A 144,179-nucleotide genomic window follows, 5' to 3' on the forward strand; every position below is an offset into this window, starting at 1 on the left:
TTAAGTCTTATGACAATTATCTGGTTTATGATAGGAAGTGAAACAGACACAGGCCTTTGCTCTCATAGAGGTAATAGTCTACAGGTAGGAAAAAATAGAACAAAATGACATTTTCTTTAATGCTTATCATGTGCATGTCAGTACGTTTTATCCACATTATGCAGTTTTATTTGATATTGATAATAGTATAGGTTTAAATTTATAATAATATTGAATACCTACTCATTTAAAGCACTGAATGAAAAGTACATGTACATGCACACATATGGATATGGGACTTATAAATATTTAATATAAGGCTATAATATATAGGGCTTATACTTAGTTTTTGAGATTAAGCAATATGCTTATGTGTACTATTTTATATTCTCTTTAATTTATAAAATAAAGCATTTGAATTATGACAAGTAAAATGCATAGAAATGGTTTATATCTATTTATGTGCCTATTGGATCATATTTCTTTCTATTTGGCAGGAGAGAGCAATATGATTTATATTTTTACCTCAAGATGAACATTTACCAGTTTCCTTTCTAATACTTTACTCTGATGAATAGTGAATGTCTTATCCTCTACTAAGAATTTGATCCATAATCTCATATCACTTGGAAAACACAGGTTTTGAAATTTGGGTTTTTTCACTTAGTGAGTAAAGGATATCCATTGACAAAATTTGTATCATAATTAATGCATATCTTTAAATTACTGGACATGGCTATTGATACAGATTTTAAGCATGACCTTACTAGCATGGGAGATGAGTACAGTTGTCCAATAGTTAGGACATTCTTTAGCACTACCCTTCTTGGAAACTGGGATGAGGATTGACCTTTTCCAGTCTTGCGGCCACTGCTGGGTCTTCCAGATTTGCTGACATATTGAATGAAACACCTTGATGACCTCGTCCTTTAGGGTTTTAAATAGCTCTACTGGAATCCCATCATGTCCACTAGCTTTATTAATAGCAGTGCTTCCTAAGGCCCACTTGACTTCGCTTTCCACAAAGTCTGGCTCTGGTTGGCTAACCACACCATCATCGTAGTCTGGTTCATTTGTATCTTTTTTATACAGTTACTCTGTGTATTATTTCCATCTCTTCTTGATCTCTTCAGCATCTACTAGGTCTCTACTGTTTATGTCTTTTATTGTGCCCATCTTTGGGCAAAATGTCCCCTTGATGTCTCCAATTTTCCTGAAGAGATCTTTAGTCTTTCCCCTTCTGCTGCTTTGTTCTAGTTGTATACACTGTTTATAGAAGAAGACCTTTTTGGCTCTCCTTGCTGTTCTTTGGAAATCTGCTTTTAGTTGGATATACCTTTCCCTTTCTCCCTTGTGTTTCACTTCTCTTCTTTCTTTAGCTGTTTGTAAAGCCTTCTGAGATAACCACTTTGCCTTCTTGCTTTTCTTTTCCTTTGGGATGGTTTTGTTCGCTGCCTCCTATACAATATTATGGAACTCTGCCCATAGTTTTCCAGGTACTCTGTCTATGAGATCTAATCCATTGAATCTATTTGTTACCTCTACTGCATATTCATAGGGGATTTGATTTAAGTTGTATCTGGCTGGCTTTGTGGTTTAGTTTAAGCCTGAATTTTCCTATGAGAAGCTGATGATCTGAGCCACATTCAGCTCCAGGTCTTGTGACTGTATACAGCTTCTCCATCTTCAGCTGACTGTATATAGATTCTCCACCTTCAGCTACAAAGAATGTAATCAGTTTGATTTCAGTATTGGCCATTTGGTGATGTCCATATGTAAAGTTGTCTCATGTTGTTAAAAAAGAGTATTTGCTATGACCAATGCATTCTCTTGGCAGAATTCAGTTAGCCTTTGCCCTGTTGCGTTTTGTTCTCTAAGGCCAAACTTGCTGGTAATTTCAGGTATCTCTTGACTTCCTACTTTGCATTCCAATCCCCAGTGATAAGTAGAACATCTGTTTTTGATGTTAGTTCTAGGAGGTCTTCTATGTCTTCAAAGAACTGATCAACCTCAGCTTCTTCAGCATCGGTGGTAGGGTCATAAACTTGGATTACTGTGATGTTGAATAGCTTGCCTAGGAAACCAAAATAATTCTTTCATTTTTGAGGTTGCACCCAAGTACTGGATTTTGGGCTCTTTTGTTGATTATGAGGAGTACTCCATTTCTTCTAAGGGATTCTTGCCCACAGTAGTAGATATAATGGTCATCTGAATTAAATTTGCCCATTCCTGTCCATTTTAGTTCATGGATTCCTAAGATGTTGATATTTATTTTTACCATCTCCTGATTGACCACATCCATTTTACCTTGCTTTATGAATCTGACATTCCATGTTCCCAATTCTTTGCAGTATCAGATTTTACTTTCATCACCACACACATCCACAGCTGAGCATTGTTTCTGCTTTGGCCTAGCTGCTTTATTCTTTCTGGTGCTATTTGTAGTTCTCTTCTGCTCTTCTCCAGTAGCATTTTGGACACGTTGAGACCTGGCGGACTCATCTTTTGTTGTCATATTTTCTTTTGTCCTTTTATAGAGTTTATGAGACTCTCATGGCAATGGCACCCCACTCCAGTACTCTTGCCTGGAAAATCCCAAGGACAGAGGAGCTTGGTAGGCTGCAGTCCATGGGGTCACGAAGAATCGGACACGACTGAGCGACTTTACTTTCACTTTTCACTTCATGCATTGGAGAAGGAACTGGCAACCACTCCAGTGTTCTTGCCTGAAGAATCCCAGGGACGGCGGAGCCTGGTGGGCTGCCGTCTATGGGGCCGCACAGAGTTGGACATGACTTAGCGACTTAGCAGCAGCAGCAGCATGGCAAGTATACTGGAGTGGTTTGCCATTACCTCCCCCAGTGGGAGGAGACTAGTATAGAAAGTTAAAGGTCTGTGGTGCAAGTATTGAGCATTCTGCACTTTGTCCTGTGAAGTATATACCTGGTCACTATCATTGATGACCTGGAAATGGAGGGATATAGAGTGTCTTGATGATGCGTTGTATTATTATTGATTTAGAATCTGCAGAGATGTATTTGACCTTGATATGGGGGAGACAGTTAAGACAAGAAATTGACAAAATTATTTACCCCAAAGAAGCAACTTAAAGAAGTGTTTATTGATGCACCAGATTGTACACCATTGGCAATGGTCCATGAGTCTTCAAAAATGTGCACATGGGTCTGTTGTTGGCTACTGAATCCTCAAGTGCCAAGGTAACTGCCTAAAATCCAGCCAATTTTGCTGGATCCAATCTTGAGTCATTGGATTAAAGCTGAAAAGGAAGGTTGGTAGTTGGTTCAATTCAGTTCAGTTCAGTCACTCAGTCGTGTCCAACTCTTTGTGACCCCATGAACGGCAGTACATCATGACCCCTGTCCATCACCAACTCCCGGATTTTACCCAAACTCATGTCCATTGATTCAGTGATGCCATCCAACCATCTCATCCTCTGTCCTCCCCTTCTCCTCCTGCCCTCAATCTTTCCCAGCATCATGGTCTTTTCAGATGAGTCAGTTCTTTGCATCAGGTGGCCAAAGTATTGGAGTTTCAGCTTCAACAGCAATCCTTCCAATGAACACCTAGGACTGATCTCCTTTAGGATGGACTGGTTCGATCTCCTTGCCGTCCAAGGGACTCTCAAGAGTAATTTCCAACACCACAGTTCAAAACCATCAATTCTTTGATGCTCAGCTTTTTTTATGGTCCAATTCTCACATCCCTACATGAGCACTGGAAAAACCATAGCCTTGACTAGACGGACCTTTGTTGACAAAGTAATGTCTCTGCTTTTTAATATGCTGTTTATGTTGGTCAAAATGAAAGAGAAAGTGGACTTCCCTGGTGGCTCAGACACTAAAATGTCTGTCTACAATGTGGGAGACCTGGGTTCGATCCCTGGGTTGGGAAGATCCCCTGGAGAAGGAAATGGCAATCAACTCCAGTACCATTGCCTGGAAAATCCCAATGTCTGAGGAGCGTGGTAGGCTACAGTCCATGGGATTGCAAAGAGTCAGACACGACTGAGCAACTTCACTTCACTATGTTGGTCATAACTTTCCTTCCAAGAGATAAACATCTTTTCATTTCATGGCTGCAGTCACCATCCGCAGCGATTTTGGAGCCCCCCAAAATTAAAGTCTGCCACTGTTTCCCTATCTATTTCCCATGAAGTGATGGGACCAGATGCCATGATCTTAGTTTTCTGAATGTTGAGCTTTAAGTCAACTTTTTCACTCTCTTCTTTCACTTTCATCAAGAGGCTCTTTAATTCTTCTTCACTTTCTGCCATAAGGATGGTGTCATATGTATATCTGAGTTGACTGGTATTTCTCCCAGCAGTCTTGATTCCAGCTTGTGCTTCCTCCAGCCCAGCGTTTTTCATGATGTCCTCTGCATATAAGTTAAACAAGCAGGGTGACAATATATAGTCTTGACGTACTCCTTTCTCAATTTGGAACCAGTCTGTTGTTCCGTGTCCAGTTCTAACTGTTGCCTCCTGACCTGCATACAGATTTCTCAAGAGGTAAGGTGAGCAAATAGGGCACAGCACCAACAGTGCTAAAAGCACAGGATAGTCAAAGGAAGCAACTCAAAATAGACACATGCAAGGAGACAGGTGAGCCGTGTAGACAGCCAGAGCAAGAGAAGTAAGACCCCTGGTGGTGGCCCTTGCTTAGAACCCTACTTGCTGTGCCAACAGCCTTGAGCTTGCCTATTGAGTGATGGCTCAGATGGTCAAGAATCTGTCCTCGATATGGGAGACCTGGTTTCAGTCCCTGGGTTGGGAAGATCCCCTGGAGGAGGGCATGGCAACCCACTCCAGCATTTTTGCCTGGAGAAGTGGAGCCTGGAAGGCCATGGTCCCTGGGGTTGCAAAGAGTCACACAGACTGAACAACTAAGCATAGCACAATTGAGTGTGGGCCGTTTTCCACCCAAAATCAGTTCAGATGTTGAGACGGATAGTACAGCACAAGCGTCAAGAGAGTAGGAAGATATCCATTACTCATATATTGAAATTTTCTGAGTAGAAGGCAGAAAAACAACCAGTGTGAAAAAGTTTCTTAGAAGGGAAGTGGCTTTGTTTATGTGTTGATTTTGGAGGCTGCAGTTAGCATAGGGTCACTGTTGCAGACTGGCTCTTGTAAGCTTTGAACTTCCAAACTAATACTACAGTAGGTTATAATCCAGGTTTTCTATCAGTTTACACAGATATTCATAAAAGAAAAAAGGGACATGGTGGGGCTTGAGAGATGTCTCAGTCAAACATCCAAAAGGAATCAGATTCCATTTAATTACCTACTCTTTAAAAATGGTTCACACAGCTACATACTAGAAACAGTTCAATATCATTCTAATATGTGCATGGGAATAACAACCTTACCAATGACTAGTCGTAGTCATTCTCAGATACCCCAGAAAGTAAAGTAACGTGGCCAAGACCTCGATTTCAGCTTTGTGAAACATCAGGAGAACCAGACATTGGTTACTCATACTTCCATTCTATAGAATTGTGAGATAATAATTGGAAGATATTTAAAACTACTCAGGTTTTGGTAATTTGTTACACAGTGATAGAAAATTAACACAAGCTGCATGTACATTTTTGGGCATGACTTTTTGTAAACATGTGTTTTCTTTTCTCTGGGTCAAGTGCCTGGTAGTGGAATTGCTAGGTTATTGGGTAGAAGTGTGTCTAACTTCATCAGACAGTGCCTGAAAAATGTTTCCCAAAGTTATTATTTACGTTTATACAGCCACCATTAATGTGAAACTAAGAGTTGAATTTTTTCATCTCTTTGAATTTTTTCAAAGTTCTTTTTTAGCTTAAGTCATTTTAGATATTAAAGCAAAATTATTTTATTCTGACTTTAATTTGAATGTTCCCAATGACTAAGGAGACTAAACATCTTTACATGTGTTTATTGGTTTTTCATTCTTTTGTAATTGTATGTTCAACATAGCTTGCCCATTTTCAGTTGCGTTGTGTGTGTTTCTTATACTGATTTGAGTTATTTATATCTTTAAATAGTTTAGGAAAATGTTCACAGATATATGACCAACATGCAACTTACATTTTCATTTGTTTAATGATGGCTTTGAATAACAAAACTTTACATTTTATTTTTCACTTGTTGTGGGTTTTGTGTTCTGTGTAAAGAATCATGCCTCTTCTATTTCTTGAAGTTAGTACTTGAGAAAACTTTATAATAACGACTTTGTAGGTATATAATCATAGCCCTTTTACTTCAAGTGGCTTCAAATATGCAAGGTCATAGTTTTAAGCAAAATCATGCTTCATGTATATGTGTGTGTATGCTAAGTCACTTTAGTCTTGTCCAATTCTTTGCAACCCTGTGGACCTTAGCCTGCCAAGATCCTCTGTCCATGGGATTCTCCAGGCAAGAATACTGCAGTGGGTTGCCATGCCTTTCTCCAGGGGATCTTCCCAACCAAGGAATCAAACCCACATCTCTTCAATCTCCTGCGTTGGCAAGCAATTTCTTTACCATTAGCGCCAGCTAGGAAGCCTGCTTGGTACATACGATATTATTTAACATCTTTAAGCGATCAGTATAATTTCAATTAGTTATTTTCATGTTTCTAATTAAATGTAACCTTTTCAAAATAGAAAAGTATTACCAAGATGATATTCTCTGAATCTCATTAAACTCAAATCAGCTTGCAAAAAAATCATAGTCTTTATATCAGATTAATATACCAATAAAGCAATACAATATAATTTCAGTTTTCCTTGTTTTCGGATTCCCTAGTTTCATACGAAGTGTTAAATAAGGACTAAGACATTTTCAGCTTAATTCACACCCTTCTGACTATAATTCATCTCAGACCATATTAGTTATCTGTTTTACTCTCTCCATCCCCTAAAAATGTTCTAACTACCAATAAGAAAGGGACTAAGGGTGCTTCCCTGCTGGTTCAGTTGTAAAGAATACACTTGCCGATACAGGAGACATGGGTTCAATTCCTGATCCCAAATGATCCCACATGATGTGGAGCAATTGAGCCTGTGTGCTGCACCTACCAAGTACCACAACTCCAAAGCCTTGGAGCCACAAGTACTGAGCCTACGTGATGCAACTACCTAATCCCACAGGGCTTAGAGCCTGTGCTCTGTGACAAGAATAGTCCACTCATTGCAACCCCTGTTTGCTACAACTAGAGAAAAGCCCGCACAGCAACAAAGATTCAGCACAGCCAAAGATAAATAAATGAACAAGTAAAATTTTAAAAAGAGCAACTAAGCATAATCGTTTAAGAGACACAATGATATCAACATCCTACATGTCACGGTCATGGGCACGTATTCAGAACTGCTGCATTCTAGATTTAAACTCTGATCGTCTCTACTAAAAATATTCCAATCTGTACTGAACAGTCTGCATCATCTTGTCTTGGCCATTTTGGATGGAAGCAGCCAGAGAACTAAGCTTCAGGCTAATATACCCTTGCCTAAGATATCCTAAGTACCCTACGCTGTGTGCAGTGGCTTTCGTTGCAGTTGATTCATAGGATTGATGTATCGCTCTTGTTCCTTGTTTCTTTTTGTCTTTCTCTTTTTTATGACTTCTCTTGTTTTAATTGAGCATTTTATATATGATTCTTTTTTTCCACCCTAAATTAGCATGTCAATTATACCTTTAAATTGGTGCACTTTGGCTCATCTAAATCTGTGTTCTAGTGGAGCAGCCAAATCTGTGTGTGTCTGCGATCAGTCCATCTGCTCTTTGCTATTTGTTTCAAGCATCCTGTACAGCGTGTCCCATATTGACCAGCTTGCCTGTCCCCTTTCATTCTCTCAGTCCTTCACTTTTTGACCATGGAATAGGAGTTTGTGTGGTTTTTATTTGTTTGTTTGTTTCTCCTTTCAGGGTGTGAAATCTACTCTCCTTTTCTCTGTTTACCAGGACCTGTTGAGCTGGAAATGTGCAGTAAATTCACCTCTCTTGCAATTACCTGCTTGTTTTAGATCTTTGGTGGTGGATACAAACCTGTGCTGACAGTATTTTAGAATCTAAAGCAGACATCTATGAGGCACCCCCAGGTTCCTGGCACAGTGGAGCATGTGGCCACCTCATCCGCTTATTAATAAGCACATACAGTGACCATTTTATGAAGTTCTACATAATAGTCTTGGTGGAACTAATTCTAAAGAAAGACAAATTTAAGGAAAGGTATATTTAGAGTTTCTTCTAGCACAGGAGCAGTGTCCTGATAGTCAGATCAGATCATATCAGATCAGTCGCTCAGTCGTTCCGACTCTTTGCGATCCCATGAGTCACAGCACACCAGGCCTCACAAACATAAACATCTGAGAAAATATCCAAAAGAGTACCATGAAGAAAATTAGGATATATTTTGAAAAATTTAAAAGATACATATATACATATATGTTCATGAGATGTCACAGTGCTGTATTTATCCAAGAGAAATGTACGGGAAATACCAGTTACAAAAATTCAAGAAATCAATGCAATTGCATTGATTTTATCAGCATAGACATGCCTTCTTCCATGTTGGCTGAGATCCTAGACATGAGTATTAGGAGGAATGTGAAAGAAATTTGAAGAACATTACATGTTTATTTTTTCCCCCAAGGGGAAGAAGAAACTCCTCTTTATAAAATCTCTGTTGTTAGATGGGTAGTTCATTTTTTGCCTACTTTGACTTCAGTAGATTTTTGAATAATTTATGTAACCTCAGTGAATGGATTGACAGCTTATGTTACTTAGATCAAAGATAGTAACCACGAAATTGGACATTAACTTCGCCTTGAGTAGTTACTTGGCCATGATTCTCAGCCCTTGTTATTGTTGTTCAGTCACCAAGTGGTGTCGGATTCTTCGTAACCCCATGGACTTCAGCATGCCAGGCTTCCCTGTCCCTAACCATCTCCGGAAGTTTGCCCAAGTTTATATCTATTGAATCAATGAGGCCATCTGATTATCTCATCCTCTGCTGCCCTTTTCTCCCTCTGCCTTCAATCTTTCCCAGCATCAGGGTCTTTTCCAGTGAGTCAGCTCTTCGCATCAGCTGGCCAAAATATTGAAGCTTCAGCTTCAGCATCAGTCTTTCCAATGAGTATTGAGTTTTGATTTCCTTTAAGATTGACTGGTTTTGTCTCTGCCCATAGAGGTTGTTTATGATGACAAAATGGAGATCCTAGTAACCCTGTAGAACTGATTGTTCTTGTAAAACAAATACTACTATAATTCATCCTAACTCAAGTTGTAAAGTCGAAAACTTTTGTTGCACATTAACATATACATGTAGCCTCAGAAGACTTGTGTATGGCCAAAGGGTTTGAATAACTTTTTATTGTTCTATCACAAATATTGACAAAAGCTCGTAAAACATGTTGACAAGTGTCTTGGCATGGTGTTAAAATTTTTACATTTCATACCAACCAGCAAAGTGGGATCCTGTGCATGTTTCATTCCCAGACATCACTGGAAAAGTCAATGACTTATCACTAAGCAGAGCCAGTAGAGACATTTAAGTGCTCCTGGACCAAAAGTAGACTGAGGAGATACAAATGTATAGGGCTGGAGGTGCATTTATTATATATACTCTTTTAGTAACTTGGCAGATCTGACTCATCAAATCTGAGTTAACTCATGAGAAGTAAAACTGAACTATCTCTGGGTTCTGAAGTCTGGTTCCTTTTAACTAGACCAGTTTCCAGATTAAGAAGCTTCTATTGCGGTACAGATATTCTGTAGTAGATTGATATTAATGACCCCAGTTTTTCACTCCTCTCTCTGTAGATACTCTGTGCCAGATAATTTGACAGAGTCCTGGTTCTCTAATATAGTATGGAACCCTGTGCCTGTTTTTGCTCAAATTGTAAGAAGCTTAGAAGCTTTGTCTCATGGCTGTTTCCTATGTTTTTTATCTTTTCCAACTAGAATAGAAGATGATGTTATGTATAAACTAGGCTGCTAGAAGAAGAGAGACACATGGCCCGATTACCTCTTTTATCCCAGATGATAGCCAACCAAGTGCGAGTACCAGATGTGAGTGATACTAAAACAGCCAAAAAAGCTATCCCACCAAACCAAGAGTAATCGTCTACTTGCAGATTTATGGTGCAAAATCATATCATTTTAAGCTGATCTCATTGGCAACATTATGTGCAGAGTATAATCTGTGTGGGTTACCTCTTAGTCACAGTATTGGCTACTGTGTGTGCAGGCTGTCTGAACCTAGCTTAACTTGTGATACATTGAGGAGTATGGGTATTGTCATGCTCTGTAGAACTCCTCTGCTTTTAAGGTTTGCCTTAGAAAGCTTCATTTGCATCTAACTTCTACAGCAGCTCAGCTGGTAAAGAATCCACTTGCACCTGGGTTCTATTCCTGGGTTGGGAAGATACCCTGCAGAAGAGATAGGCTACTCACTCCAGTATTCTTGGGCTTCCCTGGTGTCTCAGATGGTAGAGAATCTCCCGGAAGTGCAGGAGACCTGGGTTCAGTCCCTGGGTTGGAAAGATCCCCTGGAGAAATGAACAGCTACCAATTCCAGTATTCTGGCCTGGAAAATTTCATGGACTGTATTGTCCATGAGATCACAAAGAGTTGGACGTGACAGAGTGATTTTCACTTTCCATGGCATACCCCTCTATTCATAGTCCTCAGGTGACAGCATTTGATTATGTGTGTGTGTGTGAAGATAGAAAAAGTAAATATAATTAATGAAAATTATTAATGTAATTATAGAAAATTAGGACAACATAAAAACTCTAGGGACAATAAACCGTAGATTCACCTAGAGTCTAACCACTCAGAGAAGACTTATTGTTATTCTGTTGTTTTGCTTTTCCTTATTTAATGAACAGATGAAACTAGATAAATAAATGGAAGGTTTTCTTTTACCAATCTTTGATTAAAATATTTATTGATTCAAGTAATTTGTATTGAGTAGCTACCATGAATTATACATTTTAGTAGATGCTCAGTTCAAATGAAGCTGTATATATGTGCAGTTTTATAACATTTTCTGTTTACCATGATTTCAGAAACAGTTTTCAATTTAAAAAATGTATGCACATATTGTTTTCAAGTTTGCATCATTTATGTATGAATATATCATACTTTGAGCAAATATTACTTTTGTATCATTTATTTTTAATGTAATTTTTATATATAATATGTATATATATATACACATTCATATATATGTTATATATATATACCCATTTGTTTATATATACACATATACCCATTCATATATATATCTATATATACATGCATTCATATCATCCCTGGTTTGGGACGATCCCTTGGAGGAGGGCATGGCAATGGCAACCCACTTCAGTATTCCTGCCTGGAGAATCCCCATGGTTGGAGGAGCCTGGCGAGTTGCATTCCATAAAGTCACAGAGTTGGACATGACTTAGCACACATATTAACTTATAATAAAACAATGAACAAAATATGCATATATAATAGGCTATTATTTATCGTGGTTTTGTTGGTCAGAAGTACCTCCCTCCTCCTGGTGGATCTGACCAGATTGGTTTTTCAATAGAGAACATCAGGAGCTTGAGTTCTCTCAGTGGGTTTACTCAAAGCATCCAGGATTGATTTAAAACCAAAATAATTGGGAACCATTCAGACTCAATGTAATGGCGTTAAGAATGGTCTTCAGATCCAAAGGCTTTCAAAGACTCAAGTCTGAACATTAGAACATGAAGAGAATAAGGTTGGGGTTAAAATGAAGAGGATCTTACTGAAGATTCCATTCACACATATAGTGCCCGTTCCTGTCTCTGCACTGATCAGAATATTGGATCAAACATGTATATATTCATCAAGGAAAAAGCCACCCATATGCCAGAGTTCTCCTTTCTCCCTATGAAAGCTGAACAAAATCCAACTGGGCTGTTTTTCATTTCTATCTTGGTGAATGTCCAGCTGATTAGAGTTAATCTAAGGTTGTGGTGATTAATTATAGCATTAACAATTCAACAGGGGCTCCTGGATATATGACTTAAACTAAAAGAGTTAATTTTTTAGTGGAGTTCCATGGCTGAGGAAAGTAAATACAAGACAAATCAGCCCTCAAATGCCTACTGGCACTTACTACTAATTTTCCTACTTGGATGCAGAATCTTTTGATTGACATTACAGGGAATTCAATCACAAAATAGCTGTCAGCTGTTTTATGTTCTTGTTCATTCGTGTAACCACTTCCCTTTGGCATTTATAGCAAATAGATTTCCTGAGCATTCAGATCCTTATGATCACTGAGAAGATAGCAATTGGATTTTAGTAATCAGTGGTTAACAAAACTATTACAAACCATTTAAGATATACTTTGCTTATTTTCATGTGCTACAATTTTCTCTTTCCTTCTGTACTTTCATTTAAAAGAGGTTGAAGGGAAAGCTAATGGCAGATTTCTGATAGTTTACCTCTATTGACATTACAAATCCTGCCGTCTGACAGTAATCCTCCTTAGCATGAATGATTCAGGGAATTGCTTGGGACTATAATAAATTGCAGAAAGCATTTAAACTATAACACTAGCATAAAACCTTTGTTTTTTCTCCATGAGTAAGGACATTTTAAAAGATGAAAATTAATGTGCTGAAGTCTGAGGCAAAGCATAAGGGGTAAAGATAGCCCATAACATTTTGAGAAAGGACAAGGTCAGCCATATGAATTAACAAGGTAGAGATTTATGATGAAGCATTAAACTGGGCAGGCAAATAGACTACCTGGAATCTATGATGGTCAAAGGCAGCACTACCGGGGCTGATTCAAGACTGAAGGTCTTAGTAACTGAATTATTGAATCTAAATCAAATTCTGAAAATTCCAGCACGTTACTGTGAAATTACTTTTCTAAAGTTATTGGAGGCAAGTTTCTCTCTACTCTGTTAAAATTTAAACCTCACTTTCAGAAAAAAGAAAATGAAAACTATATCCTAAGTTTAATCCCTTACGTAAGAAACATCCAGAAATCATAATTCTAGGTGGCTAAGGGCCATGGAAAAACAAGTAATTTATATTATAATATTACAAAATATTGCAGAGTAGAAAAACACTAATAAACTGTACTCAATTTTATTCAGCTTAAAATATTTGTGTGAACAATAAAATTATTTAAATGGAATGAATAGTGGAATATTCAGTATTCAAGTAAAAAGCTAGTAGGAAAATAAAATGATTCAAAAATGTGTTTCAAGTATGAAGATGCAGAAAGTGAGCATCACATTCAACAGTACCAGCACCCAACATATGTAATGGAACACAGGGCAAGTGAGTCATATCAAGTTCCTTGGAGCAGCAAAATGCCCCTGCAACTAAGTTTTACTTAAATTTGAGTGTGTGTGTGTGTGTGCTCAGTCACTCAGTCATGTCTGACTCTTTGGAACTCCAGGGACTGGCCTGCTTGGCTCCTCTGTCCATGGGATTCTCCAGGCAAAAAAAAAAAAAAAAAAAAAACTGGAATGGGTTGCCATGTCCTCCTCCAGGGGATCTTCCCAACCCAGGATTGAACCCAGGTTTCTGGCATCTCCTGCATTCGCAGACAGATTCTTTACAACTGTGCCACCTGAGAAGCTCTAAATTTGAGACCCTGCGACTAATTTCCAAACTAGGCTTTTTCAATAATCTCACATATTTATTCATGATAGGTAATTTTCAGTGTCAACTTGGTTGGGCTAAGGGATACCTCAATCGCTGGTAAAACATTATTACTGGGTAGGTCTGTGAGGGATGAGGACCCAGAAGAGATGAGGATCTGAATCTGTAGACTTAGTGAAGGAGATCACCCTCCCCTGTGTGGGGGATTATCATCCAGTGCATTGAGAGCCTGAGTACAGTAGGTAGAGGAAGAGTGGATCCACTCCCTTTTTGAGCAGGAAGATCTGTCTTCTTCTGCCCTTAGACATCCAGCTCTTCTGGTTCTCAGGCCTTTGGATTGATTAGGATTTGGACTATTGACTCCACTATTCTCTCTGGTTCTGGCCAGAATTAGAGATTTCTTATTAGCCAATCAGGGATTTATCCTGAGATTAGCTCACATAGTTATGGAGGATAAATTCATGATCTACTGTCTGTAAAGTGAAAAAACAAATGAAGCCCAGGAAGCTGTTGGTGTAGTTCTAAAGCTTCCCTAGTGGTTCAGACAGTGAAGGGTCTGCCTGCAATGCAGACCTGAGTTCAGTCCCTGGGTAGGGAAGATCCCCTGGAGAAGGGAATGGCTACCCACTCCAGTATTCTTGCCTGGAGAATTCCATGGACAGAGGAGCCTGGCAGGCTTCAGTCCATGGGGTCACAAAGAGTTGGACATGACTGAGCGACTAACACTTTCACTTTCCATATACATATCCTATTGGTTCTGTTCTCTGGAGAACCCTGACTCTCATAAGTATTTATAATTTGTGCATGTAAGATGCACATTCATCACTCTAAGTGACAATTTCTTCAGCCCCTGTCTTCTTTTAACCATAGTCTCATAAATGCAAACAACTCTGTCAATAGCTCTCACCAAAATCTAAACCCAGTTAGTTAGGTGAGCCTGGAATTTGCTGTCATTGGGCAAACATACTGAAATCTTTTACTGGTTTGTAATTACATTTTACTGACCACAGAGCACTCATGTCTTCAATATTTTTGGCCTCACAGTTGCTTCACTAAAATTTAAAGCTATGTTTCCAGACAATACTACCTCTCTCAGCTCCTGGAAACTGAAGAACAACATTTATCACTTGTCTATCTTATGAATCCTAGAGAAACCACCATGAACCCTGGGATTCTAACTCATCTCCCTCAATAAACCTTCACAGTATTTCTACTGGGAAATTTTTATAGTCATTTTACTGAATTTTGTGAATTATATATTAAAGATATGACACATTTTCATCCTTGTAAAAATTTTCAAATTCTGTTGAATTTTTCTGTGTATGGTAATTTTGCTTGTTTTAAAACTACCAGCAGATTGTTTTAAATGTTCTGGTCATAACATCTATTTATATATATATATATATTTTTTTTTTTCATGAATCTTAAGGCTTAAAAGCTTTCCCAAAGATCAAATTTTTTCTACTTTTATACTACATGTATACAATGACACTTATCACTATGACTTGTATGCCTCCTTTTACACTATTTAAAGATTTTCCTATACTAAACAAAGTACTTTAAACACCCTATGCTTAGTAAATTTATTTGATATTGAATTAAACTGGCTTGCTATATTAAAATGACATGTGATTGTTCTTTCACAAATTGCTTATATATTAAATTTGGTTTATGCTGGTACTCTTTCATATATAGGTTAAATATACCACTAAAATGAAATATAATAGGATATTAAAGATACCTTCCAATTTTTTAAAGCATTGGTAGTAATTATACTTGTGTACAGAATCTGGTAATTTCTTACATTTTTTTAATAAAAGTTATGAAACTCCCTCCAATAACAAAAAAATGGAATAACTTAAGTTAGAAATTATATAATTCATAGCAAATTAACAAATTATTAAGGACATTACTTTTAATTAAAAGTTTTTACTTATGGATGAATAAATAGTTATGAAATATTACCTAAAGCATATACAGTAATGCAGCAGAAAAATTCTTCTCTTAGTTAAAAATTATTGCTGTATATTATGAATATAGAACCAAGAAATGGAAAACATCTCCAAAATTCTAATTACCAGTTTAAGAGTGGGCTATATGCTTATATTGGCAAATTTGTCTTATTTTTGTATATTTCTCTTTGTAGCACATCCTTGATTTCCTATACCTTCTATTTTCTTTAAATAATATATTTGTGAGCCTTTGTGAAATTGACAGCTCTTATGGTATGAAATAATAACATTTGTAAACTCACGTTATCTAGTTTTATCTGCACTGAAGAGATGTTATCTGACACCCATATGCAATATTTTTACATGAGCAAAAAAGAAAGAATAGCATTTTCAATGTGCATACTAAAAAAACTATTTCTAAACTGTTTTTTCATAGGTTATAGACATGTCAATAAATTGCAGTATGGCAATCCATATACAAATGAAGCCCTTAACTAGCTCAGCAAATGAAAAAAATGAAATTTAACATTCGTTATTTTATTGAATATTTTCAGGAAATCATTCTCTGTGAATTTAGGGATCATCTTGTAAATGATCTTCAGAGACAATGATTTTAATAATCTAGAACTCCACACCCCTGAGGTTATTTTTTCCTAGCATTCATCATCTTATTTTACCAATATGTTTTAGGCTTACCCATTAAAACAATGGAAACTTTCTATATTAAATATCCAACACTGAGTTTTCTAAATACCACCCCATACATTTCCAATCACTTTCTCTAATGTCCCGATTCTATCGGTACCTCAAATTTTCCAGAATATTGAACTGTGGATCCAACCACTTTTCGCTGTCTTTCAATCACGTCTTCACTTCTGTCCTCCTTCAGTTGAAATTTCATGATCAATCATGATCAAAACTGGCATTCATTCACCAAACTCTTGCCCCTCAATCATTTAGTTTTAGGGTCCTAAAAAATATAGCCTCCAGTCACTGCAGCTCTCCATTTATGTCTTCACTGCATGAATGCCACTGAAAGTGTGTGGATGTAACCCTTGTACTATATACTCACAGCACTGCTAACTGGTTTCACTTTAAACTCACAATTTTCAAACTACGAGTGGATCTGTTGTATATTTCTCTTGTCTATGTACTCTCCCCCTCTCCTGCTAGAATATTATATTCTTTCTCCTATCTCTTTAAACCCCCAACATTCACTGCATTCTCCTCCTTCTCAGACGATGACCTTATTTTCTATTTTACCAGTAAAGAAAATATAATCAGAAGGGAACTTAGGTTTCCACTACTACATCTTCTTCTATGCCTTCCTGCTATCTTCTCTTTCACTACTATGAAATAAATATTCAGTGCCTTTGTCTAGAGACAACCCCTAATCTTATTCAGTAGAGTCTATGTGTCTGAACCACTCAAGAATATCACTATAGCAATTCTCCTCTGTCTCTTGCATGTGTCACTGATTTTTCCTTCTCCAATAAAATATTCCACAAAATATATAATTCTATCCCATTATAAAAGAAAATCTAACTCCAAAAACTCCTTAAAAAGTTATATGTGTTACTAGTGCAAAATCTCTCCTCTTACTCTCTTTTACACTCATTTTAAAATTAATTTTTATTGGACTATCTCTGCCCTAAATATGGTGTTAGTTTCTACTGTACAGTAAAGTGAGTCAGCTATATATATACACACACATCCCTTCTTTTGGGGATTTCCTTTCTATGAAAGTCACCATAGAACACTAGCTTCTCACTAGTTGTCTATCTTATACATTGTAGCAATAGTGTATATGCATAGGCTTTTGCATTTACTGTTCTACTTAAAGTACTCATGTCAATTTACTGATGACTTCAAATTGCAAAATCCTATGACTTTGTCTTAACTCTCATATGATTTGACCTATAAGTAGAATTTGTTGCTGCTGCTGCTGCTAAGTCACTTCAGTCGTGTCCGGCTCTGTGTGACCCCATAGACAGCAGCCCACCAGGTTCCCCTGTCCCCGGGATTCTCCAGGCAAGAACACTGGCGTGGGTTGCCATTTCCTTCTCCAGTGCATGAAAGTGAAAAGTGAAAGTGAAGTTGCTCAGTCATGTCCGACTCTTAGCGACCCCATGGACTGCAGGCTACCAGGCTCCTCTGTCCATGGGATTCTCCAGGCAAGAGTACTGAAGTGGGCTATCCATTCTTTTCTCCCTTGACCTTAATGCTAGATCTGTGTTCTATGTCAAAATTTTGTTCAATTTTCAGCTCTCTGGTTTCTTATATCTCTCTTAATTTGGAATGATGGGAATATCCCAAACTCAATCCTTTGAACTATTCCATGGGATTCTCCAGGCAAGAATACTGGAGTGGGTAGCCATTCCCTTCTCCAGGGGATCTTCCCTACCCAGGGATCAACCCTGGGTCTCCTGCATCGCAGGCAGCTGTTTTTAACATCTAAGCACAAGGGAAACCCACATAATTAACATAAACATAAACTTAACTAGTTAAAAAATAAACACCAGATATTTTCCTCCAAACCTGCTTATTTCACGTGCTACATCATTATGATATAAAGTAACATAATTTTTTCAGTTGTTAGTGCTTAAGCTCTAGAGTTAACCTTGAAATCTCCTTTCTAACATGTTCCATTTGATCTCTCAGCAAATCTTATTTTTCCTACCTACAAATTGTATCTAGAATGTGGCACACTACTACTAAGTTGAACCAAGTCATCACCAATGGTTGATGGTTTGATTGCCATAGATTATTTTCTGGATCTACCTGGTAGGAAATGACAAGCCACTCTAATATTCTTGCCTGGGAAATCCCATGGACAGAGGAGCCTAGTGGGCTATAGTCCATGGGGTCACAAAAGAGTTGGACCTCACTTAGCAACTAAACAAAAACACCTGCTTCTATTTTTACTTCTCTATTAATTTAGACTTTAAAATGCTACCAGAGAGATATGATACCTTTTAATCACTTAAATGTATTGATTAAAGAAAATATCAATTATATAATTCACAGTCAAATTAGGAGACAGAAACCACACAGTAATTTAAAGAGAACAATTTAATACAAAGAATATTTATGTCTGAAAGAGTAATGAAGATATAAAAAGCAGCCACTATTCCTAGGTCTGAGATAAATCACCAAATGGAGATTGACACCACTGATTTCCATCCAGACATTGTTGGACAGGACATGGCTATGGCTCACTGGATAGTAGAGAGTTGCTGCAATTGAAATGTAGATGAAGGAAGGATGAAATGCCAGTGTAAACTGAAATAGCTCAAAATTTCCCTCGAAGATAGGGGATAAATGTACAGATCTCTGTTACAATATTTCCTCTGTCATAATGACCAGCTAGTGTTGAAGCAACTGTTTAGCACTCTTTGATAATGTCTATTTGAGGTTCTTTGTTTAACTCTGTTAATTTAATTGACCATTAATTTTAGTAAATTATTTTATAATTAACTCATTTGATTAAATATATAATTATCAGTGTATTGTTTTGAGGACTTTGTCTAACCCCGGCCCGAGTTTGTGATGATTTGTGTATTCCTGGGGGGAAAAAAATCAGCAAGTAAATTATGTAACTGGTAAAAGTCTAAGCAGAAGAATCAAGTAGTAAATTGATACGAGTAAATATATATGTATGATTACATGGAATATATATGTATGCATTGCATATACATTGTAAATATGTGTGTATAGAAATATGTTTATATAGAAGTCTTTTATAATTATACTTTAAAAATGGAATTAAAAATAGTAATATATAATCAAAATAACAATTTAGCAAATATTTGCATGTTAACTTTTACACTCAGTTCTTACTAAAAAAAATACTATGTAAAATGCATAATATAAGGAAAAAGTACACAGAAAAAAGAATCTGTGTAGTAATAGATTCAGAGTAGTATGACTATGTGATTCATTTTATTTATATGGTTAGAAAATGAAAGTGTTTCTTGTAAAGCTATTTACAAAATAACCATTTATAATAAAGTACCCAATTTTAAGTGCCAAATCCATTTTGTTAACTATGAATCTATGCATTTATGAATACAGATATTACTGAATTTATTAATCATGAAAGCAAACCCTCCCAAGATAAATTTATATATTTTCATGGTGATTGTCAGCATGATGCTAATCCTTGAAACAAAAGGAAATCAGAAAAATATACACATATATCTAATATACCTTTATTTATATTGTGTATGAAAGTGAAAGTGAAGTCGCTCAGTCATGTCCTACTCTTTGCGACCCCATGGACTATAGCCTACCAGTTTCCTCCACCCATAGAATTTTCCAGGCAAGAGTACTGGAGTGGGTTGCCATTTCCTTCTCCAGACGATCTTCCCAACCCAGGGATTGAACCCAGGTATCCTGCTTTGTAGGCAGATGCTTTACCGTCTGAGGGATTTATAATTTAGATAAAAGCTTTGTCAATTAATATGTCAAGGCATATTTATATAATGTAGATTTTACAGATAATACAATCTTAGACTAAGATATATAAAATTTTTAGTGTTGTTATTAGTCTATTTAAGCAAAAGTCTAAAATCTAGTTCACAGTCATATTTATATAATATTATTAAATTTGAGGAATATATATATCAAAAATAATTACTACTACAAAATATGAGCTAAAATACATTTTAAAATGGAATTCTAAAAATATAGAGACAAAAGATATATTCTAAAGGCTAACATATTATGCATTTTATCAACCTCCTCCAAAATTCATGCTAAACAATTTCATTTTCCTCCAGCTTTGCTTGTAATTTTTTTGCAGTTGCTCCAAATCCTCACTCATTTTTATCCCGATAGACAAAGACTAGTCAATGTTACCTGTCAAAGAAGCAATGAAAGTGTCAGCAAGTCCCAAATCCTCAGTTTTCTGGCTCTTTTTTAGGGAAATCCCTTCATATTTCTTAGAATCATTTTTTTCATCTCATGAATAGAGTACAGATAATGATATAGCATTTGTAGAACTTTACATCAGTAATGTATATGCAAGATACGTTGCATGGCAAGCGCTCAGTTGTGCCTATTGTTAATTTTAATGTTACTTTTTGTATGTTACACTTAAACACACACATACATATAATTTTACTTCATAGATCAAATGTAACAGTTTGCAATTATTCTTTTGTTTTTACACTTTTTTAGTATAGTTGATTTACAATGTTGTGTTAGTTTCAAGTTTATAAAAAGTGAATCAATTATACATACGCATATACATATATGCAGTTGGAATTCTTGTTCAGAATTTTGAACTAGTGAAAGGTACTCTTGTTAGAGGCTATCTTATGAAACAAAATGAAAAAGAATTGAATCATGACACTAAATTTTCCAGTGGTTCATCAATCAAGGTGCTTTTTAAAAACAAGCACTAAACTATATCTTGGCTAGTGGCTGTGTGGAGATAGAATACTGTGAGTTCTACTTTGGAGATTAATCACTACCCTAGAAAATGTAAGTGTACATTTGAGATTTGTGGCAATGCTTGTGTTAAATAAAATTTGTTTATATCAATATGATGATAGCATTAACAGATAAAATAATAAAGCTTAGACATTTCATACTTTTATCTCCTCATAACACACAAAGCAAAATATACATACAATAAATTTCTGATAGTTACAGAATGGCTATGTACCAGTTCAGTGCAGTTCGGTCACTCAGTCATGTCCAACTCTTTGTGACCCCATGGACTGCAGCACGCCAGGCCTCCCTGTCCATCACAAACTCCCAGAGTTTACTCAAACTCATGTCCATTGAATCAGTGATGCCATCTAACCATCTCATCCTCTGTTATCCCCTTCTCCTCTGGCGTTCACTCTTTCCCAGCATCAGGGTCTTTTCAATTGAGTCAGTTCTTCACATCAAGTGGCCAAAGTATTAGCGTTTCAGCTTCAGCATCAGTCCTTCCAATGAATATTCATGACTGATTTCCTTTAAGATGGACTGGTTGGATCTCCTTGCAGTCCAAGGGACTCTCAAGAGTCTTCTCCAACACCACAGTTCAAAAGCATCAATTCTTTGGCACTCAGCTTTCTTTATAGTCCAACTCTCACATCCATACATGAGTACTGGAAAAACCATAGTTTTGACTGGATGGACCTTTGTTGGCAAAGTAATGTCTCTGCTTTTTCTATTCTAAATTTTTCAGTTAGAATGTACTTTTCATGCAACTCAGTGTACAATGAAAATTAACATGCATATTTTACAGATTAAGGTATTAAGTCAAAGATAGTTAAAGAGAAAGCCAAAGTTCACACAGATAGGACATGATCAAACGAGAGGCTACTCAACCATTCACATCTTTGCCTCTCAAGAAAAATGCTAGCTCTTCTAAGGGTCATATAGTAGTTCTCTTTCTCTCCCTTCTTTCGCTTTTTTTAAATTTTTATATGAATCCCTCAGGCTTTCAATTAAACTAATTCCTACTTGGTTGGCATTCAAATATTCTTATTCATTTCAGTTTTAACTGGGAAAAGGCAGATAGGTCTATCAAATTAAGTATTATCATTAATGAATCTATTTGAAAAGCAATTCAATGACCCTGTTCTTTATGTAGTAACTATTCATGGCAATGTCCTTCATTCTCTAAATGTTGTAATAGGGACAAAACCCAATAAACAGGAAAACAGAATGAGGCTCTTACAGCAAACACTCCAGGACAACTTTATAATGAAGTTTGAGCTGATCATTTAGACTTACTTTGTTTATGTTTCCCCAACTACTACACCCAGAAGCCCTTTTTAATTCATATATGTTCCACATAAATATTAGGTATAATTTGGATTATGTATTATGTGTCTATCATATTTAAATTGGAGGTAACTTACTGTTAAGTACAGAGTGTGGTTTTAGTGTTGTAAGCTTTGTATATAAAACATCTTGCCATAATATCATGTTTGCTACAAGTATGCTCATTGAAAGTCAGACATCCGCTTAAATATAAATTATCTATTCATTTGCTTCAGAAAACTTCACATAGACTACAGTTTTTCTATTCAGTATTTCTTTTTTGATGGTAATAAGCGATAATAATAAGCTTAAGTAGGAAAACAAGTATTAGGCAGGAATCACAGCCCTAGAGAAAATGATGGAGCATTTCTGTGCACCAGTGATAAAAATCTGTTCTGTAGGGATGCTCATTTGACAAGTTGCAGAAGAAATTATTGCTTCAATATTTATATCTCTATTTCTCTGTGTCTAATTTAATGACTCATTTAACATGCTTGTAATTCCTGAGATAATATTAGAAATCTGTTGCATAATTATGCCTCAGTTCTTACATGGTATTTAAATTCCAGGCCATTATATATTATTGATCTACTAAGATTATAATTTGAAACTTAACTCCTTACTGTCTGAAATTAACTAATGCTGAAAGTATGTTTGTCCTCATGATAAATGATCTTTTCATTTGATCAAAGTATAAAATTGTCAGTAAAGAAGGTCTGTGTTATAGAAGCAAGATGGTGATAAAATGCCAATAAATTTTAGAAACACAATTATCTCTGAAAGCAAGTTCTTGTCTGGTGTTAAGTCGCTTCAGTCATGTCTGCTCTTTGTGACTCCATAGCCTATAGCCCGCCAGGCTCCCTTTTCCTTGGGATTTTACAGGCACGAATACTGGAGTGGGTTGTCATTTCCTCCTCCAGGAGACCTTCCAGACCCAAGATTCAGACAAGCTTCTTCTAGGTCTCTTACATTGGCAAGCTGGTTCTTTAACACTAGCGCCATCTGGGAAGCCTCTAAGTTCTTGTCTAGGGCACATCTTATTAAATTGCTACATTTCGGAAGCTTCTGCAGCTGCATGCGTCTTTGTTGATATAAGGTACCTAAAATAGCATTATCTCCATGACCCAGAAAGTCAGTTAAAAGGCAGCCTTGGTTGTAATGATATCATCCACATTTAATGTCTGCACCTTGGAAGTAAAGAGGCAATAAAAGCTTCCCCAGTAACCCTAAATACTAGGTTTAACAGCAGTGTTATACATCAGAGAAAAAATACAACAATACAGTTTTGCCTTATCTCCTGTCCTTCAATATTTCTACAGATTATTTTTTAAAATTCTAAATATGTTACTTACAAAATACTTTTAAAATGTGTTGTTTTGCCCAAAATTTATGTTCAGAGCCTTTTTCAGAGGATCAGCTTCACAGATTCCTCCAAGTGCTCCCACAGAGGTTTAAAAATGCCTGCTTCAGAAGAACTGCTTAACATGGTCCTCCAGTAGTATTTAATATAAATGAGCTTACCTAAATCTACTTTGAACTTTTGAGGTAAGCTTACTTGCATATAGGTGAATATATTTGTTTCATCAGAAAATTTTTTAAAAGTCTGAATTAATTAAGCTATTGTGTGATGAATGGCAAGGTATTATACTACAGAAAGTCACAAAGCAGGCCCTAATTCCTTCAGAAGACAAAAGGGAAGAGATTTTCTTTAACTGGCCAAGGTATATATTAATAGTTTCATAAAACCAAGTCTGAAATGTTTTGTTTTTCTCTGGGTTAGGTTTTATGCTTTACTGGAGCTCAAATTTCCTTGTGTATCATTTAGATTTTAAATTAGGTTATTTAATTTAGAAAAATATATTCTGGGTTTGGAGATGTGACACACAGTACCATCAGATCTTTTCCTTCTCAAATTACTGTATTTGATCTTCTCCCCTTCGTTCTTTGCCTGCCTGCCTTCCTCTCTTCCGTCCTTTCTCTCTCTCTCTCCTTTTTTGATGTGCTGTTTTTTCCCTGTGAAATATAGATATTTATTTTCTTCATTCCCACTGACATAGATTTAATGGTCATTTATAAAGAGAAATTTCCTGCAACTTTTTTAATGAGGTTAGTGCAGATCTTAATAGCTGTTTAAAATTCAGTGTTCTGTTGCAGGAAGGGGGACCCCTTCCAGGGCCTGAAACTTGGCTCTTGTTTAAGACTCAGAAATGAATTGTCCAAGGACACACATATGCTGACAAAGCAAGAGATTTTATGAGGAAAGGGCACCCAGGTGGAGAGGAGTAGGGTAAGGGAACCCAGGAGAACAGCTCTGCCACATGGCTTGCAGTCTCGGGCTTTATGGTGATGGGATTAGTTTCCAGGTTGTCTTTCACCAATCAGTCTAACTCAGAGTCCTTCCTAGTGGTGCACGCCTTGTTCAGCCAAGATGGATGCCAGAGAGAAGGATTCTGGGAGGTGGCCGGACACGTGGTGTCTCCTTTTGACCTTTCCCGCTCTTCCCATTGGTGGAGGCTTATTAGTTCCATGTTTCTTTCCAGGAACCTCTGTTGTAAAACAACTGGTGCAAATGGTTACTATGGTGCCTGGCCAGGGTGGGCAGTTTCAGTCAGTATGCTTTCCCTAACAACTCCATCCTATTTTTTTTTTTTTTTTGTAACTGAGTATGGGCAACGAGATACTTTATCTAATTATAAATTAATGGTAGATTTTCCATGACTGAGTCACATTTTGGAGGACTCAGTTGTAGTAAGCCTATTATTATTTTATAGTTACTAAGTGGTGTGTGTTGCTTTTGTTATTTGGCTGTCTTTTACTGTATTTAATAAGATGATTATACTACCACTTAAAACATGTTTTAATGGCTACATAGAAATACTACGTAGAAATTTCAGAAACTAAAGCAATGATATCCATTATTCTACCAAAAGATAGAATTATTTATGACTTACCAAGCTTATTTCTCTATTCCATGCTTTTAATGAGCTCAAAGGATGGAAACAATGTAGATATGTGCTGTAAGATATCAAAGATATCTTGACAATAAATTTGATCATCAAGAATTTTCAAATTAAAAATAAAAGATGCAAGAAGGAGGCACTTATACTTTATCAGCTTAAGTTTGGGTAGAGCAATGAGTTTCTTTTTTTAAATTCTCACTTCTTAGTTCTTTTCAACTATTTAAATAAGGATGTTATTTTTGTAATTCAAAAAAAGATTAAACACTATGTGTTGGTCAAAATTAAAATATATATGGTGTTAAAACTAGTTTAAATATATTTATTTTCCACATGCATCTATTACACACAGTATTCTGTGTAGAGTCAACAGGTCTAGTTGCAGTTCCTTACTTAATCTACTTAATATAACTAGTATTCTAAATGTAGTGGAGGTACAGAATAAAACATTTAATGTACTCTTTTATTTATTTGTTTAATTTTCCTGGTTGCCTAGAATTGTTAAAAATGAAAGTTCTGGGGTTTTCATGGCCCATATAATGTAGAATTGGCACTTAATATTTTCTGATTTCTTCTTGATTGAACATAAAACTTAACTATGATTACACTTTGTATGTTAACAGTGAAAGATCAATAATTCAGTTTCTGCCTTTTTTAATAGTAGATGACACACATTTAAGCTCTTGACTTCCCAAACTGAAGCTGCAGAAAGGACATCTATAACCCACAGCATCCAAAGATACAATTGAGGAGTTGTTCTAAGTTTTTATAAAAAAGAAAAGTTGCAAGTTGTATTATAGGTTAAAATTAAAACAATATCAAATTACAGTTTTTCTCATCTTATTTTGTACACCTTATTTTGTTTAAAAAGGAAGGCTAAAGAAAGAAAAAAGTGTATAGAGAAAAGGCTGCAGGAGATGAAATATTTGTGTGGACCTGGATCATCAGTTTTGCTACCTGGTTGGTCACAGGAAGCGCCATGTATAGGAAAGGCCTGCTGTTGGTTTAATGCTTTGTTATTGCCATTTTGGAATCCTTAATATTTGTACAAAATATTTTCACTTTGTACTTTGGCTCACAAATTATGGAGCCAGCCCTGCATTTAGGTTCAAAGTTTCATTTTCTATCAATGGGAGGTCCTTGGAAATAGGGGTGGGGCCCCTTATAAATGGCCTGTGATACCTCTCAGTCTAATACATACAAATTTTTCTTGGATTAATGGGCTGTAAGTGGGCTGAACATATTAAAGTGTTCTCTCATGACATTAAGAAAGATAACTTATTGAGATAACATGGGCTGTATGCAGAGAGGAATAGAGAATTACATTGTGTCAAAATTTATTTTTAATAATTGATTCACCTGAAGATCCCTCATCTAAATTCTCTGTTAGGAATCAGGTCTGCCTGAAAGTTAAAAAAAAAGAAAGTTTGCATTACAAATTCATTAAGGAGCGATTTGGATATCAAACAATGACTAGTAGAAATTATGTGTCTATAATTCATACACCTGGAGAATGCATTATTTTGCTGCTTAGTCATCTAAGTGTGATTAAATCAAGGACAGCTATCTGTAGTAACCAAATGTATTCATCATTTGAATACATCTACAGTTTTAAGAAGGGTGCAAGGTAATTTCCCTTGATTGCAAATTGATTTGTTTAGTGAAAAAAATTATTTGAAGTGTCTTGAGAATCATTTATACTATATCGTGGGACCAAAGTTGCTAACTTCACAATTTACATTTATTGTCAATATACTTTTGGAGTACAACATGTGTATAAAAATGTACAGATCATAAGTAAAATCCTAATGCATTTTCAACATACAGAGAAAAAAGAATATTACAACTAACCCAGAAGTCCCCTTTTCCTCCTTCTAATCATTAACCCCCAATAGGGGTAACCTCTATCCTGACTTCTAATAGTATAGATCTATTTGGTAGAGGTGAAACTTATAATTGAAAGCATATATATACTCTTGTGACTGAATTCCTTTGTTCAGTGTTATGCTCATTCATGTTGTCTTAAGTAGCAATAGTTCATCCCACTTTTATTGTTCAATAATAATCTACTGTGTGAATATACGGGTTCCCTGGTAGCTCAGCTGGTAAAGAATCTGCCTCCAACACAGGAGACTCTGGTTTGATTCCTGGGTTGGAAAGATCTGCTGGAGAAGGGATAGGATACCCACTCCAGGATTCTTGGGCTTTCCTGAATCTGTTTATCCATAATAGTTTAGATAGATAATTTAGTTCTCTCACCTGGGATTAATGTTAATACATTGGTGTATATACATTATGTTCCCATATTAATGAACAAGTAAAAGATTACTTGAACGGTACTTTAAATAGAGAAAATTGTCTTCTGGAGAAACATAAAAAGCTTATTTTTCATGTACAGTGGGTTATTTTCTTGATATTTTCAGGACCAGAATAGCCATAGTAACACACAATTTTACCAATTAAAAGAATGTTACTCATATTTCTTCTTAGCACAACATCTAAAATACTTACATTTATAGAGGATTTTAGAACTTTCCACAGTCTGATGTGTTTATTAGTATAAGGCTGGACAATATTTATTATTGTTATATAAGGCTCTCTCTCCATGTCTTTAAATACATTGTAAAAGAAAGTTGAAAACAAACATTATTCTGATCTGAAACTTTGTTCCAAGTATTCTAAACATGAAGCATTTAAGCATAACCTCTTTCATGTATAGATAAAATAACATCCTTAGGGTTTTGACACAGCTCTCTGGGCTTTTACAGTAATTAGTGTTGTATTGACAGTTATTCAGAAAAATCAATACTTCTTTGAGAGCACCCAATTGTGTCCATTATTTAATGCATTTAATAACGCATGAAATGATCTGATATTTAGCCTCAAGTACTTTCTTTTACTAATTCTTTCATAAATAAATAAATGAGCAAACTAGATTAATAGTATAGTGAATAATAATTTCATTCCTCAGATAATCATCATTTTTCAAGCCAATATTTCATATTCTTTTTTTCTTATATCCACCAAAATCTCTTTAGAGATTTAGGAAGAAATAAATGATGACAGTCTTCCCCCAGGGTACTCTGAGTCCTACTTTAATGCATTTTCTGTTGGGGTTCTCATTGATGGATTAAGTCAATCATTTGTTATTTTAAATTTATTTGAAAAAATAATATCTGAGATCATGTTTTGTGGAAGTTCTCCTAGAGATACAAAGATTCTCTAAAGGATTTATTCATCAATGTAATCATATTTTTGGAAGTTTAAAATTGTATCAGGCTACATTAGTGATGGTTCAACCATAACACTAAAGATCTATAAATAATCAGAGTTGTATTACCGAGATTTAACTATACTTAGTAGTGGAATCTGGTTTAAAGTTTATACTAGGCTGTTTTTCTAGGTCTGGTACTGAGCAGGCTATCAGGAATAGGAACTGTATGTAAAACACAAGGTGGGAACTTTCAGTTCAGTCGCTCAGTCATGTCCGACTCTTTGCGACCTCGTGAACCGCAGAATGCCAGGCTCCTGTCCTTCAGTATCTCCCAGAGTTTGCTCAAACTCATGTCCATCGAGTTGGTGATGCCATCCAACTATCTCATCTTCTGTCGTCCCCTTCTCCTCCCGCCTTCAATCTTTCCAAGCATCACGGTCTTTTCCAATGAGTCAGCTCTTCGCATCAGGTGGCCAAAGTATTGGTGTTTCAGCTTCAACATCAGTCCTTCCAATGAACACCCAGGACTGATCTCCTTTAGGATGGACTGGTTGGATCTTCTTGCAGTCCAAGGGACTCTCAAGAGTCTTCAACAACACACTTCAAAAGCATCAATTCTTTGGTGCTCAGCTTTCTTCACAGTCCAACTCTCACATCCATACACGACCACAGGAAAAACCATAATCTTGACTAGAGGGACCTTTGTTGGCAAAGTAATGTCTCTGCTTTTTAATATGCTATCTAGATTGGTCATAACTTTCCTTCCAAGACTATTCTGAAAAGTATAAGGACAAATTGGAAACTTTGAAGTCATGTCCCTTCATTCAAGCTTCCCATATTGGTAACCAGAGTGCCCTAGAGGATAGGTTGATTACTATTAATAATACATGGCCCAGAAGTCAAAGAAAAGCTCAAGATATGGAAGGAGTTGCAGGAACTGTGGATCCAACTGCTTCTCTTTGCCAACAAACAGAGGTGCAGATACATGACAATGACCTGTAGTAGTGCCTTTGGGTCTGCATTTACCTTCTGTGTAAATCTTTATCTGTAACTAATACCTTTATGACAGACTGGCCATAGCTTACCCTATCCAAGTCTTAGCATTTGAATCTTCTGGATGAATTCGAAAGGAATATATTTGGTAGATCCTATTTTTCAATCTCTAAAGATTATAGTTCCTATATTCTGTTCATGTTAATCTTGGAAAATCTTTGCACTTGCATTTGTTGTTTTTAAGTTGCTCAGTAGTATCCACCTCCTTGTGACCTCATGGACTGCAGCACACCAAACTTTCTTGTCCTTCACTATCTCCTGGAGTTTGCTCAAACTCATGTCCATTGAGTCGGTGATGCCATCCAACCATCTCATTCTCTGTTGCCCCCTTCTCCTCCCACCTTCAATCTTTCCTAACATCAGGATCTTTTCCAATGAGTCAATTCTTCACATCGGTGACCAAAGTTTTGGAGCTTCAGCTTCAGCATCAGTCCTTCAGTGAATATTCAGGGTTGATTTCCTTTAGGATTGACTGGTTTGATCTTGCTATCAAGGCACTCTCAAGAGTCTTTTCCAACACCACCTTTTGAAACCATCAATTTTTGGGCACTCAGCTTTGTTTATGTTCCAAATCTCACACGCATGACTACTGGAAAAAACATGGCTTTGACTATACGGATCTTTGTCAGCAAAGTAATGTTTCTGCTTTTTAATATGCTCTAGGTTTGTCGTACCTTTTCAACCACAGAGAAAGAGTCAATTTCACAGCTGCAGTCACCGTCCTCAGTGATTTTGGAGCCCAAGAAAATAAAGTCTGCCACTGTTTCCATTGTTTCCCCATCTATTTTGCCATGAAGTGATGGGACCAGATGCCATGATCTTAGTTTTTTGAATGTTGAGTATTAACACAGCTTTTTCACTCTCCTCTTTCATTTTCATCAAGAGACCATTTAGTTCCTCTTTGCTTTCTCCCATAAGGGTGGTTTCATCTGCATATCTGAGGTTATTGATATTTCTTCTGGCAATCTTGATTTCAGCTTGTGCTTCATACAGCCTGGCATTTCACATGATGTACTCTGTATATAAGTTAAATAAGCAGGGTAACAATATACAGCCTTGACTTAACTCCTTTTCCAGTTTGGAACCAATCCATTCCATATCTGGTTTTAACTGTTGTTTCTTTTCTGCACAGAGGTTTCTCAGGAGGCAAGTAAGGCAGTTGGTATTCCCATCTCTTTAAGAATTTTCCAGATTTTTGTGATCCACACATTCAAAGGCTTTAGCCAAATTAAATACTAGTTTCCTATCATGATTAAAGAAGTATTTGGTATGATTTTTGGCTTAGCATATGCCCTGTCCAAAATATGTTCAGTGTGTGCTTGAAAATAGTGTGTATTATGCTGTTGTTGAATGAAGTATCACTTCACACTGATCAGGATGGTCATCATTAAAAAGGCTCCAAATAAAAAGTACTCAAGAGGGTGTGAAGAAAAGGGAATTCATCTACACTGTTGGTGGGAATGCAATTGGTGCAGCCACTATGGACAACTGTTTGAAGGTTCCTAAAAAAAAGAATTAAAAATAGAGCTATAATAAAACTTTTTTGAATTAAATATGTAAATCACCTAATTGATCTCTGAAGAAGTAGAGAAGGTTGTAGAATCACTCTACCCTTAAAATCATTAACTCAGCATTTTCTTTAACAAAAAAAAAAAAAGTTAAGTATTAAAGTACATTACAAACTGCTCCTTCCCTATATTTTTGTAATAAATCCTTTAGCTTTACTAATTTCCTGTGATTTAAAAACAAGAAAAATACACTATTTAAAGGATTACTTATTGAATCTTCAGTTTAACTTAAAGGTTAACCATTGCAGTTTTACTTAAAAATTAAAAATGGGTCTAAATTTATTTAAAAATAAAATATGATGGAGATAGTCTTCTTGTAATGTACCAAACTTCTTTAAAGAAAAATGCGTGACCTCTCTTAAGGCACAAATTATAAAAAGTTAGTTACAATATACTAATGTTATTGACAGAAACGTTTGCTATTACCCTTTTTCATTATTCTGCATAAAAGGGCACATATGATCTTTGACTTCAGAATATGCTTCTTAGCTCATTTCTGAATCAGGGATTAATATATTGTTAATTTTTCTTTTTATCAGTGCTTCTTGAAGAAAAAACAAAGGTACAGGAGAAATGAAGGAAGACTATTCCACTAATTTAAAAAAAAATTCAAAACTGTAGACATTTGACTGCTATTATTTTTCAAATATTTTTGAGGACAGGTTATAGATTCAACAGTATATGAAATGCTGTTGAAATTCATGGTATAACAGTCAGTGCATGCATTTATATATTGATTGAATCTCTGATGGAAGCAAAGGATTAGTATATTCACCTAAATATTTACCTAGACAGAACTACAGTTCTGTGAAAATTAGATAGTTATTGATTTATAAAACCCATTATTTGCATGTATGTTAAATTTTTCTATGCTTACTGCCCCCAAATTTACAGTGTTTCAGAGTCTTTTTTCCTTCTCATCTAAAAATACATCATGGATTAGCTTCAAAATGAAATTAAAATGCATTCTAATTGTCATGATTACCCATTGTGTTGATAACAGTTAAATTGACTTATTTCTTTCAAGCTCATGTAATAGAGTTAATATATTTCTTTCTGAAATGGCATATGTTTTTTTCCAAGTATAATTTGGAGAAGAGAACTCTTAGAATCCAGGGAGGAAATTGTTAATATTATGTATATATACAGGGCAGATGAGAATTAATTATGTCAAAGAAGAGCTTTTCCCTATGGACCTGACACAATTATGGAACATCTGATTTCTTTCCATAAGTATCCAGCCCTAGAGATTTAGTAGAATCTGTTTTTCTTAAAAGATTTGAAGAAGCGACAGTGTTTTAGACAGAGAGGACAAAAAACTTGGGGCTAAATTTTGTGTATTTCAAAGTCCACTGTGCCTGATAAGGTAGCAGAAGTTTGATACAAGGTAAAAATTTTGCTATATAGGAATCAAAACACAGAAGAAATTGTAATAGGACATCAAACCAAGTACATAATTGAAAGTGAACAAAAAATAAAAACAATACTTTAAAGTAAAAGCCTATTTAGCTAGTAACATGTAGGCTAAATCAAGAGAATTTGGATTCCTTCACTAAATAGCCCACTAATCTCAACATCAGATCAGATCAGTCGCTCAGTCATGTCCGACTCTGCAACACCACGAATCGCAGCATGCCAGGCCTCCCTGTCCATTACCAACTCCCGGAGTTCACTGACACTCACGTCCATCGAGTCAGTGATGCCATCCAGCCATCTCATCCTCTGTCGTCCCCTTCTCCTCCTGCCCCCAATCCCTCCCAGCATCAGAGTCTTTTCCAATGAGTCAACTCTTCGCATCAGGTGGCCAAAGTACTGGAGTTTCAGCTTGAGCATCATTCCTTCCAAAGAAATCCCAGGGCTGATCTCCTTCCGAATGGACTGGTTGGATCTCCTTGCAGTCCAAGGGACTCTCAAGAGTCTTCTCCAACACCACAGTTCAAAAGCATCAATTCATCAGCGCTCAGCCTTCTTCACAGTCCAACTCTCACATCCATACATGACCACAGGAAAAACCATAGCCTTGACTAGATGAACCTTTGTTGGCAAAGTAATGTCTCTGCTTTTGAATATGCTATCTAGGTTGGTCCTAACTTTCCTTCCAAGGAGTAAGCGTCTTTTAATTTCATGGCTGCAGTCACCATCTGTAGTGATTTTGGAGCCCAAACAAATAAAGTCTGACACTGTTTCCACTGTTTCCCCATCTATTTTCCATGAAGTGATGGGACCGGATGCCATGATCTTCGTTTTCTGAATGGTGAGCTTTAAGCCAACTTTTCCACTCTCCACTTTCACTTTCATCAAGAGGCTTTTGAGTTCCTCTTCACTTTCTGCCATAAGGGTGGTGTCATCTGCATATCTGAGGTGATTGATATTTCTCCTGGCAATCTTGATTCCTGCTTGTGTTTCTTCCAGTCCAGCGTTTCTCATGATGTACTCTGCATATAAGTTAAATAAACAGGTTGACAATATACAGCCTTGACGTACTCCTTTTCCTATTTGCAACCAGTCTGTTGTTTCATGTCCAGTTCTAACTGTTGCTTCCTGACCTGCACACAAATTTCTCAAGAGGCAGATCAGGTGGTCTGGTATTCCCATCTCTTTCAAATTTTCCACAGTTTATTGTGATCCACACAGTCAAAGGCTTTGGCATAGTCAATAAAGCAGAAATAGATGCTTTTCTGGAACTCTCTTGCTTTTTCGATGATCCAGAGGATGTTGGCAATTTGATCTCTGGTTCCTCTGCCTTTTCTAAAACCAGCTTGAGAAACTAAGGTATAAAAAATAGTTCATATATTTTAATTTTGGATGTTTGGGCTAGATTCTCGTTTTTCTACCAAAATGCATATTTCAAAATAAGAAGCTAATTTTGCAATCTCAATATATCCATTACAAAATTAGCTTCTTATTTTGAAATATGCATTTTGGTAGAAAAACTAGAATCTAGCCCAAACATCCAAAATTAAAATATATGAACTATTTTTTATTCCTTAGTTTCTCATCTACAAAGTGAGGATGAGAATGTTATCTATTTATATTGTTGTTTGAGAATGAAATCAAATATTGACTGCAATGTATTATAATGTTATATAATTTCTTGCATATAAGTTGAATGAATGCTATTATTATATATGAATATAATTATAGTATTCATACTCAGTCATTCAGTAGTGTTCTACTCTCTTGCAATCCCACAGACTATAGCCCTACAGACTCCTCTGCCCATGGGATTTCCCAGACCAGGGTACTGGAGTGAGTTGCCATTTCCTTCTCCAGGGGATCCTCCCAATCCAGGGATGGGGCCCTATTCTTTTTCATGTTCTGCATTGGCAGACAGATTCTTTGCTATTAGTACCAACTGAGAAGCCAAATATAATTTTTACCTTTGTGTGATTAAGCTCTGATGTATTTCTATAAATGCTATTTAAAAATACTTTTTAAATGAATGTAAATAGATATCCCCATTGGTACTACTCTCTTTTACATCCTTTCCATTAAAATATACACATTAGAAATACTAATTTTTATAAAGCTGTATAGACAAGGAAATAATAGATTTATGATGTGTGTATTAATGAGTGTAATACTTTTGTGCTCCTAAACCTATGATCTGAAGTTTTCATTATTTAGATTTACCAGGTGGTTAATTTAATTTGTTGATTTATTTTAAGATTTTCTTTCTCCTATAACAATATATATGCCTATGTATCTTGATGACTCCATGTCACTAAAAGATGATAAACAGCTGGACGTCTCCACGAGGTATGTCAGGCAAAAAAACTAAGGTTAGACACTAAAGATTAATTTCAAATTATATCAACAATAGCTTCTCAAAGTCTATGTATATCTATGAGCTCCGAGCTACAGAAGAAAATATGAAACCACATAAGAAAGTCACTAGTGGAAAGAAAGGAAGCAAGGTATTGTCAATACTTCTTTTTACCTGCATCTCTGTTACCACACATACTGCCAATGCAAATACAATCCATAGTTTTAAAATATGATGTTTATAATAATAAGCAGATTCAAATATATTTTCAAGTAGGCAGAATTTCAATAAATAACTAAATGTAATATACTACGCTGACAGCAGAGGCTTCTCCACTCCTTGAAATGATAAGACAAAAAAGGAAGAACACCACTTGGCGTTTTCTGTTGCCTAAGGCAAAAGAGAGCTGTGTAGTCTATTTCAAGATATATAACCATTTCTGACAATCCCACATTTTAATTTTCTGTGTAGAAAAATGCATATTTTTTGCAATATATCTTCAATACTGTATACTTTGTATGGCATCTAAATCAAAGATGCATAACCCCAAAGTTCTAACTTAAACAGAAGTTACATTTACAACAAAAATATGAAACTTAATAATTGCACTTCTAGAACTATGACTCAAGTCCAATTTAATAAGCATGTACTAAGAAATACTGCATGTAGTATTGTATTTTAGAAGCTAGAAATAAAAGTATGAATAAAATATATCCTCAGTTCTCAAGAAGCTAGTGGAAGAGACTGGCATTTAATAGATAAATAAAATGCATGGTACACATTCTGGACAGAAAAACACTGAGAAGGAGCTGGTCCATACTAATCAAAGATATAATCAAAGAAAAAGAGAAAATTATGTGGGGTTTGAGTGTATGAAAAAGGTTGGAGTGGCCATATGATGTACTGTTTAAAGCAAGGCTTTTGCTTTTAGATGTTAGAAACGTTAAAATAATTAATTTTTTTCTAATTTTCAAACTCATATTTACATACCAATGAATTAATTCTATTAGGATAAATAATCCTTTTCAAATACTATTGCTTATATAAAATTGGTCTTGAGATAAAACAAATGTAAGTAACAGGACAACTAAAGCAATTTAATATTACTTTTCTGAATATTAAAAATCACACAAACAGAATGTCTATTCTTCATATGTTTTCATGCATTTTTTTCAGTTTCTAACTCATTTCTTTCTCTAAAATCATCTCAGAATTCTGTATTGGAATCATAAAAAAATGTCCTTTTGTTTCCATATGATCTTCTAATTTTAGTGTTTCTGTGCCCTTATCCAGGGCTTCACAAGTGGCACACTGGTAAACAATCCGCTGTGATATTTTAAATGGATAATCAACGAAGTCTTTCTGTATGTCACGTGGAACTCTGCTCAATGTCATGTGGAAACCTGGTTGCGAGGGGAGTTTAGGGGAGAATGAATACATGCATATGTATGGCTGAGTCCATTTGCTGTTCACCAAAACCTAAAACATTGTGTATCAGCTATACCCCAATACAAAATAAAGGTTAAATATATATATTATATTATAATTAAATATTATGTATGTATTTATATATTATATATGTATATATTTTTATTGAAATACGGTTGATTCACAGTGTTGTTTTAGGTTTAGGTGGACAGCAAAGAAATTTGTGTGTATATATATATATGTATTATATTTCAGAAACTGTCCTATTATATATTATTATAAGGTATAATGTTCCTTGTCATGTATATCAAGTGCTTGTTGGTAATCTATTTTATATACAACAGTGTGTAAATGTTAATCCCATACTCCTAATTTTTCCCTCACCTTACCCCTTTTATAACCATAAATTTGTATCATATGTCTGTGAACATTTCTCCCTGTGATATGTATTTACAAGTTCAAACTCATCATGTAAAATGTATCTGTTTGTAATCATTTAAATTGTATACTAAAATTAAACGCTACAAAATCATAGGTTTTCTCAGTTTCATTCCACTCTAATACAGAATATAAATTTTCAGTTAAAAATAGAAGCTTCATTAAAAGACACTTCCCAAGCTCAATTTTATGTGTTAAAATTAAATGTTTTCTATATCTGAACCCTCATATTTTAATTGTATATAGTTTCTGATTTCTACCTACTCCAGTATTCTGGCCTGGAGAATTCCATGAACTGTATAGTCCATGGGGTTGCAAAGAGTCAGACATGACTGAGTGACTCTCACTTTCACTTTCAGTCCGATTTGCTATTATAGGAATACATTTTAATTCTGTCCTATTTCACAGCTTTATTTACAATAATGATAATTTACTTAAAGCTTCTAAGTTTTAAAATGTTTGTCATCTATCCATTTAATACTTTGAGAAATTTGCAATTTATTTTGAACAAGAGTCTATATTCAAAAATATGGACAACATAATGACTCAAATACTGAATACTCTTATTATATATGATTGCTGGATTTAGAAGGCGGAAAGACACTCAGTTAATTTCAAATTTTAATTATGTTTTAAATTAACTATGCCGATTCATTTGTAATAAACTAAAATTTATTTGATTTTTTTCCTGAAATTGAAATTTAACTGTGCATCCTGTACATTTTTTTCACCCTAATTGCAGGACACTTATTTGATTTATACGTTAATCCTTTAGAGGTTCAGACGTTTTTCAAATCCCTTTAAAGATGAATAGAAAAGAGAGATAGTGCATATTGGCTATGCTGATTTGTTTCTTGAAATACTTTTCATATCAGCTTCACCATAGAAATTTACTACAGAGATCCCTCATTTTATTTTTCATAATCTCACTGTTTTACGTTTTTCATAAGTTGAAGGTTTGTGGCAACACTACTTCAAGCACGTCTTATCAGTACTAGTTCTGTTCAATAGCATTCATTTACTTCCTGCCTCCCTGTCATGTTTTGGTAATTCTTGTAATATTTCAATTATTATATTTACTGTGGTGATCTCTGAACAGGGACATTTGACGTTACTTTTGTGATTAGTTTGAGGGGCCATGAACCACACTCTTGTGAGATGGTGAAGTTAATAAATGTGTGTTCACCAAGTTCAGCCGATCAGCTGTCCCCTATCTCTCTCCCTCTCCTGGCGCACTTTCTATTTCCTAAGACATAACAATATTAAAATGAGGCCGCATGTGGCCTGTGATAATGTTAGGCATTATCCTTGACTGAAAAGAAACAAACAAAATTAAAACAAGGAAGCATAAAAACCCTCTAAATTTTCCACCTAAATCCGTGTTTTTTAATTTTCTTAAAAATAAAATTAACTGGCATTCTTTGTGAGTTTCTAATTACAATTATATACAAGTAGAGACATTACATTTTTTGTGAACTGGAACACTGGAACACTAAAGATGGGCAGAAAGTTTTAGTATGTTTATAAAAAACCATGAGATAAAAAGTGGGTATAATCAGTTTAAAACTGATGTTTGGAAAGTCCTAAGAGAATGATATACCCCGGAGGTATTTATGTTTGTCATTGGTACAGCTACTTTGTCAAATAAAAACAAATCCAGATAAGCTGAGCCTTTATACAGGAAGACTAGTGAATAGGATGAATGCTCCCATCTCAGGAACTGCAAGTGTCTCAAAATCAAACTGAAAAATGCCTTTTTTTTTTTTTTTTTTTTCCTTCATAGATAAGAAATAAGGAAAGGGAAATTGAACAAAGGAGAGAGCATAAGCCAAATGCATAATCAGCATGGTTTGACAGGAAATGTGTCTCACTGTAGTCAGTCGATTCTGGGGATAAGTTCATGCGAAGGCACTGTCCTTACTTTAGTGCTTGCTCAGGTTGCGGGTGACCTAAAGTTTAGGGACCTGTGGTGGGCAGGAGAGAAAATTGACTTAATTTTGGTCAATTGTGGACATATGGTCAATATTAAGACTAATCACTTTTTAAATACATGCTAATTCATGAGCAGATTTATGATTTATACTTTTCATCATGGCAAGTTACCCTGTACCATTTTTATTTAGAACTTTATTGAACAATGTATTCATCATTTGATTCTACTAACTTCTGCAATTTTTCAAGCAATTTCATAATTCCATCTTCCCAAAGCTTTTTATTTCTTATAAATATTTTGGTGGTTTCCAGTTTAAGGCTTTGGGTAATAGTACTATTGTGGGTTCATGTATGCATATTATTTTCACATATGTATACATTTCTATTGATTCTATACATACTCATAGAATTATTGGTTCATAGGTGTGCTTGTATTCAACATTCATAGATGCTGTGAAATCACGGTACCAAGCAGATGTACTAATTTACTTTCCCACTAGCAGTGGATTAGTGATTCAGTTCAACATCTTGGCAGTAAATGGTAATTTCATTTTATTTATTTTCACTTCATTTTTTAGTCAGGTTTATGGAAGTGTAATCACCAACAGTAACAGTCTCTGAGTTTTGACAAACATATATAGTCATGCAGTTGCTACCACCATCAAGATAAAAATTATATCCATCACACCAAAAGGTTCCTTCAGGTCCCTAGAAGTTAATCCCATCTCTCTCCCCCATCAATTTATACTAATCTACTTTCTATCCCTATTGTTTACTGTTTTCAGAAAGTCAGATATATTAAATTCTACATTGTATAGTCTTTTGAGCAGAGTTATATCAGCATAGCAATGGCACCCCACTCCAGCACTCTTGCCTGGAAAATCCCATGGATGGAGGAGCCTGGTGGGCTGCAGTCCATGGGGTCGCTAAGAGTCGGACATGACTGAGCAACTTCACTTTCACTTTTCACTTTCCTGCATTGGAGAAGGAAATGGCAACCCACTCCAGTGTTCTTGCCTGGAGAATCCCAGGGACGGGGGAGCCTGGTGGGCTGCTGTCTATGGGGTCGCACAGAGTTGAACACGACTGAAGCAACTTAGCAGCAGCATATCTGCATAGCATAGTGTTTCTGGGATTCATCCTGAATGTGTCAGTAGTACATTTCTGTATGTAGTAATATGTGATATTCTACTTTATGGACATACCATAGCATGGTTATCCATTCTCCATTTAATGCAAAGTTTGGACTGTTTAATTTGAACAACCATAAATTAAACTCTACAAATATTATTATACAGATTAGTGTGGATATATATTTATATAATTTTTGTTCTCTTGAGTAAATATCTGGGCACTGCCTTCTGATTCTTAAAGCAAGGGTATGTTTAACTTGATTAGAAACTGCCATTTTTTTTAAAATTTATACCATGTTACTCATGACAGTGATAATTGATAGTTCAACCACTCTGCATTCTCACTAAAACACGGCATTGGTAGTTAAATCAATATTACATATTCTCTTCTATGTTTAGTAGTGTCACACTGTTGTTTTATTTGGTTTTCTCCAAAGGCAAAAGTTGTTGACCAACTACAGCTTTTAAAGTATTTATTTGCATCTTCATGCACTCTTTGGTGGCTGTCTCTTCTTATCTTTTGTCCAACTTTTATTAGTTTATATTTGTGTCATTTTAGAGTTATTTAAATATTATAGGTACAAGTTCATTATCAGATATGTGATTCATGAATATTTTTACTGGTTTTTGCTTTTATTCTACTCACAGGCAATTTCGCCAAACACAATTTTAAAATTTTAGTAATGTTCAATTTATTGTTACATTAAACCCTAAGACCACATATATTTTCTTTCATGTGTTCTTCAAGATGTTTTTATAATTTTGCATTTTATGTTTAAGGCTGATTCATTTTTGTTCATTTTTGTTTAAAGTGTGAAGTATGGATCATGGGTCAATATTTTGGCATGTGGAAATCCAGTTGTTCCAGTACTGACTGTTGAAAAAACAGTTATTTATTCAGTTGCATTGTCTTTTCCTCTATACAAAAAATCTGTTGACATTTGGGCTGTGTGTATTTCTCATCTCTGTTTTACGTTCCATTGCTCTGTGTGTCTCTTATGTGAATACTGTACTTCTCCAATTACTGAGCTTTAGACTAAGTCCTGAAAGTGGATAGCATAAACCCTTAGACAGTACCTTTACTTTCTCAGAGTAATCTTGACTATTCTAGTTACTTTTTCCAAGTAACCTTTAAAATCAAATAATTGAGATCACACAAAAAACTTGCTGTTGTATTGATTAAAATTGTATTGAATCTATAAATCAAAGAGCAGTTTTAATAGTTAATCCACAAACACTGTTTATTTATACCTTCTTTGACCTCTTTTATTAATGTTTGTAGTTTTCACATACAGATACTGCGTATTTTTATTTATACAAAATAAAATATGTTATACAAGTAAATTATATTCATTTCAGAATGCTATTATAAATTATATTTTTATTTAATTTTGAAAGTCCATATTTAATAGAATTTTGTTAAAATGTATAGTGTTTTTCATTTCTGGTCAACAAGTTTGCTCCAGTATCTCCTTCATATTTTTCTGGGTCAAAGTTTATATTTTTAATAAATTGAATATATAATATCCTTTATTATAAGACTAGTTTCACACATCATTTAAAATATGACTTTTCTGTGGTTTTTACTGAATTCCCACATATTCTCTGGAGAAGGCAGAATGGCACCCCACTCCAGTACTCTTGCCTAGAAAATCCCATGGACAGAAGAGCCTGGTGGGCTGCAGTCCATGGGATCGCTAGAGTCAGATGAGCAACTTCACTTTCACTTTTCACTTTCATGCACTGGAGAAGGAAATGGCAACCCACTCCAGTGTTCTCGCCTGGAGAATCCCAGGGACGGGGAAGCCTGGTGGGCTACTGTCTATGGGGTCGCACAGAGTCGGACAGACTGAAGCAACTTAGCAGCAGCAGCAGTAGCAGCAGCAACACATATTCTCAAGTTTTCTCCACTCTGGATGGCCAGAACTTGGTCTGTTCCGAGGTCTAGGTAAACTGTTATATAGTAAATATTTCAGTAATATTTTATTAACCCTTACACCTTCTTTGCCCACTTTTCTGACACACACATTATTCAAATATCAATATATTCTCCTTGCCAAACTCTGATTTCTGTCACTTTAGAATGGGAATCTTCTGCTCTATGCAGATGCAGGACTCAGCTTGCACTTTGGTCCAGAATGTACCTCCAAGAGCCCACCTTATTTGTTTCACATCTTTCCTGCACTGCCTGCTGTCCAATATCTAAAAATGGTTCGATTTTATTCTTTCAATGAATTTGCCCAGTTTTAATTAATTTGCCCAGTTAATTGTATATGGTAAGTCTGCTACCAGTTCTCTAATAGTTCCTGGGATAAAAATGCCCTCTCTCTCTATTTAGAACCTGTTTTTACAGTATCTCTAAATACACATACTGAAAGTGATACTGTATGTAGTTAAGGATAGTTTTCTTCCTTTGCAATAATTTTATTTCCTTATAGAGTCACCTACTTATTATTTTCTCATGTTTTCCCTTCTAAGTAAACCAACATAGGATATTAATAACCCACCATAACTTCTATTGTTTTTTCACATACTTAGTTGTTATTACTTTCTCTGATTATCTTAGCTCGGTATTTACTTTCTCTAGCCTAAGAACAGTTTCCGTTTTTTTGAGTCAGAGACCTGCCATTTCAGGCAGTTTCTCAGTTGTTTCTAAGAATCAATACCACTACCTGACCTCTACTGTGATACACATTTCATTTTAGAAAGCATTGTAATATTGTAGAAATGGAAAGTTTGTTTTAGGTAGTGTGCCAGTACCAACTAGCAAGAGGGAGGGGGACATATTTATATCTACAGCTGATTAATATTGAGGTTTGAAAGTAAACAACAAAATTATGTAAAGCAATTATCTTTCAGTTAAAAAATAAAAAAAAAAAAAAAAGGAAAGAAAGATTTCTGAGACAGTAGAAGCTAAGGGATAGAGTGCCATAATTCTTTGGCAATATCTGTCATAACTGCCTGTAACAGAGGTTTTATATTTACTGCTGCTAAGTCGCTTCAGTCGTGTCCAACTCTGTGCGACCCCATAGACAGCAGCCCACCAGGCTCCCCCGTCCCTGGGATTCTCCAGGCAAGAACAGTGGAGTGGGTTGCCATTTCCTTCTCCAATGCATGAAAGTGAAAAGTGAAAGTGAAGTCGCTCAGTCATGTCCGACTCTTAGCGACCCCATGGACTGCAGCCCACCAGGCTCCTCCATCCATGGGATTTTCCAGGCAAGAGTGCTGGAGTGGGGTACCATTGTTACTAGTTGTATAAGTGGGATATTGTCATTGTTTAGTTGCTAAGTTGTGTACAACTCTTTTGTGACCCCGAGGGCTATAGCCCACCAAGTTCTCTGTCTATGTTATTTCCTAGGTGAATACTGGAGTGGGTTGCCATTTCTTTCTCCAGGGAATCCTCCACTCAGGGATCAAAGCCGCTTCGCCTACATTGGCGGGTGGATTCTTTACTGCTGAGCTGGCTGGTGCTTCCCAGGTGGCGCTAGTGGTAAAGAACCTGCTTGCCAATGCAGGAGACATAAGAGACACAAGTTTAATCCCTGGGTTGAGAAGATCCCCTGAAGAAGGAAATAGCAACCCACTCCAGTATTTTTTCCTGGAGAATCCCAAGGACACAGGAGCCTGGAGTACTACAGTCCATGCATGGGGTCACAAAGAGTCAGAAACAACTGAAGTAACTGAGCGCAAACGCATACCTGGGGATACGCTTTGGATAACTCACATGTCTCCTGATACCATGCTGTTTCTTAAAACTAGCCTCTTCAATACTGTAGCCACTAGCCCCAGTGGCTACTTAGATTTATATTTAGATGATTTAATATTAAATAAAATAAACATTTAGTTGCTGAGTTTCACTAGCCACATTTCAACTCTCCAATTGTTGTTGTACAGTCACTAAGTCCTACCTGACTCTTTGCGACCCCATAGACTTAAGCATGCCAGGCTTCCCTATCCTTCAACTCCTCAATAGCCACATGTAACTGGTGGCTATTGTATTGGTCAACACAGATATATAGGCTATTTCTATGACAAAAATTTTAGAATCTGGGAAAGCCCTAAAGAATCAATTTACACCTGAGTGTTATTGATCTGTAATTGGCTCCTTAGTTTAAAATAGTGTTGAACCATAAACTTGAGGGTGTATGTATGTGTATATATATATATATATACACACACATATATTTGCAAATATAGATATATATATTTGCCCATTTGTAACTATTTTTATTTCCTTCTCCCCTATCAAGTGACAAAGTTTTTTATAAGACCCCACTACCTTCACAGATATTGACTGAATCTGTGAAAATTCATCAGCTGTTTCTGAAAAAGGAAATTGCTAGCAGTATTTCATGTTAAAATAATGATAATCCTCATTAGCTTAAATACTATGCCCTGTGCTATCATCTACAGAAGAAACTGCCTTTTTGTGTGGGTTTAGTTATTCAAACGATATGATTGGTAAGTTCTCCCATTATGTATGAGTATCATTCTGGAAAATGAACTTCATTAAAGAGCTTCAGGATATAATAAAAACCAATCTGATAAAGAAAGTTTTAAAAGTGCTTTATGAATTGATAATATGGTCATTGAAATAATATGCTAAATTACAAAAATGCAATTAAGTTGATATACATATTTTGTTTATAAAAATAGTGTTACATATATAAATTTAATATATTCCTCTTTTATTTGATAAATGTGGCACAACCATTCCTTATTTTAGCTTCTGGAGAATCTTTTGTGCTGAGCTGGAAAACAGTATTGCATTTAAGTTCTAATATTTCTCTCCCTATGTTGCTTCATCCTGATAGTATGTGAAAAAATCATTTTTAGCTTACCAAGATTCAATTTAAATAAATTACCTTGAGGATTTTCAATATCACCTTTTTATACCTAAGAAGTGAAAAGGAGAGCAAGAGAAAGGAGGAAAAAAAAAAAGTTCTATACCAGTAACACCTGCTCTCCAAGTTAAGGATTCTTGTTCTCTTTAGTTGGATTTAATCATTCTAGAGCTTGAAATTTATCAACTCATTTACACTTAACTATTAATTATTTGTCCTGCAGATTTTCTGCTTACATTTATTGTGTTGTCATAGATTGATTTATTTTCTAAAATTTATCAATATATATTGATGAAGTAGATGCTGTCTTACCTTTTCAACCTACCTTTTTACTGCAACAGAATAATGTGCCTATTACGTTGTAAAAGAAATGTACAGGGGACATTTTTTACTCTTCTTAAAAAAAAAAAAAGGAAAGTAGAAAAATTATTATTTTAACCGGAAGGAATCTGATCATAAATGAATTCTGTCTTCAAAATAGGACTATTTTGATAACCGAGCATCCAATCACGATTTGTGATACAGTTTGGTGCTCTTCCAACACCCAGAGAATGCTGCCTCTTAACACAGTCGGCTGTGTAGTAAATTACTACGGAAAGGAGTATGGATTTTCTGGGCCTTAAAATACGTCAGAGTGGAATTTAGTCATGGTTTTGGCCAATTCCTGGGCTTTTCTTGATATCTGGAAATGGCTCGTCATTCTTAATTTTTCCCCCTAAAATATACATTAGGCTTCTTTGCTATACCCCTAACCTTCTCGGAGAAGGCAATGGCACCCCACTCCAGTACTCTTGCCTGGAAAATCTCGTGGGCAGAGGAGCCTAGTAGGCTGCAGTCCATGGGGTCACTAAGAGTCGGACACGACTGACTGAGCGACTTCACTTTCTCTTTTCACTTTCATGCATTGGGGAAGGAAATGGCAACCCACTCCAGTGTTCTTGCCTGGAGAATCCCAGGGACAGGGGAGCCTAGTGGGCTGCCGTCTATGGGGTCGCACAGAGTCGGACACGATTGAAGCGACTTAGCAGCAGCAGCAACCTTCTGCTCTGCTATCTCTCACGCATAGCATCCCCTCCCAGACTCTGGTGCATCCTGCTTGCAAAATAAGCCAATGGAAGGCATTTTTGAATATAAGAGGGCAAGAGGAGAGAAAAGAATCAAAGTCGTCTCTTATCTGTCTCCACTCACTGAGGCAAATCAGACTGTGGTCACAGCCCTCATGCCATGTCCTCAGCCCTCAGCCTGCAGCCTTGCTTCTGTGTTCCAGCAACTTCTGTTTCCCCAGGTCTAATGATCGCCATTTATCTCTGTTGTATACTTCTGGGTTCTCTTTTAATTCCTTCAATCACATACAACTTCTCATTTATATTCAATTTCCTTATAATGAAATACTAAGAATAATTTCTACCTTCTTTCCTAAACCCATTTATCAATTTTCCATATATATATATATATATATATATAGAATATTTACAATATAGTATTAATGTGAATATAGAAACTAAGATTTTCGTTTTTTTTCAGCAATTACATAGCACTTATATAACCATGTTACCAGATAAAGTCTCGGTTTAATTTTCATATCTTTTAGGTCATATATAAATATATTTTGATACATTTATTTCTGTGTAACTAGACATAATATTAATAAACACCCTGAATATTCATGTTTCATTTATATAATATACATGAGTATAGATAATATATAGATCAAAATATCATTCTTTTTAGCTTGAATCTTTTTTTTTTTTTTTGCAAATACTACTTCACAATATTGACTTGTTTGTGTTTTATGTTTACTAGCTTAGGGTTTACACTCTAGATTAACTACATGGCTCACAAGAAAGAGAGGTTTTGCAATTATAATATTGCCAGATTTACTTGATTTTCAATTCTTACACTAACACTCTGAGGAAAAGAAGAGAAAAAAAAATAAGCACATCCATTAATCATATCTTTAGTCAACTCATGGCTTGCCCCAGTGATAGTGCTGGAATTAGCATGTTTTCCTGTAGACATGTGGAATTTGTTTTCAGAGAGCACAATTTAAAATGGTTAATATAGAAAGTTTAGATATTGGTTGAATAAAAGTGTTAAATGCCCTTGAGACAGTTTCATGAAAAGGTTACTAAGAGATCTCATCTAATTAGGTTTTTTTTTATTTCAGTTAAGAAACTGGACTTAAAAGAAGGAAGAACAGTAATAAGTCCAGGTTTACAGGTTGAAAAGTAACAATAGATGTGTTTGATGTCTAATTATAAATGTGTAAAGCATTATGTGTTATATCATGGTCTAAAGTTTCAGAGCAAAATAGATGTGTCATCTTTCATAAGAAATACATGCTTAATAGGTATGAATTAAGGAACATACTTTTGGCCATTAGATTTTATTGTGGGGTGATACCTTTCTGCTGATCTTATTAAAAAAAAAAAAAAAAAAAAAGTGTTAGTTGCTCAGTCGTGTCTGACTCTTTGTGACACCAAGGACTGTAACCCACCAGTCTCCTCTGTCCCAACTCAGAGACCAAACACAGGTCTCCTGCATTGCAGGGTGATTCTACTGCTGCTGCTAAGTTGCTTCAGTTGTGTCCAATTTTGTATGACCCCATAGACCCCACGAGGCTCCCCCGCCGCCCCTGCCCCCCGTCCCTGGGATTCTTCAGGCAAGAACACTGGAGTGAGTTGCCATTTCCTTCTCCAATGCATGAAAGTGAAAAGTGAAAGTGAAGTCGTTTAGTCCTGTCTGACTCTTAGCAACCCCATGGACAGCTACCAGCAAATGGGAGTGATTTTATTATGGCTGACTAAATATTTTGCCTGTTTCTATTTGGGAAAATGACTTACAGATTATACTTTTTTTTTTTCCCTCTAAAATTGAGACATATGAATGTCTTTTATTACAGAGGTCTAGTTTAAATAGTCCAGTCAATTATATCAACACCCTGAAATAGATAAAAAATGAGTATTTTCAGAGTACTATGCATAAATTCGTTCATGAAGAATATATTATATAAAGAAATATCTAAGATATTTGGAGCAACTTTTAAGATAAAGCCAAAAAGTATGTACTTTTAAAATGCACAAACCTTCCTATTTGATTTAGTACTATGATTTCACTGTTAAGAATTTTTCAGGGAAAGGCACACTGTCATGCAATGATGCCATGATGCCATATATGTGTAAGTGGTCTTAGTGACTGTCCAGTAAAATTGGGGATGGTTGCATTGATATACCCTACTCTAAGCATTGATGGCAAGTTAATAAAAAAGTAGTATTTTTTACTATGAACTGTATGTTAGTAAAACATGTATGTGGTTTTACTAGACTTCCTTAAGGGCAAGCCTAAGACAGATTGCTTTTTCTGTGTAAGCAATCCATTAACTGAAGTAAAGAGAGCAGAGATGCCTGCATTTAACCAAAAGCTTTCCTTTCTCTTTTGTAGAAGATATCCCTAGATAATGCCTGTCCTGTATGCTCAATTTCCTATGGGTCATTAGCATCTGATACCTATTTGGAAAACCATCCAAAGTTCCCTTCTCAGAAAATCCTTTTCTGTCACATTTTACTGCAGTTTGTAAAATTAGAGCACTTGAATCAAACCTAAGTAATCTGGTTTCTACGGGTCATGGTGACTTCTTCATAATTGGACAACCAAGAAGAAATGGAGGGGCACACAAGCTGTTGATATTTCACCACCAAAAAACTGAACCTAAGAGAACAGAAATAGAAATAAACAAACATCAACAACAAAACACAGGGTTTTTTTTTTAATCATTTGGAACATGAGTCATGACAAATCTGATATCAGCACACAGATATTCTTTCATTTAAGGTCATATATTATAGATCAGGTTGTTTTTACTTACTTAAAGCAATGGAATATTTTAACTGGTAAAGATTTCTTAAACTTTTGCATTCTGTTTTCCTCCTAATGCATGGATATTTAATATAACTAGATGCAGTATAAGTTCCTTTTTTTTTTAGTTCAAGTCTGAATTTTATAGAGGATCTTCATAAAAATAAGTACTTTTCCAACTATGTGTCCGTTAATTTTCAAAGTTAAGGTAATGACTTTTTTATTTTTATACATTGATGGTATATACTATAATTTATCTTCTGAATTATAGAGATAAATAAAATTGAAATATTTACTTTGTATTTTAAAGTAAATATTTACTTTAAATTAAAAAGTAAAGTAAATATTTACTTTGTATTTAGTTTTCTACAGAAATGATCACTTAAAATGATTGTGATTAGATTGAAGGCCCGATATAATGATCATTATGAAGTGATTCTTTGCCTCGATAATTAAGCTCTGGCATGTTAAAATACAATGTGTTGACAAAACCTTCACATATATAGGATGTAATTAAAATCTATGAAAAATAAAGAATTTTTATATCAAAAGAGATTTGGGCCTGGGAATGTGATCAGATTTTCAATATGTATAAGTTTTAAAAACTGTACTTAGAATGTAAATTGAAGCACAGAATCAAGGAAAATACATGTCCACTCTAAAAGTCTTTCATTAGAAAAATTAAAGTTCTAACAATGAAACATAATGATCCTTAGGAAAAAAAACTCAGACATTTTCTTCTGATCTAAAAAATGTGTCTATCACTGATCTGTATACAAAGATATAAATGCCTGAATATAACCTCAAAACAAAAAGTGAAAAGGGGAGTTGTGTGTAAAATATAGCACATAGATATTATTCTAATTGTGAGAAGCACAAAGTAGAATAGTTCATCTTAGAAATATGGGATTCTAATGTTCTAATTTAGTGAAAAATCTCCTGTTTGCAAGTTAAATACATCTCAAATCTGTTGAAGTAGTAAAAATCAATTTTTGTATACCAAACTGATTTTGATGATTAATGACTCAGTCATAAGGAACTCAAATGATTTTACTGAAGGCTCTTTCTCTCTTATTTGATGTTTTTATTTTATTCTATTTTATTCTAACTTGTTCCTACTTGAGCAAATTTTTTTTCCCCTCAAAATTCAGGGGACAATGTAACCAAATGTTCTGACCCTATACAATTCCATCTGGTATTGGCAGTTGCAGGGAGTGGAAAGAAAAGAGTTTTTCTTTCAAGAAACGAATATAAATCCTAGTGAAAAATCAGAAGTTTGTGTTTGCTTCTCCCTGGGTCATGTACCTTCCCCAGGACTAGTCATTATACCAGATGTATGAGGTGTTACAAACAGCAAGGGTAGAGTCAAGACTCTGGTGGAGTCAGTCAGAGGAAAGGGGACGGATGCTTCATACAAAAGGCAGAATCAACTGGAAAAGGGAAAGACATATTCCTCAAGAAAAAGCAAAGGGTAAGAAATAGTATGGGGGGGAGGGTTGGGGAATGTAGAGCAGACAGTGGGGGAAAAAAAAAAGTTTGCTATAGGTCTTTCATTGGCCAAGACACTCTTACAGTATGGATTGTCTTAGAACAATGGATGTTAGACTATGAAAAATACAATATTAAAAATACAAAATAAAGTCAATCACAAAAATTGTAATATATATATATATATATATGAAATCTGCTTTAAAAATAGGGCCTTTTTTTGCAAGGTAATAGTAGGTTACGAAGAAGGCAATGGCAACCCACTCCAGTACTCTTGCCTGGAAAATCCCATGGATAGAGGGGCCTGGTGGGTTGCAGTCCATGGGGTTGCTAGGAGTCGGACAAGACTGAGCAACTTCACTTTCACTTTTCACTTTCATGCATTGGAGAAGGAAATGGCAACCCACTCCAGTGTTCTTGCCTGGAGAATCCTAGGGACAGGGGAGCCTGGTGGGCTGCCGTCTATGGGGTCGCACAGAGTCAGACACGACTGAAGTGACTTAGCAGCAGTAGCAGCAGCAGCAGGTTATAAAAATGAAAAGTAATGGAGTAATAAAGAACTTAAAAATAAAGAAAATTAAAATGTTAATAGTAAAAATATATCTAGGAATTTCTCTGGAGCTGTTGAGGGCAGTGTGGGGTCAGTTCAGTTTCATATATTTCCTTGTTCCAGCTTATACTTCTTCTCAAAGTCTATAGGCCCATTCCAATGCTTAGTCAATGCTAACAACAGGGTTTTAATACATTGCACCTGTCATTTCCAGAGCGGGTCCCTCTTTGTTTATTTTGGCTTCCTCTGTTTCCAAGTCTTTTCAGTATCTAATTTCTGCCCTGACAAAAGTGGATGAAGGTGGTCATGTATTTAGGCTCACTTGTTCAGTTCTGCTGTAGGGAGGGAGGAACACTGCAAACAAATACCACTGGTGTGTGTGGGTAGTGTTCACAGTGTATGGACCACACTGGATCTGCCCCGGCTCCCGGTGCTGTGTGCTTTCCCAGCACTCAGGCTCCAGGTTGCTTCGCAAGGGACCTGTCCAAATCAGGCCCTGGGTTTTACACACTTCCCAGGTCTAAGCTGCTCAGGTTCAGGTTTTGGGTACTCCACAAAGGAAGAGACTCAGTTGGGCATGCCTTTTGTGCCCTCCCAGGTCCAAGCAACTCAGGCAACCAGGTGCTTGGCGAGTGCACTGTCCCATCTTAATCACCTCCCCAGTCCCAGCTGCTTGATTTCCTGGCTGTGCTGCAAGAGCACCATCTCAGGTGTGCCCTGTGTCTCCTCTGGGGAGCTTTTCTCTGGCTATGACCCTCCTGGGAGATGTCATCCGTCCATGGTCCCAGGAAGACTTGGTTAGCAGCTGCGAGCCTGCTCACAGTTTGGTGGAGGATGATGTCTCTGGGGCCGAGATTGCCCCTCCCCCCTCCCCTTCCAGCTCTGGCTGCACCCACCTGCCTCTCTGCCTCTGGCAGGGGGAGGGTCCTGTCTGCAGGCGGCTAGCTCTCCATTGGTATTCTCTCAATCCTTTGTTCTGTGAGCAGGAGAGACTGTGCCTTAGGTTAGAGTTTTTTTGTGGGAAAGTTCTCTCTTTTTCATTTTGTACCCTCTCTCTCTCTGGCTATCCCACAGTTGGGGTTGCTATCTCATGTTAGCTCCTTCAGATTGTCCTCAGGGCATTCAGATCCAGTCCTTATCTCCCTGTCCAGGCCCTGCTCGCTGGTGGTGGACACCAGCGTCTGGGCTACTTCTCTGCTGGGAGTTGTGGTTAGACACGTATTCTGTGTGTGTGTGTGTGTGTTTCCTCCCAATTACATTGTGCTCTGAGATTCCAAAACTCCCCATAGACCCGTGGGTGAGAGGGTTTCCTGCTGTTTGGATACTTCTCCTCCTTCATGACTCTCTCCCCTGGATGGGTCTCTGTCCCTAACTCATTTGTCTCTCTTTTTGTCTTTTATGTTTTGTCCTACCTGCTTTTGAAGACAATGGGCTGCCTTTCTGGGTCCCGGGTGTCCTCTGCCAGCGTTCAGAAGTTGTTTTATGGAAGTTGCTCAGCATTCAAATGATCTTTTGATGAATTTGTGGGGGAGAAAGTGGTCTCCCCATCCTACTCCTCCACCGTCTTCTATTGATTCATTTTTCTAATTCTCTGTTGCTTTATGCATTTACATCCTTGGAGTATATTATGTTAGTTCTAATCCCTTTGCCAATCTGATTGTTGTTCAATTGGTCAGTCATGTCTGACTATTTGCGACCCCCATGAAATATAGCACATCAGATTTCCCTGTCTTTTACCATCTCCCAGAGTTTGCTCAACTCATATTCATTGAGTTGGTGATGCCTTCCAACCATCTCATCCTCTGTTGTCCCCTTCTCCTCCTGCCTTCAATCTTTCCTCACATCAGAGTCTTTTCCAATGAGTTGGCTCTTCACATCAGGTGGCCTAAGTATTAGAGTTTCAGCTTCAGCATCAGTCCTTTCAATGAATATTCAGAGTTGATTTCCTCTAGGACTGACAGGTTTGGTCTCCTCAGAGTGTAAGGGACTCTCAAGAGTCTTTCCAGCATCACAGTTTGAAAGCATAAATTGTTTGGTGCACAGCTTTCAGTATAGTTAATTCTTACATCCATATATGACTACTGGAAAAAACATAGATTTGACAATAGGAATCTGTGTTGACAAAGTGATGTCTCTGCTTTTTTAAAACATTGTCTAGCTTTGTCATGGTTTTTCTTAAAGGAGAAAAGCATTTTTTAACTTCACGGCTGCAGTCACCATCCTCAGTGATTTTGGAGCCCAAGAAAATAAAAACTGTGACTGTTTCCCCATTGTTTCCCCATCTATTTGCCAAGAAGTGATGCCATGATCTTCTCTTATTGAGCATTGACTTTTAAACCAGCTCTTTTACAGTCCTTTTTCACCTTCACAAGCAGCTCTTTAGTTCCTCTTTGCTTTCTGCCACTAGGGTGGTGTCATCTGCATATCTGAAGTTATTGATATTTCTCCCTGCAATCTTGATTCCAGCTTGTGCTTCATTCAGCATGGAATTTCACATGGTGTACTCTCCATATAAGTTAAATAAGCAGGGTAACAATATACAGCTTTGACATACTTCTTTCCCAATTTTGAATCAGTCCTTTGTTCCATGTCCGGTTCTAATTGTTGTTTCTTGACCTGCTACAGGTTTCACAGGGGGCAGGTAAGGTGGCCTGGTATTCCCATCGGTTGAAGAATTTTCCACAGTTTGTTGTGATCCACACAATCAAAGTCTTTAGCATAGTCATTGAAGCAAAAGTAGATGTTTTTCTGGAATTCTCTTGCTTTTTCTATGATCCAGCAGATGTTGGCAATTTGATCTGGTTCTTCTGCCTTTTCTAAATCCAGCTTGTAGTTCTCAGTTCACATACTGTTGAACCCTAACTTGAAGGATTTTGAGCATAATCTTGCTATCATATGAAAGGAGTGCAATTGTGCAGTAGTTTGAACATTTTTAGTATTGCCCTTCTTAGGGACTGGAATTAAAAACTGACATTTTACATTCCTGTGACTCCTGCTGAGTTTTCCAAATTTGCTGCCATATTGAGTGAAGCACTTTAATAGCATCATCTTTTAGGCTTTGAAACATCTCAGCCTGAATTCCATCACCACTTTCATAATGGTGTTTCCTAAGGCCCACTTGACGTCACACTCCAAGATGTCTGGCTCTAAGTGATCACAGCATTGTGATTATCCAAGTCATTAGGATCTTTTTTGTATAGTTCTGTGTATTCTTGCCACCTCTTATTAATATCTTCTGCTTCTGTTAAGTTCATATAGTTTCTGTCCTTTATTGTGCCCATCTTTGCATGAAATTTTCCCTTGGTATCTCTGATTTTCTTGAAGTGATCTCAGTCTGTCTCATTCTATTGTTTCCTCTATGTTTGAATTGTTCAATTAAAAAGGCTTTCTTATCTCCTTTCTATTCTTTGCATTCAGATGAGTATATTTTTCCTCTTTTCCTTTGCCTTTTCCTTCTCTTCTTTTCTCAGCCCTTTTTAATGCCTGCTCAGACAATCATTTTGCCATTTTGCATTTCTTTTTCTTGGGGATGGTTTTGATCATCGCCTTCTGTACAGTGTTACCAAGCTCCATCCATAGTTCTTCAGACACTCTTTCTATCAGAACTAATCTCTTGTATCTATTTTTAACTTCCACTGTATAATCATATGGAGAAGGCAATGGCACCCCACTCCAGTACTCTTGCCTGGAAAATCCCACGGACAGAGGAGCCTGGTAGGCTGCAGTCCATGGGGTCGCTGGGAGTTGGACACGACTGAGCGACTTCACTTTCACTTTTCACTTTCATGAATTGGAGAAGGAAATGGCAACCCACTCCAGTGTTCTTGCCTGGAGAATCCCAGGGATGGGGGAGCCTGGTGGGCTGCAGTCTATGGGGTTGCACAGAGTCGGACACGACTGAAGTGACTTAGCAGCAGCAGCAGCAGTATAATCATAAGAGATTTAATGTAGGTCATACCTGGATTGCCTAGTCATTTTCTCTACTCTTTTCAATTTAAATCTGAATTTTGCAATAAGGATTTCATGATTTGAGACATAGTAGGCTCCTAGTCTTGTTTTTGCTGACTGTAGAGTTTCTCTAACTTTGGCTTCAAAGAATATAATTGATCTGATTTTGGTATTGAGCATCTGGTGATGTCCGTGTGTAAAGTCATCTCTTGTGTTGTTGGTAGAGGGCATTTGCTATGACCAGTGCATTCTCTTGGCAAAACTCCGTTAGCCTTTGTCCTGCTTCATTTTGTACTCCAAGGCCAAACTTGCCTGTTACTCCAGGTATCTCTTGACTTCCTACTTTTGTATTCCAGTCCCCTATGATGATTAGGGCTTCCCTGGTAACCCAGCTGGTAAAGAACCTACCTGCAATGCAGGAGACCCAGACTCTGGTTCAGTTCCTGGGTTACAATGATCCCCTGGAGAAGGGATAGGCTACTCACTCTAGTATTTTGGGGTTTCCCTGGTGGCTTAGATGGTAAAGAGTCTGCCTGCAATGTGGGACACCTGGTATTTATCCCTATGTTGGGAAGATCCCCTAGAGGAGGGCATGGCAACCCACTGGAGAATCCCATGGATAGAGGAGCCCAGCAGGCTACAGTCCATAGGGTCACAAAGAGTAGGACATGACTCAGTGACTAAGCACACATAATGAATAGAACATCTTTTTGTTGTTGTTGTTAGTTCTTGAAGGTTTTGTAGGTATTCGTAGAACCATTCAACTTAAGCTTCTTTGGCATTAGTGGTTGGGGCATTGACTTGGATTGCAGTAATATTGAATGGTTTGCCTTGGAAATGAACCAAGATCATTCTGTGATTTTTGAGACTGTACCCAAGTACTGTATTTCAGACTCTTTTGTTGACTGTGAGGGCTGCTCCATTTCTTGCCCACAGTAGTAGACATAATGGTCATCTGAATTAAATTCTCCCATTCCCGTCCATTTTACTTCATTGATTTCTAAAATGGTGATGTTCACTCTTGCCATCTCCTGTTTGACCACTTCCAGTTTACCTTGATTCATGAACATCAAAATGTCAATGTTCACTCTTGCCATTTCCTGTTTGATCACTTCAAATTTACCATGCTTCATGAACAGTCCAGATTCCTATGCAATATTATTCTTTACAGCATTGGACTTACTTTCAACACCGGACACATCCACAACTGGGTGTTTTTTTTTTTTTCCATTTTGGGTCAGCATCTTCATTCCTTCAAACTGTTTGTGGGGTTCTCAAGACAAGAATGCTGAAGTGGCTTGCCATTCCCATCTCCAGTGGTCCACGTTTTGTCAGAACTTTCCACCATGACCCATCTGTCTTAGGTGGCCCTATGGAGCATGACTCATAGTTTTATTAAGTTAGACAAGGCTGTGATCCATGTGATCAGTTGGCTAGTTGTAGTGGTTTCACACTGAATAATTCTCACAAACACACAGGATTATGAGAGACACAGTACAGGGAGAGCTTGCAGAAGAGCAACTCCCCAAGAAAACATTGAACAGATATTTATTGGTAACTTATCTTGTAATCTTTAACTAAGAGCAGTAAAGCAAAACAAAGGCCAGAACTCTTGGGATTAAGGGAGCTTCCTCCTGGAGGTCTGGAGGTAATCGCATGAGAGTTGTAAAGAAAGGTCTTTGTAGATAAGGGGGTTGTTCTGCATGCAGAACAGCATCTGGCTAATGCTGACTTGTCAGCCAGAATGTTTAACTTAAGGGTGAGGAAAGAGCAAGCAAGGGAGAGAGAATGAGTAAGATTAAATTCCAGGAGACATTTCTGAGAAAGCAGTATAACATGGTTCCGACAGTTTTCTGTGACTGTGGTTTTCATTCTGCCTGCCCTTTGATGGATGAGGAAAAGAGGCATGTGAAAGCTTTCTGATGGGAGGGACTGGCTGTGGGGAAAACTGGGTCTTCCTCTGGTGGGCAAGGCCATGCTCAGTAAATTTTTAATCCAATTTTCTGCAGATGAGTGGAGCTGTGTTCCTTCCCTATAGTTTGGTCTGAGGCCAAACCATTCAAGGAGATCAAACTAGTCAATTCTAAAGGAAATCAATCCTGAATATTCATTGTAAGGACGGATGCTGAAGCTGAAGCTCCAATACTTGGCCACCTGATATGAATAGCCGACTCATTAGAAAAGACCCTGATACTAGGAAAAATTGAAGGCAGGAGGAGAAGGGAACAACAGAGGATGAGATGATTGGATGGCATCACTGACTCAAAGGACATGAGTTTGAGCAAGCTCCAGGAGATGGTGAAGAACAGAGAAGCCTGGTGTGCTACAGTCCATGGAGTTGCAAAGTGTTGGATACAACTGAGCAACTAAAGACCAACAACTTCATTCCTTTTGGAGCTATTTTTCCAGTCTTCAGTAGCATATTGGGCACCTACAGACCTGGGGAGTTCACTTTTCAGTGTCATATCTTTTTGCCTCTTCATACCATTAATGAGATTCTCAGGGCAAGAGTGCTGAAATGGTTTGCCATTCTTTTCTCCAATGGACCACTTTTTGTCAATCTGGGGCTGCAGGAAAAAAAAATAATAATAATAATGGTGTTGAGTTTTCCATCTTTGTCTCTGATGCCATCACTGTATCATTCTTTGTTCTGCTGAATGGAATTGGGGTGCCTGAAATGATTCTAGTAAAAGGCTCCATCTTCCATGTATCCACATGGGATTGAGGTGTAGGTGTACTGTGGTTGCCATTTCTGTCACTAGTCCCAGGGAAGCTAATTCACTGGGGAAGAGAAACTTCATGCCCGTCTTCTAAAATTCTGATGTTGTGAAGTCTGTCATTTCTCTACTTTTGATTTTTCTTTCCCCAGTAACCCAGAGAAATATGTTCTTCCTTAGTTGAAAGGAAGGAAATCAAGGCAAATTGCTTCACAGTTCTTTTAGTTAATATATTTACTATATAGTTGGGAAATTATTTCTTAAACTATAACCTAATATTTGATACTTTTTTTTTATTCTTTTCTGATTCTTGACTTCTGGATGAGCCTTCATGCCAAGTGACCCAGAAAGGAGAAATATTCACCAGATTAAAGAAACGTAGTTAGAAAAAAAAAAGAAACGTAGTTAGAGAAACTGTGTATATTGTTTATTACTTCATATTATTATCACATCACACCCTGTGTGCACATAAAATAACATTCTGTGTTAATTGTTTCTAAAACAAATTTAGAATTGTTTTTGTCTTATTATATTTTCATATTTTTAATTGGAAGATAATTGCTTCATAGAGTTGGTTTCTCACATATAATAATTTTATTCAGCCCTAAGAATATATATATATATATATATATATATATATATATATATCTCCTCTCTAACTAGAACCTCTATATCCTCTCCTTCTAGAACCTCCCTCTCCTCCCATCTCACCCCTATTATTCATCACAGAGTGCCAAAGTGGGCTCCCTGTGTCCTATAGCAACTTCCCACTAGCTATCTATTAATACTTTACACGTTCATTATAGGGGACTGGAATACAAAATAGGAAGTCAAGAAACACCTGGAGTAACAGGCAAATTTGGCCTTGGAATATGGAATGAAGCAGGGCCAAAACTCAAAAGAGTTTTGCCAAGAAAATGCACTGGTCATAGCAAACACCTCTTCCAACAACACAAGAGAAGACTCTACACATGGACATCACCAGATGGTCAACACCGAAATCAGATTGATTATATTCTTGCAGCCAAAGATGGAGAAGCTCTATACAGTCAACAAAAACAAGACCAGAAGCTGACTGTGGCTCAGATCATGAACTCCTTATTGCCAAATTCAGACTTAAATTGAAGAAAGTAGGGAAAACCACTAGACCATTCAGATATGACCTAAATCAAATCCCTTATGATTATACAGTGGAAGTGAGAAATAGATTTAAGGGCCTAGATCTGATAGAGTGCCTGATGAACTATGGAATGTGGTTTGTGACATTGTACAGGAGACAGGGATCAAGACCATCCCCATGGAAAAGAAATGCAAGAAAGCAAAATGGCTGTCTGGGGAGGACTTACAAATAGCTGTGAAAAGAAGAGAAGTGAAAAGCAAAGGAGGAAAGGAAAGATATAAGCATCTGAATGCAGAGTTCCAAAGAATAGCAAGAAGAGATAAGAAAGCCTTCCTCTATGATCAATGCAAAGAAATAGAGATCAATGCAAACAACAGAATGGGAAAGACTAGAGATCTCTTCAAGAAAATTAGAGATACCAAAGGAATATTTCATGCAAAGATGGGCTCGATAAAGGACAGAAATGGTATGGACTTAACAGAAGCAGAAGATATTAAGAAGAGGTGGCAAGAATACACAGAAGAACTGTACAGAAAAGATGTTCATGACCCAGATAATCACGATGGTGTGAACACTGACCTAGAGCCAGACATCCTGGAATGTGAAGTCAAGTGGGCCTTAGAAAGCATCACTCCGAACAAAGCAAGTGGAGGTGATGGAATTCCAATTGAGCTATTTCAAATCCTGAAAGATGATGCTATGCTATGAAAGTGCTGCATTCAATATGCCAGCAAATTTGGAAAACTCACCAGTGGCCATAGAACTAAAAAAAGTCAGTTTTCATTCCAATCCCAAAGAAAGGCAATGCCAAAGAGTGTTCAAACTACCACACATTTGCACTCATCTCCCATGCTAGTAAAGTAATGCTCAACATTCTCCAAGCCAGGCTTCAGCAATATGTGAACCGTGAACTTCCTGATGTTCAAGTTGGTTTTAGAAAAGGCAGAGGAACCAAAGATCAAATTGCCAACATCCGCTGGATCATCAAAAAAGCAAGAGAGTTCCAAAAAAACATCTATTTCTGCTTTATTGACTATGCCAAATTCTTTGACTGTGTGGATCACAATGAACTGTGGAAAATTCTGAAAGAGATGGGAATACCAGACTACCTGACCTGCCTCTTGAGAAATTTGTATGCAGGTCAGAAAGCAACCCTTAGAAATGGAAATGGAACAGACTGGTTCCAAATAGGAAAAGGAGTACGTCAAGGCTGCATATTGTCACCCTGCTTGTTTAACTTATATGCAGAGTACATCACAAGAAACTCTGGACTGGAAGAACACAAGCTGGAATCAAGATTGCCGAGAGAAATATCAATAACCTCAGATATGCAGATGACACCACCTTTATGGCAGAAAGTGAAGAGGAACTAAAAAGTCTCTTGATGAAAGTGAAAGAGGAGAGTGAAAAAGTTGGCTTAAAGCTCAACATTCAGAAAATGAAGATCATGGCATCAGGTCTCATCACTTCATGGGAAATAGATGAGGAAACAGTGTAAACAGTGTCAGACTTTATTTTTGGGGGCTCCAAAACCACTGCAGATGATGACTACAGCCATAAAATTAAAAGACGCTTACTCCTTGGAAGGAAAGTTATGACCAACCTAGATAGCATATTCAAAAGCAGAGACATTACTTTGTCAACAAAGGTCCATCTAGTCAAGGCTATGGTTTTTCTAGTCATCGTGTATGGATGTGAGAGTTGGACTGTGAAGAAGGCTGAGCGCTGATGAATTGATGCTTTTGAACTGTGGTGTTGGAGAAGACTCTTGAGAGTCCCTTGGACTGCAAGGAGATCCAACCAGTCCATTCTGAAGGAGATCAGCCCTGGGATTTCTTTGGAAGGAATGATGCTCAAGCTGAAACTCCAGTACTTTGGCCACCTCATGCGAAGAGTTGACTCGTTGGAAAAGACTCTGATGCTGGGAGGGATTGGGGGCAGGAGGAGAAGGGGACGATAGAGGATGAGATGGCTGGATGGCATCACTGACTCGATGGACATGAGTCTGAGTGAACTCCGGGAGTTGGTGATGGACAGGGAGGCCTGGTGTGCTGTGATTCATGGCGTCACAAAGAGTCAGACACAACTGAGCGACTGAACTGAACTGAACTGAACTGAGTGCATATATATTGATGCATTTTAAAGGTTATCATCCTATTACTAACTTTCTCTAAATAAAATCCTAGTAAGCACTTTAGACAGCCAGTATTTTAGGTATTCATTCAATTCTTTTTAGACTGAAGTATCATTGACATATTATATTTTAACAATTTTAGGTGTACAGTACAGTGATTCTATATTTCTATAGATGGCTATATCAGAGTAAATATCTCATACTGAACCTGAAATGCAACTGTTGTTCAGTTCTGTCTGACTCTTTGTGACCCCATGGACTGTAGCCTACCAGGCTTCTCTGTCGAAGGAATTCTCTAGGCAAGAATACTGAATTGGGTTGCCATTTACTTCAGCTAAAATCCATTTCCTTAAAAGATGGGAGTAAATATGGATATAGTTGGTTAAATTTTAAATTTCATCTTCTTCAAATTTTCTTTTTTAATGTATTCTTTTCACTAGTATTGCTTATTTATTAAATGGGTCTTTGAAATTGTATTAACAGGAGTATAGAAATTAGAGGGAATTTTATTAGAATATTTGGAAACATTAAATTTGCACAGCCCTACCTCAGTAAAAAGTATACATTTCTTTCTTTTTAGCTAGGGCTTGAGTCTTTCTTTTTTCAATTGTTTTCATGCAACAGTGATATATTTCCTTCCTTTTATTTTGTGCTACTAAATACATATAAAGTTAAGGGATCTATGCTGAGAATTGCATTTTCATTTTGCATTTGGGAAACCATGGAAGAAAAAAGTATTCTTAACTTTATTACTCTCCAAAGCATTCAGATTTGAGTCATATTTGCTCTAAATCATAGTGTTTAGGGAATTCTCCACAAACTGCTTGTCTTTCCTAAGTGCCTCAGTGAAAATTTACTTCAGACTTAATATATGAATTTCATGTACATATATAAGCTCATGCCTTCTATATGATTAGTGAAATGCTACTGTGGAGAAACTCCTGGGATTTTTAAGGGGAAAAAAAGCCTTTGTATAATGTGAAAATATTAACAAGGGTCTTTGTAAGTTTGAGAAAGACTTTCATGGTCCATTACATTTTCCAGAATGGTCAAAGCCTTGGGGCTCCTCCCATTTTTCTGTCCTCAGAGACCATCTCGCAAGGTGAGAGTAGCCTACTTTCTTATTTTCAATTGAATTTTCTCTGAAATAAGTTGTGAGTATTAAGTACAGAGGTCAGTAGGTTCTTGAAGAAATGTAATTGCCATACATGCATTTTAAGAGTCAGCAAAACCTAATATTAGAAGAGCTGCCAACAATAGTACTTGTTCAGAGTTTTACAAGAGCTCTCTCAGGGACACTAGACTGATGATGTAGTGATAAGTCTCACCAATATTGGAGCAGCTAGGGCTTCTCTCTGAAGGGCAACTAAGCTTTTACTTGAACAGTTCCACTTTGCCTCTTGTGCTCTCCCTAGTCCCAAGACTCTTGCTGAACTACTTTTAAAGTCAAAAGGTTTTATTTCTGAATTGCTAACCCCCAGAGAGCATTGTCACATCAAGAAAAAAACATTTACATTCATTAAAGAGAAAGGAGCCTGTCAGCTCAAACAATATGGCTTAGGACAGAGAAACCTTAGCTTCCTATAAGGAATATGTGCATACTCCTAGTTGGTTCTTTGGGACTGAACCCATAAAAGGCCAACTGTTCAGAGATTAAAAGATGTCATGTTGTCAAATAGGTCCTCCCAAGCCTGGTGTTAATAATGAATCCCAGCTCTTAGTTGGCAAATCCATTGTATGTGCATTCAAGTTACATTTCAGTTTCATCCAAACATAATTAAACGTTTTCCCTCTCTCATGTACACGAGGTTCAGAAAGAGACTAGTGTAGGGGAGGAAAACGTGTAACTCCAAAATGTCTTTTTGGCATGTGGATTGTTTTGAGCTGAAAGCAGTAAAGGTCCTAAAGATTCAGGAAAAAAATGTTCACCTTCTCCTTAACTGCCTAAGAAAAGTTCAAATAGAGGGCCTTTTCCTGGAAAAGAGCTATTGCCACGGATATTTGCAAAGAATATGAGCTGTCTGTGGTGAGGGAAGTGCCCTAGAGATCATAGTCCAGTCTGTGTCTCATTGTCTCTCAGGGCCCAGCAAACATTTATTCAACAAAGGTTTGCTTTTCCATCTCTATGTAAATTGTCTTCCTTCCCTTTGAAGTCCCCAAGCACCACCCGCAACCTCTTCTTTTGCAGTTAGCTGACAATGGTATTGAAGCTGAGAGCTTCAGCCATTTTGGTGAGTGACTCAGTTTTCTTGGGTCTCTCCCATGTATACATGCTATTTGGTTTGAATTTCTCCTCTTACTCTGTCTCAGGTCAACTTAATTATTTGACCAGCCAGAATTATTTAAAAGGGTAGGAAAAAAGTTTATTATTCTTTTCTGATACTAACTTCACTCATTTCCCCTAAACTACAGTATTAAACGTGAAATGAAAGTGCTTTTTCCAAAGTAGCTATTCTATTTATAGAATCTCTTCTATTTATAGTATCTGTATTTATACATAAATATGAACATAAAATTCAAGCTTAATATGCATAATTGCAATTTATTTGCAAACTTTATATTAAATATTACTTTTATGGAGACAGAACTGTGTATATATGTATATACACTCTGTTTTCTGATTAGCTGATAACATTTTTAATTTTTGTCCATATTTAACACCATTTCCTCCCCTAATCTCTTAATTTATTGAAAGCTTGTTTAGTCCCAGGAAGAAGGAGGTCATGCCATATTTTTTCAGAATTTTATCAGAATATAGAAAGCTATGCTCCGTGGTAACTGCTTTTGACCACAGCCATAGGTCAGTCAGAGCAGACTTTCCCTGGCTTCCCTCCCTCTATCAATTGTGTTTTCACATTTTAAATGTAATGGAAGTTCCTAAGCAATTGGCTCAGTGCAGATATTGACAAGGATGGAGAGGAACATGAAAGAGATGACCCCAGAAGAAAATATGAGATATATTCCAAACATCTTAAAACTATGTAGATGTTTAGAAAACTGAAATTAGGTTCAAAGCATAATGATATAATTTTAGCAACTCCCACTGACGCAGGGGACTTCCCTGGTGGCTCAGTGGTAAAGAATCTGCATGCCAATGCAGGGGCAGCAGATTGGATCCCTGGTCCAGGAAATCCTCTGGAGAAGGAAATGGCAATCCACTCCAGTATTCTTGCCTCAGAAATCCGACGGACAGAGGAGCCCGGCAAGTTTCAGTTCATGGAATTGCAAAGAGTCGGACACTATTGACTGAACAGTAGCAAAAGCAACTGACACAGAAGTTGGGCAATCTGAGTAAACTAAGGTTCATTGAGGAAATGTTATTGTCAGCTGCTGTAAAATAGGCTTGCTGACAACTTGCGTGTGTGTGTTCAGTTGCTTTGGTCATGTCCAACTCTATGCGCCCCCATGGACTCTAGCCCGCCAGGCTCCTCTGTCCATAAGATTCTCTAGGCAATAATACTGGAGTGAGTTGCCTGTTCCCTTTTCCAGGGGGTTCTTCCCCACCTAGGGATCCAACCTGCGTCTCCTTTCTCTCTTGCATTGCAAGCAGATTCTTTAGCTCTGAGCCACTGGGGAAGCCCTTGGTGACAACATGGAGTATCAATTATCTGTGGTTTAAACCCAGTGATACAAATTGAACTGCAATGTGTATGGTTGTAAAGTCTTCTTTGAAAAGTTGATAATGTTTTTTAGCAGTTAACTGTACTGACTACAACTTGATAGTATTAATTGCTTTCTGAAGAGTAAATTAGGAAATATATGATTAATTAAATAGCTTCTTTTAATGAACAAAAAGTTTATTTCTTTTTGGCAGTTAGACTTTAAAATAGGTTGGCAATATTTTAAAGGCTGCTTTTATAGAAGTAATATATTTTGTTTAAAAAATGGAATTGAAAACAATTTAATTCTCTATCACAGCTAATTTTAAAGGTATAGAAACACTATCTCAATAGTTAGAGGAAATAGCAAAAATACTCATTATTTCTTTAGCAAAATAGTTTTTATTAGTGCACTTACATGGTTTTAAATAGCATTTTAAACATTTAATTTCCAAACAGAGCTTAAAAAAAAAAAAAAGAAAGGATATTTCACAATAGTTAAAGGCAATAAAAAAAAAAAAGTGCTATTGTTTCTTTTACCAAAAGGCTTCTACATTATTTATTAATCAGTCTTCTAATTTCACAATGCCTCCCTCATTCACAAAGTCATAATTGACTTAAGATGGCCAGTTAGTGCAGGATCAGGATTAGGTATAGCTACATGCAAATATGACAATTATTCTATATAATTACTATTACTGCTGCTGCTGCTAAGTCGCTTCAGTTGTGTCCGACTCTGCGACCCCATTGACTGCAGCCCACCAGGCTCCCCCGTCCCTGGGATTCTCCAGGCAAGAACACTGGAGTGGGTTGCCATTTCCTTCTCCAATGCATGAAAGGGAAAAGTAAAAGTGAAAGTGAAAGTGAAGTCGTGTCCGACTCTTTTCGACCCCATGGACTGCAGCCTACCAGGCTCTTCCATCAATGGGATTCTCCAGGCAAGAGCACTGGAGTGGGGTGCCATTGCCTTCTCTGAATTACTATTACTACAATTTATTATTACTTGGTTCAGAAAGCAGATATTAAAAGTTCCTGTTTTTGACATACCCTTTTCTTATTCCCTTTCTGTTCTCTTCCTCCTGCTCAATCCCACCCCATCCTCTGGCAACTACTGATCCATCTTTAGTCACTATATATGAGCTTACATTTTCATATAAATGGAATCATACAGTATGTATGCTTTTTTTTTTTTTACTTTGTTGATCAATCAGCATAATTGTTTTGAGATTCAGCTATGTTGCTGCATGTATCAATACTTCTAGTCTTAATGACAGTTACTCTTCTATTACATGGATTTTCTGGATGGTTCAGCAGGTAGAGAATGTGCCTCCAATGCAGAAGACACAGGAAATATGGATTTGATCCCTATGTTGGAAAGATCCCTTGGAGGAGGACATGGCAACCTGGTCCAATATTCTTGCCTGGAGAATCCCATGGTCCCAGGAGCCTGAAGGGCTACCATTCATAAGGTTGCGGAGTCAGACGCAACTGAAGCAACTGAACACATTCCATTATATACATATACCACACTGTGTTTATCAATAGCATATTCATCTGTCAATGGACTTACGGTTCTTGGTTGTTAACAAATAAAACTTCCCTGCACATTTATGTATAATCTCTGAATGGCCATATGCTTACATGCTTTAATTTCCACTAAAAGTGGAATCAGTAATATGTAGCAAGCATGTAGTTAATCAAAAAGTACATAAACTAACAAAGTGTTTTCCAAAGCATTTGCACAGTTTTACACTCACACTATTACTGTGTAAGAGTCCCTCTCCTTCATCCTTACTGATCTGTTCAGTTATTTATTTGTTTAATTTGGGCTTTTGAAATAGGTATACTGATATTTCATTGTGGTTTTAATTTTAATTTCTCTAAATAACAAATGATATTAAGCATCTTGTCATGTACTTACTTGCCATCCATGTATTTTACAAGTTTTATTAAATTGTTTATTTTCTTATTATATTTTGAGAGTTCTTTATATATGCAAGTGCTTTATCATATACATGATTTGTAAATGTTTACCCAGTCTGTGGCTTCAGTTTTTATTCCCTTAAATTTTCATTCAAAGAGCAGAAGCTACTAACTTTGATGAACTTCAAATTAGCAATTGTGTTTTATGGATTGTGCTTTTGATATCAAATCTAAGAATTCTTTGTCTAACTGCAAGATCACCAAATTTTATCCTATGTTTTCATAACAGACATTTTAAACTTTTAAATTTTATGTCTAGGTGTATTATCACCCTTTAAACTTTTAAATTTTATGTCTAGGTGTATTATTACCCTTGAGTGCATCACCCTTGAGTGATGTCTGGATTTAAGTTTATTTTCTTGCAGTATTTTTCTTGCTGTTATTTTCTTCTATTGTTCCAGAAGTATTTGTTGAAAAGTCTATCCATTTTCCTACATACATTTTGAAGTCTTATTATTGAATACATGAATGCTTAGGGTCATTTTGTCTGTTTGTTGAACTGACTCCTTAAATGTTATGAAATGATTTTTATTCCTGGTAATATTCTTTGATCTGAAATTTACTTTGATATTAATAGAGCTACTCAGTTATCATGTGAATACAGTTAACATGACATAATTTCTGTATTTTTACATGTGATCTAATTGTTCTTGACTTGAAGTGACTTCTCATAGGCAGTGTATAGTCATTTCTTACTTTTTTATCCAATCTGACAATCTCTGCCTTTTAGTTGGAACACTTAGGTCATTTACCTTTAATGATATAATTAATTAGATATTGATATTATTGGGTTTAATTCCACTAGCTTTCAATCTATCCTGTAAGTTCTCTGTTCCCTTATTCCTTTCTTTCTGATTAATTTTTCATTGAATATTTTTAGGATTTGATTTTGCCACCTTTGTTGGCTTATTAGCTAATACCTTTGTAAAAGTTTAGTGGTTGTTTTAGGGTGTAGAGTTGTTGTTGTTCAATTACTCAGATTGTATTGGACTCTTTGTGACCCCGTGGACTCTTTGTAACCCCATGGACTGAGCATACCAGGCTTCCCTGTCCTTCACTATCTCCCAAAGTATGCTCAAACCCATGCCCGTTTAGTAGATGGCCATCCAGCCATCTCATCCTCTGTAGCCCCGTTCTGCCCTCAGTCTCTCCCAGCATCAGGATCTTTTTCAATGAGTTGGCTTTTCATATCAGGTGGCCAAAGTATTGGATCTTCAGCTTCAGCATCATTCCTTCCAATGTTTATTCAGGACTGATTTCTTTAGAACTGACTGATTTGATCTCCTTGCTGACTAAGGGACTCCCAAGAGTCTTCTCCAGCACCAAAATTTGAAAGCATCAGTTCTTTGTTGCTCAGTCTTCTTTATGGTCCAATTCTCACGTCTGTAGATAACTACAGGAAAAACCATAGTTTGACTAGATGGACTTTTGTCAGAAAAGTAATATCTTTGCTTTTTAATATGTTGTCTAGGTTTGTCATAGCTTTTCTTCCAAGGAGCAAGTGTCTTTTAATTTCATGGCTGCAGTCTCCATCTGCAGTGATTTTGGAGCCCAAGAAAATAAAGTCTCTCACTGTTTCCATTTTTTCCCCATCTATTTGCCTTGAAGTGATGGGCCCAGATGCCATGATCTACTCAGCATATAAGTTGAATAAGCAGGATGACAATATCCAGCCTTGACATACTCCTTGCCCAGTTTGGAACCAGTCCATTGTTCCATGTCTGATTCTGCTACTTCTTGACCTAAATACAGGTTTCTCAGGAGGCAGGTAACGTGGTCTAATATTATCTCTTTAAGAATTTTCCACAGTATGTTGTGATCCACAGAGTCAAAGGCTTTAGTACAGTCAATAAAGCAGAAGTAGATACTATTATTTAAGGTTAAACTGAGATAAGTTAAAGTTGTATACTATTACAACTTTAACTTACCTCAGTTTAACCTTGCATGTGTTCTATGTCTTCAGTCATGTCCAACTATTTGGGACCTATGGAGCTTACCAGGCTTCTCTGTCCATGGGATTCTCCAGGCAGTAATACTGGAGTGGGTTGCCATGCCCTTCTCTAGGCAAAACATTCTACATATAAAAATATTTGTGTCTGACTCTTTGCAACCCCAAGGACTTCAGCACACCAGGCTTCCCTGTCCATCACCAACTCCCAGAACTTGCTCAGACTCATATCCATGGTCTTTTCTAATGAGTCAGCTCTTTGCATCAGGTGGCCAAAATATTTATGACAGTGTATTTCCTTTTCTCTCCTCATAACCTTTGTGTTGTGGTAACCACACACCTTGCTTCTACATATGTAGTCTTTATTTTTCTTGAAAGAATTATATTTTAAAGACATTTAAATTTTAAGAAAAACAACACACACACACACACATGCATGCATACACACACACATATAGAGTCTTGTGCTATTTATTTTCATGTTCATGTCCATACATACATCTGGTGTCATTTTTCAGCTACATAAGGACTTTTTCAATATTTCATGCAATGGTAATAATGATTTTCTTTTCCAGTTTTTGTATACCTGAAATAGTCTTCACTTTGCCTTCTTTAAAAAAGTAAATTTTTATTGTGTATAGAATACTAAATCAGCATGTATTGTTCCTTTAACTATTTTAAAGATGTTCCATTTTCATAACATTTCTGCTGTTTCTAACCAGAAACTTACTCTCATCTTTATATCTGATCTTCTGTATATAATGTGCCATTTTCCTCTGGCTACCTTTATGATCATCTATCACTATTTTTGAGAAATTTGATTTTGATGTCTCTTGATATAGTACCATTCCTATGTCTTATGATTAAAGGTTTTCCCCCTCATCTCTATATTTTCTCAAAGGATTCAGTTACTTGTATATTTTTCAACTTAAAGATTTGCTACAGTTAGCTGAAACTGTCTTCTTTTTTACTTTCCTGATGAGAGGATCTTGTTTCTGTCTTTGTTTCATTTTTGGTCATTTTTCTTACTAGGTATTCAAGATCCCTAATATTTTCTTCTGCAATGTCTAATCTGCTATTTCCCATCATTTTATTTTCCCATCCCAGACACTGTAGTTTTCATCTGTAAAACCTTATGTCTTTTTAAACACATGATTCCTTTATCTACTTAATATATTTGATAATTCTACATTCTAGCATTTTGAACAATTGGAATACAATTTTAATATCTGTTCTAATGACATCACACACCTAGTCTAATGTTTAAGAAAAGCCTGAGCTTCTACTGAGTTGGCTTTGATGGATTAATTTTTCTCCTCATTATGAGCCATCCTCGTCTTGCTCATTGCAAATCTAGTAATGCTTTACTGGATTTCAAATACCCTGAAATTCACCTTCACCTTGTTGAGTGTTATATATTTTTATACCTATAAATATTCTTAAACTCTTTTCTATGAGACAGTTAACTTACTTTGAAAAGGTTTGATACTTACAAGTTTGTTTGTTTGTTTGTTTAAGTTGTTACTTGTGAACAAAGTAGTACTTTTGAGGAGTGGTAACAATTTGCCACGTTTAACACAAATCCATTGTCAATCTTGTAAATTATGAACCCTGTGGAATATGAACCTCTAACCATTTGTAGATATTTCCTTTCCCAGCTACTACTAGTTAATATACATGGATGTGTCAATCACTGATTTTTCAAGTTTTTACCCTGTGTACCTCTCTAATCCCCATTTTTCTGCTCTCTGATCTCTATCCACATATCTCACCAGATTATCCTTTTTGCCTCCTTAACTCAGGGAGAATACTAGGCTCCAACAACCCCTGCACTCCCAAAATGATTCACCACAGCCTGGAAACTCTCCAGGCAGTAATCCAGGGTAATTGCAGAGCTCACCTTGTGTATTGTTCATATCTCTGGAATTACTGTGCTTTTTTGCCCAATGTTCATTGATTTATAAATCATTGTGTCATATATTCTGCCTGTTGTTTCATGTGTAATGATAAATCTGACCTCTTTCATTCCATCCTAATTTGAATCAAGTCTAACATCAGTTCTTTCCAATAATCTTTAAATGTGACACCTATAATAAAAAAAAATAATTCATAGAGTGAACTAATACTCTAGCCAGACTTTTTATATTCATGTAAGCATCTTTGATGATCAGTTTTATATATCACCTTGACAGGGCTAAGAAATGCTCAAGTAATTGGTAAACATCATTTCTTGGTATGTCTGTATGAGTTTTTCTAGAAGAGTTGAGTCTATTTGTACCAGTAGACTGAGTAAAGATTACCCATATTAATGAGGGTGGACATTATCAAGTCCCTTGAGAGTCTGAATAGAACAAAAAGGTAGAAGAAATGAGAAGCTGTTTTCTGCTTGAGTTTTTCTCCTGCCTCAGATGTCTGCACTCTGGGTTCTTAGAGGTTTTGGATTTGGACTGGGACTTTGACAGTCAACTCCCCTGATTCTTATACCTTCAACTCAGAGGGAGTTATGCCACCAACTGTCCTTGGTCCTCTAACTTACAAATAGCAGATCATGGGGCTTCCTAGCCTCCATAATTATGTGAGCCAATTTCTATAATAAATCTCCTCAGATATATATGTGTATGTGTATAATTATATATATGTAATTTTATTTATGTATGTATATCCTATTGATTCTGTTCCTCTGGATAACATAGACTAATACAACCTCTAGATCATGTCATGCTTTTTGAAAGATTGAGAATTCTGAAGGATGCTTATGGGATGTAAGAACTGTTCATGCTGAGAGATTCAGTATGATAAAAATTTGGGGGAAATTATTGACCAGGAAGCTAAAAAGTAAAGGAATTGGGCTTGATATGAACTAAAGATAAAATATACTAGCAAAAAGAAAAATATATCAGGACAACACAGAAACTCAGAAAAATATTTTAGATTTTGACTCTACTAAATCATCTGCCTGTGTTTCAGATATTCATGAAAGCTGTGAAGGAAAAAGAGATCAAAATATAAGGTCTTTTCCAAATCCTACAGAATTCATCTGTAGGGGAAAAAAATGATTTGTTACTTTTTGAAAATGTAGCAAGACTTAACTAAAGAGATATATTCTCAGGCTAAGAGAGAAGAAATAGAAATTATATTTGAAAGGCTTTTACACTATGTCTGAGTTGCATATAAATATAAATGTATTTATAGATGTAAATATATATATAGTTATATAAATTATAAACAATATAATATATAACATATATATTTTGTTATATAATTTATATTTTATGATTATATATAATATAAATATATATTTATATTTATGTTATATGATTTATAACATATTTAAATCTGTGTTTACTATTTTAATTTGTCATAATAATGATAAGAAATAGTAAATATAATTATAAATATATAATTATATATTTATATAAAATATATAAATATGTGTATAAATGCAGTCATAAATATAAATATAAATATATTTATATAAAATATATTTAGAAATACTTATTTATTTTTTTGTTTATGTGTTGGCTGCACTGAGCCTTAGTTGCTGTGCCAGGGGTCTTCACTGTGACCCTCAGGTGTCTCTAGCTGTGGCCTGCGGGCTTCTCTCTAGTTGTGGTGCACAGGCTTTTGAGTGCATGGGCCCTGTAGCTGCAGTGCACAGGCTTAGCTGCCCAATGTCATGTGGGATCTTAGTTCTCCTACCAGCGATTGAATCTATGTCCCCTGCATTGGAAGGCAGATTCTTAAACATTAGACCACCAGAGAAGTCCCTCAGGAACTCTTTAGTTTGAGAACTTTTTCGAGCATGCCCATATTGGCCATTCCTTTATGTGACTTTTATGTGACCCCCAGATCTACATTGTGTGCAAGAATGAAGTTAACTGAAATGACCTGAAGAAATAACAGAAAACTTTAACACAATCCATATTAATTTTAAATGATTACTTTTAACTTGCTGTTGTTAGAATGGCATTTTCAAATAATTGTTTTAATAATTATTACTACATTAGATTGAAATACATCAATTTATAATTGTCATGAATTCTCATTTTACTGATTTTAAGAAATCATCTTACTACATATATAGAACAAACAATTCTCCAGGTGGTGCTAGTGGTAAAGAACCTGCCTGCCAATGCAAGATACTTAAGAGAAATGGATTTGATTCCTGGGACAGGAAGATCTCTAGGAGGAAGGCAAGACAACTCACCCCAGTTTCTTGCCTGGAGAATCTCCATGGACACAGGAGCCTGGTGGGCTATAGTCAATAAGGTCACAAAGAGTCTGACAACACAAGATATTTGGCATGCATGTACTTTAAGAAAGAAAAACTAGAAATTCTATAAAAATAATATTATATGTACTAGTTTTTAAATTTTTTGTGGTTTCTCTAGGGATTTCAATATATATTTTAACTTATTGCAGTGACCTAAAATCCATATTATTCCAACTCCTATATAGTGTAAAAACCTTTCAAATATAATTTCTCTTTCTTCTCTCTCAGTCTCTACTATCCTTATCATGCATGATACTCTCAAATATTATAAACTCCATAGTATAGTGTTACTGTTCTCACTTAGGTAATAAATTTTTGTTATAATAATGGAAATAACTGGGCTTTTTATTCATATTTGTATCCTTTTTTTGTGCTTTTTATTTCTTTATTTAATTTCAATTTCCATTTGTTTCTATACTCCTTTAGCATTTATCTTATTGCAAACCTGTTGTCAATGAACTCTTACAGCATTTATTTTTCTCAAATATCATCATTTCATTATTATTTTTAAGCTATATGTATAATGGGTATAAAATCTTGGGTTGACCTTTGTTCTGTCAATTTTTTCAAAATGTTATATCATTGATTCCGACTTATATATGTTCTGATAAACAAGCTGTTGCGATATTTGATTTTTTTTTACCTCTAGATAATGTTCCCTTTTTGCTGTGGCTGAGTTTAAGATTTTGTGTGTGTGTGTTTGGTTTTCAGTACTTTAGCTATCATTATTCATTATGTGTTTAATTTTTATCTTAATTCTTCTCTGGGGCTCTCTGAATTTACTAGATCTATAATTCGTTTTCTTCCAGTTATATTCAAAATTCCCAGTCATCTCCTCAAATTTTTTTCTGCTTCATTTGGTATTTATTCCTTCTGGATTTCAACAAAATGTACTTTAGTCTCTCTTGTATTATCACTGAATTCTTAGAATCTCTAAGATTCTTCTTTGCTTGCTTTGTTTCATTTTGCTTTTTTCCTTTGAGTCTTTATAAGCTTGTTTAACCTATTATAAGATTTACTAATTTTTCTTCTGCTCTGACTAGTTTGCTGATGAATTTGCAGATGTGTTCCATCTGTGCTATCATATCTTTCCCTTCATGTTTCTAGCATATGCTTTGGACCTCTTTATTTGTTCTGTTCCTGTGGGAAGTCCCTGTTTTTTACATGCATTATGTCTATTTTTTTTATTAAGTCCTTTAACATTTTAACAATTATTATTTTAAAGTATTGGCATGTGTGTTCCTGTATATTGGTTATCTGAGACTAATTCTGTTCATTTCTATATCTGTTGATGATATATTTTTATTATTTTTTTGTTATTGACTGTCATTAATCAATTCATTTATTCCTTTTTATCACTTTTTGCCACTTTACGTTTTTTAATTAAAAGATAATTGCTTTACAGAATTTTGTGGCTTTCTGTCATACAACAAGAATCAGCCATTGGTACACTCATGTCCCTTCCCTACTGAACCTCCCTCCCATCTCCTGCCCCATCCCACCCTTCTAGATTTTCACAGAGCCCGTGTTTTAGTTCCCTGAGTCATAGAGCAAATTCTTATTGGCTGTTTATTTTACATATAGTAATGTAAATTTCCATTTTGCTCTCTCCATACATCTCATCGTCACCCATCTCCCCATCTCCCTGTGTCCCTAAGTCTATTCTCTATGTCTGTTTCTCCACTGCTGCCCTGGAAATAAATCCATCAGTACAATCTTTCTAGATTCCATATATATGTGTCAGTATATGATATTTATATTTCTCTCTCTGACTTACCTCACTCTGTATTATAGGCTGTAGTTTCATCCACCTCATTAGGACTGTCTCAAATGCATCCCTTTTTATGGCTGAGTAGTGGAAAGATATAAGCATCTGAATGCACAGTTCCAAAGTATAGCAAGGAGAGATAAGAAAGCCTTCCTCAGTGATCAATACAAAGAAATAGAAGAAAACAACAAAATGGGAAAGACTAGAGATCTCTTCAAGAAAATTAGAGATACCAAGGGAACATTTCATGCAAAGATGGACTTGAGAAAGGACAGAAATGGTATGGACCTAACAGAAGCAGAAGATATTAAGAAGAGGTGGCAAGAATACACAGAAGAACTGTACAAAAAAGATCTTCATGACCCAGATAATCACGATGGTGTGATCACTCACCTAGAGCCAGACATCCTGGAATATGAAGTTAAGGGGGCCTTAGAAACCATCACTATGAACAAAGCTAGTGGAGGTGATGGAATTCCAGTTGAGCTATTTCAAATCCTGAAAGATGATGCTGTGAAAGTGCTGCATTCAATATGCCAGCAAATTTGGAAAACTCAGCAGTGGCCACAGGACTGGAAAAGGTCAGTTTTCATTCCAATCCCAAAGAAAGGCAATGCCAAAGAATGCTCACACTACCACACATTTGCACTCATCTCACACGCTAGTAAAGTAATGCTCAAAATCTCCAAGCCAGGCTTCAGCAATACATGAACTATGAACTTCCAGTTGTTCAAGCTGGTTTTAGAAAAGGCAGAGGAACGAGAGATCAAATTTCCAACATCCACTGGATCATGGAAAAAGCAAGAGAGTTCCAGAAAAACATCTATTTCTGGTTTATTGACTATGCCAAATTCTTTGACTGTGTGGATCACAATAAACTGTGGAAAATTCTGAAAGAGATGGGAATACCAGACCACCTGACCTGACTCTTGAGAAATTTGTATGCAGTTCAGGAAGCAATAGTTAGTACTGGACATGGAACAACAGACTGGTTCCAAATAGGAAAAGGAGTACATCAAGGCTGTATAGTCACTCTGTTTATCTAGCTTATATGCAGACTACTTCATGAGAAACATTGGGCTGGAAGAAGCACAAGCGGGAATCAAGATTGCCAGAGGAAATATCAATCACCTCAGATATGCAGATGACACCACCCTTATGGCAGAAAGTAAAGAGGAACTAAAAAGCCTCTTGATGAAGGTGAAAGAGGAGAGTGAAAAAGTTGGCTTAAAGCTCAACATTCAGAAAACTAAGATCATGGCATCCGGTCCCATCACTTCACGGGAAATAGATGGGGAAACAGTGGAAACACTGTCAGACTTTATTTGTTTGGGCTCCAAAATCACTGCAGATGGTGATTGCAGCCATGAAATTAAAAGATGCTTATTCCTTGTAAGGAAAGTTATGACCAACCTAGATAGCATATTCGAAAGTAAAGACATTACTTTGCCAACAAAGGCCCGTCTAGTCAAGGCTATGGTTTTTCCAGTGGTCGTGTATGGATGTGAGAGTTGAACTGTGAAGAAAGCTGAGCGCCGAAGAATTGATGCTTTTGAACTGTGGTGTTGGAGAAGACTCTTGAGAGTCCCTTGGACTGCAAGGAGATCCAACCAGTCCATTCTAAAGGAAACCAGTCCTGGGTGTTAATTGGAAGGACTGATGCTGAGGCTGAAACTCCAGTACTTTGGCTACCTCGTGCGAAGAGTTGACTCATTGGAAAAGACTGATGCTGTGAGGGATTGAGGGCAGGAGGAGAAAGGGCGATAGAGGATGAGATGGCTGGATGGCATCACCAACTCAATATATGTGAGTTTGACTGAACTCCGGGAGTTGGTGATAGACAGGGAGGCCTGGCATGATGTGTTCAAGGGGTCTCCAAGAGTCAGACACGACTGAGCGACTTCCCTTTCACTTTTCACTTTCATGCATTGGAGAAGGAAATGGCAACCCACTCCAGTGTTCTTTCCTGGAGAATCCCATGGATGGGGGAGCCTGGTTGGCTGCCGTCCATGGGGTCGCACAGAGTCAAACACGGCTGAAGCGACTTAGCAGCAGCAGCAGGTTGCTTTCATATTCTAGCTATTGTAAACAGTGCTGCAATCAGCACTGGGGATACATATGTTTTTTAAAGTTTGGTTTCCTCAGGGTATATGCTTAGTAGTTGGATTGCTAGGTCATATGGTGGCTTCATTCCTAGTTTTTTAAGGAATCTCCATACCGTCACCCACAGTGGATATATCAATTTACATTCCTACCAGCAACGCGAGAGGGTTCCCTTTGCTCTACACCCTCTCCAGCATTTATTTTTTGTAGACTTTTTGATGATGGCCATTCTGACTGGTGTGAGGTGCTATCTCATTTTAGTTTTGATTTGCATTTATCTAATAATGAGTGATGTTGAGCATTTTTTCATGTGTTTGTTACCCATCTGGATGTCTTCTTTGGAGAAACGTCTATTTAGGTCTTTTTCCCACCTTTTGATTGGGTTTTTGTTTCTAGTTTAGTTGCGTGAGTTGCTTGTATATTTTGGAATTAATTATTTGTTGATGATACTTGTTTTTGACTTGCTTTTATGAGTCTTTTAATTCTAAAGTAATGTAAATCATGAGATATACAAAATTGTATGAGCCACAAGATTATCATTTATGCCCAGAGTTTTCATTTTCATTATTATTGTTGTTGTTTCATTGTTGTTTGTTGTCTTGCTGTCAGTGTGGTCAAGGGCAAGGGTTGAGTGACTATATTTAATCATTGAACTGGGTTGGGTGTTGCTTTGGTTACTATAATATTTGGTGAGCCGTTATTAAAATTCCTCCAGCAGTAGGTTGCTGTTATCTTGCGCACATGATAGGGCCTGAAGCTCTGAAAGGTATATGTCATTATGCTTGTTGCACCATTCACATTTAGCAATCTCAGTACACCTGTGTCAAAGACAAGCTGTCTTTACATTCTTGCTACTCTTCCAGCCATTGAACACCACGGCTTATAAGTAGCACAAAATTCATGTCGGAGGCAGGAAGATAACTCACGGCACCCATTAGCCAGTCTCTGAGTCAAACTCAGAGGTAGGGAGTCCTCAGCACTCCCTTTCACTCACTTGGAAGCCAGACTATGCCTTTTATCTATATTAGGTTTTCCCAAGAAAAGATTTATTGCCTCTCCTCAATGCTAGCAAGTCTCTGCTTTGTAGCATTGAAAGTACCTTACCCTACACGGGGGGTTTCCCTGGTAACTCAAACAGTAAAGAATTTACCTGCAATGTGAGAGACTTGATTCAATCCCTGATCAAGAAGATCCTCTGGAGAACAGAAGCCTACCCATTCCAGTATTCTTGCCTGGGAAATCCCATGGACAGCAGAACCTGGCAGGTTACAGTCCATGGGGTTGCAAAGAGTCAGACATGACTGAGTGACTAACACTTTTTACCCTCCACATGTGTGAACAATTTTGCTTTTCTTTCATTAGGAGCCCTGTATCTTTCCCTGAGACCACTGATTGGAGGTTTTCTCACTCTCCACAGCAGTAGTCATCTCTGCATCCATTACTCTAGGACCCTTGACCCCCAAATATTTCCATTCCTCTGATGAGATGGAAGTATTTTACTTCTCCACTTCCTCCCATAATCAGCATTCCTTTTGCTGGACAAGGTCAAGATCAAGGGAGGGTACCAGGGAATTTCTTGAGTTTCTCTAAAGGCTGATGTGTTTTCTTCTACCTGTCCCTCTGAAACAGTGGACTTTTGCCTGCTTTTATGGTACCAGACACTTGCCTAGCCCTCCCTCAGCCACTTATGATTTTCCATTCCTTGTAGAGAAGTAAATGTTCATGTAATTGTATATTGTTCATATTGATTTTCTTTATTTCAATAATGAGTTGAATTGTATTATTATTTTCAATTTAAGTGTCTTGCAATTCTGATGTTTTTATATTTCTTAAGTCCCAGTTTGGCATTTTAGCACTAAATTGAGTGCAAATAGTCATCAGTTATGTGAATAAAGTATTTTGATTGAGAATAAAGTTGCTGGTGTATTTGGGATATTGGTGTATTTTGGAGCAGGAAATGGCAACCCATTCCAGTATTCTTGCCTAGAGAATCTCAGGGATGGGGGAGCCTGGTGGGCTGCCGTCTATGGGGTCACAGAGTCGGACACGACTGAAGCGACTTAGCAATAGTAGTAGCAGCAGTACCATAATGTAAAACCCCGTCTAGACTTAACAAGAAATGGCTCCTCAAGTATTCCCATTCAACAAAATACCATTCTTATGCTTATTATCACATTCCTTTGTTACTGTAATAATTACCTCCCTCATCTTCCTCATTTCACGTTCTCTGCCTTCTTTAAAACATACTTTGACTGATTAGTCTATTTTGAACACTGGTGGACCATATTTTCCTCACAGACTCATCAGAGTCAATCCTGCCTAAATTCTAAGTAATTTCTTAGAATTTCCTTTCAAATCCAAGTAAAGGTTAAATATTTCCAATAAATCTCTCTTATGCAGCAGTAAGAACTTGCATCATTTTCTGTCCTTTTTGCTCAAGCTCAATGATGTAGTCTGATTTGAAAACACTCAAGTACATTTGTTTTTTCAATCTGAGTATAAAATATTTTAATCTGAAAATAGTACCCTAAATTAGAAACACCTTCTTCTCGAGACACTTAAATATTTTACATAACTCTTGTGTTTATTCACAATCTAGCATGAGAACACCATCATTATCATCATAACCTGATACTTCTGCTTGTGTTAAAAACAATGGTAAATAGTCATTGAGAAACTACTATATACCAGACACCATGATTCATTTGATATACATCACATTGTAAGAACTGAATAACTAGGTACTATTATTATCCCTATTTTATAGCTAAGCATATTACGTCTTAGAGATATAAAGTAATTGGCCCATATAGCACAGGGAACATTGGAATTCTGAAATTCTCACCATGCTGGGCATATGATAGGAAAATCAATTCGTGTGAAATGGCTTAACAAGTCATCTTAGGTGTCAGACAGACTTTCAGGTACTGGGCTGAACTTCAATATAACTCTGAGATTGTGCTCAATGTGGGATACAGTTTTCTGTATCATTTGCTTCACCTTATAATGCTTTGTTGAAAATGATATATTGAAATTTCAAGTCAGACACTTCAGCGAATTAAATTTCTTTTTCATGATTAAAAATTTGTGTTGAATATAAAAATGTTAAATAATATCTATAGATTAACAAAAAATAATTCTGATCTTTAGTTATAATAACTAAAGAGGCCATGCATTTTCCTTTCTTTTTCTCTTTTACTCTCTTGTCCTCTCTTTTTTTTATATTTCTAGGTTCTTTTAAAAGACTTCTATGTGAAAGTGAAAGAGTTAGTTGTTCAGTTGGTTCTGAGGTTTGGGGATCAATGGACTGTACCCCATGAGGATTCTCTGTCCATGGGATTCTCCAGGCAAGAGTACTGGAGTGGGTTGCCACTCCCTTCTCCAGGGGAACTTCCAAACCCAGGGATCAAACACAGGTCACCTGAATTGCAGGCAGATTCTTTACCATATGAGCCACTAGGGAAACCCTTTTTAGAATTCTTAGAATTCTGTTAAGTATGGACTATTTTTAGAATTTTTAGAATTCTATAAGTATGGAAAATTTTTGGATCTCAGTAAATACATGAATCTGAGAATTAACCAAATATCCAAAGAAAGTGCTTCACTTAGGATGACATTTTTTTTTTATTATTACAATTAGGGATGAAGATAGCAAACTGCAGCTTGTACTTGTGTAAGGCTCCAGAAACAGGAAGGGTTCCACCTAGAATTTCTGCTCTGCAGTCAGGAATCTCAACCACCTGTATCCATGAGAATCCTTTGGAGCCTGACCAAACACAGATCCATCTGAAGAGAAGCTGTGAAGGTTATAGCTTTGCTAAAGATGCTTAAAGCCCTTCAGTGTTTCTCCATTTTCCCCAGATGTTTTCTTTCAAATAGAATTATTTTTTAGAACGTATTGCTTGAGGAAAACAAATACCAAGATCTTCTGGTAAATATTTTTTAAAAGAGAAGCTTTATTTCATATTTAATTTATTTAGCTAATACTGTAGCTAACACTTCATGTCCAACACATGCTTTTTAATCTTCTAAAAGTAGGAGAACCAGTTGTCTCTTGGGTAGCTTAGCTTAGAAAAAAAATAAAAAGAAATAATCTCCAGAAGAAGTTTCTTGATCTTGGCATTAATGTCATTCTGTCATTAAATCAGGTTTCTATAGCACCTCATGAAATGCAAATGTAAACTGAGCTTAGATGCTTTATATGAAGTACTTAATTACTATTAGAAAAAAACAATAATGGCTATCAGATAAGGAAGTCTAGTCAGCATTATTTAAATTATATTCTTTCTGTCTCATTTCCTTCACTATTTTACATATATGAGCTATAAAGCAATGTGATGGTGGTTTGCTAAATGGTGCTTTTGCACACTTTGTTAGTAAAATAAGATATAATAATAATGATAAACAAAATTGGCTAGTTTTGTAATTTTTTTCCAGACAAATCTCATTGAAAATGAGAATTGTTTGTAGCTTTTTTTAACTTTACATTGGGAAATCTTGAATGACCTTATCTGAAAGTAGGGCTCTTTTAAGTATATGCAAGCATGTGAAATAACATCAACACTCTATAAAATATATTCTATTTTTTGTTATCTGTGCACTTTTAATCTGGTAAAATAAACCTAAAATAAAATGTATTTATTTAAACATTTTTAAAATGCATAGTTCTGTGGCATTCTTAATATTCTTAATATTCACATTGTTCTGCAACTATCAGCACCATCCAACTCCAAAACCTTTTTAATTTTCCAGCTAGAACTCTGTCCATTAAGCACTGACTCCTCATTCACTCCTTCCCCCAGCTCTTGGTTACCACCACTCTGCTTTCTGTCTGTATACATTTGATTACATTAAGTGACTCATGTGACATGATACAATACTTTATGACTGGCTTATTTCACTTAGCATGCTGCTGCTAGCTGCTAAATTGCTTCAGTCGTGTCTGACTCTGTGCGATCCCAGAGATGGCAGCCCACCTGGCTCTGCCATCCCTGGGATTCTCCAGGCAAGAACACTGGAGTGGGTTGCCATTTCCTTCTCCAATGCATGAAAGTGAAAAGTGAAAGGGAAGTCGCTGAGTCGTGTCCGACTCCCAGCAACCCCATGGACTGCAGCCCACCAGACTTCTCCATCCATGGGATTTTCCAGGCAAGAGTATTGGAGTGGGGTGCCATTTCACTTAGCATACTACCTTCAAATTCCATTATTGTAGCATGTGTCACTTCTTTTAAGGTGGCATAATATTCCATTGCATATATATACCACATTTTATATATTATTTATCTGTTCATAAACACTTGAGTTGCTTCAGATCTTTGACAGTGAACATGAATGCACAAACATATGTGCATTTCCCCATTTTTAATACAAAGTGAATTTTACATTTTAAAACTGTATCAAAATAAAAAAGCACAACATTAGTAAAATATTAGAAAGTAGTTTATAGGGAAAAAGAAGAGTAATTGAAAAAAGTCAATAATCAGTGTAAGAGAATTTCAAGAGGTGGAAGGAAAGAATATCAACATACAATTTAAAAGTGGTTAAAGCAGTAGGTAGATAATTTTCAGATGTAGTAATATACCTGCCTATGAGCTGGTATTTCTGTTCCTTTATTATTCTAGTTTTCTAAAGGTATATGCAATTTGACAGTTTTGCAATGTTGCTTATAAGCTGAAATGTGACTTTTGTTTGAATATATTATCCTTGAAAGCCAGAAGAGTGTTACTGAGGGCAATTATAACAATATATGATAGAGTCTCCTAAACTTAGAAGAAAAAAAAATAGTTATTTTTGAGGCTCAATTATATCATCCAATTAAATTGTCATTTAAAAATACTTGTAATCAACAATAAGATAGCTAATTTAAAAAATAACATTTGCAATTGTGTGAAAATATGCAGTATAAAGGATAAATCTGAAAAATATGGGAAACATCTGTACACTAAAGTCTACAAAATATTGCTGAAAGAAACTAAAATCATTTAAGCATATGGAGTCATAGGTATGAGACCCAATATTAAGATGTCTAATATTCTAAAATCAATCTCTAATGATAGCCATCAAAATTCTAGATAAATTTAAAAAGAAATAAACATCATGATTCTAAAATTCACATAGAAATGCAAAGGACCTAGCGTCTAGAAAGCCAAATCACTTTCAAAGAGATCAAATCATCACTAATACCACCTGATTTTAAGACATATTATAATGTTATAGCAATGTTAGTGTAGTACCAGAGTAAAGATAGAAAGCAGATTAAAGGAGCAGCATAAATAATTCAGAAATATACATACAGGCACTGATTTTCAACAAAGGTTCAAAGGCAGTCCATGGCATAAGAATCATATTTTGAACCAATGATGCTGAAACATCTAGATACCCATATACAAGTGAATAAGAGAGTATTTTAAACGGGAACTGGGAAGCTTTTGTTTATATTTTGTATTTCTTCTTGATTCTGTCTTGGGAGGTTGTACTAGGTAATTCTTTCTAGATGTTTATGGAACTGGGAAGCTTTTGAAGTGATGGACATATTCATTACCTTATTCTTAGAATGATTATTTAATGAGTTTATACATACTGCAATTTTCATCTTGTACACTTCACGTATGGGCAATGTGTTAGTGTGATATGTCAATTACACATAAAAAAGCTATAAAATGTCCTCGTGAGATGCGTTTAGTATACATCTTACTATATTTAAATAAAAACACATAAAATACAACAAAAGGTTTAATTTATAAAGTAAAAAAACAAGTAAAAATATATAGGCCAGAGATATAAGTAGTATTTTTTTTCAGTACATTCTAGGCTTGTTTTACTATTGAGGGGCATTTGTATGTGTAGCAGTTAAACAATGAGAATTTTTGGCTGGTATAGAAGAAAATGATTTCTAGTCAATGGGACTTATAACCTCCAAGGATTATGGCTTCTGGTCTTATTGGTCACAGATCGTACTAAGTTAACCTGAAAATCTTATTTTAGAACTGACTGTAAACAACTAATTCTTAAGTGTTCCTTGGAATGATTTTAACATGTTCCTGGAACCCTCATCACTTAGTACATTTAATATTATTTTTAATATAGTCTTACTTTATATTTTGACCAGAGTCATAATTTTACCTCTTTGTAAATGATACTTTAGCAAATAAAATAATTAAATAATGTAAGAAATTCGATAATAAAATAAATATTTTATTTTGTAATGTTTCAAGTGCAGAGTGATTCCTGGGTTCTCCAGGTGGTGCTAGTGGTAAAGAACCTGCCTGCCAATGCAGGAAACATAAGAGACTTGGGTTCCATCCCTGGGTCAAGAAGATCCCCTGAAGGAGGACATGGCAACCCATTTCAGTATTCTTGCCTTGAGCATCCCATGGAGAGAGGGGCCTGGCAGGCTACAGTCCATAGGGTTACACTGAGTTGAACATGACTGAAGCAGCTTATCGTGCACACACGTGACCTCTAGTATACAGTTAAATTCAAATTTCATTCAAGATAGTAAGTGCATAATGAATTACATTAATAACAAAAAAATGACTCTTGAAAAGTGTTAAAAACTGTTGTAGAGCTAGGGTCCCATGCAGTGCTCTTTTTGCATAAAATATCCAAGGAAGTTTTCTTTGCTCATTATTTTTATCTATGGTAGATAGTACCCAATACTTTAGAAATAAATACATTATTACACAGCAGTACAATAAAAAAGGCTAGATGCATGGATCTATTATTTTGTCTGAATTTTAATCAGTATGAGGAATAGTACTACTTTTATATTCTATTATACTGCCAAATTGTAATGCAATTACTGTCCACTTTAAACTTTGGAATGCTAATTTCAAATTTCCAGCTTCCACCAAATTTTCAGGTATGAATTCAACTATAGTATCTTACCATCAGCCACATTCCTATCAACTTAGAAACCATTTTTTTTCTTTAAACACATTGTTTTCAGTGAAAGAAAACATCACTTTCTCATGTTTTAACAAGAATCTTTAGCTTCACGCATTTGCTACTAGAAGGGAGATGTTAACTTGAATTAAATTACTCTCACATAACTTATGATGGAAAAAAAAGTTTTCTTTTATCTTAATATTTATAATTTTTATTGAAGGAGTTTATTTATTCAAGCCAGTGTAGTATGGTATAAGCTCTGAAATAAGACGTGTCAAATCTATTACAATTCCAAAAAAATCTAAAATTTATTCTATTATGTATTTAAATTTGTGTAGTTTACAGTAATGGTAGCTACCAGGTAGCTACCAAGCTCATCTGTCCATGAATTTCCCAGACAAGAATACTGGAGTGGGTTGCCTTTTCCTCCTCCAGGGGATCTTCCCAGTCCATGGATCAAACCCTCATCTCCTACATGGGCAGGCATATTCTTAACCACTGAGCCAGTAAGGAAGCCCACGTTATAATTTTATGCTAGATTACAATTTGTGTACGTTTATCAATAAGCACAAACCATTGGTTCACCTAATAAACACACCCAAATCAAGATGGTGCTTTTCAACCTATCAATATAAAGGGACCCATGGAAAGCCCATTCAGAAAGGAAAAAAAAAAATTACACAGCTGTATATGATGATGATTGGCTAAAACTTTTGCATTTTTCCACATATTTTATAGAAATAAACATGATTTTCTTCTCAACTTGCCTGTATAAATGTTCATTCCATTACTGAGTAACAAAAACTTGCTTATGTTTTACATGGTAGGCATGTTTGCTTTTTTACTTAACAAGTAAGTTACTGTTGATACTGTTTCCTCAGTTAAGATATCAGCCAATTTTTTTTCCATTTGTTATTCATTAGGAAAGCACATACGATAAAGTTAATTTCAAAAATTATAAAATAATGTGTAGATTTTTTTCAACAAATAATTACAAATGCTATAGTCTGGTCTATATTGATAAGTGAAATTTTCATTTTTTTTACAGCTAAATTAATTCAAATATAAAAAAAAATCTTAACATTTATAAGTAGGAAAAAAGTCAAATTAAAATTTGATTGCTGGATTGTGCTATGCTTAGTTGCTCAGTCCTGTCCAACTCTGCGACCCCATGGACTGTAGCCCTCCAGTCTGTGTCCATGGGGATTCTCTATGCAAGAACACTGGAGTGAGTTGTGATAACTTCTCCAGGGGATCTTCCCAACCCAGGGACTGAACCCAGATTTCCCACATTGCAGGCAAATTCTTTACAGTCTGAGCCACCAACAAAGCTCTAAAATTTGATTAGCTGCATTTAAACGAATTATGTAATCAAATTTGAGAACTTCCATACATATTGCTGCTAAAGTGACTTTAAGGAACATGTGCAAACCAGTAAACTAGGTAAAAGCATTGAAGACAGTTGACATAACATATCTCTGACACGTGTGGGTGGCTCTGTGTCATTTAGGCACACATGTTCCCTTTCCCTGATGACACTTTCTCCAGTTTAATGCTCAAATATCTCTCAAGATTTTCTTTTCTCTTCGCTTTTTATTTTTCCTTTTTAAAAGTTATTGTTTAAGATTGCTATATTGTTCACCTGGCTTTTTGCAATAAGCACCAACATCATTGTTTTTACCTTTGATATATGAGTTAATAGTTTAATATCTGTACAACTACCATTGTTGACTTTTTAAAATGTATTATGTTGCAACTGTACACATCTTTCAAAAGTCTTCTATTTCTAAAGAAAGGAAATCCAGACTTCTGAGTCATGCAAAGCAGGTACATCAGATGTTATTTCTGCCTACTGTCCTATTCTTCATTTATTATACCTACTCTACCCTTTCTGTACAGTTTTTCTAGATTTCTTAGGATAGATTATTTTATCTCTCAAAGCATGATTTCTGGGCTAAGCATAAACACTAGTGACCTGAGGTGCTTGTTTGTATTTCTCTTTTCTCCAGTACACTGAGAATCATTGAAGATTAACAAGATATGTTGTTTATTTATGCCTCAAAATGCATTTAATGAACAGACTTATAGTAAATACTCCATGAAAGTCTTTTTGATTAATTAATGTAGGAACATATGTGTAAAAAAGTTTGAGCATATGTGCATGGCATACAAGATCTAAACTCATTTTCACATAATTTTAAAAATAAAAGTGTAAAAAGCAAGCATTAAGCTAAATATAATCACCCAAGTAAATCCATTTGTTTCATCAGTGTTTTTGTGGCATTTTTTTATAAGACATTAAACTGAAACAATAGTAAATTTTCAAATCATCTCACCAATTTATAAGATCATTAAGTATAGAAAAGCCATGTAAATAATATTCTTAGATGATATTGATTTTTCAAAGTTTTCATCAAATAGTATTAAGTATTCTTGAATTCTTCACTCTACCAGCATTCTCAACATAGGACATTCTCCTTAGAGCATCATATCTTTAGAAATTGCAAACAGGCCACCAATTATGCACATAATATGTACTGAAGAAAGCTCATTTTCTTGTATCTTAACAAGTGATTCAGCAAAAGACTGATTATTCTGAGCAATTTCAAGGCTATAACCAGCCCTAATGTCCTTAAAATGAAGTGATTGGAAATTCAGCAACATTTAATTTTGTGATAAGACAATTTAATTTAGAACTTCCTGACTTCTGTGTCTTTACAATTTCAATAGTTTCAGTAGTGAACTAACCAACATGGTTTTCTAATAGAGGATAATATTAAAAAAAAGAAAATAAATATCAAGTTCAAGTTAACAGAAGGGAATTCTGTGCATGTGTTTCTCATTTTGCACAAGTTCTCCAAGCTGGAAATTCCCTATCTTCCTATTTACAAAAGGCATATAAATACTTAATTAAGATAAAATAACCCAAATGCATAGTTGCCCTTTAAAAAGGTTTCTTCTCATGTAAAATATTTTCAGAGATTATATAAATATATACATTTTAGATATAAATATGTATGTGAATCTGATCTATAACAGATTTTTTATAATTTAAATAATTTAAATAATTTCTATAATTTAAAATTATAGATTTTTAATATTTAATAAGCCTCTTATTTTAGAAAAGTTTTTTATTTGCAGAAAATTTTCAAGGATGGTTCAGACAGTTCCCATAACCTGATCCAGTCTGAGAATACACTGAGGGATGCCTGCTTCACTGAATCTGGTGTTAGTTCTTTTTAAAGTAGGACTGCCAGAGGTAGTCACAAAACTTGGCTTGTTAATAGCGATGGGGATGATAAGTCCGCAGAGGAATAGAGGTCAAATGGAAGCCCTTAACTGCCTGAAGCCACAGTGCCACATTTATCATAGTAATGACAAGCTTACAGGTACTGCCATGAGGCTACACCTGCAGAGTTCTAGAAACGGTTAATATGAACACAATGATGTTACTAGGGTAAAATACATGTAGCGAGTGAAGATGCTGCTTAACATTTGCAACTAGAAGAAACCATGAATTTAAGAGCAAAATGTTTACGGCAATTTCTGTATTAATAAGTCACAGTACTTCCTTAGTCTGAGCCAGTATTCAGATACAAAAATTATTGATTGAAAAGGTAGTCAGCCCCCAAGAGAAATGACCCCACAACACTTCAGCAAGTATATATTATGATAATTATTCCAGCCTTGCACTCAAATAAATCTATAGCCATTTATTTCATCAAATTTATTATTTGGACAGGGAAACACTAGGACATTTCAAGAATGTTGCATGATGCATCTGAGTTGATACTGACAACCAGAAATCTGAAGCATCAGTCCCACATCCTCTTAGAGTAAGATCATACAGAGGCCTAATTAATAAATGGAGTCCCAGATAAAGTTCACTGGTTCAGTGATTCACCCACTTGTAGTTTTCCTAGCCCCTGAATGTGTAGTCAAGGTCCTTGACGAGTTGTGTAAGAGCTGTCAGAGAGAGAAGGCCAAGTTGAAGCCTCTGGATCTATTCTTCTCACCAGCCAAGAGAGTAAATGTCATATCGCATCTCAAAGTGGAAGAAAATGAAGATGGTGGTCATAAGTTCCACCTTTAAAGATCTGAATGATGTAAGAATGGCTGTCCTTATGTTTACATTTAATGGACATGTCTGATTTCTGTAGACATAAGAGGGATCCAGGAGGATGATTATGCAACCAGTGGCAATCCACATCAGAGCAGTCCTACAGAACACAGTGTGTTGTTGCTCAAACAGATTAATAAGACCTCAGGTATATGATATGTGGCCATTGATACGACAAATGTATTGCTTTCTATTTAGAAGAGAGAATCAGAAACAGTATCATTTGTGTTGAATGGACATCAGTATTTACTCACAGTTTTGAACTAGATTTATGCTAAATCTCTTACCCTCTGTCATAATATAGCCACAAAAGATCTAGCCCACTTAAATATCCTGAGGAATACCGTAATACCACATGAATGCAATATGCCAAGAAAATCATGTTTATTGACTGGGATTAAGAGATGCTACGCTGACAGACATTGCTCTTCAGTTGCCAAGTCGTGTCTGACTCTTTATAACCCCATGGACTGCATCATGCCAGGCTTCCCTTGCCCTCACCATCTCCTGGAGTTTGCCTAAGTTTATGTCCATTGAATCAGCGATGGCATCCAACCATCTGATCCTGTGTCATCCCCTTCTCCTCCTGCCACCAGTGTTTCCCAGCATCAGGATTTGTCCAGTGATTTGGCTGTTTGCATCAAGTGGCCAAATTATTAGAGCTTCAGCTTCAGGATCAGTCCTATCAATGAGTATTCAGAGTTCATTTCCTTTAAAATTGACTGGTTTGTTCTTGCAGTGCAAGGGACTCTCAAGAGTCTTCTCCAGCACCACAGTTCAAAAGCATCACTTCTTCAGTGCTTAACTTTCTTTATGGTCCAGTTCTCACATATGTACATCACTACTGGAAAGACCATAGCCTTGACTATACAGACCTTTGTCAGCCATAAATTGGATAATAAACCCTTCAGTTTCAAGCACTTGCCACATTAACCAAAATCTTAGGGATTCAGTGGTTTGGAGTGTAATAGAACAACTCCTCCAAAGTTTAAAAAAAAAAACAAAAAGACTGCATCCCTAAGTTTCTACATGTTGGATTGCACATGGCATAGTTTTTCAGTAAAGACTTAGAGTAAAAATTTCCATGTCCTTACACTTAACAACAAAGACAGAGTGAATCTTAATATTACCTAACAAATAATATATTTGTCATTCAGCTTTCCAACTTTAAATATCCATATAAATAGATACAACACTAAAAGCATATCAAATGTCCTTGATTTGATTACAGATGTTATTTTTCTGATTTTAGGTTGTTTTATTCAAAAAGTAAAATTTGTTTACTCTGATATTTGTTGGCCTGATTGTCATAGAAAGTTTTGCAATTTGTTAGTATCTCATTGTGTTTGGATTAACAAGCACATCAATTCAGTTCAGTTCAGTCACTCAGTCGTGTCCGACTCTTTGCGACCCCATGAATCACAGCACGCCAGGCCTCCCTGTCCAACTCTCACATCCATACATGACCACTGGAGAAACCATAGCCTTAACTAGACGGACCTTTGTTGGCAAAGCAACGTCTCTGCTTTTCAATATGCTATCCAGGTTGGTCATAACTTTTCTGCCAAGGAGTAAGTGTCTTTTAATTTCATGGCTAAAGTCACCATCTGCAGTGATTTTGGAGCCCAAACAAAGTCTGACACTGTTTCTACTGTTTCCCCATCTATTTCCCATGAAGTGATGGGACCAGATACCACGATCTTAGTTTTATGGATGTTGAGCTTTAAGCCAACGTTTTCACTCTACTCTTTCACTTTCATTTTTTAGTTCCTCTTCACTTTCTGCCATAAGGGTGGTGTTATCTGCATATCTGAGGTTATGGATATTTCTCTCGGCAATCTTGATTCCAGCTTGTGCTTCCTCTAGCCCAGCATTTCTCATGATGTATTCTGCATATAAGTTAAGTAAGCAGGGTGACAATATACAGCCTTGACGTATTCCTTTCCCTATTTGGAACCAGTCTGTTGTTCCATGTCCAGGTCTAACTGTTGCTTCCTGATCTGCATATAGGTTTCTCAAGAGGCAGGTCAGGTGGTCTGGTATTCCCATCTCTTTCAGAATTTTCTACAGTTTATTGTGATCCACATAGTCAAAGGCTTTGGCATAGTCAATAGATATCATCATTTACTGCTTTTCCAATTAATTTAACCAATGGAACTGTTATTTCGAAGGGAAATATTTTCCAGTCATTACAGTCATTTCCAGTCATACAAAGGAGATTTGCTCTTAGTAAAGAAAGGGTAATAATTAGTTTTCTCTGGGGACTTGGATATCTCTGGGCCATCTGAGAGCTCCTCAGACCTTGATGAAGTACAGTGATGCCCCCCCCTTTTTTTTAATGAAGAAATCTTCTTCATAGGAACAACATAATAGATACCAGCAGAGCTAGATATGGAGGCTGCCTTCTTGCTTCTTTTTTTTTTTTTTTATCATTATTTTGGGAGGGAGGAGGGTTCAGGACTTCTTGCTTCTTAATTCTAGTGTTTACATTATATCAGACTTGACAGGCATTCATGATTTCACAATGATAAAAGTTTGAGGGAAAAGTATTTCCAATATGTATTTCAAAATAATTAATTTTACAATGATTCATGGCTATAAATGGACTTACCAGGTGGCACTAGTGGTAAAGATCCTGTCTGCCAATGCAGGAAACTTAAGAGATGCAGCTTTAATCTCTGGGTCGGGAAGATCACCTGGAGGAGGGCACGGAAGTACATTCCAGTATTCTTGCCTGGGGAATCCCATGGACAGATACGCCTGGCGGGCTACAGTCCATAGGGTCACAAAGAGTCAGACACGACTGCAGCTACCGAAACATATACAGACATAGACACCACATAGCTATAAATATCCTTTCACACTTGTGGCTCTCATTCCTATAAACGTTTCCTCATACAGCAATCAGCTCCATAAAAATCACTTCCACTGGTATTTATCCTACTGAAATATAATTATCTTTTACCTTCCTGTCATTATCTACAGTATAACATTAAAAACATGACAATTACTGCTTTGTGTTTTACCTAACATAGAAATTGGAACTGAATTAGAGCACAAATATTTGTTTAGTCAATTAATTAATATTGTCATTTCTGCCATTTCTTTTTGCCTGATATAAATAAAGGATATACTGACAAGGAAAGCAATAACTATTTCTTAGTTTCTTTGTTTAACTCAATATTTGAACATTTTAAAAGATATAATAATTTTATAGAGACTCAATTTTCTATGGCAGTTAATCTGTCCTTCTACCCCATTCATCCCATGACCCAAAGTCCATTTTCAGACATAGTTTTCAAAGGGTACAATGACTTGTGTGTCCATTTTCAGAACAAATTCTGAGCAATGATGAGGCAAAGCTATTTTGCATTCATTATGGCAGTTGGAAGCACAACACAAAAGCTGTATATAAAAATTAGTTAATAAGCAGCTTTAACTTAAATTTGATAACCAACAAAGAAAAGATGAAATATTGTTACTGCTTGCATATTAAGATTTAGGCATGTATATTTAGGCTTGTATATTAAGATTTAGGCATGTGTTTTGTATTTGTGTATGTATAAATAATAGCTTATAATGTACATGTATAAGTAGATTAAAATAATGTGTTGTAGAATATTCAAACATAATTAAGAGGTATAAAGATGTGAATTATCACTGGTCTAAAATTTGATTTCATTAAATCATGAATAATTTCAGATATGGCCATCACAGAAAGGCATGGCTGGTATTGTCCTAATCATACCAGGAATCAGAGTATCATCCCTATAAGATAGTTACTTTTCTTGTTCTCTCACGGATTTCTTTGTTCATGATCAGAGAATGTATGAATTACTTTGTGGTTATATAAAATACATTTAAAATTAACAGTCCTTTACTTGGTACTTCTTGCCAATATATCAGTTCTATTTTTTTCTCATAGCTATATGTTTGGGGTTGTTTGGAAATAAATACTTTTGCTGAAAATTCAAATGCATGTAAATTATAGCATGTATAGAGAATAGTTTTGTATAGAATTATGACCTAATCTGTTTCTTGCCCTTGGAACAATGGAGTCCCATGGTCCTTAAAAAGAATATTATTTTGAGCTAAGCAAAACTTTTTCCTGAAATAACTACCATTCTAGCACTAAATTTTAATATGGGTAGCAGAACTATCCTTTTCATACCTTACCCCTAATGTCAGTAGCAAAGATTAGCTATGAAAACTTAAACATGCTTTTAATTATTAGTATTTAAAGCTTGAACAACCATTGCTGGGATACATATGACTATAACCATCTTACCCTGTTGCCTTCTGTCTTGCCCTTTCAACTGTAAATTAGCTATCAGGAAGCGGTCCTTTGGCATCACTTTGGAAAATCCAAGTATGCCATGACCGACACCATTCAATTCCATAACCTGTATATGCGTGACGCTCTCTTTCCATTTTGGGGATTTCTGGTGTTCACTTTTCTGTGAGGCTGGTGTCTGCATCCTTATGTCCTGAGGTCGTCTTTATTTCAAAATTCAACACAGTGTGCACTCACTTTAGAGATATTTCTGTAAAAGCCACTGTGTGAGCTTGAGTCTGATTTATTGATCACTTGGTGGATTAAGTAGAGGCACTGCTAACTGTTCTGCTTTCTTTGAATTTCACTTTGCTCCTTATGCCTCTTTTTCATTTATCTCCTTTCACTTTTCAGGTACTTTTATTTTTTTCCCCATTTTATGGAAGAAGATTTCCATTTTCTTAAAGCTTTGATATCAAGGGATACCAAGTTTGTCATTAGGAAATTTACCACTTTCAAATTTGTCTATATAAACCCAGAGAAGAGCTCAGCCAAACAGAGTCCCTCAGGGTATTGATGTCTTCCCTCCTATGAACTGAAAGGGAGATGGAAAAGCAAACCAAGAAAACAATGACAAAACATTTCCTACCACAGGGTACAGATCATTATCTTGAGGTCCTTGTCTAAAACTTTACACAGTGCTCTGAGAGCTACAGTTCTACTTCAGCAGCTTAGAAATTCTTGAGGATTTGCTTCTCTGTTTAGAATCTAATTCTGTATCTTCTTATACCTTGTTGCATTTCATTAAGCTTTTTCCTTTGTGCGACTACTGCAGTGTCCTCATGTCACCCAATTCTATTTGTAAACCATAAGGATTTGGTTTTTTAAACACCCTTCCTCTGACAACCTGATTTTCTTAGGACTTTAACAAACCCCTTTCTAAAAATGTGGGCTTCCCTGGTGGCTCAGATGGTAAAGAATCTGCCTGCAGTGCGGGAGACCTAGGTTTGATCCCTGGGTCAGAAAAATCTCCTGGAGAAGAGAATGGCTACCCACTCCAGTAGTTTTGCTTGGAGAATCCTGTGGACAGAGGATCCCAGTGGGGTCCATGGGGTCCATGGGGTCCCACAGAGTTGGATATAACTGAACAACTAACACTTTCACTTTTCTGTAAATATTAGGTTTCCAACTTTTATAAGTTGCTCACACCTCTTTATAGAATTCTGGGCAACTACATTGGATAGCTTAAAAATATTCATTTAGTTATTTACATATCATATTTGAACTACGTAGACATCACTGAAAAATTCTCTTACAATCCTGACTTTCTTTTATAGTTCTAAATATTCTTACCCTTGAAACTTCAGAATACCCATCAACACCCATTTTTCTCTCTGGATATGATACTCTAAATTTCCTTCTTCTCGTTTGGGGTCTAAATCACCGTATCAGATATATACAATATCTTTATTCATTTCCACACATGCAAGTTATGTTTCCCTTGACTGTATTGTCAGCAAGACACATGGTACTCATCTTCAGGATTTTCTCCTTGAGCGTAGAATGCTGTTTAAATTCTTAGAGAAGGATTCTGAGATTTCACTGAGCATTCCCATTTCTATTAGAGATATTATAGATGCTTGAACTGTATTTCATTATTTAAATTTCCCAGAAATTTTAAAAATGATATATAGTATTATTTATTTATCTACAGTGCCAGAATTTAGGTATAAGGAAGGTGTATTCATTTACTGTGAGGTGAAGTGAAGTGTTAGTCACTCAATCATTTCTGACTCTCTGTGACCCCATGGACTGTAGCCTACCAGGCTCCTCTGTCCATAGAACTCTCCAGACAAAAATTCTGGAATGGGTTGCCATTCTCTTCTCCAGGGGATCTTCCTGACCCAGGGATTGAACCCAGGTTTCCTGTCTAGCAAACAGATTCTTTACCATCTGAGCCACCAAGGAAAGGCATTCGTTTACTAGGTGTGCCGTAGCAAAAATAAATAAATAAAATAAATAAAAATAAATAAATATATAAATAAAAAATAAAATAAATAAATAAATAAAAATAAATAAATAAATAAATATATTAAAATAAATAAATAAAATAGCAAAACACACACACACACACACACACAAAATGGGGGGCTTAAAGAAGAGGATGTATTTTGCTTAAAGTTGAAGAGGCTAGAAGTCTGAGATCAAAGTTGTAGGCAGGGTTACTTCCTTGCGTACTCCAACTTTCGTTTATGAGTGGCCGGCCATCTTTTCCTTTGTGCCTTCACGTGGTCTTTCCCCTTGTATCCATGCCCTAATCTCTTCTTATAAGGACTCCACTCACACTGGATGACAGTCCACCCTAAGGACTTTATTTTACTTTTTTAAAGGCTTTATTTCTACTAAAAACAGTCATATTCCAAAGTTGGGGAGGTTAGGACTTCAGTATATGAATTGCCCTGGGAGGGGAGAGGCAATTCAGTCTGCAACAGGAGATTAAATTTCTTCAGCAAACTGTCAGAGACGGGCATGCTGAGTATCAATTCCTTGCAATAGTGTCTCTTTGCTGATCATGAACATACAGGTTAAGGGGTTTTTCACTTCATTAAAAGAAAAGAAAACCATCAATTATTTCCTAGCACATATGCCAAGTAATCAGTAATAGTTTCTTCCTTAGCATATGCAGTTTATACTTTTCCCCACACACACAAAAAATGGCTAAAACAAAATCACTATCTCTTTGTTTGCTTGTTTTGAATATGCCTTCCAAAATAGGACAATTCTTGAGATGGTTTGCTTTGTTGAATTCTGACTCTGAAGTAGAATTTATGTAATTGTGCAGATCTCAATCAGTTTAAAATTCAGCTAAAACAATTTTTATTTTCACTATGACATGACCATTTGCTTATTTGTTGTTTAGTTGCTAAGTTGTGTCCAAGTCTTTGCCACCCTATGGACTATAGCCCTCCAGGCTCCTTCTATCAGTGGAATTTCCCAGGCGAGAACACTGAAGTGGATTACCATTTCCTTCTCCAGGGAATCTGCCAGACCCATGGATCAAACCCGCAACTCCTGCATTGGCAAGCAGATTGTTTACCGCTGTGCTGTCAGGGAAGACCCTCATTTGTTTATTGTGTGTGCTTGTGCTTGTGTGCTCAGCCTCTCAGTCATGTCCAACTCTCTCTACCTCATGGACTACAGCCCACCACTTCCTGCTGGATTGCCATTTCCTTCCCCAGGGGAATCTTCCTGACCCAGCGTTTGAACCTACATGTCCTGCATGGACAGGCAAATTCTTTACCACTGAGCCACCAAGGAAGCCAATCAAAAGTTCATGTTTAGATTGTAAACTGTAGCAGGCCTTGGGCACAATATAACTGCTTATTTGCATTAAAAAAAATAAATTTGTTGTCACATTGGGTAGATTTGGGCCCATGGTGGTTTAGTCACTAAATCATGTTTAACTCTTATGACTCCATGGACTGTAGTCTGCCAGGCTCCTCTGTTCATGGGATTCTACAGGCAAGAATACTGAGCAGGTTGCCATTTCCTTCTCCAGGGGATCTTTCCCACCCAGGAATTGAACCTGGGTCTCCTGCATTGCACGCAGAGTCTTTACTAACTGGGGAATCCCTAGGATTTGGGCCCAATTGTCTAAGTTACCATCATCTGACAACAACTAGGAATTTATCAATGGATGCTTTCAAGAACTGTAGAGGGCCTAAGATTTTACTTTACCTACAAGAAAATATATTAACTTGACAGTTTCATAATATACTGACAAGATACATGAGATTCCCAGGTCTAAGACAAAGATTTTTATTACTCACTGCAGAGCAAAAAGCATAAGCCTTGTGCTTATGGTGGCTTGCCACGTCTCCTTAGTGCTATAGCAGAGACTTGAATGAAAATATGTGGATACCCCATACACAGTGCTTTTGTGTGAGAGGTAAAGAGTCTAAGGCAGCCTATGGACATTTGATACTATGCTTTAATAAACCTGCTTGATCTTTACCCTGGAGGGAGCCCTTTGCTCTGGAAAGTGTTAATAACACTATTTCTGCCATCCAGGATTTCACTATTCAATTGGTCTTGAAGAGACAATGTGAAAGGGAAGTTTTTAGTGCCTCTGCTTGATAAGATGTGAAGATATGTATGAAAAACATAGAGAATAGTGTCCCGAAATAGAAAAGCTTAAATTAATAAAAGATATCATGTAACTATCATAACATATAACTTGTCATAGCAAACACCCTCTTCCAACAACACAAGAGAAGACTCTACATATGGACATCAACTGACGGTCAACACCAAAATCAGATTGATTATGTTCTTTTCAGCCAAAGATGGATAAGCTCTATACAGTCAGCAAAAACAAGACAGAGAGCAGACTGTGGCTCAGATCATGAACTTCTTATTGCCAAATTCAGATTTAAATTGAAGAAAGTAGGGAAAACCACTACACCATTCAGGTATGACTTAAATCAAATCCCTTATGATTATACAGTGGAAGTGAGGAATAGATTTAAGGGACTAGATTTGATAGAAAGAGTGCCTGATGAACTATGAACAGAGGTTCGTGACATTGTACAGGAGACAGGGATCAAGACCATCCCCATGGAAAAGAAATGCAAAAGAGCAAAATGGCTGTCTGAGGAGACCTTACAATAGCTGTGAAAAGAAGAGAAGTGAAAAGCAAAGGAGAAAAGGAAAGATATAAGCATCTGCATGCAGAGTGCCAAAGAATAGCAAGAAGAGATAAGAAAGCCTTCCTCAGTGATCAATGCAAAGAAATAGAGGGAAATAACAGATGGGAAAGATTAGATATCTCTTCAAGAAAATTAGAGATACCAAGGGAACATTTCATGCAAAGATGGGCTCGATAAAGGACAGAAATGGTATGGACCTAACAGAAGCAGAACATATTAAGAAGAGGTGGCAAGAATACACAGAACAACTGTATAAAAAAGAGCTTCAGGACTCAGATAATCATGATGGTGTGATTACTCACCTGGAGCCAGACATCCTGGAATGTGAAGTCAAGGGGGGCCTTAGGAAGCATCAATACAAACAAAGCTAGTGGAGGTGATGGAATTCCAGTTGAGCTATTTCAAATCCTGAAAGATCATGCTGTGAAAGTGCTGCACTCAGTATGCCAGAAAATTTGGAAAACTCAGCAGTGGCCTCAGGGCTGGAAAAGGTCAGTTTTCATTACAGTCCCAAAGAAAGGCAAAGCCAAAGAATGCTCAAACTATCACACAATTGCACTCATCTCACACGCTAGTAGAATAATGCTCAAAATTCTCCAAGCCAGGCTTCAGTAATACGTGAACCGTGAACTTCCAGATGTTGAAGCTGGTTTTAGGAAAGGCAGATGAACCAGAGATCAAATTGCCAACATCCGCTGGATCATGGAAAAAGCAAGAGAGTTCCAGGAAAACATCTATTTCTGCTTTATTGACTATGCCAAAGCCTTTGACTGTGTGGATCACAAGAAACTGTGGAAAATTCTGAAAGAGATGGGAATACCAGACCATCTGACATGCCTCTTGAGAAACCTATATGCAGGTCAGGAAACAACAGTTAGAAATGGAAAAGGAACAACAGACTAGTTCCAAATAGGAAAAGGAGTACATCAAGGCTGTATATTGTCACCCTGCTTATTTAAGGTATATGCAGAGTACATCATGAGAAATGCTGGGCTGGAAGAAGCACAAGCTGGAATCAAGATTGCCAGGAGAAATATCAATAACCTCAGATATGCAGATGACACCACCCTTATGGCAGAAAGTGAAGAGGACCTAAAAAGCCTCTTGATGAAAGTGAAAGTGGAGAGTGAAAAAGTTGGCTTAAAGCTCAACATTCAGAAAACGAAGATCATGGCATCTGGTCCCATCACTTCATGGGAAATAGATGGGGAAACAGTGGAAGCAGTGTCAGACTTTGTTTGGGCTCCAAAATCACTGCAGATGGTGATTGCAGCCATGAAATTAAAAGACGCTTACTCCTTGGAAGGAAAGTTATGACCAACCTAGACAGCATATTCAAAAGCAGAGACATTACTTTGCCAACAAAGGTCCGTCTAGTCAAGGCTATGTTTTTTCCAGTGGTCATGTATGGATGTGAGAGTTGGACTGTGAAGAAAGCTGAGTGCCAAAGAATTGATGCTTTTGAACTGTGGTGTTGGAGAAGACTATTGAGAGTGCCTTGGACTGCAAAGTGATCCAACCAGTCCATCCTAAAGGAGATCACTAATGGGTATTCATTGGAAGGACTGATGCTGAAGCTCAAATCCAGTACTTTGGCCACCTCATGTGAAGAGTTGACTCATTGGTAAAGACCCTGATGCTGGGAGGGATTAGGGGCAGGGGGAGAAGGGGACAACAGAGGATGAGATGGCTGGATGGTATCACCGACTTGATGGACATGAGTTTGAGTGAACTCTGGGAGTTGGTGATGGACAGGGAGGCCTGGCGAGCTTCGACTCATGGGGTCGCAAAAAGTCGGACACAACTGAGCAACTGAACTGAACAGAACTGCTCTTGTAACTGCTTATCAACAGTCTTGCATCATCTAGTATTTATTCACTCTGAGAAAATTTGGTCCAAAAAAGTAAATAGCTTATCCTTCCTTTAGTGCTGCTTTTCAACCAGGTTTTTATGATTTGAAAACTAAGCTATTTCTGAAGTATTCAACCAAAAATGTAGTATGTTACAGCATTAGTAATTGCTGTAAAAGTATATTTGATTCATGCACATCCCTGTGTAAAAAGCAAATAGAAATTTCTCCATTTTCAAAATTGATGTGTGTAGTAGAATGCATCATTTAGTTCAGCTGTTCTTATGTGAAGTAAAATTTGGATAAGGTCATCTGTGAATCATTTTTGTTCTAATATTGTTCTTAAGTTTTAGTTAGAGCATGGTATCTGTTTAGGAAGTACATTCCTTATTGTGTCTATTTAACAATAAGCTATAATTTGTAACTAATTAGATATTTGGGCAAGAAAGCTATTATTTTCCCTATTTCTGTGTGCACATACCTAATTTCATGTTGATTTCATAATGGGGTGTTTGTATGCCACACAATTAGATGCTTTCAACACAACTGTCTTTTACTTAAAGCTTCTGAGGTCAGCAGTGTTATCGATGTAATTTTGTTGACCAAAAGCGCCAACTAATGGGACAGAGATGAAGGATGCAATATCTCACTATTGGATGAAATTACTTGAAGCTGGAAAAGTTATAGCTTTTTGTTTTTGTTTTTCATTTGTTTGTTTTGGGAGGATTTTAATATTCATGGGAGAAATTTGTTAGTTTTCACTGCTGGTCTGTAATAACATTTGTGATTTTTTTCAAATTGTAATTAATAGGTCTCACTTAGTTATCTGCTTTCAATTCAACTATACATTAACTTGTGTTGACTGAGCCATATGTCAACATATTGTGTCAACAACTACATGTTTGTTTTTATTTATTTATTGTGAAAGTGGTTTATTCTGGATACCACATTTTTCTGAAGGTAACTCAGCAATGCTCCAAACATTTCCTCTGTTCCTTGTTATTTTATATAGCAAATTAAAGATTGTAAAAAAAATTATCATAAACATGTCCTCGTAAATGTATTACACATTAATATAGGTTACTTGGTTTCATAACATGCACAGGAAAATAAATATTTTAAAATTCCCCAATTTGGTTGAGGGTTCGTTATTTTATTTTTTATTTTTAATTATTGAGAGTCAATCTGACACTATAGTTTTGATCTAAAATCTGCTGGGTTACCAAGAATCAAAAGTGTTACAGTCTTTATGTGTTTTATCACATAGATTTTTATCACTTTAATATGATAATGGGTCATTTTCCACTCAAACAGTGCCAAAGCATGACATTTTTACAATCCCCATCACCTCTGCAGTACTCTTAAATTTGATTTATACTTACTGTTTTATGGCATGTTTGTCCTTATGAGGCACTGAACAATGAGATAAAGAATATTAATGTAATTGGCTTTCAGAATAAGTAAATATCTTGGTTGTCATAGTCTAGATACACAATGCTGACAGCAGCAGCAAAAATACCAGGTTGCACAGGAAGAGAAAAGCATCATTTGCTTCTTCAAAATGTAAAATATAGAGCCTAACATACAGAAACAACTGGGAAAAGATGAGGGCAAACAGTACTTTTACAAGAAAAAAGGAGAATATAAAATGGAATTATATAAATTATAGGGTCATGTGTATATTATATATATATATATATATATGATATATATGCATATGAGAGAAATCAAAAAATTACAACCATAAATTATTTGAAAATATTTTGTTTACAGGTGGTAAGTCATGTCTGACTCTTTGTGACCCCATGAACTGCAGCACAGCAGGCTTCCCAGTCCTTTATCATGTCCTCAGAGTTTGCTCAAACTCATGTCCATTGAGTCGGTGATACCATCCACCATCTCATCCTCTGTCATCCCCTTCTCCTCCTTCCCTCAATCTTTCCCAGCATCAGGTTCTTTTCCAATGAGTCAGCTCTTTGCATCAGGTGGACAAAGAATTGGAGCTTCCACCTTCAGCATCAGTCCTTCCAGTGAATATTCAGCGTCAATTTCCTTTGGGATTTATTGTTTGATCTCCTTGCTGTCCAAGGGACTCTCAAGAGTCTTCAATACCACAGTTTGAAAGCATCAGCACTCAGTCTTCTTTAGGGTCCATCTCTCACATCTGTACATGACTACTGGAAAAATCATACCTTTGACTATACAGATCTTGGTCAACGAAGTGATGTCTCTGCTTTTTAATATGCTGTCTATGTTTGTCATAGTTTTATTTCCAAGGAACAAGTGTCTTTTAAAATATGTAGGAATCAGAATAATTTTATTTTAAAATATGTAGGAATTAGAATAATCCAAGTGGCAGTTGCCAGTGAAATGGAAGATGAGGATAGTTTTATCCAGAAGAAAAAAAAAAATAAGCCAAGTCTTTATATCATTTTTTGAACTATAGCACCCTTCTTTCATTGTTTCCATGCTTGGTATGAATTTCCCTATCTCCTGGATTTTTTATCCTTACATTGCAAATTGGAAAACTTCAAAGTGATCTATGTATTATTGCCTTATACTTGACTGAAATAGTCATAGTTGGAACTTCTGTTTTTCCAGGTGGATTGCATGTAAGCTTCATGATTCTTGTAATTAATTGTTAATGTTTATTTTTCATTCATTCAGCTTAACTAATAATCATTGAATTAAATATAATCGATTCATATGCTTAGGTATCTAATAGTTATTTGTGAACAATATTTACAACTATTAAGAGAACAGAATCTTTGCATTTGGAGTGTGCATTATGTTACAAGGCATAACTCATCTGGTCAAGAACGGATGACAGAAAAAAGTGAAAACATAAAATGAGTTACAGTAAACTAAGGAAAAATTCATCATTGGTTTCCATTTTAACATTGATTTCAACATAACAGTTGAAATATTTTTTATTTTTATATCATAATTTATGATAAAAAGACATACCACATATGTGAATATCTTTTTGTTAATTTAAAGTATAATGTATTGTGAAGAGTCCCATTTCCTTGAAGAATGTAATATGGATTTAATAATATCATAGATATAGTTGTAGATATGCATAAATATATATCTGTATGTCTATATATAAACATACTACCCCAAGTCTGTGTCAACACAGACCTAGTATTTAGATAGATAGGTAAATGGATAAATTTAAATCTATAACTTTATCTATAACTATCAGTATATGTCTATAAATATACAGAAAGAAAGAGCCAGATGGATAGAAAAAGAGAGATGGAGAGACAGATCTACATATATAGAGTTGTGTAGATATAGATCTGTGTGGATATAAATGTATGCTTTATTTTAGGTATATGATTATATAATTAGTTTTCCAAGTAAGACCAACCCCATACATATAAAAACATATATAATTTGCTCATTACTGCATGTAGGTACTTAGCATGTTACCTCTGATATGTTAATAGCCAATGGACGCCTGATAGCTGAGTGAATGAATGAATGATTGAATTTTCACATGTATGATCGACAGTATATGAAACAGCATTAGGAAAAAAAACAAAAATAGAAATCACTATTTGTTACACCTTTCAGATCCTCTAAATGGAAATTCTCATTTAAACAACTTATTTTAGGAATTAGAACTCAATCACATGTGCATGTGTGTAAATATGTGTATGCTAGTGTATGTGTATGTATGTATGTCTGTGTTTGTGTGGGTGTACCCATTGTGTAGCTGTGTGAAAAATATACCCATGCTCACCATATATACATACATGCATGTGTATATATACATATAAACATTTTTCTTCAGTGAGACAATTTTTTTTGTTGTTGTTGTTCAAGCTGGTTTTTTTTTTTAGTATCAATTGTTTTATTATTATTAAAATAAAAAATGAGAGAATGCATACAATGTCTAATGATATTATTATATAAAAGGTTTTAACATTTAGTAACAAAATACATGAACACACTAATGAAAACAGCCAAAATATATTGCTATGGGCTGAATATTTGTATCGTCACCAAATTCATATTCTTTTTTTTTTTTTCCTTTTTTTTAAATTTTTTTTTAAACTTTATATAATTGTATTAGTTTTGCCAAATATCAAAATGAATCCGCCACAGGTATACATGTGTTCCCCATTCTGAACCCTCCTCCCTCCTCCCTCCCCATACCATCCCTCTGGGTCGTCCCAGTGCACTAGCCCCAAGCATCCAGTATCGTGCATCGAACCTGGACTGGCAACTCGTTTCTTACATGATATTTTACGTGTTTCAATGTCATTCTCCCAAATCTTCCCACCCTCTCCCTCTCCCACAGATTCTATAAGACTGTTCTATACATCAGTGTCTCTTTTGCTGTCTCATACACCGGGTTATTGTTACCATCTTTCTAAATTCCATATATATGCGTTAGTATACTGTATTGATGTTTTTCCTTCTGGCTTACTTCACTCTGTATAATAGGCTCCAGTTTCATCCACCTCATTAGAACTGATTCAAATGTATTCTTTTTAATGGCTGAGTAATATTCCATTGTGTATATGTACCACTGCTTTCTTATCCATTCATCTGCTGATGGACATCTAGGTTGCTTCCATGTCCTGGCTATTATAAACAGTGCTGCGATGAACATTGGGGTACACATGTCTCTTTCCCTTCTGGTTTCCTCAGTGTGTATGCCCAGCAGTGGGATTGCTGGATCATAAGGCAGTTCTATTTCCAGTTTTTTAAGGAATCTCCACACTGTTCTCCATAGTGGCTGTACTAGTTTGCATTCCCATCAATAGTGTAAGAGGGTTCCCTTTTCTCCACACCCTCTCCAGCATTTATTATTTGTAGACTTTTGGATCGCAGCCATTCTGACTGGTGTGAAATGGTACCTCATAGTGGTTTTGATTTTATTTGTTTTTTTTTTTTTTTAAACTTTACAATATCGTATTAGTTTTGCCAAATATCAAAATGAATCCGCCACAGGTATACATGTGTTCCCCATCCTGAACCCTCCTCCCTCCTCCCTCCCCATACCCTCCCTCTGGGTCGTCCCAGTGCACCAGCCCCAAGCATCCAGTATCGTGCATCGAACCTGGACTGGCGACTCATTTCATACATGATATTATACATGTTTCAATGCCATTCTCCCAAATCTCCCCACCCTCTCCCTTTCCCACAGAGTCCATAAGACTGTTCTATACATCAGTGTCTCTTTTGCTGTCTCGTACACAGGGTTATTGTTACTATCTTTCTAAATTCCATATATATGCGTTAGTATACTGTATTGGTGTTTTTCTTTCTGGCTTACTTCAGTGAGACAATTTTAAATTTGAGATTCAAATATAAAAATACCACTCACCCTTATATTCTAAATCTGTATGACCACCCCTCCTTCTGCCTCAATTCTGGCATCTATTCTAGCTTTACATTTCCTAGATATTTAAATTTATATTTTTCTATTTGTATATATATATACACACACATACAAACACACACACAATAACCTTATACATATAAGGTTGTTTTAAGTGGCTTCAAATATTTTTTGGGATTGAGTCTACAGATAGTGAAGGACAGAAGTCTTCCTGTCTTCTGGGAAGAGAGGCAGCCTGGCATACTGCAGTCCATGGGGTCCTATGGAGTTGTACAAGACTCAGTGACTGAACAACAACAACTGGCATATATAAAAGGATTAAATAATCAAACACTCAAATAAATTCTGTCTTATTCCAGTTACATTTTGCCTACTGTATAATTAGAAATTACCAAGTTAAACATTATGGAATATAGGTTATCTAATTGTTAGATTATCCCTTCTACTGTGAATCTATTTAACTCCTATGGCCAGTGATGCCTAAAATAAAATAACTGGAAGAACTTCCACAACAGCAATCTGTATTAATTCCCCAGTGGCTCAGTGATAAAGAACCCACCTGCAATGCAAGAGACTTGGGTTCAGTCCCTGGGTGGGGAAGATCACCTGGAGGAGGAAATGCCAATTCAGGATTCTTGCCTGGAAAATCCCATAGGCAGAGGAGCCTGGCTAGCCACAGTCTATGGAGTTGTGAAGAGTCAGTCATGATGTATCAATTAAACAACAAAAGCTGTTAAAATTTCCTGGAGTTCCTCTCTTTGACCAAAATATAACTTCCCATCTCCTCTTTTAAGTTTATTGAAGTGGCAGTATCTAGAATATTTGAGAAGTTAGAAAACCCTTTATACTTGAGGTTTGCAGAGACTCTTGGTTTATCCTGTTTTCTTCTTCTCTTGTTTGTAAGTACTTTCTTTTATTATCACAAAGAGTTGGACATGACTGAGCGAATGAACGGAACTGAACTTCTTTTATTGTCAAATGTAGTTGACATTGTGTGATGAATTATATGCTCACATTATTGATACTGAGCACTAATTATTTTCAGTCCCAATCTATCCCTCTTCCATTTTTCTTGCTGTTCCACTGAGCGTTTGTTTAATTCTCTATTTTGAGGGGAAAGGCATTTACAGCACTGATAAACTGATACACTTTTAATATTCAAGATGTACTACCTTAGAAGTACATCCTCCTAAAATAAAAATTCCTACCTCGTTCAAATTCCCAGCATAGTGACACCTATGCTCAATACTAATTAGCGAAACAAGGGGGAAATATGTCAAAGTTTTTTTTTTTTTTTTTTTTCCCTTAAGCACAAAGTAAAAACATCCTTCAAGGAATGTAGGTCTATATCTACACTTCAGAGAGTCTAAGGTTAGAATGTAGCCATTGAGCGCTCTGACTTTTGCCAGGACCAGGAAAATGTCTTCTTATTGGTATCAGAAAATAGTGTTATACTTTGAATTAAAGTTATTTAAATCAAATTTTCATAGGGTTCAACTTTAGACCTAACCATATGACTCTTTCATCATATGTAAACTTAATAACATTATTTGGTCAAAAAAAAAGTACCACAGTCTTAAGACCATTAAAATTTTTAAATTTATAAAAATATAGATAATACTTTAATGAATTACAGAATATTGATTGTCACAAATTAATGAGCATTGATATTTATTTTTTAAAGTGTTATTTAAATAAATATTTTAAATATTACATGTGTGCTTGTGTGCTCAGTCATGTCTAACTCTTTGCAACCCCATGGACAGTAACCCTCCAGGCTCCTCTGTCCATGTGATTTCCCAGGCAAGAATACTGGAGTGAGTTCTCATTTCCTTCTCCAGGGCATCTTCTTGACTCAAGGATTGAACCCATTTCTCTTGAGTCTCCTACATTTGCCGGTGGATTCTTTACCACTGAGCCACCTGAGAAGCCCATAGAGTCTAAATAACTGTTTCACTCTCCAAGCTTACTCCACTTCTATCAACCCTAACAACAACTCTCAAACATTGTAAGAGTCTTGCAAGCCCAACTTTACATATTTAATATGTGAAAATAATTCACATAAATAATAACAGTCACCATCTACTTTTCTTGCTCTATTTATTTTAACATTTGGTATTAAATAAATATCTGTGCTATGCTTAGTTGCTGAGTCGTGTCTGACTCTTTGTGACCCCACGGGCTGTAGCCCACCTGGCTCCTCTGTCCATGGGGATTCTCCAGGCAAGAATACTGGGTTGGATTGCTGTGAGCTCCTCCAAGGGATCTTCCCAATCTGGGGATGAAAGCCAGGTCTCCAGCATTGTGGATGGATCCTTTACCACCTGAGCTATGAGGGAAGCCCAAATAAACATTAAATATTTATCTATTTTAATGTTTCCAGCGTTCTGACAGTGTTCCCTTTTCCTCTTTCATTTCTTTTGCTCATTTGGAAGCCATTTGACTTATTTCTCATCTATAACATCTATAGTTATGTTTATACTTTTTATCCTGGATATTTTAATCAAGTTGCTTTCATGTTACTCAGTTTATACAAGGACCTTAGAATACTTTAAATCTGATCATTTTCCTACATATCATTTTATTAGCAGCATATCCCAGACACTAGTCAAACATTGTTACAGACAATATTAATTTAGACTCCCCAATCTTTGCCAGTTTTATTATCCACCATTGATTCTTGTAATTATTTCTTCTTCCTCTCTTGTTTCTCCTTCTCTATGAATATTTGTTATTAGTTCCTTTAGCAAGGATCTGAGTAGAAGACTGTTTTTGTTAGTCTAAAAATGTTTTTTTTTTCCTTCAATATTGAATGACAATTGGTACAGAACTCTAGGTCTATAATCATTTATCCCTTTAATCTTTGTAAGGTATTCCAGTTTCTAGGTACATGAAGTTCCTGTGCAGAGAACTGCTGTATTTGAAAAGAAAGAAATTGTTTTTGTCAGTTTATTCTGGCATATGAGTGAAATTGCTTATCAGTTCTTCAGTTTTCTAGGTACCTGATATAGTTAGTACCTTTTTTTTTTTTTTTTTTTTTAACCAAATGATTGGCTCAGTCACTTGAGCAAGTTGGGTGATTAGATTGAACATTGGTAGATGACAGTCATGGGACAGACACATCTAATGTGAGAAGTGAAAAAAATAATAATAATGAATACATACAAACTAGTCAACCTGAAAGTTGAATGCCTAAATAGTGTGGCATCTAATAGAATAGCATCTTATTTACCATTTAAATAGCAATAGTATAATAATGCATGAAATAAAAACTAGAACATGATAACTTTTATCCCTCAAATTCACCTGCATGTATGCATAGACTTGTAAGAGGCAAGAAGGCAGTAGTTATACGAGCTAGCCTTTAAAGAATCAAGCTCTTTGATGCTCCCCAAATAATGAAAGCTACCCAATTATAACACCCACAGTTACTGAAAGAAGATAAAATTACAGTTCCAATAAACTTTGGGTATAGGGAACTCCCAAGATACTAAAAGATGTTTTATCTATAAAGTCACAATACTTAGTATGTCAACCAAATATCCTAGGTCCTGTGGTCAACTTAATTCAATGAACCATGATGTTAATTGGTGGAAGAGATCCAAATATTATCTAAGGCAACATCATTGGAACATAATAAAATTAGTAGTAGTTGTAATCTGAAGTAATGTTTTCTATTCAATTCCCTAACTTATTTATCATTACACTGTAAAATCTTGTGTCAATATATAAGCTCTCTGAGAGGGAAATGCTATATCCAGTAGTCTTAGTATATTCAGTGGCTAGTACAAAGCACACATTGATCTCTGTATAGATTAATTGAATCCAGATTTCTTATCTTCCATCTCCAGAGCTTCAATTCTCCTGCAAGGAGGGAAAACTGAACACCCCAGCAGTATTAAGAATTTCGAGGAGAAGTAGGATAATGTATTAATAATTGTTAAGAACAACTGGAAGCTGTACATTGTAAGTGCTGTATTATTTTAGCACATAAAATAAACATGAGATTTAGAGTCTGAAGACATGGCAATAACTCTAGGCAAATTATTTTAAATTTATCTGTTTTCTCATTTTAAATATAGAGATAGCAATAGTGTTACCCCTGTGTAAATCTTAAAGTTATTATGAGAACTTACTTTATAAATGATAATATTCTTGTTAAGTTGAATTTATCTTACAATTTGTCTGGCAATGTTATTTGCTTCAAGACCATTTGCATTTTAAATAATAGGATATTTGTACCAGGTGCTACTTAACTCAAAGCCACAAATCACGAGACACTTAGTAAAAGACATAAATCTTTGTACATATTTCTATATGGCCAATATTTCAGCCATAATATGACATAATTTATCTTGCCACAATTTTTGTTTAAAATCTGCTTAAAAATGATTCTGCTTTCTTGTAGGTGTAAGTCCTCTTGGAACTTTAAGGTACTCTAAGGCAGTGAGTGTCAAGCACTTGGTTTCATGAATCACCAAGAGTGCACATAAAACTTCAAATTGCTATCCTGTCCATCCTGCAGTTTTTGATTCCATAACTGTGAATAGGATCCAAATATTTCCAACAGTTCCCAGGAGGTGTTGATGCTCCATCTCTGGGAATTGTTGTTGTTCAGTCACTAAGTTGTGTCCAACTCTTTGCAATACCATGAACTGCAGCATACAAGACTTCCCTGTCCTTCACTCTCTCCTGAGGTTTGCCCAAACTCAGGTCCATTGAGTTGATGATGGCATCCAACCATCTCATCTTCTGTCGCCCTCTTCTCCTCCTGTCCTCAATATTTCCCAGCATTAGGGTCTTTTACCAATGAGTCAGCTCTTCGCAACATGTGGCCAAAGTATTGGAGGTTCAGCACAGTCCTTCCAATAAATATTCAGGGTTACTTTCCCTTAGGATTGACTGGTTTGATCTTTTTGCAGTCCAAGGCACTCTTAAGAGCCTTTCCCCAGTACCACAATTCAAAAGCATCAATTCCTCGGTTCTCAGTCTTCTTTATAGTCCAACTGTCACATCCATACATGACTACTGGAAAAAACATAGCTTTAACTATAGGGACTTTCTTGGCAAAGCAATGTCTCTGCTTTTTAATATACTATCTAGGTTTGTCATAGCTTTTCTTCCAAGGAGCAGGTGTCTTTTAATTTCCTGACTGCACTCACCATCTGCAGTGATTTTGAAGCCCAAGAAAATAAAATCTGTCACTGTTTCCACTTTTTCCCCATCTATTTGCCATGAAGTGATGGGACTAGATGCCATGATCTTACTTATCTGAATGTTGAGTTTTAAGCAACTTTTTCACTCTCCTCTTTCACCCTCATCAAGAGGCTCTTTAGTTCCTCTTTGCTTTCTGCCATAAGGGTGGTATAATCTGCGTATTTTAGGTTGTTGATATTTCTCCCAGCAGTCTTGATTCCAGCTTGTGACCCATTCAGCCTAGCATTTTGCATGATGTATGCTGCACAGAAGTTAAATAAGCAGGGTGACAATATAAAACCTTGATGTACTCCTTTCCAATTTTGAACCAGTCCATTGTTTCATGTCTGTTCCTAACTGTTGCTTATTGTCCTAATCTGGAGATTACACTTTGGGAATTACTGCTCTCAGGTCAATATGATCTTTTTTTTTTTTTTTTTTTTTCAAATTTTATATCTACGGTAACTCTACTTGATTTCAATTAATTTGCATTCCTAGATCCCCACCTTTTTTATTATTGGAGTATAATGCTTTACAGTCTTGTGTTAGTTTTTGCTGTACAATAATTTGAATCAGCTGTATGTATACATATATTGGCCTTCTCTGGTGGCTCAGCTGGTAAAGAATCCATCTGCAATGTGGGAGACCTGGGCTTAATCCCTGGGTTGGGAAGATCCCTTGGCTACCCACTCCAGTATTCTGGCCTGGAGAATTCCATGTACTGTATAGTCCACAGGGTCGCAAAGAGTCGGACACAACTGAGCAACTTTCACTTCACTTATACATATATCACCTTCCTCTTGAGCCCCCTTTCTACCTCTAATGTGATCCCTTTGATAAACTAATAAGAGACAGTATAAATTGCCTGACAGTATTTTAAGAATTTAAGTATAATATATTAGATTATATGAACCTTCATAACTACTTTATAAAATAGGTTTGTGATTTTCCAGGATTTTAATAATTTACCTACTTTTAGCCTTCTAGTAAATGCCAATGCTATGATTCGAAACCATCCAATCTGTCTCCAGAATCCATTCAGAGCACAAGACTCCACGTGCTTTATCATGACTTTGAGCTGCTTTTCATGCATCAAAATAATTTATCTGAGTAAACCTCTCCTCACTTAAAGATTTCTCCCACGTGCTATTTCTCTTCCCTCTGATATCTAGTTCAACTTTGTTCCTGTTTTCAAATTACCCCTGGAATGAATCTCTTCAAAGTTTTTATTGACCCTTCCTGCCTGCCTGAGTCAATGGATTTTAAGTCACATACTAAATCTGACTGTGATTAGAAAATTATTAATTCCCAACATGCCTCTAGTCTTCGTTTCTGACACATTCTATTTCAGTGGTTCCAAATAATATTTCTGACCTCATTTTCGGTCATTCAACTTGATGTCCTTATGCTTATAATTCCAGACTTCTACAAGAAACCATGCTGACTGAGGTTCCTCTGCTTCCACTTCATCTAAGTGATGAACTGCTGCTTATCTCTTTAAAGCTTTAAATTCTGTCATCTCCTTTTTAAAGCCTGAACCTTCTCTCTCAGGCAGCTATTTTTGCTGCCTTTTCAATTCACACTGCATATTCTAGAAGCCAAGGGTTAATGTTAGAGCAGTGTGGAAGAGAAGCATCAGAGAAAAGATATTTGATGTCAAACTGCAAGAGTATAAAACAGATGTGATAGAGAGTCTCCAGGTCCCTTTGTCTTCAATCCTTGCTACATTTTCCTTTTTCAAAAAATGTCTCTTCCCCCTACCCCTTGAGGAGGCGGAGGAGATAGTTACCATTTGTTGAAACTCTCCCTTTGTTGATTCTGAACTTTGAAAACCATCAGGCTTGTCAAAAATAGATAGGGACTTCCATGGTGGTCCAGTGGCTAAGATTCCAAGCTCCCAGTCCGGGGGACCCTGGTTTGATTCCTGGTCAGGGGACTAGATCCCACATGCAGCACCTAAAACCTGGTGCAGCCACGTATATATATTTGTAGATATGTATTTAAAAAGGTAGAATAGATAAGCATTTTCTAAAAACTCTTGAAAGGACTGTTTTTGTCAGTTATGAGGATGGGATTGTGTGTCAGAGATACCAAGCAAGAGGCAGGAAAACTGGAAAAATACTCATATCTGCAAACATTTCAACCACAAGTTTCCAGGGAAAGATGAAAACTGCTACCTGCACTATGTCACCAGAAATAGTATCCCTCATTTCTCCTCATTCTGTAAAACCCCAAGCCTGCTTCTACTTAGTGAACATTATTTTCTAAATACATGCATGATTTATGGATTGTTCGTCTCTGCCGCTGACATAAATACTCACAGCAGATACACATGTACTCATTTAACAGGAGAGAATGTTGAAGCTACTAATTAGAAGTATGTTCCTGAAATAAACTTATGTAACTTTTTTCTTGGTAAGAATTGAAGATGTCGTATTTAGCTTTCATCTTTTCCTTTCTATCTCTTTTAGTAGCAAAGGAAGTTTTAAAATAAGCAGTACCAGTCTTTTCTGTCTTGCCCAAACATGCGCAGAGTCTTCCCCATTGTCATAAATTAGAAATAAATCAAATGATGGTTCCTAAACCCAAAACTGCACAGGAATATGAAGGGGAGATGAGGATTGTCCAAACACAACTGATAAGGAGGTTTTGCAAAGCAGGAGGAGGGATCAAACTTGAGGCCACAGCACTCATCCGTACTTCCTACTTCCCCACTCAACAATCGCATCTCTCCCTGTGCCTTCAGTGACTGTATATGTACCATTTGGATGACTTCAGAACTCACTTGTCTTACAATCACAACCCTCCTGAATTACAGATTCCAACTTCTGATTTGAACATCTTTTTTTTTTTTTCCCCTGAAAACTAATGCTATTTTACTTATTTTCTTTTTTAAAATTTATTTAGTAATATTTGGCCACACTGGGTCTTAGTTGCAGCATGCAGGCTCTCAGTTGCAGTGCGCAAGATCAGGTTCCCTGATGAGGGGTGGAACCCAGGACCTCTGCATCAGGAGTGAGGAGTCTTAACCATTAGACAACAGGGAAACCCCCCTTTTAATATCCTTTTATTAGTGTGATTTTCAGATGCACAGCATAATGATTCGGCATTGTGAAATAATGACAATAAATCTAGTTACCACTGAACACATCCTTAATTGACAGTGCAACAGAAGGCATTGAACTGGCAAATGCCAAACTTAGCATGTCCAAAAGAGAATTTATTTTTCTCTTTCAAACTTGTTCTTTCTTAGAATTTATTCTTTGTTAAGGGAGTTTGTCTACAGATCCAGCTAAACCTTGGGAGTCATCCTAATTCCCTTTTCATTGTCCCTAAGCTATCAATCAGTCATAGCATCTACATGTGCCAACTGCTAAGTGGCTTCAGTTGTGTCCAATTCTGTGAGACCCCATGGACTGTAGCCCACCAGGCTCCTCTGTCCATGGGGATTCTCCAGGCACGAATACTGGAATGGGTTGCCATGCCTCTTCCAGGGGATCTTCCTGACACAGGGAACGAATCTGCATCTTTTCTCTCTCCTACATTGGCAAATGGATATCATTGGTGCCATCTGGGAAGCCCCATAATCTATTCGCACAGAGTCTACCTGATCTATATATCTAAGTTCTGTGTCCTTCACAGATCTCCACTATCTTATTTCAGCTCTTCATCATCTCTGACCTGGTATTTTACAGTAACCCTTCAATCAGTTCCTCTGTTTACATTTAAATACAATTTAAATCTACCCTCCTCTTCACTTACAATAGCGTCATATCTACTCCCCTGCCCTCGGTCCCTTTTGGATATAGCCTGTCTTCTGGTCTTATTTATCTATTTAGAATTCCCTGAATGTTGTGTGCCCTTTGACAAATTGTGCCTGTTATGCAATGTTCCCACTGCTTGGCCTACTTTACATTCACAATCTGCTGGCAGGATTTCTAATTACCCTTCAGGACTCAGCATTAATGTCACCTTTCTCTGAAATCTTTCCTTGTACCCTTGGCAAAAATACTGTTTCCTTCCTCTGTATTCTTACGGTAATCTGTACATATATCTACTATGGAACCTATCAAAACACACCATAGGGGCTTGCTTATGCACCCTTTCCCACTTTGACAGCCCTGCTGTTCTCTGAGATTCTGCCACGCATGGACTATATATTGTTCAACTTTTTATCCCTAGGGATAAGCAGAGAGCTTCAGATAGAGTCAGTTCTAAATTAATGCTTGAAATATTTTTTGAATGCATGAGCACATGCCTGATTTCCTGTCCCAAATATATTCCAGTGTAACCAAACAATAGAGCTCTTGAAAATCTTCACAAATTTTAAAATAAGAAAGCTTTCATATGTGACATTATGGTCAAATATTCCTTCTCTGAAGCAATAGCCTTCTTTATATGCATAATAAATAATCAGACAGAATTCTGCCAATATCAACTTTATCTAGCTTAATTTTTTTTTTAGTTTTTCCAAGCTTCTATATTAATCTATTTTCTAGAATAATATCCCAGATATAGTTTACAACCCTTTTGTTATACTATTTCCATATCAAGTCATGGTATTATAATTACATTGTAAGAAATATGATTTCACTGGATAAAACAAAATTCATTTGAGCTTGATGGATAAAACTACAGAGCTACTTGCAGAATCGATTCCATCCCACTGGTATCCAAAAGTAGTTCAGAGGGCACACCAGAGGCAACTGATACCTTATCACAAATGAAACCCTGTTTCTCTTAATGCTTACGACAAAACTCACTCTCCTGGGCACTCATGCCTGACTGTGCTTGAAATTTCTGCTGTGGGAATTCTCTGGTGGTCCAGTGGTTGAAACTGAGTGCTTTCACTGCCATGGCCCATGTTCAATCTCTGGTTAGGTAACTAAGATCCCACAAATCACACAGCTTTGTCCAAGAGAGAAAAAAGGAGGGAGTGAGAGAAAGAAACATCTGTGAAGTGTTGCTGCTGCTCCCGATTGGGCTTTTTTTGACAGGCAGCACCTGTTTTTGACAGTCTGCCTGAAATGTGGGAGACATGGGTTCGATCCCTGGGTTGGGAAGATCCCCTGGAGAAGAAATTGGCAACCCACTCCAGTATTCTTGCCTGGAAAATCCCATGGACAGAGAAGCCTGGCAGGTTACAGTCCATGGGCTCGCAAAGCATCAATCATGACTGAGCAACTAACACACCACCTCCTATAGTCACTGTCCATGCAGCTAGATGGTATGACATCCCCAGGTATCACTAACCTCAGCCAGGAAGGTTCATGATTTCAGGGGTTAAAGAGATGACTTCTAACTGCTTGTCAGAGTACTGATCCTTCATAACAGGCACCGTGTCTTCCTAGGCACCATCACCATGACTAGCTACCATTGTTTTTTTCTTTCTTTAATGCACCAAGTCTCCTACTGAAGACCAAGATGTCCATCAAGAATCACTGCACCTGGTTCCAGCTATATGGTCCTGAGAATCGGAGTTCTTGGTGAGAAGAGACATCACCAGCTTCCACTAGGCATCCCACTGTGGTGCGTGAGCTTCCTAGGTGCTAAGGAGATAATGTTTTCTGGAGTCTTCTTTGTCCTGAAGTGGACCTGTGTTCCATAGGCAAGCACTAAAAACCTAGAGATGTAGGTCCAAGCACTTTTAGAGTATCTCTTAATGTGGTCTATGAACAATTCAGGATCTTCTCCCGCTTTTCCTTCATTACTTCTTCCTCTGGTAACCAGTCCTCAGATAGTAGTTTTTACATGCCTGAGTCAAGAGACATGTTTAATTCTTAAACTTCCTGCCATAAATCACACTTCATTCTCTGAAGTGACAGAGATCAGGATGGCATTTCCTTAATGTTGCCCCATGACATTCTAGCCATCAGATAAACGGTATACTATATCCTCATCATGGACATTCTTTATATAAACACACATCCTTGTAAAAACCTTTGTGAAATGCTGTAGGAAGAAATCGGAATGACCTTTTTTTTTTTTTAAATCCACTGTATTGCATGGTTATTTTATTGCAGGATGCTCTATTGCAGGATGTGTGTGTGTACCTAAGCATATTGATAGAGTCAGTGTCTGTGGAAATACTGTAATAGTTTTTTCTATGGGACCTCATTGTTTTCTGGACAATATTCTCTACTAAGATTAATCTTTCATAAGAATATAATCAATAATCAATCTCTCCTGGAGAAAGACTTCTGAGAATTCCATTGAACAAAGCCATTTACCTGTTATTGCCCAGACATGGTTAAAACTTAAAAACTTAAAACAATTGAGATTTTCAGCGTGAAATTTTACAACTATCTACTCTCTTAATGAACACACATGTACATATGCATGTATAAGTATATATGTAGTTGTGTACATGTGCATACGTATATATATTCATATTTGCATAACCCTATGCATATTAAAAAGCAGAGACATTACTTTGCCAACAAAGGTCCATCTAGTCAAGGCTATGGTTTTTCCAGTGGTCATGTATGGATGTGAAAGTTGGACTGGGAAGAAAGCTGAGTGCCGAAGAATTGATGCTTTTGAACTGTGGTGTTGGAGAAGACTCTTGAGAGTCCCTTGGACTGCAAGGAGATCCAACCAGTCCATTCTGAAGGAGATCAGCCCTGGGATTTCTTTGGAAGGAATGATGCTAAAGCTGAAACTCCAGTACTTTGGCCACCTCATGTGAAGAGTTGACTCACTGGAAAAGACCCTGATGCTGGGAGGGATCGGGGGCAGGAGGAGAAGGGGACGACAGAGGATGAGATGGCTGGATGGCATCACTGACTCGATGGACGTGAGTCTGAGTGAACTCTGGGAAATGGTGATGGACAGGGAGGCCCGGCGTGCTGCGATTCATGGGGTTGCAAAGAGTCGGACACGACTGAGTGACTGAACTGGAGTGAACTGAATGCATATATTTATTTATATTCACATATACATATATATATATACATATAAACAATATATATAAAAACACACACATAGTATTTATTCTTTGGTGAACTACACAAAAAAACAAAATTGATTTTTGTCCACAGTTCACTATTGCTTTGGTCCTAGAAGGAAAGAAAAAAAAAAACATGAATCTAATGGGATTTTTCCAGTTAAACTCATGGGGTTGAGAGATTGCAGCTTCAGGCCTTTTAATATCTCAGCTTTGGGTGTGTTCTTTCTTTCCTCTGCCAAGTGGGCATCACATCTTTAGTTAGGTGGTGCCTCCTATCATTGAGGAAGAATGGGCCCTTTAATTCCACGCCAGCCTGGAAGGCCTGGAGTGCAGCCTTGCCACAGATGTCCATTTATAAGATGCAGCTGTCCCCATGTCTCACTTGGCCAGCTGGCATTGAGTAAGCCGGCTGGCAGTGTACAGCATCTCAGGCTGCTGGCCAGCAGACTTCAGCCTTAGTGCACTGGTTTTTAAGCCTTATGGCTCATCTCCCTGAAGGGACTAGAGGAGCTTTGAAATATTGGCTCCAGGGAAGTCACTTCACATTTCAGAAATATCAGGAAATATTGCTAGTTTGACATGAATGTTGGCATAAGCATGGGGGACTATTTTTAAAGAGTAACCCACACCAATTGTTCTAAGGTAGCTGTGCATGTATCCCAGCTTAGCACAAACAGCATCCTGCCATGACTCAAAGGAAAACGTCAAATTTATATGGTAAACAAGGGAGACAGAGACATAAGAAGCTTTCAGGGGCTGTCTGACATGGACAGGTGGTGTCTCTCCAGAGAAATTTCAGGATAAGCATCACAGAATGGTTGGCTCAGCATTCGTAAGTGTGAGCCCTGCCACGTCTTCTATTTTGCTGAAATGCCAGAAAGTACCGAACTGGAATAAAGTCCAAGGTTACCTTGACCATCCCATGGGCAGAGGTATTCTGTGCACTATCTAAGGCAGATGGATATTTATATTCAATACCTAGGTTTCCAAATGAAATATTATCCTCTTCCTTTACCCTGTTATTTGCCAAGTTTACCAAAAAGATGGTGTTCAAGAGCCCTCACTTATCCCTGTATTTCATTGTCATCTGCATGTGATGATTCAATGAAGTTTAGTTGAAATTGCTTCTCTCACTTGGTTGGGATATATAAAGGACTACCTATTCCATGCCAGCTGGTGGCAGGAGAAACTGAATGCAGATGTTGAATATCAAATTTCACTTTCTAAGCCCTGTTCACACTAAATTTCCTGCCCATTAACAAACATCACTGTAGTGTAATCTTAGTTTAGGATTAGCAATTGTGCTTTTTTTATTTGAAGCACCAATAAGCATGATATGCAAATAACAAACATTTTAGGCCAAGCCATAGCTTTTAGGCATAGTGATATCTCTTTTTAACCCAGACACAGATGTCCTCTAATCCTTCTTTTTTTACTTGGCACACGGACTTCCCTTGGGCCACAAGAGGGTTTTCTGTTTTTTTTTTTTTTTTTCCTTTTCCCTGCCAGTTAGCAGGAATGCTTAATTTATATTCTGTTTCAGTTTAGCTTTCCCTTGTAACTGAGATGAGGAAAGACAGAGAGATGGACTTACTATTATGAGAAATCAGTTCAGTGCAGTTCAGTTGCTCAGTCATGTCCGACTCTTTGTGACCCCATGGACTGCAGCACACCAGGCTTCCCTGTCCATCCTTGTCCATCACCAACTCCCAGAGGTTACTCATGTCCATAAAGTTTGTGATGCCATCCAACCATCTCATCCTCTATCATCCCCTTTGCTTCCTGCCTTCAATCTTTCCCAGCCAGGGTCTTTTCAAATGAGTCAGTTCTTTGCATCAGGTGGCCAAAGTATTGGAGTTTCAGCTTCAGCATCAGTACTTCCAATGAATATTCAGGACTGATTTCTTTTAGAATGGACTGGCTGGATCTCCTTGCAGGCCAAGGGACTCTCAAGAGTCTTCTCTAACACCACAATTCAAAAGCATCAATTCTTTGATGCTCAGCTTTATAGTCCAACTCTCACACCCATACATTAATGAAAAAACCATAACTTTGACTAGATGGGCCTTGTTGACAAAGTAATGCCTCTGCTTTTTAATATGCTGTCTAGGTTGGTCATAACTTTTCTTCCAAGAAGCAAGCGTCTTTTAATTTTATGGCTTCAGTCACCATCTGCAGTGATTTTGGAGCCCCCCAAAATAAAGTCTGACACTATTTTCCATTGTTTCCCCATCTATTTTCCATGAAGTGATGGGACAAGATGCCACGATTTTAGTTTTCTGAATGTTAAGTTTTAAGCCAGATTTTTCACTCCTCTTTCACCTTCATCAAGAGGCTCTTTAGTTCTTCTTTGCTTTCTGCCATAAGGATGGTGTTATCTGCATATCTGAGGTTATTGATATTTCTTCCAGTAATCTTGATTCCAGCTTGGGATTCATCCAGTCCAGCATTTCTCCTGATGTACTCTGGATATAAGTTAAATAAGCAGAGTGACAGTATACAGCCTTGATGTATTCTTTTCCAGATTTGGAACCAATCTATTATTCCGTGTCCAGTTCTAACTGTTGCTTCTTGACCTGCATACATAATTCTCATGAGGCAAGTCAGGTGGTCTGGTATTCCCATCTCTTTAAGAATTTTCTACAGTTTGTTGTGATCCACACAGTCAAAGGCTTTGGCATAGTCAATAAGGCATAAGTAGATGTTTTTCTGGAACTCATTTGTTTTTTCGATGATCCAATGAATGTTGGCAATTTGATCGCTGGTTACTCTGCCTTTTATAAATCCAGCTTGAACATCTGGAAATTCACGGTTCATGTACTGTTGAAGCTTGCCTTGGAGAATTTTGAGCATTACCTTGCTAGTGTGTGAGATTAGTGCAACTGTGCAGTAGTTTGAGCATTCTTTGAGCATTATTAGGCATTGACAGTAACTCATTACATCTTTGGATAAGCTCCAGAGATAGACCTGGGAATGTCAGAAGGCTTAAACATTGCATCTGAAAGCATTTTACATAGTGCTTTAAACTTTGAAGCAAAAGTTTTCTGCATTTTAGTGGCAGGCACCTGGACTATTCTTCTGAGCTTCTTCTGACTATTCTACCTTTCTGAGCTTCTTTGAGGTTGACATGTGGAAATTCTTTACGGAGAAATTTTGTACAGTAAAATCTACCACGTAAAACTGAGAGATATATTTTATTTTACATAAGAGGCCCCCATGAGGAAACTGCCTTACGTGTTTAGGGTTTCCAACATAATGGAAAAGACTATTTTCTAGTTAAGCAAACCTTTCTTTGTTCTTATATGTATTTATATTCTTTTTCATTGAACTTTACTGGAGACTGAAATGCCAGAAAGTACTGAACTGGAATAAAGTCCAAGGTTAACTCAACCATCCCACTGGCAGAGGCATTCTATGCACTATGTCAGGCAGATGGATATTTATATTACTACCTAGGTTTCCAAATGGAATATTATCTCAGTTGATACAAGATTATGTAGAGCTGCTTCTCCCTGTTCCTCCCCACTCCTAATTGATAAGCACAGTTATAAATCCTGGAAATAACACAAGAGTGAACCAAAGAAGAAAGGTGCTCCTGCTGCTGCTGCTGCTAAGTCACTTCAGTCGTGTCCGACTCTGTGTGACCCCATAGACGGCAGCCCACCAGGCTCCCCCGTCCCTGGGATTCTCCAGGCAAGAACACTGGAGTGGGTTGCCATTTCCTTCTCCAATGCATGAAAGTGAAAAGTGAAAGTGAAGTTGCTCAGTCGTGTCTGACTCTTCACAACCCCATGGACTACAGCCTACCATGATCCTCCATCCATGGGATTTTCCAAGCAAAAGTACTGGAGTGAGTTGCCGTTGCCTTCTCCAAAGAAAGGTGGTAAAAATAGGGAAAACTTACTTTGCATCCAGGACTGGAGGATTAATAGAGCAGCAGGTTGTATCATATATTCCTGTCCAACAGGATGGTTACCTGCTTCTTGATCTCCAATATAAGAACAAACACCAACTCAGATAGTCCTACTCCCTCCCTGTATGTATTAAGAGTCTTCCAGAAGTGCTTTTTCCAGCTGAGTCACCTGAAAGAAAATCAGTAGGGAGACCTGACACAAAGAAATGACCAAGGAAGCCCTCCTTTTCTCACCAGGCCCAGGAACTCCTTTCTTTGATGGGAGACAAGGAGATAGGAAGATAAAACGGACAAGGGGTACTTAGCTACAGCAACTGACTTGGACCAGAAAAACTCTTTATCCCCACAGGCCTGAAACTACCCTGTCACATGTGGAGACCTTAGGATAGGGAAGAAGGATCAGTAAGATGGACTCACCAAGACAAGCATCCCACCTGGGAAGTCTCTGAGGCCCTGTTGTTGTTGTTGCTGCTGTTGTTTAGTTGCTAACTCATGTCCAATCCTTTTTGACCCCATGGACTCTAGTCCGCCAGGCTCCTCGGTCCATGGGATTTCCTTGGCAAGAATACTGGAGTTGCCATTTCCTTCTCCAGGGGATTTTCCTGACCCAGGGATCGAACCCATGACTCCTGAATTACAGATTCTTTGCCACTGAACCATCAGGAAAGCCCCTCTTAGGTCATGAGAATTTGCTAATTTCACCACCAAGAGATGCTTCCCGGGTGGTGCTAGTGGTAAAAACTTGCCTGCCAATGAAGGAGACGTAAGATATGTGAGTTTGATCCCTGGGTTAGGAAAATCCTCTGAAGAAGGAAATGACAACCCACTCCAATATTCTTGCCTGGAGAATCCCGTGGACTGAGGATCCTGATGGGCTACAGTCCATGGAGTCACAAAAAGTTGGACATGACTAAAGCAACTTAGCACACACACACCAAGAGACGTCTGGTGACCCAGTCTGTGGAAACCCCTTCTAGCCCTGTAGGCAGCATCAGCAGCGATCAGTGGGAGCCCCAGCAGCATCAGATACCAAAAAGACCAGAAGAACATTACATTAATTAATCCAGAAAATTAAATGGGTCATTGGGACCTCAACACACAGAAGACCTGTCTGTTAAACATAAGCAATGTGACCTCCTCTTAAAATATTTAAACAGGAACCAGAGTCTCCTCTAATATAACATGAAAAAAAAAAAAAAAAGTTCAGTATGTGTAGAAAATAATCCATTATGCCAAAAATGACAAGAAAATAACAACTTGCATATAAGATAATCATGCAAACACTGAGATGAATCATATGATGGAATTATCTGACAAGAGATTTAAAGAAGACCTTATGGAAATTTGTCTAGCAATTGATTACAAATTGCTTTGGAAATAGAACACCTGAACAAAGAAATACGTTACATAAAACAGCAGATGGCAGGTAAGTTAGGAGCATGTGATTAACACATATACAGTACTATATGTAAAATAATAAACAACAAAGGCCTGTTATATGGCAAAGGGGGCTATACTCAATATCTTGTAATACCCTATAAAAATAATCTGAAAAAGAATACATATATATATATATATATAGAATTGAATCAATGTATTGTATACCCGAAACTCACATAAAATTGTTATTAAGTATACTCAAATTTTAAAATGTTTTTGAAAGAAATATAAAATTAAAATCTCAAAATAATAAAATACACGTTCTCAACTTTTGATTAAAAAAGAAGCAAATGGAAATTATGGAACTGAAAAATACACTAACAGAAAAATATATATAAAATAACAGCAGAGCTTCATGGATCTGTGGAGAAACAAAGGTCAAACATTTATATCATCAGAGTCTCAGAGGAGAGGAGAAAAAGAGCAAGGGTAAAAGAATATTGAAAAAAATAATGGCTGAAAACTTTGCAAATTTGTCAAAAGACAAAAATATACAGATTTAAGAGGCTGAATGAACCCTAAATAGGATGAACCCAAAGAAATCCATGACAAGACACATCATAATCACAATTCTGTAAACTAAAGACCAGGAAAATGTCTTGAATGCAGTTTTGGAGAAACATGTATTGCTTATAGGGTTCACATAACTATGGATTTCTCATCTGAAACCATGGAGGCCAGAAGGAAGCTCTACAGGAAAAGAATTGTCAGTTGTGAATTCTATATCTACTAAAGTCATCTTTGAAAAACAAAGACGAGATAGAGACATTCTTAGGCAAAGAAAAATAAAAAATAATTTACCGCTAGCAGAACTGTTCCTAAAAAATGGCTGAAGAGAGTTCTAATAAATAGGAAATGATGAGAGAAAGAATCTTATAATATCAGGAAAGAAGGATAAACACTGGAAATAACAAGGGATATTTTCACAATAGACTGTTCTTTTCCCTTATATATTTTATGATTAAAAAAAAAAAAAAAAAGGAAACATTGTTTGATACTCAAAACAGTGGTATTTAAAACTGAGGAAGGAGTTCCCTGGTGGTATGGTGGATAGGAAACCGCCCGCCAGTGCAGGGACAAGAGTTCAACCCCTGGTCTGGGAAGATTCCACATGCCACAGAGCCCCTGTACACCAAAAATATTGAGCTTGTGCTCTAGAGCCCACAAGGCACAACTCCTGAACCCCTCAAGCCACAAGTACTGAAGCCTATATATCTGGATCCTGTGATCAATAACAAGAGAACTTCCTGCAATGAGAATCTTGTTCACTGCAGCAAAGAGTAGCCCTTGCTTGCTGCAGCTAGAGAAAGCCAGTGCACAGCAACAAAGACTCAACACAACCAAAATTAATTAATTTATCAACCAGTTTTTAAAAAGGTGAGGGGGATAAAGGAATGTAAATGAAAGTGCCATTTCCACACTTCACTTAAAGCAGTACACTGTTGACACTGGAAGATTGTGTATCATGTATATATTTATGGATATATATACAATATATGATGTGTGAGAAGGTATACAAAACCATACACAGAGATATGGTTTTGATATTGATTTAATTACATACTATAAATAAACAAATATCAAATACATGGCAAAGGGAAGAGTTAAAGTAACAAGAACTTAAAAAAAAGAGAAAAAGGGAAAAAATAACTAAAGGAAACAAATGGAAAATAACAAAAGGATAGATTTAAGCAGTAGCATATCCAAAGTTATCTTAAATGTAAATGGTACAAATGCATCAATAAGAAAACAGATCAATACAGTGATGCTAGTTAACATTTTTCAGGGAGAAAGCTTCTAGCATTTTGCTCTTAAATATATATCGTGTGTGTGTGTTTATACATACTTTTGATTAGCTATGAATGTCCCTTCTTTCCTAGTTTTTTCTTAGAAACAGATGCTGAATTTAACCAAATGCATTTTCTGTATCTGCTGAAATAATCATATAATCTATTGAGATTATGCTTTTATTCCATTCACATAGCAAACTACAGTGACTTTAAAATATTAAACCAAGTTTCCTTTTTACACATATGTTGATTTTATTTGCTAGAATTTTGGAATTAGACTTTTATACTTGTTTTTTAGCGATTTATCTGTAAGTTACCTTTCCTGTAATGCTTTGTCAGATTTTGCTATAAAGGTCATGCTGCCTTAATAAAATGAATCAGAAAGTATTCTCTCTGTTTGCATAAAAAAAAAAAAAAAGAAAACAGATTGACAGAGTGAATGAATTCACATGAACTCTAACTTAATAGTAGTAGGCGTAGCATGATTTGGGAATGAATACTTTATTCACACCCTTTATTCCAATCTTGAGCTTTTCCTGTCCTTCATCTGAATAGAAATTTTTCTCTTTGTATCTTGCCAAAGAAGTCTACTGAAAATATTTCAAAGACTAATTCCACTTTCCTAGACCCTCTAGTTATTGTGAATAAAATAAACGATGGAGTATCATGTCATCTGTAAGCAGTGACAGTTTTACCTCTTCCTTTTCAATTTGGATATTTTTTCTTTTTTTTTTTTATTTTATTAATTTTTGATAGTGATTGATATTTTTATTTATTTATTTTAATTAGAGGCTAATTACTTTACAATATTGTGTTGGTTTTGCCATTATCTGATTGCTGTGGTGAGGATGTCTGTGCTTAGTCACTCAGTTGTGTCCAACTCTTTGTGACCACATGGGCTGTAATCTACCAGACTCCTCTGTCCACGGGATTCTCCAGGAAAAACACTTGAGTGAGTTTCATTTCTTTCTCCAGGTGATCTTCCTAATCCAGGGATTGAACCTGGGTCTCCTACATTGCATGTAGATTCTTCACCGTCATGTCATCTGCAAAGAGTGACAGTTTTACCTTTTCCCTTTCAATTTGGATACTTTTTATTTATTTTTTTCTTATCTTATTGCTATGGCTAGGGCATTCAGTACTATACTGAATAAAAGTGGTGAGACTGGAATTCTTATTTCCTGAATTTAGCAGGAAGACTGTCAACTTTTCACCATTGTGTATTTTGTTGGCTGTGGGTTTGCCATGAACGGCTTTTTATATGTTGAGATATGTCTCTATACCACTTTGATAAGAATGTTTGTCATGAGAGGACATTGCTGCTGCTACTGCTAAGTCACTTCAGTCGTGTCCGACTCTGTGTGACCCCACAGAGGGCAGCCCACCAGGCTCCCCCGTCCCTGGAATTCTCCAGGCAAGGACACTGGAGTGGGTTGCCATTTCCTTCTCCAGTGCATGAAAGTGAAAAGTGAAAGTGAAGTTGCTCAGTCGTGTCCAACTCTTAGTGACCCCATGGACTGCAGCCTACCAGGCTCCTCCGTCCATGGGATTTTCCAGGCAGGAGTACTGGAGTGGGGTGCCATTGTTTTATCAAATGCTTTTTCTGTGTCTGTTATGATTATGTGCTTTTTGTATTTTCTTTTTTCAATGTGGTATATCACATTGATTTGTCTATGTTGAACCAGCCTTGTGACCCTTGAATGAATCTTACTTGATCATGACGTATGATCCTAATACTTTGTAGAGAATTTTTTCATCTACATTCATAAGAGATACTGTCTTATAATTTGCTTTTTCTGTGATATCTACATCTGGTTTTGATGTCTGGGTGATAGTGGCCTCATAGAATGAATTTGCAAGGGTTCTCTCCTACATCTTTTAGAATAGTTTGAGAAGAATAGATATAAGCACAAGAAACTATATTCAATATTTTGTATCAACCTGTATTGAAAAAATAATCTAAAAATGTGTGATTTTTTTTTATAGAGAGGGAATAGGAAGCCTAGAAAGAGCAACAACAAAGGGTTCTAGTATGTAATCTACTAAATAAATGTCTTTTTAACAGCTTTGGTATCTAGATATAGTCATTTTGCATAGCTAGGTTGTTTGCTCCTGAAAAATAAGTTTCCCTGATGTCTGTAAGGGATGGATATCAAGTGTCATTTCCATTTTAGAGTGTGGCACAGAAATGATATAAACAAACCTCTGGAGAACATTTCTTATTTTTACAAACCTAAAATAGAATCCAGGCTTATCATATATTGAAAGGAAGCATAGCTTTCTGGCTGGTCCCTAGAGAAATATACAGAGTGGCAGAAATGAAAATGTGTATATCCTGCTGTTTTACAGACTGCATCAGTGGCAAAGGTTTGCATAAGTGATACATTAGTCCTCACTTTTCTCGTGCAGATTTAGTAAACAGTAGTGTCCGTTGCATTTAAAATACAAAGAGATATGGTCTGGAAGGCAAAGATAAGGTGAGAAGAGAGACTAAAGAAGGCTAATGAGGAGGCACTTTTTAGACAGGATTTATTTCAGCAAATTTATCCAGAAAGGAAATAATTTAGAGGAGAGCTCCAGAAAGCACAATTCACATAAGCACCTAGAGTGTCAGACCTTGCTCCCTGGAGGTACAAAGATGAAGTCACAGTGGAGAAGGGGTGAGATGTCCCAGTCTCCTCCTGGGTTCTGACAAGGCGAATTCTCCATCAGAGAAAAATCCTGGACTGTGATGTAGCTGGAAACTATAACTAGTACAATGAGACACAGTCACATTCCTTTTGAGGTCTCCCTGGGATTTAGAGCTATGATGGTACAGGAATATGTGCTAGGATTTCAAAAGCAATGAAAAACAGAAAAAGCTGCACTAGACCTGACACAATAAAATATTACTTAAAGCCAAAAAAAAAAAAAAAAAAAAGAAAATGAAAAAGAAACAATGGATTATATAATGTTAATTTTTATGTTTATTTTTTTAATTTTAGAAGATAGCTATTTAGTTATAACCAGCTACAATGCAATAAAAATGCATAACTATATAAGTAAGATAATCTTAATTGTTTCTCTTGGCCTTCTCACACCACAGAAAGTCAAGGGCTTCCACAATTTTTCAGATTGTGGATTGAAACAGATGGAGATCAAAAAATTTATCACTAAATAGTAGGTGATATGGAAAGTTCTCTTAATTGGTCACCATAAGTATGGCTATTTTTTACAGCTCTTATTTTATCATTTGTACTCAAAAGAGACTACTATGCAGAAGTTCTGCTAGATACTTTGAGAAAAGGCTGGAAAAATGTTGCTAAAAATGTTGTAAAAATATTTTACAAATATTAAGAGATAATTATGATTGTTTTATGGAAGTTTATAAACTTCCTAGACCTCTTTTACTACTTCTCGTGTGTGCTCAGTTACTCGGTTGTGTCTGACTCTTTTGCAACCCCATGAACTGTAGCCCACAAGGCCCCTCTGCCCATGGAATTTTTCAGTCAAGAATACTGGAGTGGTTTGCCATGCGCTTCTCCAGGGGATCTTCCTGACCCAGGGATAGAACACACATCTCCTGCATTGAAGGCAAGATTCTTTACCAACTGAGCCACCACGGAAGCCCATAGTGGGTAACATACATTGCTAGAATTTTACTTTCAAGTCCTGAGATGCTTAGCTGTTAGAAATGTTGCTTCTAACAGTTATAACCAAATTATTTTGAAACTGTCCATTTGAAAGACCTTCAGTTTAGTTCAGTTCAGTCGCTCAGTCATGTCCGACTCTGTGACTGCATGGACTGCAGCATGCCAGCCCTCCCTGTCCATCACCAACTCCTGGAGTTTACTCCAACTCATGTCGATTGAGTTGGTGATGCCATCCAACCATCTCATCCTCTGTCGTCCCCTTCTCCTCCCACCTTCAATCTTTCCCAGCATCAGGGTCTTTTCAAATGAGTCAGTTCTTCGCATCAGGTGGCCGATGTATTGGGGTTTCAGCTTCAGCATCAGTTCTTCCAATGAATATTCAGGACTGATCTCCTTTAGGATGGACTGGTTGGATCTCCTTGCAGTCCCAGGGACTCTCAAGAGTCTTCCCCACCACCACAGTTCAAAAGCATCAATTCTTCGGTGCTCAGCTTTTTTATAGTCCAACTCTCACATCCATACATGACTACTGGAAAAACCTTAGCTTTGACTAGACAGACTTTTGTTGGCAAAGTAATGTCTCTGCTTTTTAATATGCTGTCTATGTTGGTCATAGCTTTCCTTCCTAGGAGCAAGTGTCTTTTAATTTCATGGCTGCAATCACCATCTGCAGTGATTTTGGAGCCCCCCAATGTCTGTCACTGTTTCCACTGTTCCCCATCTATTTCCCATGGAGTGATGGGACCAGATGCCATGATCTTAGTTTTCTGAATGCTAAGTTAAGCAAGCTTTTTCACTCACCTCTTTCACTTTCATCGAGGCTTCCCAGTATATATATGTGTGGGTGTGTGTGTATATATATATATATAAAGAAACCCTAGAGAAAACAAACAAAAAAAACAAACAAAAAACCCTAGAGACCAGCCCATATCAACCAAGTGGCCACAGTGTGGAGTAAATTAGCTAAGCCCCTTGCCCAGAAGAGGGACAGTCATGAACAGGATCAGGTGAAGTCTTTGTTAATCTGCATCATATTTCAGTACCTACTTTTGCCCTAGATCCCTTCCTCACAGATCTGGAGCCTGAGAAACTCCTCAGTATATCCCTTGCCTGTGAATCTGCAACTCTTCCCTTGGAACTGAGATCTACAACAAAAAGTGAAGTGGTGTCAGGCAAAGCCTGATTAAGCAAACTCTAAAATGAACTTTTGTTGATTTGTGTTGTATCGCATTCTAAATGGCAGCTTCCCAGGTGACTTAGTGGTAAAGAATCCACCTGCAGTGCAGACATGGGTTCTATCCCTGGGTGGGGAGGATCCCCTAGAGGAAGAAATGACAGCCCACTCCAGTATTGCTGCCTGGAGAATCCCAGGGACAGAGAAGCCTGGTGAGCTTCAGTCCATGGGTCACAAAGTGTTGGACATGTCTAGTGAGTAAACACACACATAATAAATGAATATGCAGAAGGCAATGGAACCCCACTCCAGTACTCTTGCCTGGAAAATCCCATGGCTGGAGGAGCCTGGTGGGCTGCAGTCCATGGGGTCATTAAGAGTCAGACACGACTGAGCGACTTCACTTTCAATTTTCACTTTCATGCATTGGAGGAGGAAATGGCAACCCACTCCAGTGTTCTTGCCTGGAGAATCCCAAGGACGGGGGAGCCTGGTGGGCTGTCTATGGGGTCGCACAGAGTCGGACATGACTGAAGTGACTTAGCCAATAAATGAATAATAATGGGGACCATATTATAAGGTGAAATGTGCAGTCCTGAAAGCCTCTGGTGTCCTGAAACAATGCATTTAAAATAAATAAATAAATCAGGTTTTAGACTATGAAAGGATTCCAGTTTTTCTACTGACAAACTTTTTTGTTTTATTATTGTGCAGTTTATTCCTATTATGATATCAGCTTTTTTATTTTTATTTATTTTAATTGGAGGTTAATTACTTTACAATATTGATGAATGGATAAGAAAGCTGTGGTACATACACACAATGGAGTATTACTCAGCCATTAAAAAGAATACATTTGAATCAGTTCTAATGAGGTGGATGAAACTGGAGCCTATTATACAGAGTGAAGTAATCCAGAAGGAAAAACGCCAATACAGTATACTAATGCATATATATGGAATTTAGAAAGATGGTAACGATAACCCTGTAAGCGAGACAGCAAAAAAGACACAGATGTATAGAACGGTCTTTTGGACTCTGTGGGAGAGGTAGAGGGTGGGATGATTTGGGAGAATGGCATTGAAACATGTATAATATCATATATGAAAGGAATCACCAGTCCAGGTTCGATGCACGACACTGGTTGCTTGGGGCTGGTGCACTGGGATGACCCAGAGGGATGGTACAGGGAGGGAGGAGGGAGGGGGGTTCAGGATGGGGAACACATGTATAGCTGTGTTGATGTATGGCAAAAACCAATACTGACAAACTTTTAACTAAAGTAGTAATTCTAAATATAGTGAAATTCATTGTCACTTACTGGGTGGAATTAATACATCAAAGATAGGTAACAAAAACTGAATGTGATGGATTACCAAACAAAAATGAAGTGTTTTACCCAGGGTCACTAGAAATACCACAAGACAGCATGAAAAAGAAACTTTCAGCATATTCCATCTTAGATCCTGAAATTTGGTATTAAATTTGTTATTTATTTCTTTTCTAATTAGACCTATTCTGAAGATTTCACCAGGTTCACAATTTTAAACGTCCCATTCAAAATGTGTTTTAAAATAGCATAAACCTATTTGGAATTCCATATCCAAAAGTAAAATGGATATTTAACACTGTGTTATTCATACAATTCAATTTAATTGACATACAAAATAGCACATCTTTACTGTTACGTGTTTATTAAATTCCTTACTTATTCCTGCTAATCATTAAGTTAAAAGAACACTTTTGGAAATAGAAAATATTCTATTGCTTAGACAAGTTGCTCATAGTTTTTTTTTTTCATTAAGTTTCATTGTTTTATTACCCTCCTATCACTTTTACCACTGGATGAAATAATACATTGGCTCTTTTTGGGAAAAGGAAGCGAAACTACTCAGCTGGATTTTAAAATGAGATAGTTTCAATTTCCTCCAGATTTCTATTGAAAAGTGGATTGTGTTTTGTAAATGTGAACCTTTTAATAAATGTTTCAATGTGGACAATTATTGCTTTTTCTGCCAGAGGCAATACAAATTAACAAATTGTGGCCTTGTTTAGTACCGCATTCAGCCAGGGACTCCTCGGCATCTTAAAGGATGCCCCTAACAAATCCTCATATAGATTCTATGGAAAAGATACGGTTGTAATTCTAATTCTTAAGTTTGAACATGAGGCCTGTTCTTCTTTTCACAGTATGTAAGGAGGTTGCTCATAGTTGAATAAAATAAAAATGAAATAAAATTATGTGTCATCTTAGTTTGCAACGCCAGGTTCATCTCATGGGCTTTCAACCTAGGTTTATATGTAGGTTACTTAAGCCTAAGAAAAACAACCATTTTCTTGAAAGAGGCTGAACCCTTTTTTGTTGTTTGGTTTAGAAAAATAATTTAAAAGAGAAACAAATAATGAAGAGTAAAATATTATTAGTAACCTTGGGCAGTAGGATCTTTATTACTATTTTCACAAGGAAAGCCCAAGGATACTAGATAATACCAGTTTGTTCTCCAATAGATGTTGCAAGGAAAAAACAAGTTAGGCTCCATGCTGGAGCTGTTTCTTTGACTTCCTTTTCATTGCTTTTGTTATTATAATCATACATAATTACCTGCCTCAGAGAATCCTGCCCCTCTGCCTGACTGTTAAACCAAAGAACCTTTGTTCAGGACCCTGTCCACCTGTGCATGGCAAGAAGGAAGAACTTAGCACATCCCTGGCCTGAGACTTGATATTCTAGGAGACATTTGCAAGATTGTGTGTGTATTGTCTGACACTTTGCAGCCCAATAGCCTATAGCTCCCCAGGTTCCTCTTCCTGTGGATTTTTCCAGTGTGAATACTGGAGTGGGTTACCACCTCTTACTCCAGGGGGTCTTCCTGACACAGAGACTAAACCTGCGTCCCTTATGTCTCCGGCATTGGCAAGTAGTTTATTTACTTTTTACCACTAATGCCACCTGGGAAGCAAAATGAATGGCTTTTTTTCCTGTTTCCTCACTGTCCCCCATCTCTGTTCTATAAAAGGACCTGACATTCAGACCCCGGTAAGATGGTTATTTTGAGACATTAATCTGCTGTCTTCTTGGCCAGCTGGCTTTCTGAATAAAGTTGTATTTCTTGCCTTAACACCTCATCTCTCAGATTTATTGGCCTGCAGTGCTGCGAGAAAGGCAAGCTTGGACTAGGTAACACAGGGACATGTCACACTATTGCATTTCCTTAAATGTGTAAAGAATATAATAGATGTCCAGTTTAGATTGGTTCAGTACTGCATGGACTTTTGCTTCTTTACTGCAAAATTTCTAAAGAAAACTTTACTATTTACTCTGGAGACCAGAAATAAACATGTTTGGCTACCTAATTTAGTCTTTCCCCTGTTAGTACTCTGCACAGTGACTGAGGAGTGCTGTTGATATATTTAAATATACAACCAATTTAAGAGTTATTGAGAAACAGCTATTATTTGACAGGGAAATGAATATTTCATCTTCTTTTAAGAAATCAACAGCAGATTCCCCTCTAAATAGTGTATTTTGAACCCCAGCACGCTTTCTGAAGTAACGGGTAAAAGGAAAAGAATGTCATGTTTCTGTTATTAAAAGAAAAAGCTCAAAGGCTTAGTAACATGGAAGAATGAATGGACGTGTTGGAATCCTTAATACTTTCATGGTAGGATGAAGATCAGTTCAGTTCAGTTCAGTCGCTCAGTCGTGTCTGACTCCTTGCGACCCCATGAATTGCAGCACACCAGGCCTCCCTGTCCATCACCAACTCCCGGAGTTCACTCAGACTCACGTCCATCGAGTCAGTGATGCCATCCATCCATCATATCCTCTGTCGTCCCCTTCTCCTCCTGCCCCCAATCCCTCCCAGCATCAGAGTCTTTTCCAATGAGTCAACTCTTCGCATGAGGTGGCCAAAGTACTGGAGTTTCAGCTTTAGCATCATTCCTTCTAAAGAACACCCAGGACTGATCTCCTTTAGAATGGACTGGTTGGATCTCCTTGGAGTCCAAGAGACTCTCAAGAGTCTTCTCCAACACCACAGTTCAAAAGCATCAATTCTTCGGCGCTCAGCTTTCTTCACAATCCAACTCTCACATCCATACATGACCACTGGAAAAACCCTAGCCTTGACTAGATGGACGTTTTTTGGCAAAGTAATGTCTCTGCTTTTCAATATGCTATCTATGTTGGTCATAACTTTCCTTCCAAGGAGTAAGCGTCTTTTAATTTCATGGCTGCAGTCACCATCTGCAGTGATTTTGGAGCCCCCCAAAATAAAGTCTGACACTGTTTCCACTGTTTCTCCATCTATTTCCCATGAAGTGATGGGACCAGATGCTATGATCTTAGTTTTCTGAATGTTGAGCTTTAAGCCAACTTTTTCCTCTCCTCTTTCACTCTCATCAAGAGGCTTTTTAGTTCCTCTTCACTTTCTGCCATAAGGGTGGTGTCATCTGCATATCTGAGGTTAGTGATATTTCTCCCGGCAATCTTGATTCCAGCTTGTGCTTCTTCCAGCCCAGCGTTTCTCATGATGTACTCTGCATATAGGATGAAGATACTTGTGCACAATGAAGGGCTTAATCTTTGGAATAAGTTGCTTACTTGTGTGCACGTGCGCATGCACGCTAAGTCGCTTCTGCTGCTGCTGCTGCTACTGCTAAGTCGCTCCGTCGTGTCCAACTCTTTGTGACTTTATGAACTATAGCCCGCCAGGCTTCTCTGTCCCTGGGATTCTCCAGGCAAGAATACTGGAATGGTTTGCCATGCCCTACTCCAGGGAATCTTCCTGACCCAAGGATCAAACACTCATTTCTTATCGTCTCTTGCATTGGCGGGTAGGTTCTTTACCCCTTAGCGCCACCTAGGAGGTTCAAATTGCTTTCAAGTACTTATTAATGAATCACCATTCATAATATGAATTTTGTAACTAGTTTTTAAGTAGCATAAATCAGAGCTAGAGCTCAGATAAGACAAAGATAGAACATGTTTATTCTATGCATTACTGGATTTAAATAGACATGAAAATTGCTTACATTAACAGACCTGTTGATTTGACTTCTATAGGAGAAATCTTGTGCTTTTATTTATTAAGTTTTATATATTGATCTGGATGTTGGGTAATAGTGTTCTTGTTCATTGAAGAAGGTTTCATTTAATTACTCCAGGAAAGCCTAAATTCTGTTCTGCAAGTTTATTACCATTTTCAATTATACACTCCGCACAGCTGCCAGAGCGAACTTTATACAACACAGAACTAATCATGTCACTCGCTAGCTAAAAATTCTTCACGAGCTCCCCACAGCCTTCCAAATAAAGTGCAAATCTCATTGCTTGGCCACAGATAATTCATGATCTGACTCTGAGGCTTGCTCTTTACGAGCGTCACAACCACTAGCCCCATGTTATAAACTCTACCACCCTGGTTCTATCATTTGCATTCCCCAGGCTCGCCTGGACTATTCTCATTCCTACACCATCTTTGTTTGTACTCTGATGTCTTACTTTGACACCCAGTCTCATTCTCATTCTGCCTTTGACTGTTTGGAATTTTCAGTGTCCTCTCCTGCATTTTTGCCCTGTTGTCTACTTGCTCTTATTTTGTTTTATATTTCCCTCTTGACTTTTTTCTTTGCTGACTACACCAGTATAATTCTTCATCCTGATTCTTAGCTTAGACCCGACCCCTGACATTCACGTGAAAGGGAGATATCAATTCCTTCTCTTTAACTTCATCTTTTTGACTCCAATCCAGGTTTCAATCCACAGCCAAACTTGGTACTCCTTGAATTTAAAAAACATGTTTTCATTTTTATTTTTTGACATGTGTTAATTCCAATGTTTTGAAGACTTTTTCTCCCTTCTTTATACTAGGAAGCCTCTTTAATATCTACAATAATAACTTCCTTAGGAGATACTCATTTTTGTTTTTGTTTCAATATTTATTAAGCATTCTTATGCCATATATTCTTTGTTGGGGATTCTCCAGAGTACAAATTAATAAAATTCCAACACAATGGAGCTTATAGTATAACAGTGTGTCAGACTCATCATACCTCTAAATTGAATGTCTGTATTCTTAGATGGTTTTAGGAAGGCACACTCAGAAAGCAGAATGCAAGTATGATTATCCTTTTCTTATCCTATATTAATCTTTCTATAAGTGAAAATAAATCTCTAATGTAGCAAAGGCTATATTCATTTCTCTCTATCGATGTGTAGTATACATTTGTGATAGAGATTTGAAATGAAGCTAAGTATGATTAGATTTCATGGAAAGCCTTTCCTGGTGATGTAAACTTAAGTATTAAAAAAAAAAAAAACACTGAAATTCTAGGTCATAATTTGCAAACACTAATAAAAAAAAATCAGTTCTGTTCAGTTCAGTTGCTCAGTCATGTCTGACTCTTTGAGAGCACATGGACTGCATCACGCCAGGCTCCGCTGTCCATCACTAGCTCCCAGAGCTTGCTCAAACATATGTCCATCAAGTCAGTGATGCCATCCAGCCATCTCATCCTCTTTTGTCCCCTTCACCTCCTGCCTTCAATCTTGCCTACAATCAGGGTCTTTTCTAATGAGTCAGGTCTTCACATCAGGTGGCCAAAGTACTGGAGCTTCAACTTAAGCATCACTCTTTCCAATGAATATTCAGGATTGATTTCCTTTAGGATTGACTGGTTTGATCTCCTTACAGTCCAAGAGACTCTCAAGAGTCTTTTCCAACACGACAGTTCAAAAGCATCAATTCTTCACTGCTCAGCTTTCATTATAGTCCAACTCTCACACCCATACATGACTACTGGAAAAACCATAGCTTTGACTAGATGGACCTTTGTTGGCAAAATAATATCTCTGCTTTTCAATATGCTGTCTAGGTTTATCATAGCTTTTCTTCCAAGGAGCAAGCATCTTTTAATTTCTTGGCTGTAGTCATCATCTGCAGTGATTTTTGAGCCCAAGAAAATAAAGTCTGCCACTGTTTCCATTGTTTCCCCATCTATTTGCTATGAAGTGATGGGATCAGATGCCGTGATCTTAGTTTTTTGAATGTTGAGTTTTAAGCCAGCTGTTTCACTCTACTCTTTCACTTTTATCAAGAGGCTCTTTAGTTCCTCTTTGCTTTCTGCTATAAAGGTGGTGTTATCTGCATATCTGAGGTTATTGATATTTCTCCCAGCAATCTTGATTCTGCTTGTGCTCCATCCTGCCTGGCATTTTGCATGATGTACTCTGCATATAAGTTAAATAATCAGGGTGACAATATACAGTCTTGACATGCTCCTTTCCCAATTTGGAACCAGTCTGTTGTTCCATGTCTGGTTCTAACTGTTGCTTCTTGACCTACTAAGTGCTATTTATTTATTCATGTAGAACCTGTGAATTTTGATTATAAAAAGCAGGCTTAACAGCAGGTTTAAAAATCAGAGGTTTTAAACAAAAAGTGACATCCTAAAATCTGTCCTTTAAGTTGTAGTCTTCCCTCATGTTAAGCATGATAATGGAAGGGATACTACATGAACAAGAGAGAAAAAAAGCAAAATATATACTTTTCCTTTTAATGTCTTTCAGCATAATTTAGAAACTATTTTCATAAGCCGAGTATTTCATGTACATCTGAAATTTTCCTTCAAAATCAGTGTGTTTAGGTTGAGGAGAACTACACTGTTATTGACAATAATTATTTTGGCTTAATTTGGCTTGCTAAGTCACTTCAGTCATGTCCGATTCTGTGTGACCCCACCAGGCTCCCCCGTCACTGGGACTCTCCAGGCAAGAACACTGGAGTGGGTTGCCATTTCCTTCTCCAATGCATGAAAGTGAAAAGTGAAAGGGAAGTCGCTCAGTCATGTCCGACTCTTAGCGACCCCATGGACTGCAGCCTACCAGGCTCCTCCATCCATGGGATTTTCCAGGCAAGAGTACTGGAGTGGGATGCCATTGCCTTCTCCGTTGGCTTAATTTACTGACACATTAATGGGAGTATATTTTTTAAATGTTTTTCAACATTAAAACCATAAGAGAACAAGCCCATTTAAAATAATGAGTGTGTGACAAGATCATTAGAGAAATAACTGCTCTGAATCATTCAGTAGGTGCAGACTTCGGATTTCAGCTTCAATGGACATTATACAGTGAAAGCATCAAAGCAGTTATAACATGTCATTATATAATCCTCAAGAAAAGCTGGCATTATACAAAGAGGATTGATTCAGACAGACCCAGGTTCAAACCTATTGTATCCTACTTTAAATTAGTCACTTCAGTCACTCAGTTGTGTCCGACTCTTTGCTGCATGAATCGCAGCACACCAGGCCTTCCTGTCCATCACCAACTCCCAGAGTCTACCCAAATCCTTGTCCATTGAGTTGGTGATGCCATCCAACCATCTCATCCTCTGTCGTTGCCTTCTCCTCCTGCTCTCAATCTTTCCCAGCATCAGGATCTTTTCAAATGAGTCAGCTTTTCGCATGAGGTGGCCAAAGTATTGGAGTTTCAGCTTCAATGTCAGTCCTACCAATGAACACCCAGGACTCATCTCCTTTAGGATGGACTGGTTGGATCTCTTTGCAGTCCAAGGGACTCTCAAGAGTCTTCTCCAACACCACAGTTCATTATCTTTAAATATCTGAGCATTTTGGTTAATTAATTGCATCCCCAATCCATTGATTCATGCTGCAAATAATAACAGCACTTGGCATTGTCAGGATCTAATTACAGCTCATAGTCTGGCAGGAAAAAACCCATAAGATTTAAATGACTTAGTGTAGTTGTGATGGATATGTAAAGAAGAATGTAAAGCAATCTGATTGAGGCCAAGGGAGACATTAGCAGAGTCATGCCTTGACTGTAAAATGTGTTTAATAAAAGCATGCATCTACTTCATAGGGTTGTGTGAAGATTAAATGAAGTGATATATGTAATAGACAGTATTTTAGTATCACTTAACACGTTTCCACAGAGAAGGCAATGGAAACCCACTCCAGTACTCTAGCCTGGAGAATCCCAGGGTTGGGGGAGCCTGGTGGGCTGCAGTCTATGGGGTCGCACAGAGTCCGACACGACTGAAGTGACTTAGCAGCAGCAACAACACGTTTCCAAGTATAGAACAGATATATTATCAAGAATGTGAGAATCAGAATATAAAATTTTCAGTTAATGACTAATATGATATCAGGATAGGAAATTATTTGTGGAGTTCTATTGTTCAGTAGAGACTTGTTGTACTTCCACAGTTAGCAGAGTTCCATCAACCTTAACAAAGTAAACTGCTTTTATGCCCTTTATCCAAGTTAGTATTCATGGATAAATCACTTGGGAATATGAAAATTGTGGACCCAAGAGTGAAAAGTTGAGTGGTAGACTATATAAACATGACTATAATTTATAGTAGTTTAGGTTTTCATGCAGATGGTGACTGCAGCCATGAAATTAAAAGACACTTACTCCTTGGAAGGAAAGTTATGACCAACCTAGATAGCATATTCAAAAGCAGAGACATTACTTTGCCAACAAAGGTCCATCTAGTCAAGGCTATGGTTTTTCCTGTGGTCATGTATGGATGTGAGAGTTGAACTATGAAGAAGGCTGAGCACTGAAGAATTGATGCTTTTGAACTGTGGTGTTGGAGAAGACTCTTGAGAGTCCCTTGAACTGCAGGGAGATCCAACCAGTCCATTCTGAAGGAGATCATCCCTGGGATTTCTTTGGAAGGAATGATGCTAAAGCTGAAACTCCAGTACTTTGGCCACCTCATGCGAAGGGTTGACTCATTGGAAAAGACTCTGATGCTGGGAGGGATTGGGGGCAGGAGGAGAAGGGGACGACAGACAATGAGATGGCTGGATGGCATCACTGACTCGATGGACATGAGTCTCGGTGAACTCCGGGAGTTGGTGATGAACAGGGAGGCCTGGCGTGCTGTGATTCATGGGGTCGCAAAGAGTCGGACATGACTGAGGGACTGAACTGAACTGAACTGAGGTTTTCATGTAATAAACAAGCCTCAATGATTTAAAATAATAAAGATTTCATCAAGCTACATATCTATTAAGATTTGGCCATGGCTCTGTTTCACATCTTCAATCTGGAAGCTGAACTGAAGGGAGAAAATATCAGCTTTGACTTGTACCTGGGAGTGAGACATGTCATTTCTCTTCTTATTCCACATCTAAGATATTTAAAAAGGTCAAATCTTTTGTCCTTTTAGATAAAATCTAAAATTCTCTCCAAGGGAAGGAAGTGGATAATTATAAAGGATAATAGTATCTAACATGAAATTAAAAAATAGAATTTTCAGGAAATAATCTAGCCACTTATAATTATTTTTATGAAGTTCTGAATGTGGTTTAATATCATTTCTTCAGAATTTTGTTGATTAAATATTTCTTTATGATTTTAAAGGAGTTCAGGGAAAAAATATAAAGCAAATCTCCTCATGCTCTTCTGAACCCACAGAGTGCAAACATTCCGTATGGCACCAAGACTGTTGCTTAATATTTGCTGTGTTTGGGAATAATTGGTGCTAGGTGTAATGTATGCACATGACCTTGGGAAAGTGCTGTGAGTTTATTTGCATAAAGTGTAAGAAAAATATTTCCCATTGGTTTCTTATTATTATTTATCCAAATCAATATGGGTGAATTTTAATCTTATTTTATAAATAAACTAAGATTTAAGTACTGGTTATATAATACTTTCATAATGAATTAATTTGAAGCTATCTACTATGGAAATATGAGATTAATGTATTTTCAGTTCAGTTCAGTTGCTCAGTTGTGTTCAGCTGTTTGCAACCCCATGAATTGCAGCACACCAGGCCTTCCCGTCCATCACCAACTCCCTGAGTCTACTCAAACTCATGTCCATCGAGTCGGTGATGCCATCCAGCCATCTCATCCTCTGTCATCCCCTTCTCATCCTGCCCCCAATCCCTCCCAGCATTAGGGTCTTTTCCAATGAGTCAACACTTCGCATGAGGTGACCAAAGTATTGGGGTTCCAGCTTTAGCATCAGTCCTTCCAATGAACACCCAGGGCTGATCTCCTTTAGAATGCACTGGTTGGACCTCCTTGCAGTCCAAGGGACTCTCAAGAGTCTTCTCCAACACCACAGTTCAAAAGCATCAATTCTTTGGCGCTCAGCTTTCTTCACAGTCCAACTCTCACATCCATACATGACCACAGGAAAAACCATAGCCTTGACTAGACGGACCTTTGTTGGCAAAGTAATGTCTCTGCTTTTGAATATGCTATCTAGGTTGGTCATAACTTTCCTTCCAAGGAGTAAGCGTCTTTTAATTTCATGGCTGCAATCACCATCTGCAGTGATTTTGGAGCCCCCCAAAATAAAGTCTGACACTGTTTCCACTGTTTCCCCATCTATTTGCCATGAAGTGATGGGACTGGATGCCATGATCTCTGTTTTCTGAATGTTGAGCTTTAAGCCAACTTTTTCACTCCCCTCTTTCACTTTCATCAAAAGGCTTTTTAGTTCTTTTTCACTTTCTGCCATAAGGGTGGTGTCATCTGCATATCTGACGTTATTGATATTTTTCCCGGCAATCTTGTTTCCAGCTTGTGCTTCTTCCAGCCCAGCGTTTCTCATGATATACTATGCATAGAAGTTAAATAAGTAGGGTGACAATACACAGTCTTGACGTACTCCTTTTCCTATTTGGAACCAGTCTGTTGTTTCATGTCCAGTTCTAACTGTTGCTTCCTGACCTGCATACAGGTTTCTCAAGAGGCAGGTCAGGTGGTCTGGTATTCCCATCTTTCAGAATTGTCCACAGTTTATGGTGATCCACACAGTCAAAGACTTTGGCATAGTAAATAAAGCAGAAATAGATGTATTTTGGAATTCTCTTGCTTTTCGATGATCCAGCGAATGTTGGCATTTTGATCTCTGGTTCCTCTGCCTTTTCTAAAACCAGCTTGAACATCTTGAAGTTCACAGTTCACATATTGCTGAAGCCTGGCTTGGAGAAAATGTATTTTACTGAAATTTAAAATTACCACAGAAAAATAATAAATAAAAATAATAAAGATAAAATAAAACTATTAACTAGAAAAGATGTAATTAAAAAGAGTTCAAAAATATCATTCAATGTTAAAATAAAATATATCTTTCAATACATTTAGTAATATCTTTTTCATGTTTCAGGGAGCCAAAGCTAATTAGTGAAATCTATATACAATTTCCAATTCTGTTGTTCAGTCACTAGGTCATGTCTGACTCTTTGCAATCCATGGACTGCAGCATGTCAAGTTCCCCTCTCCTCCACCATTGCTTGGAGTTTGCTGAGATTCATGTTCATTTAGTTGGTGATGCTATCTAAACATCTCATCCTCTACACCCCACCCCTTCTCCTCTTGCCCTCAGTCTTTCCCAGCATTAGGATCTTTTCCAATGAGTTGACTCTCCACATCAGGTAGCCAAAGCATTGGAGTTTCAGTTTTAGCATCAGTCCATTCAATGAATATTCAGGGTAGATTTCCTTAAGATTACTGGCTTGATCTCCTTGCAATCCAAGGGACTCTCAAGAATTTTCTCCAGGACTATAATTTGAAAGTATCATTTCTTAGGCACTCAGCCTTCTTCATGGTCAAATTCTCATATTCGTGCATGGCTACTGGAAAATCCATGGCTTTGATTAGACAGACCTCGTTGGCAAAGTGATGTCTTTTCTTTTTGATACATTATCTAGGTTTGTCATATCTTTCCTTCCAATGAGTGTCTTTTAATTTAATGGCTGCAATTGCCATCTTCAGTGATTTTGGAGCCCAAGAATATAAAATCTGTCACTGCTTCCACTTTTCCCCCTTCTATTTCTCATGAAGTGATGGGACTGGATACCATGATCTTAGACTTTGAATGTGAAGTTTCAAGCCAGCTTTTTTACTCTCCTCAAGAAGTTCTTTAGTTCCTCCTCACTTTCTGCCTTTAGAATGGCATCATATGCATTTCTGAGGTTGTTGATATTTCTAACAGAAATCTTGATTTCAGCTTGTGATTCACATGATGCACTCCAAATATAAGTTAAATAAACAGGGTGACAGTACCCAGCCTTGAGGTAATCATTCTCCAATTTGGAACCAGTCTGTTGTTCCGTGTCTCATTCTGACTGTTGCTTCTTGACCCACAAACAGGTTTCTCAGGTCAGGAGACAGGTAAGGTGTTCTGGCACTCTTATCCCTTTAAGAATTTTCCAGTTTGTTGTGATCCACACAGTCAAGTCTTTAGTGTAGTCAAAGAAGCAGAATAGATGTTTCCTGGAACTGCTTTGCTTTCTCCATGATCCAACAAATGTTAGCAATTTGATCTCTGGCTCCTTTGCCTTTTCTCAACTCAGTTTATACATCATAAAGGTTTTGATTCATGTCCTGCTGAAGCCTACCTTGAAGAATTTTGAGCATAACCTTGGTGTCATGTAATGTTAGTGCAGTCATATGGTAGTTTGAACTTTCTTTGCCATTGCCCTTCTTTGAGATGGGAATGAAAACTGACCTTTTCCAGTCCTGTGACCAATGCCAAGTTTTCCAAATTTGCTGGCATATTGAGTATAGCACTTTAACAGCATCGTATTTTAGTATTTGAAATAGCTCAGCTAGAATTTCATCATCTCCAACTAGCCTTTGTTAGTACTGATGCTTCTTAAGACCCACTTAACTTCATACTCAAGAATGTCCATCTCTAGGTAAGTGAAAAGACCATCTTGGTTACATAGGTCATTAAGGCTTGTTTGTATATTTTTTCTGTATATTCTTGACATCTCTTCTTGATCTCTTCTGCTTCTGTTAGGTTCTTATCATTCCTTTCCTTATGGTGCCCATCCCTACATGAAATGTTCCCTTATCTCTCCAATTTTCCTCAAGAGTTCTCTAGTTTTTACTATTCTATTGTTTTCCTCTTTTTCTTTGCATTGTTCATGTAAGAAGGCCTTCTCTCTCCTTGCTATTCTCTGGAACTCTGCATTCAGTTGGGTATATCTTTCCCTTTCTACCTTGTCTTTCACTTCTTTCCTCAACTATTTGTAAAGCCTCCTCAGACAACCACTTTGCCTTCTTGTATTTATTTTTCTTTAGGACGGTTTTGGTCACTGCCTCCTGTACAATCTGTCCATAGTTCTTCAAACACTCTGTCTACCAAATTTAATCCCTTGAATCTATTTGTCACCACCAATGTATAATCACAAGCGATTTAAGTCATACATGAATGGCCTAATGATTTTCCCTACTCCCTTCAATTTAAGCTTGAATTCTTCAAAAAGGAGCTCATGATCCAAGCCACAGTCAGCTCCCAGTCTTGTTTTTGCTGACTGTTTGCAGCTTTTCCATCTTCAGCTTTAAAGAACATAATCAGTCTGATTTCAGTATTGACCATGTGGTGATGCCCACGTGTAGAGTCATCTCTTGTGCTGTGTAGAAAAAGCTGCTTCTCTGTCTAGAATGTTCTCAACAAAACTGTTAGTTTTTGCTTCATTTTGTACTCCAAGATCAAACTTGCCTGTTATTCTGGATATCTCTTGGTTTCCTACTTTTGCATTCCAATCCTCTATGATGAAAATGACATCTTTTTTTTGCTGCTAGTTCTAGACAGTGTAGTAGGTCTTTGTAGAACTGGTCAATTTCAGCTTCTCTGGCATCAGTGGTTGGGACATAGGCTTAGATTACTATGGTGTTGAATGTTTGCTTTGGAAATGAAGTGAGATCATTCTGTTGTTCTTTAGGTTGCACCCAACTATTGCATTTTGGACTCTTTTGTTGACAGTGAGGGCTACTCCATTTCTTCTAAGGGATCTTTGTCCTTGTAGTAGATATTATAGTCATCTGAATTAAATTTGATCATTCCCATCCATTTTAGTTCATTGGTTCATGTGATGTTGATGTTCATTCTTGTCATCTCCTGCTTGACCACGTGCAACTTCCCACCATTCATGGACCCTACATTCCAGGTCCCTATGCAATATTGTTCTAATTCTACAGTGTATGTGATTACTAAATTGTTAAAATAGGAATTTCTGCACATTTCTTGGTTTCTCCATTTTCCTCATTTCCCATGTCTATTTTTTTCCTCTTCTTGTTGGACCCACCTAGAGAAGATATGTCAGATGTTCAGAAAGCCAACACCTAAACATTATTCTGTCTTCTAGAATACACATTTTTCCTGAGCTTAATTTTGTCTAAGATGTTTTTAAATGTTTAAAAATTTTGAAAAATCATGTGTATATGAGTTTGGTATCTCAATCCCAATTCTGTCCTGGAATGAATCTCTAAATATCCCTGAGCCTCAGTTTGCTAATTTAAAAAAAGTAATTAAGATAATTAAAGCAATGACAGATTTTATCAGGATATTTTGAGAATTAATTTAGAAATATAGAAAACCTCAGATATGCAGATGACACCACCTTTATGGCAGAAAGTGAAGAGGAACTAAAAAGCCTCTTGATGAAAGTGAAAGTGGAGAGTGAAAAAGTTGCCTTAAAGCTCAACATTCAGAAAACGAAGATCATGGCATGGTCCCATCACTTCATGGGAAATAGATGGGGAAACAGTGGAAACAGTGTCAGACTTTATTTTTCTGGGCTCCAAAATCACTGCAGATGGTGACTGCAGCCATGAAATTAAAAGACGCTTACTCCTTGGAAGGAAAGTTATGACCAACATAGATAGCATATTGAAAAGCAGAGCCATTACTTTGCCAACAAAGGTCCGTCTAGTCAAGGCTATGGTTTTTCCAGTGGTCATGTATGGATG

This window comes from Bos indicus x Bos taurus, chromosome 8, assembly GCF_003369695.1.
Source record: "Bos indicus x Bos taurus breed Angus x Brahman F1 hybrid chromosome 8, Bos_hybrid_MaternalHap_v2.0, whole genome shotgun sequence".
Lineage (NCBI taxonomy): Eukaryota > Metazoa > Chordata > Mammalia > Artiodactyla > Bovidae > Bos > Bos indicus x Bos taurus.